Consider the following 122,870-nt stretch of genomic DNA (forward strand, 5'->3'; position numbering starts at 1 on the left):
ATTGAATGACAAGTCTCTTTTCTTAAATTAAGAGTTATGGTGCAGCAATAGCTAAAAATCCTGATCCTTTGCTCCATTTCAATGCAGACTACAAGAAAAAAAAACAGTTTTAAGCACTTTTAAGTCTTACTTCTTTGGATTAAGTCTTGTCAAGGCCTTTAAGAGGAAAAATTCGCATATTAACAGATTTGTTAGCCTCCACAAAATATTGCAATAAATATCGAACCGTGAGATGTATATCATGAAAATATTTGGATATTGTTACATCTCTAATCATGAGTCTCCCCACCATACCGTGAGCTTTCCCACGATATCGCAATAAATATCGTAAAATGAGGTTCATACCGTGACGATATCGTATTGTGAGACTTGGATATCATTACACCCCTAGTTATTGCCCTTCTTACTACAGGATTTGGCACATTACATACATCACGACCAAATAGCAGTGATTGGTTAAAGATCTGTAACCACTAATGTTATGCTCCTATGTAAATGTCAGTGTTGTATGTCATGCTTGTGTGTTTGTCTGTTGTGAAACGTTTAATTTTCTTATGTTTTATGTCTTATGTCTCTATCTCTCTGACCTGCCAGGGACTACAGATGAAAAGTAGCCTTCGGGCTAATTCTGGTGTATTTACAAGTATATGTTCATGAATATGCATTGTCCCTTTTAAATAAATAAAACTAAAAAAAATAAAAATAAATAAAAAAGTACCCGCTTACCGTCGAGCGAATGAATCCTAATGCTGCGAGGTCAGACGGTTTCCGCGAAGTGAAACCAGCTGTTAAATCAGGCTAGTCAAATACAGTAAAATCATATAAATGTATAGTAAGTATAAAAAATTGAAAAAAAGTAATAAAATGTATATAAAAATAAAATAAAAATATATCTCAGTCATACACAAGAGGTCGAAGGAAAGCAGTGCAGTGATAAGATGATATATTGTGATGTGGGAGCTGCTGCGTCCAAGTCATTTCCCTTGTGAATTAATAAACTATGTCTAAGTTTATATCTGTAGCGGGGCAATGCGTATTTCGCGCAAATACGTGGAAAAAAACATTTAACAATCTCCTTGTAAACATTCCTTGTCCGTATCAAACGCAGAAGAGTCTTTAAAGAGGAGTTATATGACGTGAAAATGCAGGCCACGCTATGTAACTCCTGCGAACTGAGCACACATGAACTCAGTGACTTCTTCTTCATCCGCGCGTTAACCCAGTGTCCTGACGTGGCCCCAGCTAGCCTCCTAACCGCTTTTGGACCGCGCACTCGGGGGGAACATAAGGATCGCATATGGCCCTTGGCAGCTATCCACACCCACATTCTTCAGCTATGTGCTCACCAGCGTCTTGGACTAACTGGCTGCCCCCTCCCACCTTCTTCCCCTCTCCTTGCCTTACCCCTTCACGGGACCAGAAGCGTGGCACACTACTTTTTTTTTTTTTTTTTTCCCTCCTCCCTCCCCCTCGCTGCACCGTAAAGAAACACTGAGTCCTCGCTGCAGCTGTAAACACGGAGAAGTGAGGGTTTTTAAAGGGCCCATATTACGCTATTTTCTGATCTGCGTTAAAATGTCGTTTCCTCGTCGCAAACAAACCTGGAGTTGTGTTTTGTTTCATTACTTTCACACATGTTGAACACACAAAGCCTGAGTATTTAGGTCGAGTTCTGAAAACGTCCTTACACCTTCACTCTACTCTACTACTATATACTATTTATACTCTATTTCATTTATCTTCGTGACATCACAAGGTGGAGCAGAGCATTTTGAGCTTTGTAGATCTAGACAGATGTATAAATATCTAAGGTTAGTCAAACACGTGTGATGAAAAATTGAATAATAGAATAATTTCAGCGCTGGAATTGTCAGTTTCTACTAAACAAAAGGTAAAAAGGAGCTGTTAACTTCAAAACTACTACCACTACATGACATCACAAGGTGGAACAGAACATTTTGAGCTTTGGAGATATAGACCAACTAATAACTAAAGGTCAAAACACAACACAAAACAGAAGTCCATGTATGTTTTTGAGGAGGAGACAATATTATAACATGGGTTAATGCTCACAAAGGTCAATTTTGTGTAATTTGGGACCTTTAAATGTACTTACTGCATATGGGTTAGTATCAGTGGTGTATGTAACTAAGTAAAAGCAGTAAACATTGTACATAAAAGTGTATTTTGTATTAGTTCCAAGTGTTCTGAGCATAGACTGTATGAAGAAGTGGAGCGTGACATCACCCATAGCATTCAGCTCCAGTCAAATGAAGCTCATTGAGGCCCGCAGTTATAGGAGATTTTAGTCAAAGTCAAAGTCAGCTTTATTGTCAATTTCTTCTAGACACTAGACATACAAATAGGGGTGTTTAATGTGATGATAAAGTATCGATATCGTGGGCTGCTGTATCAATATATCTCCAAGAGTATTTTTTGGTGTATTTTACTAAATTATTTTGTTACACCGCTACAGTTTTGTTGCTTGTTTAGAGGAAGTAAACTCATTTAGGCAACACATTTGACATTTTCACTGTTTTGATGATTAAAATGTTTGTGTTTCATATGAACTTTGCACAAGAAGTGGTTTAACAAAGACTTTTAGTATCACAGCCATGATTTAGCCTTTATTTTTTATTGAACCATATCAAATCAATTAGAAATATATCGTATCGAATCAAAAGTGCACTGTATCGAGATATGTATCGTATCGACAACTTCTTAATGATACTCAGCCCTACATACAAAGGAATCAAAATTACGTTTCTCGCTGTCCCATGCGTAGACAAGACAGGACAAACATAAAAGTGCAAGACAGGACAACATTTATGTGAACAGGCACAACAAATAATATATTCTAACCCAGGGGTCTCCAACCTTTTTCCTCTGGTGAGCTACCTTTACAAAACAAAAAGGCCAGAGAGCTACTCATTTTGGCGGTCGCAACAAATTGAGTAAATATAAGGATAGGAACAGTTAGAGGCCTATAAAACATACACCATCATCCATTTATTAGTGCAGGAAGTAAATTTAGGCATGAAAATGACATATTTACAATTTTATTAGTCATTCTAGTCATCTAATTTTTGTTATTCAGCTCAAAACTTATAATTCAGAAATTGTTTGGCGAGCTACTTGGAAGGGCATGGAGAGCTACTGGTTGAGACCCCTGTTCTAACCACAACAATAACCATAAATAAATCAATTAATCTAAACAATAGTGTACAGTGCAGTGTGGTCAAGTCAGATCAGGTTTTAGGTTTTATAAAAGCAGCAGATGGTAAAGTGCAGAGCAAAATGCAGATTCTTATGGGGGTCTAAGTACAAATGGTAAATAGGTTCCAATTTAGGAATAGGAATGTATGTACAGACAAAAATGGACAAATAAAAGCACCAGGATTACGTCAAGCAAGTTAATACTAAATAAATAATAATACTTTAATTTTAAAACCATAATTACAAGGTGTAGATGATAATTTCTCAGTTAATGGTTCCAGAAGTGCCCTCATACTTACTTCCGACTTGGAACACGGCAGCAAGAGGGTTAGCAAAGTTCATTTATAGATACAGTCTACGGTTTTAAGTGCATCTCCACAAACCTGACCCTTATTTGGCCTCCTTCTGCTCATCTCCGTGGAAATGTTATGGCATAAAACAAATCTATCTTCATGGAGAAAGCTCTGAAGCCTGGTTTTAACTTTCAATTTCCATGGAATCCAGCAACGAACTGCCACCTCCTGAAAGTTACAGAGCTGTTTTAACTGCACTGAATTCAAAACAACATGTGCTGAGTGATTGTGGTTATTTGTTTTAATATAAGTTCTTTAACACAGAACTAGTGGTTGTAAAATTGTTACCACATTGCAAATTATTGGTCCTTCCTTTCTTTATTTCTATTTCTGTCCATTTAAACGGTGCGAGTTCACTGTTGCATGTGTGTTTGTGAACTTGAGGCATCGTGTTGTCAACCTCGATCCAATTATAGCATGAAATTAATTTTGATTTAACGCAGACCTATTATGCAAATTTGACTTTCCAGAGCTTTTAACCATGTCATAGTGGTTTCCCTTCTCATTTACCCTCTTCAAGTTGTATTTGGAGTGATTTGTGCGTGTTTGAGCAATCTTTAATTGCTTGTTTTCATGACGCCATATTGCTGGCACAGACATACGACCATTACCCTGTGTTTACTTCGTTCTCCAATTTTATTTTCTCAATCAGCACAGTGCGTAAGATTCGGCAGTGTCGCGTTGTCACTTTGGTACATATGAAAAAAAAATCTGCTAATTGCTAGTGTGATCTGGAGGAATCAGTCGCTGTTGTTGATTCTGTGTTGTGATGATGTTTACGCCAACACCAGCTCCCATTGGGCACCGCAGTTTTCTAACATGGAAGTTTCTTTTATTAAGTTGTTTTTATTAAGTTTCTTTTATTAAGTTGTTGATCACGATTGCAATTTAAAATGTGCATATTAAAACATAATGATCCATGGGTGTTGTGTATGGAAACAATTTTGAGTAATATAGTTCAAAGAATGCTTTTAAAACATCAAGCAAAAAATAATAAATCAAAATATCAAATAAAATATATAAGATTGCAATCCAATTATTTGTGTGATCGTGTAAAATACCCGTCTTTGTCTCTGTTTCATGTCTTTCTCAGTTTAGTTTGATGCCTTTTTTTTGGTTATGATTCCACCTCTCTCGTTTGCGCTCCCGACTTTTTGCTTGGAGTTTTGGCACAAACGTGACAGGTGGGTGGGATTTTCAAGGGTTCATTCCCATTGGCTAATTTATCTTTGACGAACAGCTAAGTTTGGTGCTCTGGAAGCTGTTGTGGTCGTTTCCTGTTGAAATTTTAATGGACTCAGAGCTTTTCTAATGTCCAGCGTTCTTTGGTGGATGTTTTTTCTGGAACAACATTATTCTGTACACTGTAAATACTGGACAAACTTGTCTGTGTTCCAGGCCGACAAAACTACAGCAGGAAAATCTACAACCGGTGCCAAACTTAGCTGCATTATGCTTGCTTAGCTGTCCGTCAAACATAAATTAGCCAATGGGAATGCGCCCCTGGAAATCCCACCCACCTGTCACGTTTCTGCAAGAGCTGCAAACAAAAAGTCAGGGATCGCGAACGAGAAAACGGAATCAAACAAAACTAAGAAAGACGCGGCAACTAGGAGTGTAACAATAACCAAAATATCCTGATATCGTATCGTAAAAAAGTCTCACAATAATATCTTGGGCCATCACAATATATCGAATCACAAGTTTCTTTGCTTTAATTAATTGTTATGGTGCAGCAATAAAAAAACAGAGGGAACTACGTCGACCATGATCCTTTGTTCCATTTTGGTGCACTTTTAAATCTTATTTCTTTGGATCAAGTCTTGTCAAGGCAAAAGTTGCATATTCACAATTTTTTTAGCCTCCACAAAATATCGCAATACCGTACTGTGAGATGTATATCATGAAAATATTGTACCGTGAAATTTGGATATTGTTACATCCCCAAAACAAAAACTAAATGTTTCCAAAGACAGATATTTTACACAATCACACAAATAATTTCATTGCAAATTTCATTATTTTCTTTAATTTTAGGTTTTTGTTTGACTTGGGGTCCGATCAAGCGGTAACGGAGGGAAACGGGCAGATTTTTTACATTCAAATAGCTCTTATTCAGAAACTAGTGGGACTATTGAAATAAGTAAAGTATTAGAATGTAGGAAAGAGTTAACACTCCAACAGGGTAAAGTTAAACCTGTGATATTCTTTCAAGTTGTTGACAAAAAATTTTAAAACTCATGTCGGTAAAGGAGGGAATGAAATATGCAGCACTTTTTGGGCAATAAATACAAACAGCGATAACTAACGGTTCTGGTTTGAATATTTGCTTCATATAGTTTTCTACCATATGGTACAAGATTAGGTTGAAAAACCTCTTACTTTTTGAGTCATGAGATTTTTTATTAAGAAAAGTCATGGTAACGGAGGGAAAAGTAACGGAGGGAAAATTGTGCAAGCAAGTAGAAGGTGCATGATTTTGCATAATTTGTCAACTTTTTTCTTCCGAATACTTTAATATTACTTCAAAATGAAAGGAAACTATTTCTATAAAATATGTCAGTCCTTCCAAGCTAATTTTTATCAGTTTAAATACATATTTTTGAAAAATCATGTACCTTCATCAACAGTTCAAAGATCGAATAACAAAAGATATGATGAAATACATCAATTTATTTACATGATTTGCAGGTCGTTCCATGTTTCATACATGGTTTGTTTACAAAGTATGTAACTTTTGAACCAAAAATGGTACAGAAAAAAGGTAAACAGTTTCATAAACTAGAGTAAATATGCTATCTGTTGAATACATTTTTATATCAGATGCATTAACTTGAATTTTTGGCCTTGCTGTTTACTTCTGCTTGACCGGGTCCCTTGGTATTTTGATCTATACTTTTTTGCATGATGTTTTAAAAGCGTTGAATTATGTGACTCAAAATTGATTCCATAGTTGTAAATTATAACTATATGGTAGAGACAAGCACAATATGTCTTGTTTACTTTTTTTTCAGTGCACGTGATGCTAACTCACTCTTACAAAACAATGATATTAAACTATTATATTAAAGATTTGTGCAGTTCAGTGACAGTTTGGAGTGCCTTGTTATGAATCGGTAAGAAATGTCAACTTTAAGATAACAACTACAGAAAGTAAGACAAGTTTTATCAGCTCACTGGTGTAACTTTCTTGCTAATTATGTTAGCTTTGATCAATAGCAACTGTTAGCTTGGCCTGATGTCAAAAGAAAGTTAGCCAAGACTGAGTCACCGTCTTTATGGCTGTATTTTGGCAGCGATAAAACCGTGTGCTGTAACATATGGAATAGAACATTTTGTCTTCTATACGGACTGCTTTGAAATCAAAATAGGCTACTTTTAGTCTACTCTGGCGTACATTTGCTAGCAATAAACGCTACTCTAAATTGACTGAACATTGGGTACAAACTTTGAGCCACTTCTCCAAATAACATTACAACCCCTGGCACGGCTTTCTGCGGGGAAGATTTTCCTGGAAGACGATTCGCTTCACTATACCATATTAATTATAGCTCTATACATCCCTATATGTGGAGCAAAACAAATTCTTTTGGTTTAAACGTCCCGGTAGCGGTAGCAACGGCTCCCGCGTGCCAGTTCTTTAACCGTTTTACGAGACCATCCCCCGTTGGGTTGTGTAGCGAAAGGTTATCTGTTAACTTCCAAGTCAAAGTCAAAGACACGGGGAGCTGCAGTTTGCTGTTCGGGGTGAGTGGGTTCAGCGGTGGGGGTGGGGGTGTGTGGTGTGGAATGTGGCTCTGAGGAAAAGCCAGGAAGAATCATTAGAGAACCAGTGAGACGCCAGGACCGGCCGAGTGGGGAGCTTTCAGGGACAGTTAAGGCCAATCCAATCTCCGCTTTATGCATATAGCACATTTTGTATAGCACAGTTCGTAAACAAAGTGATTTAAAGTGATTTGCAGAGTAACAAAGACATTAAAATCACAATATAAACAAATCAAAACATAAATAATTGTCATGAAATTAAAAAAGAGAGACACTGAATGAGAGAGAAGAGCGCAGAATAAAAACCTTTCAGTTATATGCGCAGCTAAACAAGAGACTATGACTACGTTCAGACTGCAGCCTGAAGTGACCCAAATCCGATTTTTTCGCCCCTACGTGACCTGTATCTGATCTTTGAATGACAATCTGAACGACGCAGATCCGATTTTTTCAAATGTGAACCAGACCAATTGGATTTGTGCTCCTAAAACCGATATATATCCGATCTTTGACATGCGACTTCAGTCTGAACAGCCAGGTCGCATTCATCTGACCCAGCCGGCTATTGTGCGGTAACAAGTAGAGGTCTGTGTGTAAAGGTCCGGGCACGAGCGGGACCGAAAATTTTGTCAATTCAAAATACACTAGAAGGTTCGCAAAAACCCCGGAAGTGCGAGTTTGGGCACCAGCAAATCAACGAAGAGTCATATATTCAGTGTTGTCAACGATTTCTGAGATCAAGGTTTTAAAGCTGGAATAAAGAGAATATTTCATAATTTCATAAAGGGGAAAGACATTATTGCTCTTCTTCCTACGGGATTTGGGAAAAGCTTAATATACCAGTTTGCCCCGTTAGTGGTGCATACGTCACGACCAAATAGCAGCGATTGGTTAAATGATAAAAAGTACCCGCCTACTGTCAAGCGAACGAAATCTAAGGCTGCGAGGTCAGACGGTTTGTACGAAGTGAAACGAAGTAAAACAGGCTGATGAATCCGGCTAGCCTGTACCCGCAAAGAATTGTAATTTTCAGTCCTGCTCCCACCTGCAAGTCCCGCAAGATGGGGACGATCACTTTCTTAAGCTTAACCGGAAAGGAATTTTCTAAAATGTGCATGAGATTAGACCACATACGCAAATTTAGGCTGCTAAAAATGTTTCTATTAAGGCCAAATAAAATGTCCAGTAGAAATTATGTATAACAGGCATACATTAATCATTTGTATATTTTACTTTACACTCATATTTAGTTTGACTGCAGTTTATCATCCCACCCGCCCGCTCCCACCATACGGGAAATAAGAAAATTGTGTATGAACTCTGTGTCAGTGAAGCAGAGAAGCACATGACAATCCCACCACTCTTGATTGCGACTTTGGACCCACATGTTTCTTTCTATGGACGTTGCTGCCACTGCCCCACAAAACGCCATGGCCAAAAACCTCGTCCTTCTCCTTCTCAATCTCCTCCTTAAAACAAATGAGTTGTACATGTTCTGGCTCCGGTACGAGAGGAACTTTAAAATCTCCAGGTGCTCAATGCTCGTGTCCATGTTTAGGCGACTTTCGTAAACACTGAACATGGTCGCTGCGTGTGATGTTGTCGTGTCTTCCAGTGCGCATGTGGGACACTTTGGGGGCATTTAAAGTTCACACTGGAGATCACATCAAGTCACATTTAATCGTAAATGTGAACGACCTCGCAAAAAAATCAGATTTCATAAAAAAAACAAATTGAGCATAAACCCTGAAGTCTGAACATAGCTTAAGACCACAGGTGTCAAACATAAGGCCCGGGGGCCAGATCCGGCCCCCCAAGACCTTTAATGTGGCCCTTGGGTGATTTTCTACTATAATTAAAGTATTTTAATTATATTTTCTATTAAAATATTGGTAATTTTCTGCGGTGCTTAGCTTTGCAGCGTCTCCAGAGCCTCTGTACGTGGCCCCTCCCACCAGAGCAGCATAAATGAAGACTTGTCTCTTTCCAAAAGCTCTTAAAGGACGATCGTTTTCACTGTTGACCATGACACCCTCATCAGCAAAATGTCAAAAATGAGAAAAGTGGACCACGAGTGCAGGATTTTCCAAGAAAAATTTACTTATTCCTATTTGCATACAAGTTAATGTTAAAACATTGTGTTGAAATTGAATTTTTCTTAAAGTTTCAGGTTGTTTATAATATTATAATATTATAATAAGAAAGAGTTCATCAATTAAAAAAGATTTCTGTAATAGATTTGTGTTTCTCTGCACAAATATTTGAACTTATTGTTATTTTTGGGGTTTATATGACATGAGTTTTCTGATCCGGCCCCTTTGGGATCAAAGTAGGTTGGATACGGCCCCCGGACCAAAATGAGTTTGACACCCCTGGCTTAAAACAATACAAGAGCGTAAATCATACAGAAAAACAATAAATAAAAAATGTTAAAATGCATAAAGCTTATAATTATGAAATATAATAAAATTTAATAAGACACAGAGGACCACACAACTCACGTGTGTTCCATAGAAGGTCCTGGCCCCCCTGGTTTTAAAGTTGCACTATATAACTTTTTGGTTAGGGTCTGTCAGCTTCTTGTTTCTATAGATATGTCATTGCTCTGCCTGAAATGTTCCACAGTATGACATTAAAGAGTTCTGCCTTACATTTATTAAATCACAGGTGGTTTTATAGCTCAAAAATGCCTAGAAAAAAGGCATTCTGACTGTGAGCATTGTCGCCTGTTCACAGATTTGACCTGTAACTTGGTCTGGTTTGGTCTCCATGACAACAGAAAGGTTAAATACCATACTGTGAAACATTCCAGACAAAGCAATAACATCTCCACGGGGACACACAGGGGAGTATATTAGGAGGAGATCCGAGATGTAGTGTGGGGCCAGTCCATTCAACGCTTTAAAAAGAAACAGTAAAATCTTAAAATCAATTCTAAATCAAACAGGAAGCCATGGCAAAGATGCAAGAGTTGGTGTTATGTGTTCTCGTTTTTTAGTTCCTGTTAAAAGTCGTGCCACGGAGTTCTGAACTAACTGCAGACAGGAAAGTGTGTTTTAAGGCGAAGCTGCTGTGAGTGGCTTTCCTCGCTTCCTCCCTCACTGCACTCTTTCCATTTGTAGATAATAGATCATGGAAAAAGCAATGCATTTGGTTCAAACGAAATGCGTCGGATTTGACTTGATTTATTTACAAAAAGGGCCTCTTAGTGAAAAGGAGTTCAACCGAGCCTTATAAGCTCCTTCCAGTCAAAAGTGGCTCTGTCAGTTCCTCCAATCACTTTTCTTTTTCTTTTCTGCATCGAGCTTGTGTTAAATTGTTAAGTGCTATGGCAACAGTCGTAATCTTACATCTTTCTAAGGCATGGATAGAGAAGGTTGTGTTCATGTGACATCAGAAGATTTGACAAGTTTAAATGCAATATACAAATACTTTAATAAATATGATAATAAATACTACTTTTACAGTTTAGTGTCTGGCATTGAAGTGCTCCAAAAATGTTTGAGAGGGGACTATCTAACTATATCCTAGACTGATTCATCAGCTGGTTTCACTTCGTGGAAACTATCTGACCTTGCAGCATTAGGATTTGTTCGCTTGACGATAGGCGGGTAAATTTTTTATCTAACCAATCGCTGCTATTTGGTCGTGAAGTATGTAATGCGCCAAATCTCATAGGAAGAAGGGCAATAACGTCTTTCCCCTTGATAAAATTCACCAAACATTCTCTTTTTTCCAGCTTTAAATTCTCGATCTTGGAAATTGTTGCCAACACAGAATGTATGTGTTCGCCTACATCCATCTCGACCGCTTTGTTTACTGTTGTGCTGTACCACAAAGGGACTCAGACAGGTGCTTGAGTTTGACGTCATGGCTTCACAGTTCTTCGCTGATTGGCCAGTTCCGGGGTTCTTGCAAACCGTCTGGTGTATTCCGATTCCTGACCTAGTTGCTGGAAAGAAATGAAATTGAGCGGAGGCACTAGGTGGCTAGTTTTCTCCAGGTTCATGGTTAATAGTTACTGGGTTTTGCCAAAATAAAAACTGTCACAAAGGTCAGTCTGCGCTGACAGCACAAATTAACTTATATCTTCTTTATTTAATCAAAACTGTTGTTTGTTGTAAATTATTGGATGCAAAAGTTTAACATAAATTGGTGGCCCAATCCAGAACAAAAGAGTATTATGGTTATATTATGATAGCAATCTTCCACCCTCAAGACTCACCCATTCACACACACACTTAGCCCACCAGTGTCTGTGTACACTGGTGAATAAGTGTCTTGCCCAACGACACATCTGTGGGAGCTGGAAATGCACCATCAACCTGTGGGCCACTGGATGTGATTGCTCTACCAGTGATTTTTATGGCAAGAGCGAGATTCGAACTGCCATTATAAAGAGCGATATAGGTCACACATTCTTGGAACCTTTGTATGTACACTACCAGTCAAAAGCTTCAGAACACCCTATTTTTTCGAGTTATTTATTGCAGTTCAAGTCGTGCAGGTCCAATGAAAAGCTTGAAATGCCAGAGGTTAAAAAAAGATAAAAGATAACAAAACACAAGTCCAAGCGCTGCCAAAACTACCCCAGGAAAAAAGAACAAGATGGAAAAGCTTGAAAACATGGAGTGTCCAGCACAGTCTCCAGACTTAAACCCCATCGAGCTGGTTTGGGATGAACTGGACAGAAGAGTGAAAGACAAACAACCTACAAGTGCCACACATTTATGGGAACTTCTGCAACAGACTTGGGAAGAACTTTCTGAAGAATATTTGATTTCTATTGTAAAAAGAACAAGCCACGAGTGTGTTCAGCTGTTATATCTGCAAAAGGTGGACACTTTTATGAATCAAAAGTTAAGAATACGTTTTGATTAACAGTAAACAGTAAAAAACTGGGAAAAGTGTGGTGTTTTAAAACTTTTGACCTTTAGTGTATTAGTGTAGGTGCACACAGCCCATTGCCTGGACAGATTCAATGACCAAACAAACAAACATATTTTATACACAGAAGTACATTTATTTAAGTCTTAATACATTAATATAGAACAAGTTACATATTCTTTTGATTGCAAATCACAGAACACAGTTCCAATTATTTCTGTATATAAGTTAATGTAACAGAATTTTGTTTTAAAATAGGCAACGGGAAGTGGTCCTCTCAGCACGAGGAGCACTTTGTTATAAAATGTAAGCAAAAGTGCAAGAACTTTCTACTCTGAAAAATTATAAAACTTGGTCCAAGATTTCTCCGACAGATTAAATATGTCTCTATTGTCTTAAAAATGCATTATATATCTTTACAAATTGCTTTTTGAGGCTATTTCTAAAAACTGTAGCTAAATACAAGAAATACAACAATGTCAGTTTACAAAAAGCTTTAGCATATCAATCACTGCATCATCTATTTAGTCTCTAGATAAACTTCATTTTTCCCCATAGAACTATCTGGAACGTAGAGTTTGACAAAAACAAGAACAAGACCATATAATCTCACAGCGCTATATTACAATAAAATATCTCTGAAAAAAGAAAGATTTGCAAAACAAAATTATGATATACAATGCATAGATTTAATCATTGAAAATATGGAGCTATAATTTAGACTGAACCCTGTGACACTTACTACATGGATTCAATACAGTTTATTCTAACTCGAGTGACCGGCACAAATATATATACAAATCTGAACATATCACATGATAAAAGACTATAGATATATAAGAGTTTACTGTAAAAAGGCTGATTTGGCTGCACCAGAACATGTGGTGAGAAAATGGCAACACGTGGCACCAAAGGCAGACAGCAGCTTCAAAATGGCTTCTCTGCAGAGCTGCTTGAAATGTTTAATATATTCTACATTTTTCACAGCTTTGTCATGCTAAACAGTATGAGTATAATGGTACAAAAAACTAAAGATTCATTTGTTACTCCTTAAAATGTTTAACTTGTGTAGAGCAAAGGAAACTAGTTAACATTCCAAAGTGGATACTAACCAGGTTTCCAGTTGGAATCAAAATCATTACAGCAGAGTTAAGTTCCAAATGTGATGCAATTGTTAACATTATTCACTCTTTTTAGACCTGGAGTTTATGTTTGCAGTAACTACTAGAACAGTAGTTTATGCTAAATTGACTTTTTGAGATTTTAATTGTCATATCGCTGCCCCCTCATCAAAACATACCTGGAGTTGTATTTTTGGTTCATTCATGGTTGTTTCATTAATTTGTTCAATACAAGAATTTTGCCTGGATTGTGATGTCACAGGTAAAACTTTTGAGCAGTTTTTTTTAGTCCATAAATGATCACGGGACACAACAAAAGCATGGCTATATTAACAATAACATTCATTTATTTACTCTAGCACCTACACAGCTCATTGGAAACTAAGGTGTAGATTATGAAATTACTTTTCCCCCACCATTTTCCATTATTTTATGACAGAAAACATGAAATACTTATCCAGAGGTCATCAAAAAGCATGTTTAAAAGGGAGTTAGAGCCACAAAAATGCACAATATATGTTATTTAATGTACCATTACACTCATACTGCATAAAATGTTTTAACAAATTAACATGTTTCCATAGATAAAATTATTTGCATAACAACTGACATTAATTTAGTTTCAATAGGTAGTTTTTCAAACTTACCAGTTATCTTCATGAGAAGCCATCTTTATTTTACAAGTTGTGACTGTGCATAGTCACAAACAGGCTGGCAGTTAGTACAGCAGTAAGAAAAGGCAAGTCAGGAATGCCTATTTACAAGCGTGATGCAATACTTAACACTTAGTGGCGCTTTTAAAGAACAACATACAAAACATTTAAGACGAGGCATTATAAAAACATTGGTGCTATGAAGTCACATGTTCATCCAAAGTGTCCATAACATAAAGAGAGAGGTAGGAGGGGCGGAGTCAGAGAAAAAAATATAGAAACCCTGCGTTTGATTATTTTCCAACTCCCACTTGGACCTCAGATTTGACGTCATGTCCGAGCTTGAAGCATATTATTATCTCTCATCTTATGAAAACACTGCCACTTTCATTTTTGAAATTTGCACTTCATTTTATGTTATGATTTCTCTTCCATTATAACCTTAGGGGCATTAATGCTTGTTAAATCAAGTACTTGTTCAATATTGGCCTCACCACAACACCGACTACCATACCCATAGGCAGTGATACGGACACGGTAATGTATTGCAGTGATACGAGTGACTGAAATTGCCATTTAAACCATTAAAGAGTCCAAACACAATGAAAACAGTTCATGTTTACACGTCACAGTGGGCGGAACCATCTTGGCTTCTGATTCAGAATCCTTGCTCGGGCTACTTTTTCCACCACCGAGGTCCGAGTAGGCTAGGCAACTTCCTTGGAAAACCGTTTCAGAAGGATAATCGAACGCAGGGACATATAGAGAGAGGTAGGAGGGGCGGAGTCAGAGAAAACAGAGAGAGGTAGGAGGGGCGTCAGAGATGAGTCCTGTGAAAAGTTTAAAGCTGAGCCAAGCACTGGTGCTTTTGGCCTTGTAGAATAAACCGCACGAAGACACAATCAGTTACACTGGGTTTTCCAGACAGATGAGACGTGTAAAGGGACAGGCTCACAGTGTCTGTGTGAGGGCTCAGCTGCCTCGCCCTCACCTCAACATTCACAGTGCCTCCAAGTGTGGGAAAGCCCTACTGTCTACTTTACACGCGCTTGGCTTGAGCTCTGAAGAAAAGATGAAGCAGAGAGAGAATCAATTCACTGTTACTTCAAAACATTGAGGATCTTCTGGACCGCGGATATTTACAATAAAAAGCCTTCAAGCCTGATATCTGCTCTGTTAGGCACAATAAATAGGCCCCTGTGGTTTTAAGGTTTACAGGTTGAGACAAATAATAATAATAAAAAAAAAACTTTCTGAGCAGGTTATGCACCAGCATAAATCTACACAAATAATTTAGGTCTCAAATATATAATCAATCTATAAACGTCCACATTATTTTAATATACATTCTGAAATATGTACAAAATGTCTGAGCCTTATAGAAGATTCTCAAAGATCCGTTAAAAAAGGCTTTGAAATAAATGCGTCCAGTTGTCAATTCTGCTGCCTTGATTTTTGCTTCTGCTTTGTAAACACTATTTACAATTATGGAAAACACACCAAGAAATTATTCATTTGACAACAATATATATACATTTAGAGGATGAGAAAAGTTATGTAACATCGTCTCGTCATCCCAAGAGAACTGCCACTTAACTTGACAACGCCAGACCTGCCCACGCCAACAACAGCTCCAGCTCCTGCGCCATATGATTACCTTGTGAACGTGAAGTGGCAGTTGGCTCTACTGTACAGAGGAGAAGTAAACAGCACAGACTTTGTGCACTTGTGGATTGTGCTTGATGCTGATGAGATGTAGCTGGTACTAGTTTCAAGCAATGTTTCCACCAAGATTTCCAATATGGCTCTGCTTGGATTGTCAATGAGTGGCTAGAGAGTGAGCTTTTCGAAAGATTATGATGAACTAGCAGAATTATAATTAGTAACACAGTACCATGTTGTAATTTCGGATTGGAAAGCCCTGCTCAGCAAATAAATTATAATTATTGGAAGGATTGTGTTACTACTGTGTGGAAATAGCTATGCACTGAAGGGAATTCCAGGCAGGGATAGAAGATTGGTCAAAGATACAAAAAATTTGAGGTTTGAAAGGACAAAACTAACTTCTAGACTGACATATTTTAAAACTACAGCAAAAAAAGCCCAAAAATATTACAAAATTATGATAGTTGCTGTTGTTGATGCGTCAGGTTTCATCGCTTTTGATATGTAGAGATGCATAATAGTGATAATTGACTCCTACGATATTATTAACCATAGAGAAATTGGTGGAAACAACGCTTTACAATTACAAATTCTGTGGTTTAAAAAATAAAAGTTATTCAACCCGTGACGTAAGTTCAGTTTGGCTTTCTTTTAAGGCAAAAACGTTTGGCACTTAGTTTAGAGTTTACCCAAAATAGAATTCAAATTTAACAGTTCTGGGGCCATGACAAGTCTTTGCCGAGGTGATTTGTGAAATGTCGATGAGATCCAGAGAATTCCCAAACAAGTCCTGGTCAGTTTTCAGCCTGACACCCAGCTGTGCGTGGTGGTCTTCACTCCATGAGGGAACCCTTGCTGACCGACCACTGGCTCAAAGTTGAAGTCCAGAGAGTCCCCGTCCATCAAAGTATCGTGGAGGACGGTCTCCATGTCGAACTCAAACCGCTCGATCGACATGTCGTCCAAATCGCTGGGCAGTTTCTCCGAGTGCGAGGGCGGCGGCGGTCCCGGCCTGCCGTATCCGTTGGTGTTCAAGGGGCAAAAGCTTCCAGGAATGCCCCCTCCGCCGTGATGGTGCCCGTACGGCATGTGCATGGGCGTCTTGACCGAAGGCAAGCGGTTTTGGTTGAGAGACATGAGCATGCGTCCGTTCATCGAGGGGGGAGTATGGGCGGGGGGCTGGCTGTGCATATTGTGTGGGTGAGGGTGTGGTAGGCAAGGGTGTCCGTTAACCCCCATGATTTTGTGCTGCGTGCTGTTGTAAGGCGGTAACATGGACTGGGACACCACGCTTTCCACCGAAGGCATCAGTTCTCCGTGCTGATCCGTGTCCGTGGTGAGGAGCTCCTTCAGTAATCCCGCCGTGCAACCGTACTGTCCCATCCCACCCCCGAACCCGGGCTTTGTCTCAGGAACGGACTGCAGCGGCATGGACGGTAAGCTCCCCATCCCTGCCTGGCCGTACCCGCACTTCCGGTAGTCCTGCTGAGATTGGGGCACCATGCTCGGAGAACTGTACGCAGGGTAACCGGGGCTCTGTTGCATCATGGGAGAAGGCGACGACTGCGAGGAGCATGGAGTCGTGGCCCCGCCTCCGACCTGGGAGTTATTAGGCGAGAGCAGGTTGAGGTTATCCAGAAGGTTCTCCATGACGTTCTCCGTGCTGTGTCCCAAAGAGCCGGTCATCTCGGACAGGCTGGGGAGGGTGGCGGTCATCTTGGCGGCGGGGGGTCCCGGGTAGCCCATGTGAGCGTCGGCTTCACCCAGGTCGTCCTCGGGGACAAAGGGGGACAGGCGGCCGCTCAGGGTGCTGGCGTTGGAGCTGGCGCGTGGTCTGAAGCTGTTCCAGGCATCAAAGTCGTCGTTGCTGTGGGAGTTGGGGCTCCCGGGCCACTTGGAGTACGAGCCTGGACTGTCCGCTCCCCCTTCCGGACCTCCCTGCATGGACAGCTGTGGAAACAAAAATACAACCAAATTTAAACATGTACTCATCTATTACATAAGCTTACTAATAATAGTTCAACTTCATTTTTTTATGAAATAATTTTGAGCTGTATTTTTGACTTGTTGGGTCTTGGGATTTACTAGTTTGGAATTACTAAATAAAACTTGAATTACATCCTGACAATGCGTACAACTGATATTCACAACGCAATGCAATATAATTTTTGAGAGAAATGAAAAGTAAAACCATACATTGTCAATGGTAATATGCCATATTGTGGAATATTATAGTTATATTGTAGTGGGACCCTCCTCCAAGCCAAGAGTCAGGTTTGTGGAGATGCAAGCTGGCTCAAAGTAATAATGTGTATTTTTAAGTGCAATAAAAATATCCAGAATTAAAAATATCTAAAATCCTTTACCGTATTTTTCAGACTATAAAGTGCACCGGATTATAAGGTGCAAAATCAGTAAATAATGTTGAATTCTCTCGTCTATTTTCATACATAAGGTGCAACTGATTATAAGGTGCATTAAGCGAAACAAACGGACGACACTTCAGACTGATCCCTTAGCCCAGGCGTCCACGGTCCATTGGCAGATCATGACGTAATTCACCCGCCGTTGCCTCTCGTCTTGGTGAATGTATTAAGAATGTGGGTGGATAATTTAAGTTTGTTTTTGTTTTGTTTTTTCTACAAGAAGGACTCAAATATACATTGAGTAATAATGTGTTTAATGCAGCTTTGCGCGCATTTGTTTGCGTTTTACAGAAATGAAACTTAAAACCACATGGCTAATTTGCATAAACTATAAGTGCTGAAAAGACCATAATGCTCCGACAATCCATCAAGTGGTGCGGCTTCGTAGCTTACCAAAGTTGTACTAAAACATTTTGATAGATTTTTGATCGCTAAAATCGGTTCGAGATCAGTAAGCACAACCAGAATTAATACATAAGGCGCACTGTTGATTTTTGAGAAAATTAAAGGATTACAAGTGCGCCTTATAGTCTGAAAAATACAGTAATTTTTGTTTTCTTTCTAATTTAAAAGGTTAAGCAGTGGGGCTTTAAGTGAAATTACTTATTTTATTGATTGTGCACATTTTCAGGAGTAACAATTGAATTCTAAATATATTATACGTAAATCAAAACACAATGGATAGTAGTTTAATTATATTGTTGACAGTGGATTCTGAATAATGGGTTCAAATGTAGGTCACAAGGTTAAAAGTAGTTGAATGCTGTACATGTCTAAATACTGTTTTAATTACATGACGATTATAATGGCTTAAGTGTAGTAAGATCATTTCTAAAAATAGACAATTCTGTATAAAGTGGGTCACAAAACAACGATTTGGATTTTGGAGAAAAGCTGGGTCCATCCATCGGACCAGTTTAGAACCATTGTTTCCTTATGTTTTTCTATACACCAAACAAAGGCTGAACTAAAACAATTCACACTGTTTTTATCTTTAAAAGACCTTTGACACAGTTTGACAAAGTTTGGCTTATCTTACATTCACGTAACACCAGAAAAAGGCCATGATCAAGTTTTAGAAACAAAGTGCTTCAGAGGGGAAACAACTTACAGACACAAAAACTCTGAGAATGGCTTGATGGACCTGAAATGCCTAGTTTTGTGTGAAAAAATCTGCAAATATGTGCTTTTTTTCTTAACCAGTTGGTTCAATACTTAATATTAATTCTGATTTGACTGAGTAGTTTTGACTTGTGTATAATTTTTTCAAACTAAATTCAGCAGTGATGACTAAACAATTTTAACGGTGCAACATTACTTTTTCTAGTGGGAAATCTGCTACTTACTTCTACGTCTCCACGGAGATGTTATTGCGTTGCCTGAATGTTCCATAGTATGGCATTATATTTATTCAAAACAGTTCAAAAATACCTTAAACAGTAAGTAGGGTCACCCCTCCACAGACCTGAAGTACAACGTACTCACCATTGCACCTGCTTGTTAGCCTGATTCATCAGCTGGTTTCACTTTGTAGAAACCATCTGACCTCGCAAGATTAGGATTCGTTCACTCGACGGTAGGTGGGTACTTTTTTTTTTAAACCAATTGCTGCTGTTTGGTTGTGACGTATGTAATGAGTCGCTAACGGGTCTAACTGGTATATTAAGCTTTTTCCAAATCCTGTAAGAAGAAGAGCAATAATGTCTTTCCCAAACATTCTCTTTATTCTGGCTTTAAATCCTCGACCTTGGAAATTGTTTCCAACACAGAATGTATGTCTTCGTCTACATCCATCTCGACCGCTTTGTTTACTGTTGAGCTGTACCACGAAAGGAACCCAGACAGTTTGACGTCATGGCTTCACAGCTCTTCTCTGATTGGCCGATGCGCGATCTACAACTTCTGGGGTTCTTGCAAATCATCTACAGGGCAGGGGTGTCCAAACTTTTTTCATCAAGGGCCACATCTCAAAACACAGAAGAAGCAGAGGGCTGATCGAGGGCCATAGACTGGTGCTCATTACAGTGAATAATTGAAATATGTGCATGTTTAACACGTTAGAATGAACCATCAGACTTTATTCATGCTAAGATCGTCAAAACCACACACTAAATAGTAAATATGAGCTTTATCAAGGTAGATTTTCAAAAACCTTGTAAAAAGTTTATCTTAATTGCAAGGTAATTTGGGCCAATTCACCTGAATTCCTGAGGACCAAGAAAAATTTGTCTGAGGGCTGCATTTGGCCCGCGAGCCATAGTTTGGACATGCCTGATCTAGTGTAGTCTGATTCCTGACCTAGTCACTGAAGAGAAATGAAATTGAGAGGAGGCACTAGGTGGCACCAGCCTGACTACCTGGTTGTTTCCATGGACATAAATATATTTAATGCCATGCTGTGGAACATTCTAAGCAACACAATAACATCTCAAAAAGACAAACTGAAAAGTTAACCAAAAATCTACATAGTAATAAAAATATGAAGTTTCCTGTTTGTGATTATGTGATGAGCCTCTTGAGCCCACAAAGCCCACACTTGGTGACAAATGATTGGCTGGATGACAGAGACATCAAAAGACTGTAGTGTAAACTGTGTGCCCAGGAAAATAACGTTATGTTACCTTCTTCTTGGCTGCGCGGCCCCTGCTCTTGCTGAACTTGCTGTTGTTGTCCATGGAGGCTGCTCGGCGTCGGGGGGACTTGCCACTCTTGCCTCCCTCTGGGTTTAACATCCACCACGAGCTCTTCCCCGTGCCCTCGTTCTGCACGCGCACAAACCGACTGTGCAGGGACAGATTGTGACGGATGGAGTTCTGCCACAAACAAGAACACACAAAATACTGTGATTAGTGCCATTATCAAAGTTTCAATATGCGCTCTGTGTGGTTTTCCAAAGTCGAGTCGAAATGGAAATCTACTGGCCTAGTGTATCAAAAGGAACAGCCAAAAAGACACACTCTGTTAATTTAAAGGCACACTGTGTAACACTCTTAAGGTGACATGAAATCAGGCAAATTATATTTCCATGAGATCAGATTGCAAGATTCCATGGAAATAGAAAGTTAAAACAACACCGGCATTCACACTGGAGATGGATATGTTTTATGCCATTCAGACAAAGTTTTATAATCTTAAACAGACATTTTTTTTTATTAAAAAGTGACTATAAACTGCGTCCATATTATGCTCTTTTCTGATCTATGTTATAATGTCATTTCCTCATCAGAAACCTGGAGTTGTGTTTTGTTTCATTCACACACTCTGCTCATATTTCGGATAATGAATTCTTCTCCCAAACAGTAAACACTCTGTTCCAACTTGTGATGTAATGCAGTAATACAGGAAGTGCTCTACGACTATTCTAGTGAAGCCATACAATTTAACTAGAAGAATTTGGATGATTTCAGCCCTGGAATAGCAATCTCTACTGAACTAAAAGTAGCTTTCAACTTGAAAACTACTGCTTCATGACATCACAAGGTGGAACTGAGCATTTTGAGCTTGGAGAGGTAGATAAAACACAACTCCAGGTATGTTTTTGATGAGGTGACAACATTATAACATGGCTTAAAGCTCACATGAGACAATTTTGCACAATGTAGGGCCTTAGAGAATACTTTGGTGCAAAAAGTGTTTCTTCACGTTATCTGCAGTTAAATGGAGCAAACGATCATGGTCTATGTAGTTACATCTGTTTTAACATTTAACAAATTCATGAAACAAGCATGAATGAAGCAAAAAAGGGTTATAATTGTGATAAACCATGACATTATTGTAGACTTTTGACATACTGTATTTCACTTATTGTTACATCCCAAGGACACTACTTGGACTTAACTTTAAACCAGGTAGACTGCATTTCCTTCCTACAGTATCTCCTCCTGCCCAAGTGCCCATTCATATAAATACACTCTCTGCCCCTTCACAGCCCTCCCCATGTCCTCCACAGCAGAGCCATCAGAGTTCAGAGTGAGGAGCCTGAACCTGCTGCACCTATTGCAAGACTAAATTTAGCCTTCCTGTTTAACACAGAGAAACCATGGTTTTATTCATCAAGCCACAGCTGCTGGGCTTTCAATAGAAACAACTATAGCTCAATTAAAGGCGCTCTGCCTGATTTGGACTGTGCCAAAATGCGAAAAACAGAGCTAGTTTATTTGTAAAGAACACATATTGTTCTTGAGGCTGCTTTATAGTTATAATGTACAACACCCGTGGATCGTTATGTTATCATTCAAGAGAATAGTGGGCATGTAACGGTGGCGGTGAAAATGGGGGTTGATTAGCAATATGGCGTCTTGAAAATATGAGATTAAAGATTACTCAAACATGCATGAATCACTCCAAATACAACTCTGACAAGGTAAATGAGAAGAGGAAACAACTATAATATGGTTAAAAGTCATTTTTGCTTATTAAGTTTAAGGGTAGTGTAGATTTGTTTAAGTCCTATTCTTGTCCTGCTTTAGTCCTGGTTCAGTCCTGGTCTAGTACTGGTTTAATGAAAGCAACAGTGTAACATTTCAGAAGTGGCACCTGCATGATTCCATGAAAAAAATAATATTTCACAGGAATTTTATAGTGAAAGGAACAACATTTTTGTATAAACAAAAAAGAGGAAACCCTGTAGGCCAAATAAGAATCATTTCAAGTTTTGTGATGATGCCAGAATTCAGTGTAGTGAAAACGGAAAGAGTTTTATTTCAGGGTGAAAGGATTACACTTAATTTTTCGCTGACATTGGAGCCAGGACCACCTGTAGCCACCGTCAGCCATTTCTTTGAAAATCATTTCAAAAAACATCTGGTTCCGATAAGACCTCTCCAATTTGGCCTCAATACAGCGATCCCCCCAAATATTAATTAACTCGCTAACCTCGCTTTCCCTCCATTGACAAGACTCCGAGCCTGACATGTAGGTGGGATGAATGTGACCTGGCCGTTCAGACTGAAGTCGTATGTCAAATGATTGGTTTTAGGAGCACATATCTAAGTGGTCTGGGTCACATTTGAAAAAATCTGATCTGTGCCGTTCAGACTGTCATTAAAAGATCAGATACAGGTCACATAGGGCGAAAAAATCTAATTTGGGCCACTTCGCACTGCAGTCTGAACGTAGCCTAAGTTTTACTCATTCTCAGTATATGGACAGGCCATGACTCGTGTGAAAACTCAGAACCTCCAGAATTCCCTCACTGAGCTGCAGAGGCTGCACTAGCACGGAGTCATGATTCGCTGCAGGTGCTGGAGTTTAGATAGTGACTATTCAAATCAGAGAGAGATATTTTAAGTTTAAACCAGTTGAACTCCAGCATTGGAACTGGCAACCCAAAGGAGAGACTCCTGTGGGGCTCATTCCGCTTTCTGATTGGATAATGGCCATCATGTTCAATGTTTTTGTGATTATGAATAAATGTTTTATAGTTTTTTCCCTCCAACTAAATCTGCTTCGTAAGTACAGTATCTCCCAAACAGGGGTGTTATGCACACACGGGGCCTTTGATTTCCTGCACACAAACACAGGGGCCCATTAAACCAACAGTACATTCCACCTGACTACATGCCCTGTCTACACCAGCACCGAAACACGTGCTAATCTGAGCTATTAGTACTGTACTCAAGTGTTGCCTAGTGACACCCTCAGTGGAAAAACTAATTTCTGTGCCGGAAGCTAGTGAAGCATTATTAAAAGAGTGCAAACAAGAGAGAAAGAATATAAGGTAAACATGTAGTGCACGGACAAGCTGCATGGGGAAAGTGAGGCTCCCAGCGTTTTTCTCTGCTCAAAACTGTCTACTTAGCTGAGGAGGGAGCAGGGCTTTACCGTGAGTGTAGAAAGTCTATAAATATGAAAGGATATAATAAGGAAATATGGCGGCGTTGATAACATAATGCTTGTTTATATGTCACGTTTTAGCTCTGAACTTTATGAAGGTCGTCAAGTTCTTGAAACTGTAGAAGGAAGCAAAAGTCACTGGGCACTCAAAGCACTTTGCATCTATTCACACATTCATATTTACACATTGGCCAAGGATAAAATGACAGTAAGTCTCTGCACTGGAGATCAAACCAATGACTACTGCGTGTACCTGTAGATTATAGAGTATACTTAGTAGTTTACATGAGTGATGGGCGGATTAATCCAATATATCTCACTGATTAAGGTGTGCAAAAGTTAAAAAATACTTGTTTGAAAGTGCAAATATAGCTCAGGTGAAACTGCGGTGGAGCAAAGATAATGGCACAAGTGTCAAAACTTTTATAGTAGAGGAGTTCCAGTGCATTTAAATACAAAATGCACCAGTATCAGATGGTCTATGTGACAGTGACACTTGAGGGAACAATGTTTTTGACACAGGATACATAGAAAATTGCAGCCTACTTTGAAAGAAAAGTCTAAATATTTGAGTTAGTAATATGACTGGACATCAAATCACTGCAGTGGGGCACAAGTGGCAAAAACATTGTGTCCTTAAGCAAGACACTTCACCCACATTGCCTAGTATGAAAGTGGTGTGTGCGTGTGTGTGGTGGACGGAGGGGCCGATGGTGCAGATTGGCAGCTTCACTTAAGTCAATCTGTCCCAGGGCAGCTGTGGCTACAGCAGTAACTTTCCACCACTGAGTGTGGAGTGAATGAATAATGAACTGTAAAGTGCTTTGGGTATCTTGAAAGGCGTTATATAAATGCAATGATTAATTAATTAAGTCATAATAATAATTGCTAGTAGTAGACCTCATTATTGTAACTAGCAAAAATTGTCGTAAAGGCCTCCCTCAATCGTTCTAAATTAGATTTTTGTCATATTTTTATTATATATGAGCTAATAGCTGGTACAGGTAAACAAGCACTGGTAGAAGAAGTATTTATCTTGTTACTAAAGTAAAAGTGCAGATACTTGAGCAACTTCAAACTGAGTAATTCTGATAAACATTTGTGCTGAATTTTATTCAATAGAAACAATTAAATCAGTTGTTTTTTCCTAGCTGTTTTATTTATTTATTTTCATTAACTCAAACTGCAAATGCGTTAAAAATAAAGCATCAGCCTTTTCAGCAGGTAGTAGTAGACATTATCATTATAACTATTATGTATTTTTTGTCCTAGTTTATGAACTAACAGCTCGAGGCTACAGGTAAACAAGCACTGCTGGAAGAACTATTTATTTTGTCATTTAAGTAAAACTACAGATATTTTAGCCAAAAATACTCAAGTAAAAGTACTATATTAAAAAAAAAGACTAGTACCAGTTTAAAAAATGAGTAACAGTAAACAAATTTCACACAGATATAAGGCTTCAAATTGAGGATTTTGATAAAGATCTGTGGCTAACTAAATCAATAGTTTTTATTTGTATTTTTTTATTTTTTTTTTTTGCTCAAACTACAAATGTGTTAAAAATAAAGTGTCAAGCTTTTCAGCAGGTCTCAAAATATGATTAAAAAAAATCCTTTTACTTTTCAGTCCTATTAAAAAAAATGTAGAGTAGAAAGTATCTGCTCTCAAATGTAGTGAAGTAAAAGTAAAATGTACTCAAGTAAAGTACAGATACCTACAATTTACACTTGTACTTCCCGCAGTGTAAACAAGAGGAAGGCTAAAAGTAGACCGAGGAAGTAACGTATCATTTGAAAAAGTTACTGTCAATATTTCCAATAAAACGTAATGTACAAGTTCAGAGCTTTTATTTTAACCCCAACCTCCTCCTTTTTTTTTTGACTCACTTCTTCCACCTCCATCTTCGCCCCAGATAATAATTTACACTGGGCTGTTTGCTAACACGAGCTAATGATCCTTGCCCAGACATTACCGAGGCCGGCTGAAGCTGCTTGTTTTGAAGGAAGCGCTCAGAGTCCCCACACGCACCCGCCGCTAGCGTGCATTAGCGTGTGTTAGCGTGCGCGGCATGCTGACGTCATCACGCGCGCCCCTGCTGTGAGTCACCGCTCCTCCACATCTGGTCCGGTCCACTGTCTGCCCCTCACACGGGATCATTACGGATGCTTCTGCGCGCATTTTTAGCCGTAATCAATGGCTTGTTTAGTCTGCGCAAAGAGGAGAGGAGCTAGCGAGCGACATGTGTGTGGCATATGTATTTCGATAGCGCGTGCGAAAATGAATATTCAATGTGCCACCAACGAAGCAAGGGTTGTTGACGGTTAAAGGGCCCGTGTTGCTCTGTTTTCTGGTCTGTTATAATCTCGTTTCCTCATCACAAACAGACCCGGAGTTGTGTTTTGTTTCATTCACACATGTTTAACACACAAACCTACATATTTGAAACTATTTTTAAACTTTTTTTACATTTTTACTTTTTGGACTCTGTCTTGTCTCGGTTTTGAAGGCCCTTGGACTCGGTCTTGTCTTCTTGTCTCGGTCTTGTCTCGGTCTTGAAGGCACTTGGACTCGGTCTTGTCTCGGTCTTGTCTCGGTCTTGTCTCGGTCTTGAAGGCACTTGGACTCGGTCTTGTCTCGGTCTTGGTCTTGTCTCGGTCTTGAAGGCACTTGGACTCGGTCTTGTCTCGGTCTTGTCTCGGTCTTGTCTTGGTCTTGTCTCGGTCTTGTCTTGGTCTTGTCTCGGTCTTGTCTCGGTCTTGTCTCGGTCTTGAAGGCACTTGGACTCGGTCTTGTCTCGGTCTTGTCTCGGTCTTGTCTTGGTCTTGTCTCGGTCTTGTCTTGGTCTTGTCTCGGTCTTGAAGGCACTTGGACTTTGTCTCGGTCTTGTCTTCGGTCTTGTCTCGGTCTTGTCTCGGTCTTGAAGGCACTTGGACTCGGTCTTGTCTCGGTCTTGTCTCGGTCTTGTCTCGGTCTTGAAGGCACTTGGACTCGGTCTTGTCTCGGTCTTGTCTCGGTCTTGAAGGTGATTGGACTTGGTCTTGTCTTGGTCTTAAAAGCGATTGGACTCGGTCTTGTCTCAGACTTGAAAGCGTTTGGACTCGATCTTCTCTCGGTTTTGAAGGCGCTTGGACTCAGTTTTGTCTCAGTCTTAAAGGCGATTGGACTCGGTCTTAAAAGTGATTGGACTTGGTCATGTCTCAGTTTTGAAGGCACTTGTACACGGTCTCAGTCTTAAAAACGCTTGGAGTCGGTCTTGAAGTCACTTGGACTCGGTCTTGTCTTGGTCTTGAAGGAACTTGTCTTCGGTCTTGTCTCGGACTCAAGGTTTGACGCTCGTCGAGTGTGATCGTATTTCATTACGGCCGCTGCTGTCAGAAATAATCTTGTACTGGTGTGCGGTACATCTGTGTTTGTCACAATCTGCGTTTGGTTCGGTAAATGTGCAGAGGCTGAATCCCACTGCAAAACCAGTAAGAAAATGTAACTCCAGTTAGGAATTTGACCCACTTTCTACACTTTCTTCACAGTTTTCTGAAAGTGGAAGTTCTCTTAAAGAAGGGGTTCTCAAACTGTGGGTGAGGGTCCAAACAGGGGCACAGAGTATTTCAGTGCAGTACAGTTTGCTTGTCTTATTTTAAGCTTAAATGACCATTTATCAGATCAAATGGAGACAGATTTATAAAAACATTGATATATATGCGCCAAAATAACTGTAAAATACAAATAAATGTAGAAAATGACAAAGATAGTCTTGATTTGGTCTCGATGGGCCGTGGTCTTGATCTTGTCTCGATCTCTGGACCCTGTGGTCTCGGACTGGTCTTGGTCTCTATTACAGCGGTCTTGACTACAACGCTAGTGGTAATACAGGAACTGCTCTACTGTGTTTCTAAACTCCATAAATGGTAAAAGGTCACATTTTTATACAGCGCTTTCCCACCCTCAAGACTCTCAAAGCACTTTACATCAAGGAACCACTCACCCATTCACACACCGGTGTACGGAGACACTGGGGGCGAGGTGGGTTAAGTGTCTTGCCCAAGAACATAGCAACAGCATTCCTCTGTGGGGGCTGGAATCACACCGCCAGCCTGTGGGTCAATGCATCTGACCGCTCAACCAATTATGTTTTTATGTCGAGAGTGTGATTCAAACCGCCAACCTTGGATAATTTCAGCCCTGGAGTTGCCAGTCTCTATTGAACTAAAGGTAAAAAGTAACACTACATGACATCACAAGGTGGAACAGAGCATTTTGAGCTTTGGAGATGTAAATCAGGGTTGCTCAAACATGTGTGAATAAAACAAAACACACCTCCAGGTACATTTTTAATGAGACAACAACATTATAACATGGCTAAAAGCTACACAAGAGTCATTTTGTGTAATATAAGACCTTTAACTATATGGAAACGGTGGACTTTACAAAACTAAAAGATTATGCTACTGAGTTAGAGGTTCTGTTTGCAAAATAACCAAGGAGACCAGTAGAGGGTGGTACATTGCAGCTTTGTTCTGAGTTCTGAGTTGTGTTATATGTAAATAAGTTTGTGATTAGAGCTGCACAGTACGGTCCATCACTAAAGTATTGATATAATATACACACAAGTAAATACGTCACAATATCTGAGAATCGGAGTGACTTTTCACAGATCTGAGTCTCACTTCTGCTGGTTAAATTTATACTGTGGAACATTCTAGACAAAGCAAGAACATTTCCGTGGAGATAAGCAGGGAATGTTACACAGTGAACAGTAAAACATTTAGGTATGTGTACTTTACTCCAGCAAATTTTTACAGTGGGTATTTTTTACTGTTTCTTCAGTCCATTTGAAAGTAGATATCTGTACTTACTCCACTACATTTTTAAAGTACTTTTCATACTATTTAGAGGGTTATTTTTACCATGTTTGTAGTAACATCTAAGGCTGTGCAATTAATCCAATTTTGATCGCAATTTCGATTTGTGTTTTTTGTGAGATTTCGATAAAGCTTAACAAAGTTCATTTTGGGATAAGTATATTTATTTTTATTTTTTTAAATATAGAGATTGTAGAACAGCTGGATATATAGTTTATTTTGGATACATTTATGTTTTTCTATGCCTTATTTAATGTTCAACGTATATTTTATTCATTTTTTTTGTTTTATATATCGCAAAACTGCTCTTAAGTTCATATTTGTAGCCTATATTTATTTTCAATTTGAAAGTTTTGCATAAATTGTCAATAACAATGTGGGATTTTTTTTGTTTATTTTGTTTTGAGTGAGAGAGAAGATTTCAATATTGACTGAAATAATTGTAATAATGATTTTTTTTCCATAATCCAGCAGCACTAATAACATCCTGACAAAATTTTGAGTTCAAAGTTCGGCTTTGAGCAAACAAATATAAATACACACAATTTATAAGAATAATTAAGAAATGTATTTGTATTGCAACCGATTTTTGAAGAGATATTTTACTTTGACTTGACTTTTTAGTTCTGTCTCTGCACTTTTACTCAAGTAACTGTAAAACTGAGTACTTCCTCCCGCCCTGGCCTGCTCCCGTTCTGCAGTACTTACACGTGGACGACCTGAGGCTCACATGAAGCTTCTCTGAACTCTTTAACAAATGAATGCAATTACCGTCCAGTCAAATGAGCCCACCCCATCGGCCAATGGCGTGGGGCTCGGTTAGCATGATCCGAGCGACGGGGACGGCCCACTCGCTCCCGGCGCGGTTGGCCCGGGACACGGTTAGGCCTAGCGTCATGGGGCTGTGATGACAACTGTCTGGTCATGAGTGTGCTTCTCATGACCAGGAGTTGCAGGTCACATCGGCCTGTGCAGAGGGAGGAATGAGAGGTATGTGAGCTCCAGGCCTATATGAGTCTAATGACAGTACGATCAGGACATACGCACTCCAGTGTCTGTGTGCACGCCCCAAATGTTCACGTACTATTTATAGGCGACAGAGATGAGCAGATTATAAGTAAACATGGAGTTGTTTGGAAGATAAAATGCAAAATAATACTAAATACTAGTCCAGTGAAGAAGGCTACATGGATGTTACCACTACAGCAACAACTATATTAAAGGATAGTGTTGTAGTCGTTGAGACCACAGAGTCCCAAGACCAGGACATGACCAAGACTGAGACAAGACCAAGACTTTTAAAGGCTGAAACTGAGACAAGACAAGACCATGGCCCATCAAGCCCAAATCAAGACTATTTTATTTTTATTTTAGATTATTTGTATTTTAGAGTTATTTTGGCACATATATGTCAATGTTTTTATAAATCTATCTCCTTTTGGTCTCTTTAATGTTCATTTAAGGCAAAAAAAAAAAAAAAAAACTGGGGTAGGACATTATAAGTGTTTTAAACTTCATCCTATTCCTTTTGAGGACCAGGTCCCAAATATGTACATGTGCATATCCTTGTTTGTTTGTTTTTTGGGGGTGGGGGTTTTTGTTTAGTTTTTTTTTTTGTTAGTGTTGTTGAGTTTGATTTACCTTGCTCAAACAAATAAATAAAATGGGAAAAAAGTGTGCCCCTTTTTTGGATCCTCACCCACAGTTTGAGAAGCCCTTCTTTAAGAGAACTTCCACTGGCACTTTACAGAAAACTGTGAAGAAAGCGAAGAAAGTGTGTAGGATTTTAAAACCTGTTTTTTCAAGTTTCTCACTGAGGTTGCATTATCTTACTGGTTTTGCAGTGGTATTTAGACTCAGCCCAAACACGCATTGTGACAAATGTGGATGCATTTGTGCACTTTTATTGGCAAACTTCAGCCACATGTCGCGGTAAGAAGTTAACTACCGACAGAAGCGGCCGTAATGAAATACAATCTCACTCGTGTCAGACCTCGAGTCTGAGACAAGACCGAGTCCAAGCGTCTTTAAGACCGAGACAAGACCGAGTCCAAACGCGCTCGAGTCTGAGACGAGACCAAAACCACAAAAAAACGGTCTCGAGGCCGGTCTTGAAACCAAGACCAATCTCGAGTACTACGACACTATTGATGGGTCAAATGCCAAATGACCAATTTCCCTACAGGGACAATAAAGTGTATCTTAAAGGTGCATTGTGTAACTTTTATGTGTAACTTTCAATTCCTTTTCTTCATGGAGATGTTATTACTTTGTCTGGAATGTTTCACAGAATGGCATTAAATCTTACCATTTTCACGAACACCAAACCAGACCAAGTTACAGGTCAGATCTGTGGAGAGCAACCCTGCTTTCAGTCAGAATACCTGTTTTTCTTGGTATTTTTGGAGCTATAAAACCATTTGTTACTGAATAAATGTAAGTTAGAGCTGTTTAAAGTCATACTGTGGAACTTTCCAGGCAGAGCAATGACATATCCATAGAAACAAGGAGATGACAGACCCTCACCAGAAAAGTTACACAATGCACCTGTAACCTTGAACTTATTACCGGTATTTGCACTACTACTACTAATACTCTACTACTATTGCAACTACTGGCGGTACTACTTCTATTGCTTTAACTACAACTACTGCTGCTACTACTACTACTTTTGGCTGTTAGTAGAAGTAGTTAGCACCTTCAAACTACAAATACTACCAGGCTACTTTCAACTACTCCAACCACTACTATATTATATTATATTACAGGTATTTTTCAGCCTAAATCTCCAAGGTTTGTGTGTTAAATGTGTGAATGAAACAAAACACAACTCCAAGTAACAACATTAGAACATAGATCAGAAAACAGCCCAACAATTAGAACCACCACTGATAATAATAATAATAAATGGACTAATAATACAATTGCAACTACTAGTACACAGAATCGGTGATTGAAAAGCAGTATTCCTACTATAGGGATACAAAATGAACCCAGATACTATGGACCTTTCTGCTTGCGTGACTGTCCCTGTGCGAGACATGTGATGATGACAAAGTTCGAGAAGCTAATCTAGACGAGCAGGGCCGGCTGGGACTGGCTATCGAGCAAAATACTGTAGGACCCAATGGTGAGAGGTAACGAAGTACAAGAAGTAAACAAGTGTACTTAAGCAGAATATTAGGTATCAGGACATTTTACAGTGGATACTTTTTACTTTTACTTCACTAAATTTGAGAGCAGGTATCTGTACTTTCTACTCCATTACATTTTTGAACCAGACTGAAAAGTAAAAGTATTTTTCAAATTATTTTAGGGGTTCAGCTTTGAGTAAACAAAAATAAATACACAAAATCCATGAGAAAAACTAAGAAAGTGATGAGTTGCGATGAATATATGTATAATTTTGAATCAATATCACTACATTTAACAAATTAAAAACACTTATGTGATATACTTTTACTCTTAAATACCCTAAAAGAACATTTTTAAACAGTTTCTTACATAATTTTATTTAAGTAGATTTTTTTCATGTGATACTTTTACTTTACTGCTTGAGCAATGTTTTACTTTTGGATGTGTACTTTAACTTAAAAGTGCATTCTAAGGATGTAACAATAACAGAAATACCGTGATATATCGTCAAAAGTCTCACAATATATCGAATTACAAGTTCCTTTGCTTAAATACATGGTTTTATCGTAGCAACAGCTTATAAATATATGTAACTACATTTCCCATGATTCATTTCAACGCAGACAACATGAAGATCTACGATTTTTACTTGAATTCTTGGGATTTTGACGGTAATAATTCACACTAAAATCTTGTTAAAGGTATTTTAAAAGCAAAAAAGTGTCCCATCTACTCTAAAATATCGCAATAAATATCGTACCGTGAGATGCATATCGTGATAATATCGTACCGAAAGATTTGGATATCGTTACATCCCTAGTGCATTCTGTAATTTTTCAGATGGAGGGTCCATGGAGATGTTATTGCTTTGTCTGGAATGTTTCACAGTACGGCAATAAACCTTTCTGCTTTTGTGGAAACCAAACCGGACCAAGTTACAGGTCAGATCTGTGGAGAGGCGACCCCGCTCACAGTCAATACCTGTTTTTCTACACATTTTTGAGCTATAAAACCACTTGAAATTGAATAAATGTAAAGTAGAGCTGCTTCATGTCAAGCTTTGGAACATTTCAACGACATATCCATAGAAACAAAGAACTGACGGACCCCCAACCAAAAAAATTAAGTTATAAAGTGCATCTTTAAGTCACGAATCTGAGTACTTCATCCACCCCTGCTGGGTCCAATGGAAAATACCCATAATGCCACAGTTCTATGACCTCAATATTATGACCAGCAGAAATGAATACGGTTTTGATTATAATGTTTCACTACAGCCAGTAATAGTGGGGCTGCAGGAGGCACGCACACCCAAGAGCTGTATTTATCAAACGAGTGAGGAAAGTATAGAGATTTCAGTGTGTTGACGAGGTTAAAGGAAAAATGTTGACGCCGATGGTTTAAAATGTTGCAGTTAATGATTTTATTTTATTATTTACAAGATTTTAAAAGTCGTATATTGCACAAAATTGATTCTCATGAGCTTTAATGTTTGTTATTTCCTCAAAAACATAACTGGAGTTGTGTTTTGTTGGTATTTTTCAAGCTACTTTTGGCAATTCCAGTGCTGAAAATTTAACAAATGATTCTAGTGAAGGTGTATGGAGTTTGGAAACACAGTGGAGCACTTCCTGTATTACCATATGACATCATAAGGTGGACCGGAGTGTTTTCAATTTGAGAGAAGGACGCAGCCTAAAGAGCGAGTGTAATCTGGGCCACTGCTTCACTAATCAGGTGGGTGAAGTTACCAAAACTGGGTATGAGTAAAATCAAAACAATATTACCTCAGTAGAAGTAAAAAGTTCAAGAAATGACTCAAGTAACACTAAAAAAAATATTAATGGAAACTACTACTACTACTGCTACTGCTACTGCTGCTGCTGCTGCTGCTACTACTAATAGTAGTACTACTACTTTGAGAGTGATTGTAACCATAAAATGTTAAGTTTGATTTGTAATTTGATGTTTGTGTTCTTGAAACAACATTTCATATTGCCAACAAAAAACTTTTGTCTCTTGAGTGGAAAATGTTGGTAAAAGTAAGTCAAACTTTTATAAATACAAGTATGCAGTCATAAAACTACTCTGAGAAGTGCAGTTTCTTTACTCAAGTAACTCAAGTAAATGGAAATAAATAAATAAAAAAGAAAAAAAAAAAGGAAATAATAAAAATAAATTTAAAAGAAATAAAATTAATAAAAAAAATAATAAAAAATAAATAAAATTTAAAATAAATTGAAATAAAATAAAGCTATATTTTCATAATAAAATAAAGCTGTAATTTTTTTCATAATAAAAATAAAATATATAAAAATAAATACAAATAAGTACAAAAAAATAAAAAATAAATACAAATAAACTAAAATAAAAATAAAACAAAAAGGAATAAAAATGTAATAATATACAAAAAAACAAAAAAACTGAGTACTACCCACTTATATGGCGGTAAATGGGAGCTTGGTCGCGATGGCAACGTAGGCGTAAGTTTTTCTGTTTGAAAGTGAACAAGAATGAAAAGTTTTTGAGAAGATTGTTTTGGGAATGACCAGAATGGAGAGAATTACACACACACACGTTTTTCAGTGGGACAAAAGATGATAGATACTGTATATCGTAGCCTACGTTTGCATAGTCAAAACACACTCAAGAATACAAACTTGTGTGGTCCTCTGTCAACTCTGCAGAGGAGGATCAAGTACTAAAGTAGTTTTCTTACTTAAGTAAAAGTACAGATACAGGGGCAAAAGATTACTCAAGTAAAAGTAAAAGTACAGCAAGTAAAACTATTTAAGTACCTGTTTAAAAATGTACTTTAAGAGCATTTTGGAAGATTTTTAGAACAATGAAAGCATCAAATATACTGATTTTGATAAAGAATTTAGCAGATTTTAAGGGGTTCAATTGTTTTCTTAACTTTTCTAGCTGTATTTGTGTATTTGTGTATTGGTTTTGCTCAAAGTTAGGACGTTAACTCAAATTAAAAGTGCTAAAACTAAATCTAGGTCAAAGTCTAGGACCTTTAAACGTGCTTTTACTTTTGGACTTTGTTACATTCCGCCACTGGAGACATTTTTGCTTCCAGAATGATTCGTTTTTTCCATTGGACCTTCCCTGTGACACATTTTTATCTGTAGCGCCGAAATCTTCACATTCCAGCTAATCACGGTGTGCAAAGTTCAGTCGTAATCGCGTCCAACTGCTCCGTATCTCTTAGGAAACAGTGAAGGTAGGATTCCCAGCCAGGCAGCCATCACAATCAGCATTCCACAGCAAGGCTAGCAGAGCGCCTCTCGCAAATCTAGCCCCTGATTACCTGCAGCTCCAATCGCTATCTCCGCTCGGATAAAAACATCAACAACAAGCCTTCCTCTGTCGCAAACGCTCGGGTCAACGCGCACAAGAGCTCGTTTTAAAGGAGCGTTGTGTAACTCTTCTGGTGGAGGGTCGGTCAAATGCTTTTCTCCGTAGAGATGTTATTGTTTTGTTTGAAATGTTTCGCGATATGGTATCAAACCTGTTTATCTTCATGGAGACCAAATCAGATCAAGTTACAGGTCAGATCTGTGGAGAGGCGACCCAACTCACAGTCGCAATGTTTGGTTTTCTAGGTATTTTTGAGCTGTAAAACCGCCTGTAATTGAATAAATGTAAAGTAGAGCTGTTTAAAGTCATACTGTGGAACTTTCCAGGCAAAGCAATGATGTAACCATAGAAACAAGCAGACAGACGGACCCTGCACCAGAAAAGTTATGCAATGCACCTTTAAAGTGGATGAAATGTCACAGATTGTCAAAAAAAAAAAGGTCAAAAAAAGTCAAAAAAAAAGTTTTGTTTTGTTTTTTTACTTCGCTGAGTGTTGCAGTTAGTTAAAAACAGGATTCCTACTCTTTTTCACTGACTGACAAAATTTTTAAACTTTTCCATGACTTTTTCATGACCTAAAGTGAATTTTCCATGACTTTACATGCATGTGTAGAACTGATCAGACTTTTAGAACTAAATATGAAATGTTAACCCTTTCCGCTCACCTATATGTTTTTTTTAACATTCAAAATACTGTCAGTGCATTTATTGTCGTCTCTTTTAAACTAAAGCCGCATACGTTCAGAAATAATCATAATAGCCCAATGATAATTTACCAGAACGCTGTAGTTGCATGAAAGAGATACTAAAATTCCATGACTTTTCCAACACTTTCATTAAATTTACAAAAATCCATGACTATTCCAGGATTTTTATGACCGTGAGAACCCTGTAAAAAGAAGTGTTTGAAAAAAAGTTTGAGAGAAGACTGAAAATGAAATCGCGTTCATAAACCACTTGATACTTTGCAGCTGATGTTGTTGATATTCCCTGGGGGTGTCTGTCTCTGTCTGAAGTTCTGTTACTCACGTTAGACTTTGTTTTAACACAATCTGAGCATGAAGAACTAACTTATCTGGAACTACAACAGGTGAGCTGATTTTTACTGTTAAACAAGTCTCCCTCGAATAACGGTGAGTTTGTTTATCCATCCGACTCGGAGGTGTGAGGACGTTGCAACTTGGAAGGTTTCCGAGATAGAATCCACGATGGCTGTGCCCAGTGTCACTTGTAGTCTGAACAGTTTTCATTGTGTTTTGAGGCCTTGGTGGTTTTAAATGACAATTTCAGCCACTCGTATTAGTGCAATACCTCACCGCGTCTGTACCACTGCCTGTGGTTTTGGTACTCGGTGTCGCCCATGTTTGTAGCCCATTTCCTGCTAACGTGCGAAAATGATCGGCTATCACGCAACACCAATGCTTTCACTGCACTAATATAATGAATCATACTATTTAATTATATTATTTAATTATTTAATTACACTATTATACTAATTATACTGTACTGAATTCTTCCTCAAGGTTGTGTAGTTGAAGCACAGACTTATTTATTACGCAACAACAGCTTTCCGGTTGGTTAGTGTCCACGTTTTTTTCTCTGAGTCAGACACTCGAAACATAATAAAACGGTTGAAGCATGGACATGGCGTCATATCCGAGATCCAAGTGGGAGATGGATAAACGAAATCAAACTCGTAAACAGAACCATGAACACTCGTACTCATCACAGTCTCCTAAAAATGTGCTGTTTATATCAGTTTTTTTTTTTCCAACTAAAAACCGTGGCTTTGGCTGCGTTTGCGAATGTTTGCATCGTGTCACCGAAGTAACCGACGATACAAGAAACCCGTGTACTTCAGAACACGTTTGTAGAAGTCTAAATGAGCAACAGCAGCAAGATATTTTCCATACGAATTACTTCTGAAATATCGTGCAGCTCTATAGTTTTTTTTTTCTACAGTAACTCCTACATAAAGTTACAATAATGAGATGAAACTGTGGTACTGTAATGACTCCACATCTACACATCTACCCACTCAGCCGTGCCAAGTTAAGAGGTTTTGTAGCCACAGATGCCCCGGGGTAGACTAAAAAAACTGCTTGTAATTTGTTTCCATGGAGCTAGATAGGTTAGATATAATATTGTGGAACATCTGATGACGTTTGATATGTGCTATAGGCTACTTCAGTTCAATAATAAGCATGCGTTTTTGATCTAAATATGTTGATTCTGAATTTGTTGCATAGAATTGCGCAGAATAGCGTTGTTTTATTTATTATTCAACGTTGACTCTTGACTTTTAGCCGTGTTATAATGCTTTTACCTCGTCAAAAACAGACCCGGAGTTGTGTTTTGTTTCATTCACACATGTCTGAGTAACACTTTTTTATTATTATTCGTCTGTCTACGTCTCCAAATCTCCAAATTCTCTGCTCTACCTTGCAAAAACAAAATCTAGTCAAGTTAAGATGACTTGAATTCAGAAAGTTTTATCATGATTTGAGTAAATTCCACTTGACAAGCAAAATTATCTACCAGTGGAACAAGACTTTTTGTAGTTAAAATATGAAAATGCATTTTGCTGCACTTAAAATAAGAAAAACAACAACTTTTTGCACTTAAAATTAGACACAAAATCAAATGTTGCTTGAATTAAGAAAAACACACTTGTTCCACTGGTAGATAATTTTACTTGTCAAGTTGAATCGTCTCAAATAAAGTAAAATGTTTTTAATTTAAGTCATTTTAACTTTTACCTAGATATTTTTTTTTCCCAGTTTGGCAATTCCAAGGCTGAAATTATCAAAATGTAAAGGTAAAATGCAGAGTTTGATTTATAATTTGAAATTTATGTAGTTGGAAGGACAAATTATTAAATTTCTTCTAATCTAACAAAGGTGTATGGAGTTTAAAAACACAGTAGAGCACTTCCTGTATTACCACATGACATCACAAGGTGGTACAGAGTGAATGAAACAAAACACAACTCCAGGTATGTTTTTGATGATGAAAATTGTAAGATATATCTGAAAATAGTGTAATATTGGCATTTTGAAGGGGCACTGTGTAACTCGTCCGGTGTTGGGTCCGTTACCTGCTTGTCTCCATGGAGATGTGGCAGAAATGTTCCACAGTATGATCAGAAACTTAAGAATCTTCATGGAAACTCGCAAGCCAAATTCCAGGTTAGATTTGCGGGGAGGTGATGTTTTTTTTTAAGATATTTGTGAGCCATAAATAACACCCGAAAGACAGATTTCAGTTTCAAAACCGAAGCATAAACATCTCCGTGGAAGTTGCAGACCCTCTCCGGAAAAATTACACAGTGCACCTTTAAGATACACGACTTCCAACTATCCAGCAGTCCAGCTCCGTGTCTCACTCCGTAGGTATTTGGATACTGGAGACTCCCGGTTCCCTGAGTCAACACGACACGGCAGCGCTGGCAAAACACGAGGAAGTGACCACATGAAAGGGGCCAGTGACAGGAAGCAGAGCTCACTTCCGGCCGCACAGGAAGCCCGGCGGTAGTGGAGCTGGGGGGGGGGGGACGGTCCTGGAATGCGTCGCCGTCAGCCAAGTGAGCCGACAGCGTAAGAAGCCAGACGATAATCCCTACGCCGTGTTTACGAGACGGGGCGCAGTTTGGTCATGTGACGTGCTCGGAGGCGTCGTGACCTCAGCGGCGGCGAACTCCGGTAGAAAGAAACTAATATTAAAGCGCTCATGTTACGCTATTTTCTGATCTGTAATAATAATGTTTTAAAGTTGTTTTCTCATCACAAACAGACCCGGAGTTGTGTTTTTGTTTCATTCACGCATGTTTAACACACAAACCCTGCATATTTAGGCTTCTTAGATCTTCTCTCAAACTCAAAACACTCCATTCCACCTTGTGATGTCATGTGGTAATACAAGTTCTCCTCGGTGTTTTTAAACTCCACACACCTTCACTAGAATAATTTGGATAATTTCAGCCCTGGAGTTCCCGATCTGTACTGAACTAAAGGCAGTGTTGGGGAGTAACAGATTACATGTACCGAAGTTACGTAATCAGAGTACAAATTATGAGTAACTGTATTCGGTTACAGTTACTGTTTCAGTGAGTGGTAATTGGATTACAGTTACTTTGTTGAAATAAGTGGATTACATAGGCGGTATTTTCCTGTTTTCACATTTTGGGCTAAACCAGGACTAAACCAGGTCTAAACCAGGATTAAACCAGGACTAAACCAGGACTAAACCAGGATTAAACCAGGACTAAACCAGGACTAAACCAGGATTAAACCAGGACCAGGACTAAACCAGGATTAAACCAGGACTAAACCAGGACTAAACCAGGACTAACCAGGACTAAACCAGGACTAAACCAGGATTAAACCAGGACTAAACTAGGACTAAACCAGGACTAAAACCAAGACTAAACCAGGACTAAACCAGGATTAAAACCAGGACTAAACTAGGACTAAACCAGGATTAAAACCAGGACTAAACTAGGACTAAACCAGGATTAAACCAAGACTAAACCAGAATTAAATCAGGACTAAACTAGGACTAAACCAGGTCTAAACAATATGACACCTAACAGTAGAGTGGACATAATTTAAGGCAGCAGTGGCCTCATATAAAAATTATTTCTCTATAAATCATATTTTTAATACACTTAAGGAAAGACTGGACTTTTTATTGTCTTTTAGCAGATAAAACATCTTATGTTAAGATCCTTGTCTTTGCTTCTCCACAGCAAACAAATGCCTGTTCATGAAGACTTGGGCTCAACAGACAATTTGAAGAGAACAAACAAGAATTTGCAGGATGTGGTTGGTACATTCATGTCATTTTAAAAAGCATGACAATATCAAGTAATCCAAAGTATTCAGATTATGTTACTCGCTTTAAGTAATTTAATGGATTACTTACAAACTACATTTTGGGGTATGTAATCTGTAATCTGTAGGGGAATACATTTTAAAAGTAACCTTCCCAACACTGACTAAAAGTAAAAGGATCTGCAATAACGTGAAAACTACCACTACATAACATCACAAGGTTAAGGTGACCGGATTTTCAAAAAAAAAAACTGGGACATCCCCGGTTTTTTGGTGGTCGATAATGATTAAACTGTGAAACAAGTGTGTAATTAAAGAAAACTGTTCTGCAAAGACGACTCATGACTAACATGTGAGCCAGTTTAGTCACATTTTCTTTGTGTTTTGGTCGTTTTTTAGCTGATTTTTTTTTTTTTTTTGTATTTTACCAAAACAAATTGGCAAGGGATCAGATTGTTCAAAAATAAGGAGACCTGGGGCATTTCTTGGGACAAATCACTGGTTTTGTATAAATCTGCTGGGACGGGGGACTCAGAGCTCCAAACTGGGACTGTCCCGGGTAAATAGAGCTGGTCACCCTATTTTCACTAGAATAATTTGGATAATTTCAGCCATGGAGTTGCCGATCTGTACTGAACTAAATGTAAAAGGAGCTGCTAACTTGAAAAGTACCACTACTACAGAAGAGATACCAAAGAATAGATGATGCCTGTTGAAGATGTGGTATATATATTTTTGGGGGAATGTGGGATCATCCAAGAATACTGATCAGAGATTAACTCATTTTTCATTTGTTGTCCCCCTGTCATTTAACGCCTTGTATCTTGGTAATTTACTCTATATTCTATTGGCAGCAAGTAAAAAGACAATAACTAGAAAGTGGCTTAAACCTGAGCGACCAACAGTTGAGAACTGGACTGATTTTGTGCAAGAGATCTAAACGATGGAAAGTGCAGCTGGATTTATTTTAGAAGATGTGGTCTAAATGGACAGAGTAAGTAAAGGTGAGATGAGACTTTATATAAAACTACTTCATATTTGCAATGTTTTGTTAATTTGTGAAAGAGGTTCCCTGATTCCCCAACCTGTTCTGAGTTTGTACATGTTTTTAAAAAATGCAAAAGCAAAAACGTGAAGTGAATTTAAAAAAAAAAAGAAAGAAAGAAAAAGAAAACTACCACTACATGACATCACAAGGTGGTACAGAGCATTTTGAGCTTTGGACATGAAGACAGACTGATGATAAAGAGTTACTCAAACATATGTGAATGCAACAAAACACTGGCCTGATTCATCTGACGGTTTCACTTCGTAGGAACCGTCTGACCTCCCAGCGTTAGAATTTGTTCGCTCGACGATAAGCGGGTAGTTTTTATCATTTAACCAATCGCTGCTATTTGGTCGTGACGTACGTAATGCGCCACTAACGGGGCTAAATGGTACATTACACTTTTCCCAAATCCCGTAGGGCAATAACGTCTTTCCACTTGATGAAACTGACCAAACATTCTCTTTATTTCGGCTTTAAATCCTCAATCTCGGGAATCGTTGACAACACTGAATATATGGCTTTTCTTCGCTGATTTCTGGTGCCCGAACTTGCACTTCCGCGGTTTTTGCGAAGCGTCTAGTGTGTATTTTGATTCCTTACCTAGTGGCTGGAGTGAAATGAAATTGAGCAGAGGCAGTAGGTGGCGCCAGCCTGGCTACCAAAACACAACTCTAGGTCTGTTTTTGATGAGGTAACATTATCACTAAAAGCTCCATTTGGTATAATACTGGACCTTGCACTTGATATATTGACTGTTTTGATGATTACACACTTAACTTTGCACAAGTAGTGGTTTAGCAAAGAAATATTGTCGCTGTAAATGTGTAATGTGTCGCGTATCGTATCGAATCGTGAGGAACTCTGTGATTCCCAGCCCTACAATCTCGTGGCGGTTTTGTCTCGCGAGATCTTGCGTGACGAGATCTTATTCCCGACATCACCGTACTGTTTCTGACTGTACTTGAAACGTGTTGAGTGAATACTGCTTGTGTGTAAGAGGCGGGGGGGGTGGGCAGGAGCGCAGGAGAGGAACGGCGTGTACCCGGTCAAATGCTTTCCCCGGCTGGGCGTCTGAATGGGCCCAGTGTTCCCTCTCCGGTGCATCTTTCCTGGCAGCGTTACCTCGTCTCACCTCCCTCCTTCACCTCCGTCGGTCCTACTCTTAATCTCTCCATTTCGACACGGATTTGGAAGCGTTGCCTCGGAGTGTTTAGCTTTAGAATGTCCAGCGTACAGAAATAGACTTTGAGTGCAGGTTAGGATAGAGGGAATGATTACTGGGGAACGAAATGTGCAAAAAAGCTTAACCAGACCGAGTTACAGGTCAGATCTGTGGAGAGTTACAAAGCCTGTTTTTCTAGGTATTTTTGAGCTATAAATCTATCTGTAACTTTTAAAATGTAAGGTAGAGCTATGACATCTCTAGTGTTGTAGTTAAAACCGCACTAATCGAGACCAAGACCAGTCTGAGACCACAAGATCCCAAGACTGAGACAAGACCAAGACCTCTGAGGGTCGAGACTGAGCCAAGATAAAGACTTTTAAAGGAAGGTTGAGACTGAGACCACGGTCCATCGAGACCAAATCGAGAACATCTTAGTCATTTTCTACATTTATTTGTATTTTACAGTTAGTTATTTTGGGACATATATATCAATGTTTTTATAAATAATCTCCATTTGATCTGGTTCATGTTAATTTAATTTAAAATAAATCAAGCAAACTGTACTGCACTGAAACACTCTGTGCCCCTTTTTGGACCCACACACAGTTTGAGAACACCTTCTTTAATCCAATTTCTACCGGCACTTTACAGAAAACTGCTTGAAAAGTGAATAAAGTGTTTTTTTTTCCAAGTTCATATCATTTACAGTTACATTATCTTACTGATTTTGCAGTGATATTGGGTGGCCTTTGCACATTTACCGGCTGTAATGAAATATGATCGCACTCGACGAGCGTCAGACCTTGAGTCCGAGACAAGAGCGAGTCAAAATGCGCTCGAGTCTGAGACAAGACCAAGTCCAAGTGCCATCAAGACTGAGATAAGACTGGTCCAAATGTGCTAGAGTCTGAGACAAGACCAAGTCCAAGTGCCATCAAGACTGAAACAAGACCAGTCCAAATGCCCTTGAGTCTGAGACAAGAAGGAGTCCAAATGCGATCGAGTCCGAGACAAGACCGAGTCCAAATGCACTCGAGTCAGAGTCAAGACCGAGTCCAAGCACCATCAAGACCGAGACAAGACTGGTCCAAATGCGCTAGAGTCTGAGACAAGACCGAGACCAAACTCCATCAAGACCGAGACAAGACCGAATCCAAATGCGCTTCAGTCCGAGACGAGACTAAGACAGTACAAAAGCAGTCCCAAGGCTGGTCTCGAGACTACGACACTAGACATCTCCATGGAAACAAGCAGCCAACCAAAAAGTTTCATGGTACTAGAATTTTCTTTATGTACCAAATGTTAAAGCACCAGAAGAAGCCCAACATTTTAAATCAGAAAGTTTAAAAAATAAAAGCCCTTAAAGATGCATGAACTTCAAGAGTGGAAATGAGAAGGAAAAAAAAAACTTGAACTAAACTAATGAAACGACGTGGTTAACCCTTTGGTGGATGATTTACCTACTCAACCTTGATCCCCAACTCTAATTTGGTTCATGTCATTTCCTCTCTCACGCTGGCTTCCTGTCGAACAAAAGACTTCTTAATAATGAAAAAAGCAAATAAGGTGATTTGCTGGTAATTTGAGTTTGCACATAAAAATAACAGAATTGCATATAGTCAGGAAATGGAAATGGGAGGATTAAATTTGACACTTGACAGTAAAGTTTCTCAGTCTTCATTCATTTAGACTAAAGTACAAAAGTTCACCAATAATGACACACTTTCAGAGCTGTATTTCTCTATTTTATGTTGTTTTTTTTTTTTTGTTTTTTTTTGTTACGAGCCCATTTTATGCTATTTTCTGATCTGTTATGCTGTTGTGTTTTGTTTCATTCTCACATTTTTAACATACAAATCCTGCATATTTAGGCTGAGTTCTTCTCTCAGACAGAAAACACTCTGTAACTATTCTGGTAAAACAGGTCTGAAATGCTCCACTGTGTTTTTAAACTCTATACATCTTCACTACAATGATGATTTCAGATCTGGAATTTCCGATCTTTACTGAATTAAAGGTAAAAAGTAGAAACTGCTGACTTGAAAACTGCCACTTCATGACGTCACAAGGTGGAACAAAGCATTTTAAACTTTGCAGATGCAGACAGACTAATAATGCAAACATTCTCAAACGTGTGAATGAAACGAGACACAACTCCAGGTATGTTTTTGAGGAGGTAACAACATTATAACTAGGGGTGTAACGATATCCAAGTCTCACGATACGATATCGTCACGGTATGAACATCACGGTACGATATTTATTGCGATATCGTGGGAAAGCTCACGATATGGTGGGGAGACTCACGATTAGGGATGTAACAATATCCAAATCTCTCTGTATGATATTTTCACGATATACATCTCACGGTACGATATTTATTGCGATATTTTGTGGAGGCTAAACAGCTAAAACTGTTAATATGCGACTTTTTCCTCTTAAAATGCCTGGACAAGACTTAATCCAAAGAACTAAGACTTAAAAGTGCTTAGAACTGTTATTTCTTCTTGTAGTCTCCACTGAAATGGAGCAAAGGATCATGGTCTATGTAGTTCCCTCTGTCTTTTTTTAGCTATTGCTGCGCCATAACTCTTCATTTAAGCAAAGATACTTGTAATTCGATATATTGTGATGGTCCACGTTATTATTGTGACACGATATCACGATATTTCAATTATTAGCACATTCCTAATTACAGCATGGCCAGAAGCTCACAAGAGTCCATTTATGCATAATGTAGGACCTTTAAACTGCACTGAAACTTTGATAATTCAAGTCTTATATCAAATTTTTATCAGAAACCTCTTACTTTTTATGATTTTGGTGAAAAATAAAATATCTCTGTTTACTATTTTACTGCAAAAAACAAAATCTAGTCAAGTTGAGATGACTTGAATTAAGAAAGTTTTATCATGATTTGAGTAAACTTCACTTGACAAGTAAAATGATCTGCCAGTGGAACAAGAGTTTTTGTAGTTAAAATATGAAAATACAAACCTTTTTTTTTGCTTAAATAAGAAACAAGATCGAATATTGCTTGAATTAAGAAAAACACACTTATTCCACCAGTAGATAATTTTACTTGTCAAGTTGAATCGACTCAAAAAAAAGTTGAATCGACTCAAAGAAAGTGTCATTTTAACTTACCTAGATATTGTTTTTTTCATTTTGTACTAAGTGATCAATACTACAAATGACTGCACAAACTAACAACAAAATATTAAGCTAACGAAGCCATTTTTCTTTTCTTTGACCTATATTCTCTGTAGTTCTCTTTTTCCACTTCACTAACACTAACTCGCTGCTGACACTTGAAACTGCTTGGCACACTGACCCTGAGAAGTTCATCAACCGTTTCAAAAGTTATCACCACTCAAACAGAGAGAAAAATCCCATTAGCTTTCTGCACACCACCTACATGCACGCGAGATGCTCCGAATCATGCACAAGCCACAAACGAAACCGCCGTTCTCAGGTTAAGCTTGCTTTTAACTCCACTCTCGCCTCGCCCACTACAGACGAACTGAGCGCCTGCACGGTTCGCATGTGGAGAGGCACCAGGGCCGTGAAAGTGAAAGTGTTTTTTTTTTTTCTCTACTGTTTCCACTGACGAAATGCGAGGTGAAGTGTGTAGGCCTCCAGATTGAGTCGTCTGTCTATCTTTGTGTTACAGGGTGTTGAGTCAGTTAAAATAAAAGGTCAGCGCGATGCAGAATCACAATAGTAACTGAATTTGGCATCAATTTTAGGAAATAGCCTGCTTAAATTTTGAAAACAACCAAATCCCACCTCTCGTAGTTTACCACTGATTTGAATTTTGGTACATGGTTTTCGCTTTTCGAACGCTTTTCTACCTTCAAGGAACCCAAAGCTTTTTAAATCAAGGAACAACTCGCAAAATCACAATGGTACCTGAATTTGACATCAATTTTATGAAATAGCCTACTTAAATTCTGAAAACAACTAAATCCCACCACTTGTATTTTACCATAGATTTGATTTTTGGTACATGGTTTCACTTTTCGCTTTTCTAACACTTTTCTAACACCTTTCTACCTTCAAGGAACTAAAAGCTCTTTACATCAAGGATCCACTCACCCACCGACACACAGGTTTTTACACCAAAATCACAATAGTAACTGAATTTGGCAATAATTTTATGAAATAGCCTACTTAAATTTTGAAAACAACCAAATCCCACCTCTAGTATTTTACCATAGATTTGAATTTTGATAAATGGTTTTCGCTTTTTGCCTTTCTAACGCTTTTCTACCTTCAAGGAACACAAAGCTCTTTACATCAAGGAACCACTCATACATTCTTACACCAAAAATCACAATAGTAACTGAATTTGGCATACATTTTTTTAAATGGCCTACTTAAATTTTGAAAACAACCAAATCTAACCTCTCGTATTTTACAATAGATTTGAATTTTGGTACGTGGTTTTCACTTTTAGCTTTTCGAACGCTTTTCTAACTTCAAGGAGCCCAAAGCTCTTTACATCAAGGATCCACTCACCCAATGACACACACGTTCTTACACCAAAATCACAACGGTAACTGAATTTGGCATCAACTTTTTGAAATAAGCCTACTTAAATTTGGAAAACAACCAAATCCAACCTCTCATAGTTTACCATAGATTTGAATTTTGATACATGGTTTTCGCTTTTCGCTTTTCTAACACTTTTCTAATGCTTTTCTACCTTCAAGGAACCCAAAGCTCTTTACATCAAGGAAAACAACCAAATCCCACCTCTTGTATTTTACCACAGATTTGAATTTTGGTAAATGGTTTTCACTTTTCGCTTTTCTAACGATTTTCAAATGCTTTTCTGCCTTCAAGGAACTCAATACTTTTTACATCAAGGAACCACTCACCCGTTCACTCACACGTTCTTACACCAGACACTGAATTCGAACTGCCAACCTTTCGGTGATTTTCTGAGCGTGGCTAATGATATTTGAAGAACTTTCAATTAGACTAAGAGATCGGAGTAGGCGACAAGGTTTAAAAGAAAAAAAAATAGGTCAGCATTTTCCCCTTGACTACTTGGCCTGTAACCTATTTTAAAGTACGCTACTGCAACCGTTTATATCATGTCAAGTCTTTTCCGCTTTAGACTAGTCAGTAGGAGTGTAACAATAACCAAAATATCGTGATATTGTATCGTCAAAAGTCTCGTGGACATCACAATATATCAAATCACAAGTTTCTTTGCTTAAATTCATTGTTATGGTGCAGCAGTAACTAAAAAACTGAGGGAACTACATAGACCATGATCCTTTGCTCCGTTTTGGCGCAAACTATATGAAGAAATAACAGTTCTAAGCACTTTTAAATCTTAGTTCTTTGGATTAAATCTTGTCAAGGCATTTTAACAGGAAAAAGTAGCATATCCACAAAATATTGCAATAAATACCGTAGTGTGAGATGTATTTCGTGAAAATATCACACCCTGAGATTTGGATATTGTTACATCCCTGCTAGTCAGACATAAAGAGCAGATTCAGTAACTTAAACAGCCCATTTGTGCTATTTTCTGATCTCAGTTCTAATGTTGTTTCCTCATCACAAACAGACCTGGAGTTGTGTTTTGTTTCATTCACACATGTTTGACACACAAACCCTGCATATTTAGGCTGAGTTCTTCTCTCAAATAGAAAACGCTCCACTTTGTGATGTCGTGGTAATACAGAAAGTGCTCCACTGTGTTTTTAAAAATCCATACACTTTCAGCTCTGGAACAGCCAGTCTCTACCAAACTAAAGGTAAAATGCAGCTGTTGGAAAGTTTGAAAAGTACATCTTCATGGCATCACAAGGTGGAACAGAGCATTTTGAGCTTTGGAGATGTAGACAAACTAATCAAGATTCCCGCTCTTTTTCACTGACAGAATTTCCATGACTTTTTCATGATCTAAAGTGAATTTCTCATGACTTTACAACACCCACATGTGTAGAATTGATCAAACTTTTAGGGCTAAATATGAAATGGTAACGTATAGTTTTTAACATTCAAAATACTGTCAGTGCATTTATTGTCGTCTCTTTTAAACAAAAGGCGCAAACGTTCAGAAATAATCATAATAGTCTAATAAGAACGTAACAGAACGATGTAGTTACGTGAAAGAAATACTAAAATTCCACTATTTTTCCAAAACTTTCAATGAATTTACAAAATCCCATGACTTTCCCAGGCCTAGAAAATGACATTTTCAATTTCCATGACTTTTCCAGGATTTCCATGACCCTGGGGAACCCTGACTAATACACCAGGACTATTCATACATGTGTGACTGAAACAAAACACAACTCTGGGTGTGTTTTTGATGAGGTAACAACATTATAACATGTTTTAAAGCTCTTAAGAATCCATTTTGTGTAATATAAGACCTTTAATGATCTGTGTCACGAGCTAAATCTGAATCCACCAAAAAGCTAATTGTGCTAATGTCAAGTAGGCTAGTAGCAATAATAATAATCACTTTTAAATTAGCTTCTCTGCCGTTGCGCAGCTAGCTATTTTCTGCGTAATGTCTGACCTATAGACATTATACTATGCTATTTGTCGCCCGCCGCAGTGAAGTAAGTGGGCCTAAAGCTTCAGCCAGCTCATGTCTGGAGAGGGGATTGCTTTGTGCTGAGTTTGGAGCTGTGGTTAGGGCCCCAACATGCAATTAGCTTAGCACTAGCTCAGCAGTCTGCGTTGGAGCTACAGCCGCGGCAGGTAAGCTAGCAAGGACTTCAAAGAAAGGGGAAATACGCGTGCCATTTTAGAGCAGGTTTTCCCCTCCAACGCTGGATAGCTTTATTTATGTGGTCTGATCTGAAGTGCAGACCCGAATTTGTCATCTGTATTGAATGTTTTTTTCAATCAATTGGTTTAACGCTACAAGAAGACGTGCTGTTTGGATTACTGAAGTGACAGTAGGCACAGAAAGTGTTAGCAGTAGTGGAAGAAGTACTCAATTTTGTTTCTTGAGTAAAAGTACAGATACAAGAAGCAGTAGAGATGATATTTCAAAGAATATTCCAACAAATGCTGCTATGTTTATTACCTCCGCCAAGGAGGTTATGTTTTTGCCGGCGTTTGTCTGTTTGTTTGTTGTTTGTTTGTTTGTTTGTTTGTTTGTTTGTCTGTTAGCAACATAACTCAAAAAGTTATGGACCGATTTTGATGAAATTTTCAGGATTTGTTGGAAATGTGAAAAGGGAGAACTGATTTCATTTTGGGGTTGATCCGGAAGAAATCCTGGATTCTGGATCACTTTGAAATTTTAGTTAACATTGTGGTAAATGGGGCCAAAAATTTTGTTTCTCAATATCTCGGTTAATTATTGACCAAACCCCATGAAATTTGACTCAGGGATGGACAATGGGATCCTCTTTCATATTCCAAAGGCTGATCCGGATCTGATCCAGAAGACTGATTTTATCGCAATTTATATAAAAAATGGGGGTAGTCCTTGGCGGAGGTCTGCGCTCTCTGAGTGCTTTTCTAGTTTTACTAAAAGTGAACAAATTATGATTATGTGTTTTTTACAAGCACAATTGCAATATTTTGGGGGAAAAAAACTACTTGTAGTTGGTGCACTGGGTAAAACAGATGCTCATAATTTTTCACTTAGAAAAGATCACATGCATTAGGAAAAGAAAGTTGAAATTGTTTTACGATGTGTGGGGTCCTCTTAAGATTTTTGAAGGGAATTTTAATTTGACGGATGGTGCTGAACATGTCTAGCCTCATTCATCAGCCGGTGTCACTTTGTGGAAACCGTCTGACCTTGCAGCATTAGGATTAGTTCACTCGACAGTAGGCGGGTACTTTTTTTATTTAACGAATCGCTACTATTTGGTTGTGACATATGTAAAGCGCCGCTAACGGGGCTAACTGGTATATTAAACTTTTCCCAAATCCCGTAGGAAGAAGGGCAATAATGTCTTTCCCCTTGATGAAATTCACCAAACATTCTCTTTATTCCGGCTTTAAATCCTCAATCTCATAAATCGTTGACAACACTAAATGTATGGCTCTACCCTGATTGGCTGGTGCCCGAACTTGCACTTCTGGGTTTTTTTGCGAACCGTCTATTGTATTCCGATTCCTGACCTAGTTGCTGGAGAGAAATGAAATTGAGCGAAGGCACTAGGTGGCGCCAGCCTGGCTAGAAGATGACTGAGATTACTGTAAACTTATATAGACCCTATAACCTATATAGGGTCCTTCCATGCCAAATTTTGTGAAAATAAGGCAGAACACCATCACAAATTTTGGATAATGTTAGAAACAGACATCTAGTCTTTCTAAAACGGTCCATTTTATGTTGGTGGGTGCTGTCTTTTTTTTTTTTTTTTTTTGGTGTAACAAGGTAAAAATGGCACCAAATTATTTTTTTCCATTTTTAATTAACACTTAATCTCTTCTTGAGTGTTCATCACAGCTCGTCAGTTTCAAAATACAAAGTACGCAGCATGTGTGGGAAGGTGTATGTTAATATCAAATCTCGCACTTTCCACAATCCTTCAAAGATGCCCTCGTATTTGATGAGTAGAATTTTCGAGCAAATTCAAGCCCCCAGAAATCTTTGCTAAACCAAAACCACATGTGTAAAAGTACTTGTATTCTACAAGTACATTTGCCAGATTTTAACCCTTGAAACTTTGAAGGACCGACCATAAATAGTTTTTTAGATACAGCAATCTGTAAGTGGCTCCTCGGAAAACTTGTTGACAAAATATTTTTTAATGACAAAACTATGAAGAGTTTAGCGCTAAAAATTGGGACTTTTCTTAATGGAAAGTGTGTGAACCTCCTAGAATTTTTTCAGTCAAATCTGAGATGGTCGGGCGGGGACATTCAGAGATTTGGCGTGGAATGACCTTATTTATATTTAGGTTGAAAAAAAATGTATGTATGGAGGTTGATCTGTCCTTGTTTTTGTTTTTTATTTGTTTTCATGTACACGAATGGCAAATAGCTTGTAATTATACTTTCATAATGTACAAAAAACTAAATAAAAACATTGTTATTTAAAAAAAAGAAAGTATAGATACAATACTCGAGCAAAAATACACATGAAAAGCACAAAAAAGTTAAAATATTTTGTGCAGATTTTAAGGTCTAATAAAAATTTGTGCTGAATTTTGTTCAACAGAATATTCCAGTTTTTCTGTACGGACTTGGTTTCTTCTGGGCCCTCCGGTTTCTGCCATCAACCTAAAACAATCCTCCAGGTAAGACAGTCCTGACCAAGACTAGCTCAAGAAGATCACCAAAATGAGTCCCTGGGACGATAAAGTACTTTTATACTTTATACTTTATACTAACCCTGTGACCTTTGAGTGATTTCATAATAGCTACAGCTCTTTTTGACATCTTGCTTCATGTATCTAATAATTTAAGACTTTGCAGGACAAGACAATGCAAGTCAAGTGGTTTTAACGTCTCATTAGTCATCGGTTGTACTAAATTGTTCCAGCATAGTTGCATGATTAAAAAGCTACAATTTTACGGTGACTAATAATTTCTCATCAGCACAAAGAGGTTTCATTGTAATCCATCTAAGAGCACTGTTTCATCTCTGACTCACTTTCAGTAAACTTTCAATTACTACTGACTCAGATTATTTAACATTCTGTAAACAATAGGTCCAAATTACAAAACCTCAAAATTGTAAACGAAAACAAGGCTAGTACTCCGCCTAGTTTGTCTCAAGATAATGGTGACAATGCGAAAAATGACTTCAACGCCATGGAGACGAGAAAAATACCATCAACAATTTCGATTTTGGCCATTAATTCGAGCCCCTACTCTCCAACAAAGCGGTGTGTGTCCATTGCTGACTGTGTTCAAAGACCATTGGTGGTAATTAATGGCTGAAAATAATTACGTAATAGATTGCGTAACTCGTATCATGACTCAGCACATCGGTTCACATGGACAGACTGCTCCTGCTGTAGTCAAATTCTTGTGGCGTGTGGATATTTATGTTATCACCGCTCAAAAATGTCTATGGAAACCCTTCGAAACGGTCATTTTGTGCTGACAACAAGTTAAATTAAAGGTGCGCTGTGTAACTTAACTGACAGAGGGTCCGCCACGTGATTGTCTCCAAGGCAATGTCAATGCTTTGCCAGGAAAGTCCCACAGTATGGCATTAACTTGACCTATGTCCATGAAAACAAGGAGAGGCAAGTCCAGTCACATGAAGAATGCATGTATTCTTGGCATTTCTGAGCAATAAAACTAATAAACGACTACACAGATATGTTTAATGCATATTCTGGAACATTCTTTGAGCAATAATATCTCCATGGCGACAAGTAGGTAGCGAACCCTAACATAAAAGTTACACAGTGCACCTTTAAAACGCAAAAAGTCCTAAAACCCTTTAACAATATTATTAAATGGCTCATAGATTTATAGAGTTGTTCCCTCATTAAAAACATGCCTGAAGCAGTTTTATATGTCATCCATGCATCTTTGAGTAATATAGTGATCTCTCCCTGGCCCTATTTCCTTACAGTTACCAGCACTCTCATACACCAATACTCCGTAAACATTAAAAAAGCACAAAACAAAACTATACACAACTTAACAAACCTTATGCAATGTGTAAAAGTTTAAGTCAGACATGTCAAACTCAGGCCTAGGGGCCAAATTTGGGGCGCAATATAATTATATTTGGCCCACGAGATCATATCAGATATGTTTTAGAGCTGGCCTGCCGGCTACAGATAGACTACAGAGACATTATTTATTTAAAATGTTGTTATTATTTTATATTATCCTTGTTCTGGATTCAATGTTTAAGCAAAATTATTATTAAACATTTATTTTAATAAGAAAAGGTTTAACATTGCATATTTCAAAAGAAGAGAAAACATGCAGATGTTGTTGAGAATTTTGGCCCATGATTTAGTCCCAGTTTTTAATTTTGGCCCTCTGTGAATTTGAGTTTGACACCCCTGTTTTAAGTAGTGGGATGCATGCTGATTGTGTTGTGGTAGTGCTCTGAAGGGGGAGGGACTTAGCACAGAGAGTAAAAGGAGGGGAGACACTTAAAACACTCGAATGTAGCATTTCAAAATCTAAATATGTTATATGTTAGCAGTTAATACTCCGTAGAAGTAAAATACCTGCTCTTTAAACAGTTTATTAAAGGTGCACTGTGTAACTTTTCGCTTGGGGGTCTGTCGCTTTCTTGTTTCTATGGGGATGTCATTGCTCTGCTTCAAATGTTCCACAGTATGACATTAAACAGCTCTACTTTACATGTATTAAATTACAGGTGGTTTTATAGCTCAAAAACATCTATAAAAACAGACATTCTGACTTGAATTTATTTGTTTGGAGGATAAGCCCCTAGAGTTGTCGCGCCATCTCGTTTTCAACAACAAATGACAGATACAGTAGGGCAGACAGTTGGCTACATAACATCAGAACAACAAAATCAACACAACAACACACACACAGTCACTCACACTTGACTGTCTGACACATAATACATCAAATCTGAGCAAAAAACTAAGACAGAGGTTCGAAGACAATCACAAAATATACAACAAGATGAACAACAAAATTCAACAAAATCAAAAACAATAACATGGGTTCTGTAAATATTGAACCAGAGCATTTTTAAATGTAGGGACAAAAGTTAAAATTAAAAAGTTAAAGTTACAAATCGATGAGGGAAGATTGTTCCAGTCAGAAGGGGCTTTAAATTTAAATGAGTGTTTTCCGTTTTTTTTTTTTTTTTTTTGACTCTTGGGACCACAAAAAACATCTGATCTGCGTGACGTCAACTGTAAGAGGATCTGACTGTGAGCGGGTTCGTCTTTCCACAGCTCTGACCTGTAACTTGGTCTGGTTTGGTCTCCATGAAGATACTGTGAAACTTTCCAGACAAATTAATAACATCTCCACGGAGAAAAGCATTTGACAGACTCCGCTCTCCTCCAGAAAAGTTACACAATCCTTATTAAGTTGTAGTTATCACAATGTCGTACTAATGTTCGTGTGTGTGTGTGTTTCTAAGAATCATTAGACAAATATAGACTGTAACATTATAAAGCTTTGCCCATATTTGCCAAGCGTGCCAGTATTAGCGCACACCACACTTCATATTTACTCTTTGATAGCTTATCCTGCTCGTAAGGCTAATATCTATGACCTATTTGGAAAAAGTGAGCATAAAAACTTGTACAATATCGGCTGGATTATTTGCACTAGAAAAAAACGAAGATTGTTGTCATTACCGTTGCCATGGCAGCCACCAAACACTCCATGGCCTAAGGTGTGAAGGATCCAGAGTGTATCAATGTGTCACTGTTAGCTCGGGTTTAAATAAAGAAGATGTTTTTGAAGTCATTTCTGTTTTTAGATCAAACTCGGAGTAAAATTGGACGTGACCCGGGGATGTAGTAGCAGTAAGTACACATGAGTTTTTTACACATGCACAGTCTTGTCTTTCTCTAGTTATATAATCTGCTTTTATTTCATTAAGGGGCTCTTATAGCTCAAAATACATAAAACATGGGGTTGGCTTTCCACAGATCTGTAACTTGTCTTATCAACCGCTTGTTTCGATGCAGATACAGGGTTCCAAAATCTGACAAAATTTTCATGACCTAAAGTGAATTTTCCATGACTTTACAGCACCTACATGTATATAATTGATCATATTTTTAGGGATAAATATGAAATGTTAACCCTTTCCACTCACCTTATGGTTTGGTATTATAGTTTTTAACATTCAAAATACTGTCAGTGTATTTATTGTCGTCTCTTTTAAACAAAAAGGCACAAACGTTCACAAATAATCATAATAGCCTAATGAGAACTTCACAAAACACTATAGTTGCGTGAAAGAGATACTAAAATGTCCTGACTTTTCCAAAACTTTCATTGAATTTACAAAATCTGATGACTTTTCTTCTCTTGGAAAATGACATTTTCAATTTCCATGACTTTTCCAGGATTTCCATGACTGTGGGAACCCTGCAGATATATAAGTTTAATGCTATACTATGGAACATTCTAGGCAATAACACTGCTATGGATATAAGTAGATGAGGGAGTTACATAGTGCACCTTTAATAAAAAGAAATGCATTATCACTTGTGATTTTTTTTGGACTATCAGTGCCAAAAGATTAATATGAAATAAAAATTAAAAAAAAATCGCTTTGCCTGGAATGTTCCACAGTATGGCATTACTATCATCATCATTGTTTTTATATTATATTGTGGTATGAGTGAACTACTCATCACAAGTGTGAACTTTTAAACGCCCCAAAATGTGTCCCGCATGGGCACTTGGAGGACACGAACGACGTCACATGGAGCAAGCCGTGCTCAGTGTTTACGGGAGTCGCCTAAACGCTGGGCTTGTCTTCCAGTTCTTCATAAAATGGACAGGGTTACACGTCCACAGCCGCTTCGTTTATTTGAGTCTTTTGCCTCCTTGTATTTGGCTCGCAGGCTTTTTATTTTTCATTGACATTGGAGCCAGGACCGCCTGTAGCCGCGCTCAGACAAAAACCGACCAGTTCCAATAAGACTCCTCCAATTTGGCCTGAATACAGCGATCCCTCCAAATATTAATAAACTCACTAACCTCGCTTTCCCTCCATTGACTAGACTCCGAGCTTGACGTGTAGGTGGGATGAATGTGACCTGGCCGTTCAGACTGAAGTCGCATGTCAAAAGATCGGATATGTATCGGTTTTAGGAGCACATATCCAAGTGGCCTGGGTCGCATTTGAAAAAATCAGATCTGTGTCATTCAGACTGTCATTAAAAGATCAGATAGAGGTCACAGTCTGAACGTAGTCAGTAAGATGGACCTGTATTCTGCCTTCTTACTGTGAAAAACTGTTACATCGTGCAACTTTAAAGGTGCATTGTGTAACTTTTCTAGTCCACCACCTGCTTGACCCCATGTTTTCTTCAACAGTATGGCATTTAATTCAACTCTGTCCAAGGAGACAAGCAGGAAGCAGCCCGTTCACAGTATTAATCCATGTCTTTGTGGTAGTTTTGAGAAATAAAAAACAAGACATATTTATATATATTTAATGCCATACTGTGGAACATCCCAGACAAGGCAATGGCATCGCAATGAGGTAAGCAGATAGAGGAACCTGCACCAGAAAAGATACACAGTGCACTTTTACGTAACATTATTTCGAAGTAACAATACTCAATACATCTCTAAACTCTACCCTCCATTCTACATTGAAAGCAGTGGGCACATCTCATGGGTCGAGTCGTTCTGCAGGAGAAAGAAGGAGCTCTTGACTGGACCAGACGCCTGACGTCAACCCGCAGGCAGTAAGTGGATTTGGGGCGAGGAGCGGAGGGGCGAGGGGCTGGGCGAGGGCAGGCCAGCACAGAGCGGTCACTGTGCGGATAACTCAATTCACTCTGGCCCTGCGTGAGCCAAAGGAGCCACCGATGAGTTTCCAAGAAAAAACCTCCCCTCACATGCTCATTGTCCAGACTGTGGCCGTCATGGAAGTCACAGGGCTCAAAATCACCGTATTCAGAGGCACAGTTACGTAGCAGGGTTATGTAGAGCCAGGCAATTTGAGGGGAAAATGTCAATAATTTATAATTGATTGAAGTATTTTGATAAAATTTAAGACTTGCTGCTAAACGTCAGTGCTAGAGTTATCTTCGCCCACAGCCAAAATTTGAAAAATCTAACAAAGTGGGCGTTACTCGACGGGTTGGGGAGGACGGGTGGGGTGATGTTGTGGGGCGGGGCTTGACCTATGAGTGACAGTGGCGAACAGTGAGAAGTAGCAATAACTTACCGCCAATGGAGAGTGACAATGACGCAAGTTTCGCCACGGAGCGCAGAGAGGTATAGGCTCCTCATGTACCATCCGAAGACCATGAGCTGACCGTGAGTGGCTGTGCTCGTCGCGTAATAACCTGCATTGGACTCATTTTGCTGTTTGTCCAACCCGGAAATTCAAATGTAGTGACCGTAGTTGATCCTAAAGAGGCCGGTACAGACACGGCTTTGACCCAAAAAAGTCAGATTTTTAACAAATATGCACTAAAATGCCCAAATGAGGCCAGAGATAGGTATACACTTCTATAGTTAATAGTTAATTTGTAAAAAAAAAAGTGTTTTGTTTACGGATGGGTATCATTAAGAAGTTGCCGATACGATACATTCCTCGATACATAGGCCACGATACAATACACCTCAATACGGTGCACTTTCGATTCGATACGATATATTTCAAATCGATTCGATACGGTTCAATAAAAAAATAATGGCAAAATCTGTGAAACTAAATGTCTTTGTTAAACCACTTCTTGTGCAAAGTTAATATGAAACACAAATATTTAACCATTTTTAACAGTGAAAATGTCAAATGTGTTGCATAAACAAGTTTCCTTCCTGTGAACAAGCAAAAAAAAAACTGTAGCTCTGTAACAAAATAATTTAGTGAAATACATCAAAAAGTACTCTTAGTGATATATCGATACAGCAGCCCCCGATATCGATACTGTATCATGACATTAAACTATACGATATATTGATATTTCAATATTTTTGCACACCCATAGTTTTGGTGTTTAGTGTTTTCCATATTACATTATTTTCTGATCCATGTTATAATGTTTAAGCATCACAAACAAACCTGGAGTTATGTTTTGTTTAATTCACACGTGTTCTTCTCTCTGACTAAAAACAATGCAATGTCACCTTGTAATGCCAAGTGGTAAAACAGGAAATGTTTTTAAACTCCATACAGCTTCACTTGAATCATTTGGATAATATCAGCCCTGGAATTGTCAATCTCTACATGACATCACAAGGTGGAACAGAGCGTTTTGAGCCTTGGCGATGGAGACAGACTAATAATAACTAAAAAAAAACACAACTCTGAGTATGTTTTTGAGGAACTAACAACATTTTAACATGAATTAAAGCTCACAAGAGTCAATTTTACGTAATATGGGAGCTTTTTGTTTTCGTTTCCACTCACAGCAGACTGACCCTGCTCTACACCTGCTCTATTAGACCACCAGCACCAAACCTATTAAAGCCACTTCCCCTCCATTGTGAGAGCACAGGAAAAGCTCTGGTCCCTCCTGATACTGGGAGCACTCATACAGGACCCTCCAGGCAAAAAAAAAGAAGAAAGTTCAAGAGGGTGGCCTGACAGGGCAAAAACAGCAGGAAGACGAAGAAAAACTAAGTAGATTCAACAATGGAAGAGAGCTACTATAGAACATTCCAGTTATGAGAGGCTGCATCTGGAACAATGATATAATGTCCAAACACTGTATGTGTCTATTAAAGATCCTGTACTCCACAAAATGGACACTTGTGAGCTTTAAGTCATGTTATAATGTTACCTGATCAAAAACAGACCTGGAGTTGTGTTTTGTTTCATTCACATGTCTGAGTAATCCTTTATAGAATAGAAAGCCTTTATTGTCATTATACAGTATAATGAAATTCAGAGCATTATTATTAGTCTGTCTACGTCTCCAATGCTCAAAATGCTCCGTTCCACCTTGTGATGTCATGAAGTGGTAGTTTTAAAGTTAACTTTTACATTTAGTTCAGTAGAGATGTGAAATTCCTGGTCTGAAATTATCCAGCTGATTCTACTGAAGGTGTATGGAGTTTAAAAACATAATCGAGCACTTCCTGTGTCACCACATGACATCACAAGGTATTAAAAATGTATGAGTGAAACAAAACACAACCCAACTCCAGTTACGTTTGTGATGAGGAAACAACATTATAACAGATCAGAACACAGTGTAATATGGGCCCTTTAAAGATTCATCCATCCATTTTCTTCTGCTTATTCGGGGCTGGGTCGCAGGGACAGCAGTCTAAGCAAGGACTCCCAGACTCCCTTCACCCCAGACACGTCCTCCAGCTCCTCCGGGGGACACCAAGGCGTTCCCAGGCCAGCTGAGAGACATGGTCCCTCCAGAGTGTCCTGGGTCTTCCCCGGGGCCTCCTTCCGGTGGGACATGCCCGAAACACCTCTCGGGAAGGCATCCGGATCAGATGCCCAAGCCACCTCAACTGCTCCGCTCGACGTGGAGGAGCAGTGGCTCTACTCCGAGCTCCTCCTGTCTGACCAAGCTCCTCACCCTATCTCTAAGGGAGCGCCCAGGCACCCTGCGAAGGAAACTCATTTTATCCACGTTCTTGTCCTTTCGGTCATTACCCAGAGCTCATGACCAGAGGTGACAGGAGGAACATAGATTGACTGGTAAATCGAGAGCTTTGCCTTTCAGCTTTAAAGACACACTATGTAACTTTTGTGGTGGAGACTCCTATCACCTGCTTGTTTCCATGGAGATGCTACTCTCTCTTTTGGAGATTTTACTCTCTCTATTGCAGTGGAGACATGCAGGCGACGCCACCAGACAAAGTTGCAGGACAGATCGGACTGAATTCTGATTTTAAAACAAAAATCAAAATCACAATTGCAATAAGTAAAAAAAATAAAAATAAAAAAGTGAATTGATATTTTTCATTTTAAAAAACTGTTGCTGCTATTGGTCACTATTTATAGAACAATCAGGAACCTTCAGTTTAGTATTACGATACTTTTCAAATATGTGTTATGAAGTGATAAAAAGGATTACGCGAAAAACACAGAGACATCACACAGACAGTAATCACCCAGATAGTGTATTAAAAACAAACCTCTACCTTGAACTTATAGTACTGCTACTTCAAAATAAAATTAGTAGATGACGTTCAGTGGTCCAAGAAAGTACTTGACGTAAAAGTAAATGAAAGACGAACTGTTTAGGACTAGAACATTTGATTTATGAAGACGCTGTGTGCTGTTCACATCTGATAATGAAAAGTTTTATCCTCAGAGCATCAGGAAGCGCACTGTTGGCATGCTAGTTGCTATTAGTTTTAATGCCCTGGCCTCTGAAAGTTGTAAAAAGTGCTTATAAACTCATCACGGTGAATAATTAAGTAATTGAAAACAGTCAAAATCAGATACGGCACCTTTTTCTGATTTATATGTCCCAAAAAACTGCAGTTTTTGTCATTTTTCAACACTAAAAAAGTTTAAAATGACCTATCTAAATGTAATACTATTTCCTTATTAGGGCTGGGCATCATTCAGAAGTTTCCGATACGATACATACCTCGATACATAAGCCACGATTCGATACAAATCTCGATTTGATATGATATATTTCAAATCGATTCGATGCAGTTCAGTAAAAAATAAAGGCTAAATCATAGCTGTGATACTAAAAATCTTTGTTAAACCACTTCTTGTGCAAAGTTACACCACAAAAACACACCCATTTTAATCATCAAAACAGTGAAAATGTCAAATGTTTCCTTCCTCTGAACAAGCAACAAAACTGCAGTGCTGGAACAAAAAAAATACAGTAAAATACAACAAAAAATACTACGATGTATCGATATTTCAATATTTTTGCACACCCCTTTTCCTTATACACTATTTTCTGATCTATGGCTACGTTGACGGTCTGAACAGAAGATGCAAAAGCATTTTCAGGAGGAAATCTGCGTGCATATGGGGATGCAAAAGTGTGTGGAATTCGATTGGGGATGCATGCCAGGCACCTAGGGGGTGATATATGTGACGTAAACGCGTATGCAACATGAGCAGATCTGACCAGAGTTTTGCGTCTTGGGCAGTGTAGACGGAAACGCTACGGCCGAGTGTATTCAACTTTTCCACTCTGGACGGTGGTTTCAGATTTTCGCATTTAAAAGCCCCAAAAACGCCATCACCGTCTAAACGAAAGGCACTTCCGATCAAATATTTTGACGTTTTTACCCGCAAGTGTTCTCATGTAAACAGGCCCTATGTTATAATGTTGTTTCCTCATCACAAACATGGATCTGTGTTTTGTCTCATTCAAATGTTTAACACACAAATCCTGCATATTAGAGTTTTTAGAGTTCATCTTGAAACCGAAAATAATTCCACCTTGTGATGTCATGTGATGTGGTAATTCAAGAAGTGCTCCACTGTGTTTTTAAACTCTATACACCTTCACTAGAATCATTTGAATAATTTCAGCCCTGGAATTACCTGGACTCTCTACTAAACGAAACTTCTAAATGAGAAAACAGTAGGGATGTATAACAATAACCGAAATATCGCGATATCGTATGGTCACAGTTCTCACAATAATATCGTGGACCATCACAATATATCGAATTACAAGTCTTTTTGCTTAAATTAAGGGTTATGTTGCTGCAATAGCTAAAAAAAAACAGAGAGAACTACATAGACCATGATCCTTTGCTCCATTTCAGTGTAGAAATAACAGCTGTAAGCACTTTTAAGTCTTAGTTCTTTGGATTAAGTTTTGTCGAGGCATTTTAAGAGGAAAAAGTCACATATTAACTACAAAATATCGCAATAAATATCGTACCGTGAGATGTATATTGTGAAAATATCGTCCTTAGAGATTTGGATATTGTTACATCCCTAATCGTGAGCTTTCCCACGATATCGCAATAAATATCGTACCGTGAGGTTCATACCGTGACAATATCGTATCGTGAGACTTGGATATCGTTACACCCCGACTTGAAACCTATCTTGTGATAATTCAAGAAGTGCTCCTCTGTGTTTTTAGACTCCATACACCTTCACTAGAATCATTTGAATCATTTCAGCTCTGGAATTACTTGGAATCTCAAGACGAGTAAATGAAAAAAACAGCATTATAACACCACTTAAAGCTCACAAAAGTCAAATATACCTTAAAATGTTGTATCTTAGTAACATTTTTAGCTCCTCTACCCTCCTCTGTTTGCGTGTGTACAATGCTGACTTGCTGGTGCCTGGATGATGGAGCCTGAGATCGGCACAGGCCTGACTTGTGCCGTGCTAAAATATGTGCATGTAGCTATGTACCTCACAATGTGCGTTTGTCCCGTACACAGAGAAGTGACTGTGAGTATTTTCAACCCTGACTGCTGCTGGGGTGAGAGAGGGCATAGGGCTTCCGTGTGTGCGAGAGCGAGGGGGCGGAGAAAGCCAGATGCCCCGGTACGACCTAAAAAACATGGGATATCCCCGAAGTTTTTCCACCGCTTCCAACTATCAATCAGCACCAGGTCTGGGAGGAAAGAGGAATCCTTATGTGGGGACTGCCAGTGGTGGAAGAAGTGCTCCGTTTTGTAACTTAATACTCATGAGAAAAGTAATAGTATTGCCTGAAAAAAGTACTCAAGTAAAAGTATTAAAGTGGCAGTTTAAAAGTAAAAGTATTGTGTGCAGATTTTGAGATCAACTGTGTTTTTTTTAGCTGTTTTTAATTGCTCAAATTATTAATGTGTTAAAAATAACCCCCTTGAGCCTTTTCAGCAGGTCTCAGACTATAATAAAAGTACTTAAATTACTTTTCAGTTCTGTTCAAAAATGTAGTCGAGTAGAAAATACAGACACCTGCTCTTAAATGTAGTCACGTAAAAGTCAAATCCACAACAAGGTTTTGTAACTTAAGAAGAAATAGAGATATCAGAGTGAAAGAAATACTCATGTGAAAGTAAAAGTATTGTGTCAAAAAAGTACTCAAGTAAAAGCATTAAGGTAGTAGTTTAAAAGTAAAAATATTGTGTGCAGATTTTGAGATCAGTTGTTTTTTTTCTAGCTATTTTTAGTCATATATTTTTGTTTGCTCAAATGATGAAGGTGTTAATAATAAACTAATAATAATAAAAAGTATAATAAAAATTATTTTTACTTTTCAGTCCTGTTCAAAAATCTAGTGGAGTAGTAAGTACAGATATCTGCTCTGAAATGTAGTGAAGTTAAAGTACAAATTATCCACTTTAAAATCTACTTCAGGAAAGTGCACATACCTAAAATGTATACTTCAGTACAGTACTTTTCTACTTTTACTTTGTTACGTTTCATTACTGTGTACTGCTGTTACAAACATTCCCCCGGTGTAACTTTTCTGCTTGTTTCCATGGAGATATTATTGCTTGAATGTTCCACAGTATGTCAAATACTCACTCACTAGGGATGTGACGATATCCAAATCTCTCTGTACGATATTATCTCGATATGCATCTCACGGTACGATATTTATTGCGATATTTTGAAGTAGATGGGGCACTTTTTTGCTTTTAAAATACCCTGACAAGATTTTGGTCTGAATTATTTCCGTCATAATCCCAAGAATTCAAATGTAAAACATATTTCTTCATGTTGTCTGCGCTGAAATGAATCATGGGATATGTAGTTCCCTTTGTTTATAAGCTGTTCCCAATAAAGAACCATGCATTTAAGCAAAGAAACGTATAATTCGATATATCGTGACAGCTCTTGATATTATTGTGAGACTTCTAACGATACGATATCACGATATTTTGGTTATTGTCACATCCCTATCAATCACACATGTTTATATAGCTCAAAAATACCGTGCATTTTAAGTGTGAGCAGGATCGCCTCTGCACAGATCTGACCTGTAGCTGTCTTCTGTTTGTCTCCATGGAGATAGACTAGTGACCGATAAGTTTAATGCCATACTGTGGAACACTCAAAGCAAAGCAATAACATCTCCATGGACACAAGAAGGTAGGGGACCCTCCAGAAATGTTACGTACTGCACTTTTAAATGAACCAATGAACAATATTCAGTAACAATTCAAGCATGACTATGAATCATGGGATATGTAGTTCCTTATGTCTGTTAGCTTTTACTATTATAAAACAACGCATTTAAGCAAAAAAAACAATTAGAATTCTCAAATACGTTGCGAAAGAGGGACACTTTGGTCAAACATAAAACGTGACACGAGAGGTTAGGTATTTTATGTAGTAATTATGGTACTTTTTGCTTTTAAAATACCTTGACTAATTACTGCAAATCCTTACTGTCATAATCCCAAGAATTAAAGTAAATAAATGATACAGAATATATTTCCGAGCTCAGTATTCATCATGGGTACTTTTTCTTTGTACTAATGGGGAAATTTTTGTTATTTTTCAGTACTATGATAAGATTTGAGGATGAATTATGAAACTAATTACTTGTCGGCGCTGAAATGAATCATGGGATATGTAGTTCCTGATGCTTATTAGCTTTTAGTACTATAAAACAACGCATTTAAGGAAAGGATCTTGTGATTTGATATATTGTGTTCATTCACGATATTATTGCGGGACCTTTGACTCTACATTGTATTTTCATCTCTTTTTTGTTTACTTCTGTCTCCTTTTCTCTCATTCCTGGAAGTATTCCGAAAGCTCCGAGATATATAGATCCTTTTAAAAACATATTTCAATGCCTTTCCATCATCATTCGCTGCGGGCCTAGCATTAACCTAGTTTTTCTCCGAGCAGTGAAAAACATAGTGAGAGAAGAGATCAGCGACCCTCTTACAAACTCAGTGTGTCACAGATCATTCCTACTTTAATGAAATGTTTTTCTTTGTAATACTTTCAGATATACTGCGTGCTAACAAACCCCCACGGAGGAGATTTTAAGGTTCTATATTATGCAAAATTTACTCTTGTGAACTTTAAACCATGTTATAATGTTGTTGTCTCGTCAAAAACTATAGAGCTGCGTATCATTAAGAAGTTGCCGATACAACACATACCTCGATACAGTGCACTTTTGGTTTGATATGATATATTTCAAATTGATTTGATACGGTTCAATAAAAAATGAAGGTTAAATCATGGCTGTGATACTAAAAGTCTTTGTGAAACCACTTCTTGTGCAAAGTTAATATAAAACACACTTATTTTAATCATCAAATTGTGAAAATGTCAAATGTGTCGCAACAAAACTGCAGCACTGTAACAAAATAATTTAGTAAAATACCGTATTTTCCGCACTATTAGGCGCTCTGGATGATAAGGCGCACTGTCATTGAATGGTCTATTTATAAACTTTTTTCACAAATAAACCGCACCGGACTTTAAACGAAACACAACAGTTGGGCTGCGTTCAGACTGGAGCCTGAAGTGACCCAAATCCGATTTTTTGGCCACTATGTGACCTGTATCTGATCTTTTAATGACAGTCTGAACGACGCAGATCCGATTTTTTCAAATGCGACCCAGGCCACTTGGATATGTGCTCCTGAAACTGATACATATCCGATCTTTTGACATGCGACTTCAGTCTGAACGGCCAAAGCGCAAACGGCCAATAGAAATGCACAACTGTCTGTGACCCGTTTCCCTGACCAGATCACCATGACTGAGACACACTATCACTCTGGACTGAAGGTCACTGTGACATGTTTACAGAGTTTTTATAAGCCAGAGATTTGTTAGAGATTGTGTTGTTTCAGATAGTAGAAAATTCTTATGTCATATCTGATGGGAGAGGAAATCCATGTGTTTTTCGTTCATTTGTTTTTCAAAATAAAACTAGAAAGAAGAAGAAGAAAAAAATTAAACTATTTTCTTCATTATTTGTCTCCAAAACCAAAATGAAAAACGGATAACGATTAGTTATTTTAGTTCTGGATTTTGTGTTTAAATGAATAAATGAATAATCACAGTTTTCGTGACTTAATCTGCGAAACTGAACCAGGACTGAATCGGGACTGAGTGTCAGGACGCCCGCGCAGACTGTCGGGTGATCCTAACTGAGACCGGGGCCAGAATGAGACTGAGACCAGGACTGAGACTGGGGCCAGACCAGGACAAGACCGGGATTGAGACCAGGACTGAGACTGGGACCAGACCGGGACCAAACCGGGACCAGACCAGGACTCAGATCAGGACTGAGATCAGGACCAGACCGGGACAAGACCAGAACTGAGATCAGGACCAGACTGGGACAAGACTGGGACCAAACCGGAACTGAGACCAGGACCAGACTGGGACAAGACCGGGACCAGACCAGGATTGAGACAAGGACTGAGACTGGGACCAAACCAGGACCAAACCGGGACCAGACCAGGACTCAGACCAGGACTGAGATCGGGCCTAGACCTGGACAAGACCAGGACTGAGACCAGGACCAGACCGGGACAAGACTGGGACCAGGCCAGGACTGAGACCGGTTTAGTCCGGCATCACAGTTTAAGTCACGAAATGTTTAAACACTAAATCAAAACTGAAAAAAACAAATCATTATCTGTTTTTTCATTTTGGTTTTAGAGACAAATAATGAAGAAAATTGTTGTTTTTTCACTTTCGAATGATACACGGATTAGAAGAGTGAGTATTCCTGGTATTTTCATAAAACAAGCGAATATTTTTTTTAAAGTACAGTACTAGTTTGGTTCAATCACAAGTGAACCTGGGTTGCCAGTGCCTTCAAGGACTTATATTACGCAGAACTGACTCATGTGAGCTTTTAGTCGTGTTATAAAGCTGTTACCTCCTCAAAAACAGACCTGGAGTTGTGTTTTATTTCATTCACACATGTTTGAGTAAACCTGGATTATAAGGCGGTCTGCATCTCCAAAACTCAAAATGCTCTGTTGGACCTCGATGAACATCAATAACTGTAACAAAACTAAACTCCAGGTGTGTTTTTGACGAGGAAACAACATTATAACATCGATAAAAGTGTAATATATTAAAGACCCTTGAACCTGCACATCGAGGACACGTACAAGTTTCTCAGTATTTACAGGCCAGGCTGCAGGTGCTGGGGTTTAGGTAGTGACTATTCACATCCGACAGAGTATTTTGAGGTTTAAACCAACTAGATTTCATTCTGCTTTCTGATTGGATGATGATCTTGAGAACCAAAACACCAAATTATGTCATGTTTTTAAAGATCAGTTAAGAATAAATAAGCATTACATTTGTTATCAGGAAAACTATAATGACACAGATAGATTTTTACATGGTCAATTATCACATTTTCCACCTTCGAGACACGAGAGGTGGGTTAAGTGTCTTGCCCAAGGACACAGCGGCAGCATCTGTGGGAGCTGGGGTCACATTGCCAACCTCTAAACCAGTGTTTATGACTGCCAGGGTTCCCACGGTTATGGAAATCCCAAAAAAGTCATGGAATTTTAGTATCTCTTTCACGCAACTACATCATTCTGTTAAGTTATCATGTGGCTATTGTGATTATTTCTAAACGTTTGCGATTTTGTTTAAAAGAGACGACAATAAATGCACTGACAGTATTTTGAATGTTAAAAAAACTCTATAATGTGAGTGGAAAGGGTTAACATTTCATATTTCGCCCTAAAACTCTGATCAATTCTACATATTTAGGGTGTCGTAAAGTCACGGAAAATTCACTTTAGGTCATGAAAAAATCATGGAGAAGTTTTGAAGTTTTGTCAGAGGAAAAGAGTGGGAACCTTGGACTGACCCAGTGACATTTATGTTTAGAGTGGGATTTGAACCTCCATCCTGATCCATCCTGACAAACCAGGGGTGTGCAAAAATAACGAAAAAAACGATATATCGTATCATTTAATGTGATGATACAGTATCGATATATCGCCAAGAGTATTTTTTGGTATATTTAACAAAATTATTTTGTTACAGAGCTAGAGTTTTGTTGTTTATTTAAAGGAAGGAAACTCATTTATGTGACACATTTGATATTTTCACAGTTTTGATGATTAAAATGTTTGTGTTTCATATGAACTTTGCACAAGAAGTGGTTTAACAAAGACTTTTAGTATCACAGCCATGATTTAGCCATTATTTTTACTGAATCACATCCAATCGATTTGAAATATATCGTATCGAATCGAAAGCGCACTGTATCGAGGTATGTATCGTATCGGCAATTTCTTAATGATACCAAGCCCTAGGACAAACACTCAACCCATACTGTCCCTTTAAAAGCAAAATTAAGAAAATAAATGGTCACAAAATAAACAAAAACCAAAAACTATGACCATTTTAAACGTCTTTCTTACAGCTTTGAAGACTGCGTATAGTTTGAGTTCATGTTGTTTGTGAATAGTTCGTCAGCTGTGAGTGCGTCGGAGAGAAAGACGGGGGGGGGAAAAATAGCGGAATCGAAAACGGGGGAAGCCAGTCCGCTGCTTCCTGCGTGACGTGTGCACCGCTCGGCACTTCCTGTGTGAGGTGTGCAAAAGTCGGCAGTTCCGCTCTCACCGCTGCATTGTGCACCAGAGTGAACCGGAGCAGCAGCTGAATAAAAGACGACCAGACTATTGTTATCCATCCACACACAGTCACGGGAGTTATAGAATACTGAACGCCCAAATTAGAATGTATTTTTAGATACGTGGTCCAAATATTCTGAATACTTAGAATACTTTTAAACAGAGTTGCATTATAGTATAGTGTAAAAAACATGACTTAATACTAAAAAGAACATTATTTTTGTTAGTATTAATTAGTGTTGTAGTCAAGACCGCACTAATCGAGACCAAGACCTGTCCGAGTCCACAGGGTCCCAAGACAAGACCAAGACCTCTGAGGGCTGAGACCAAGACGAGACCATCTTTGTAATTTTCAACATTTATTTGTATTTTACAGTTATTTTGGCACGTATATTTGTATAAATCTGTCTCCATTTTATCACTCAACGTATGTCAGACCTCGAGACCGAGACAAGACCGAGTCCAAGTCCTTTCAAGACCGAAACGAGACCAAGACAGCAAAAAAAATGATCTCAAGACTAAGACCGGTCTCGAGTACTACGACACTAGTATTAATTATCAAACTTTCCCTAGTACAGATATACTGTGTAAGTTCTTGAGGTCAAAATAAATCCTCTGTGTACTGTCTGTGTCTAATTCAAAAGTGTTTTAATTTGAAAGTGTTTGTGTTGTAGTTGAACTTTGCTCTGGCCTCTCAAAGTTGAGAAAAGCGCATTTTAGCTTGTACAGGAAGTGTCCGCTTAGCATGCTAGTTCTTGTGTAAAGTTCACTCTAAAACCAGAACTAAAAACAGGACTAAGCCAGATCTAAACCAGAACTAAAACCATGACTAAAACCATGACTAAAATTAGGTCCAAACCAGGTCTAAATCAGGTCTAAACCAGAACTAAAACCATGACTAAAACCATGACTAAAATTAGGTCCAAATCAAGTCTAAACCAGATCTAAACCAGGACTAAACCAGATCTAAACCAGGACTAAACCAGGACTGAACCAGGTCTAAACCATGATTAAAATCAGATCTAAACCAGGTCTAAACCAGTTCTAAACCAGAACTAAAACCATGACTAAAACCATGACTAAAATTAGGTCCAAACCAGGTCTAAACCAGATCTAAACCAGGACTAAACCAGGACTGAACCAGGTCTAAACCAGGTCTAAACCTTGATTAAACCAGAACCAAACCAAAAATAAAACCATGACTAAAATTAGGTCCAAACCAGGTCTAAACCAGATCTAAACCAGGACTAAACCAGGACTGAACCAGGTCTAAACCAGGTCTAAACCATGATTAAACCAGAACCAAACCAAAAATAAAACCATGACTAAAACCATGACTAAAATTAGGTCCAAACCAGGTCTAAACCAGGTCTAAACCAGGTCTAAACCAGGACTAAACCAGGTCTAAACCAGAACTAAAACCATGACTAAAACCATGACTAAAATTAGGTCCAAACCAGGTCTAAATCAGGTCTAAACCAGATCTAAACCATGATTAAAATCAGATCTAAACCAGATCTAAACCAGGACAAAACCAGATCTAAACCAGGACTAAACCAGGACTGAACCAGGTCTAAACCAGGTCTAAACCAGGTCTAAACCTTGATTAAACCAGAACCAAACCAAAAATAAAACCATGACTAAAACCATGACTAAAATTAGGTCCAAACCAGGTCCAAACCAGGTCTAAACCAGGTCTAAACCAGGACTAAACCAGGTCTAAACCAGAACTAAAACCATGACTAAAACCATGACTAAAATTAGGTCCAAACCAGGTCTAAACCAGGTCTAAACCATGCCACGCGAACCACTTCTCTTCCCGTACACCACGCGGACATGAAACCAGTCCGTGACGCAAAAAACATACCACTGATTTAGACGATGCCCTGGAATTACTAATCTCTTGTGAACTAGAATTCGACGGTAGCTCTTAACTTGAAAACTACCACTTCATGACATCACAAGGTGGAACAGAGCATTTTGAGCTTTGGAGATGTAGACAGACTAATAATAAAACATTAATCAAACACGTGTGAATCAAACTAAACACAACTCCAGGTCTGTTTTTGACAAGGTATACAACGTTCTAACGACTAAAAGCTCAATTTAGACAATAAAAATCTGGTACTGCACCTTTAATGCTTTAAATATAAGACTGTAAACAGGCCATTAACTACACTTTATATACTTTCCTGATCATTTTGAAGCCACATCCATTATCTAAGACCAAAACAACAACAACAACTCCAACCCCACATCTTGCTTTTGTCCGTCAACATCCGAAAAGTCTCAAAATATTCCTGAATCTTGTTTCTCTCGTTGTTTTGGGAAAGAGTGCCGTGAGCTACAGAATGTGAAAACATCCTGACCACGTCCTCACAGCCAAACTCAAACACACCCAGAGCAGACTAAACACTCACACGGACGGAGCAGGGCTGTGCGGCGGCCATGTTGGGTAGGTACAACGTGTCATATAAGTCCGTGTCAGTGTCCTTGAGCAAGACGCCATGTTTTGTCTGTACGGTGAGAGAGGTTAGAATGACAAGTCGGGCATAGAAAAATCCACGAAAAGTAAACATACAATTCTCCAAGTAGGGCTGATGTGACTTTTTAAAATATTTTTTCATATTCGTCACGATTTTCGATTTAGTTTTATTCTGTCTTCAGTCTGCACAGCGACGAGGATGAAAGAATGTGAATTAAACGGCCATTGTGAACTGACAAAAATACAAACAAAATACAAAAAATCTGAAATCTAATCAAAATGTATTTAAAAAAATGAAAATAAGCAATCTACCAAAACAGTTTTCAGCTTTCAAGATGTTGAAAATATGAACAAAAACCAATTGATAAAAACAAAAAATAGCAATTATTTTAAAGTTTATTGAAAATATGTGAAAGGAAAGTAGCAAGAAAATGAAATAATACAATTTATTTTTATTTCTAATATGAGCCTCAGTCGGCCCAGAACTCGGTAAGATTTACTCCAAACTTTTAAGTACATTTTTACCTAAAGGTGCATTGTGTAACTTTTCTGGTTGAGGGTCCGTCAATTGCTTTTCTCCATGGTTGCTTTGTCTGGAATGTTTCACAGTATGGCATTAAACCTTTCTATCTTCATGGAGACCAAACCAGACCTCTAGAAGTTACAGGTCAGATCTGTGGAGAGGCGACCCCACTTACAGTCAGAATTCCTGTTTTTCTAGGTATTTTTGAGCTGTAAAACCACCAGTAATTTAATAAATGTAAGGTAGAGTTGTTTAAAGTCATATTGTGGAACATTTGAAGCAGACAAATCCATAGAAACAAGTCGGCGACGGACCCCCAAGCGAAAAGTTACATAGTCCATCTTTAATAAACTACTTAAAGAGGGGGTATTTTACTTCTATGGAGTTTTTGTATTGTTTGTGTTTATGTTTTAAGTGTCTCCCCTCCCTTTGCTCTCCGCGCTAAGTCACTCCCCCTTCAGAGCACTACCACAACACAATCGGCGTGCATCCCGCTACGTAAACTACCGCACATCACACAAGGTTTGTTAAGTTGTTTACAGTTTTGAGATTTGTTTGGCTCTAAGGAGGATTCAAGTAGGGCCAGGGTGAGATCGCTAAATTACTCAAAGGTGCATGGATGACATATAAAACCGTTACAACGCTATAATATGGGCCCTTTAACATTATATTGCATTATGTAACAAGACCTTTTTGAGTTTTAGAGGTGCACTGGGCAACTTTTGTGGTAGGGTTCACTACCTACTTGTCGCCATGGAGATATTATTGTGTAAAGAATGTTCAGGAATATGCACTGTGGAACATTCCAGGCAGAGAAATGACACATCCATAGAGAAAGAAGCAGGTGATGGACCCTCCAACACAAACGTTCCACTTTTGAATCCACCTTTAACTATAAGCAGATTTTCTCATATGATACTTTTACTTTTATTTGAGTTTTTTTTTTTTTTTTTTTTGCGCCGGTATCTGTACTACAAAGCTGAGTACTTCTTCCACTACTGCATATACTCAGCTGTTACTGCATATTACCGAGGCTGGGTTATTCCACGATTCCCAAACATCACGTGGTCTCCTTTGCTGTTCTACTACAAAAGCCCACAGAAAAACACTGAGTCACACTAAATGACTGTTTACCTGACTGCACGCTGCCGACTGACGAGATCTGTGCCCTGCGTGTGTGTGTGTGTGTGTGTGGGCTCAGAGCGGGGGTACACTCGAGTAGTAGTAGTAGTAGTAGTAGTAGTAGTAGATAGAAGTACTACAAACACTGGCAGTAGTAGTAGTAAGAATGAAAAAAAATGAAAAAATGATCTTGCGTTTTATCGTCAATCTGTGTCATTTATAGAACTTTTCCTCTCAAACATCTGGAGATATCGCTATAAATACACTCTCTCTCCTCTCTTTCCACCGCAGCAGCAGCACACAAATCAGCCATCGCATCTCCTCCTCTTCACAGCCAGAAGTTTTTAGGTTCTTAAACAATGTCTTTTATAGTAATATGGCAAAAAATGTATTACAATTTTTCCCCTAAAACTGATTGTTTTAAAGGTGCACTGTGTAACTTTTTTGGTTGGGGGTCCGTCGCCTTCTTGTTTCTATAGATATGTCATTGCGCTGTCTGGAATTTTCCACAGTATGACTTTAAACAGCTCTACCTTACATTTATTCAATTACAGGTGGTTTTATACCTCAAAAATACCTAGAAAAACAGGCATTTTGACTGTAAGCAGCATCGCCTCTCCACAGATCTGACCTGTAACTTGGTTTGGTTTGGTCTCCATGAAGATAGAGCAATAATAATTCCATTTGATGAAACATTTGACGGACCGTCCACCAGAAAAGTTGCACAATGCACCTTTAATTTTCAATATTTTTCTTAAGAATATATTTTTCTGAACAAAAACAAAATTAAAATCTAAAAAAACACCAAAATTTCTTCCTCAAATGTCTGAACTCTGCTCCAGCACACCATAAGTTTTAGACCTCACAATTGGAAATCAGATACAGATATAAAGGCACAAAGTTACTCAAGTAAAAGTAAAAGTATGACATGAAAAAATCTAATTAAATAAGTCTTCAAGTACCTGCTTAAAAATGTACTTAAGTATTTCAAGTGTTTTTAATTTGTTAAAATGTAGTGATACTGATTAAAATGATATATATATTCATAATAACTAATCAAGTTTTGAATTTTTCTCAGGAATTTTGTGTGATTTTACTCATTTTACTAAAACACAGTTAAGATCTTTATATTTAAGATTTTCATTTTCCCATTTTTTTTTTATTTTACATTTTACTTCCTGCTGGGAAATTGTGACATCACACTGGAGAATTTCATAACTGCAAAACTAGCAAAACTTCTCTAACGTACACAGAAATGATTATCTGACAAATACACATTTCAGAAAACACCTTTATTTTGTTGAAATCATGTCTCAGAAAAAATGAGTTTCTTGTGTAAATTGCCACAAACTTTCGGATAAAATTCCTGCTAGTGTGATGTTTGAACTCTCTACTTCAAATTTAAACCTTTTTTTTCTTCACAAATTGCTTCTTGATTGGTATAAAACTATAATTTATATGTACAATAGTCATAAACCCACCAAAATAAGTCAGAATTAAAGAATTATAATAAAATCTGACCTCCTCTCCTGTGTGAGAGACAGTAGAAAAAGAACTCGGTTTGGTAAGGGGATCATCTTGTCAATGTCACCAATGCAAATATGTCCACTGGGCTGTTGAACATGATTTGTTTGAATGTTCTTATTTTCCAGGGGACTTTCCCAACAGCTACAAACTAAAAAAAAAAAACACTGGTTATCGAGCCAATTAAAGATATATATCACACAAAATTGACTCTTGTGAGATTTAAGTCATGTTATGATGTTTTTACCTCCTCAAAAACTACACTGCACTGCTCCTGGGGTATAATATGGTAAAGCACTATTGTTATTAGTGGTTTAATGTGATGATACAGCATCGATATCGTGGGCTGCTGTATCGATATATCACCAAGAGTATGTTTTGGTATATTTTACTAAATTATTTTGTTACAGATCTACAGTTAAGTTGGTTGTTCAGAGGAAAGAAGGTGGCAGGAAGGAGGTTTGTATCATATCATGGCCTATGTATCGAGGTATGTATCGTATCGTGGCCTATGTATCGAGATATGTATCATATCGTGGCCTATGTGACGAGGTATGTATCAATGTGGCCTATATCGTATGTATCGTGGCCTATGTATCGAGGTATGTATCGAATTGTGGCCTATGTATCGTATGTATCGTATCTATATGTATCGTATCGTGGCCTATGTATCGAGATATGTATCATATCGTGGCCTATGTGACGAGGTATGTATCAATTCGTGGCCTATGTATCGAGGTATGTATCAAATTGTGGCCTATGTATCGAGGTATGTATCGTATCTAGGCCTATGTATCATATCGTGGCCTATGTATCGAGGTATGTATCGTATCGTGGCCTATGTATCGAGATATGTATCATATCGTGGCCTATGTATCGAGGTATGTATCAATTCGTGGCCTATGTATCAAGGTATGTATCGAATTGTGGCCAATGTATCGAGGTATGTATCGTATCTAGGCCTATGTATCGTATTGTGGCCTATGTATCGAGGTATGTATCATATCATGGCCTATGTATCAAGGTATGTATCATATCATGGCCTATGTATCAAGGTATGTATCGTATTGTGGCCTATGTATCGAGGTATGTATCGTACCGTGGCCTACGTATCGAGGTATGTATCGTATCGTGGTCTGTGTATCAAGGTATGTATCATATCATGGCCTGTATCAAGTATGTATCGTATTGTGGCCTATGTATCGAGGTATGTATCGTACCGTGGCCTACGTATCGAGGTATGTATCGTATCGTGGTCTGTGTATCAAGGTATGTATCATACCGTGGCCTATGTATCGAGGCATGTATCGTACCGTGGCCTACGTATCGAGATATGTATTGTATCGTAGCCTATGTATCACTGTATATATTGTATCGGCAACTTCTGAATGAAACCCAGCCCTAAGCGTTACGTGTTAAATTGTATTTTCTTATAAATTTGTGTTTTTTAAAATCACGATGGCATCAAAATAGTAAATCTGCGGTTCTGAATGGTCGTTTTTATGTGTTACTTTAAATACGCAATGTCTAGCAGTATTTCCCACAATACTGCAGTAACCTACATTCTACTTTGGGTACAAAAACATGAACTTGCGGCGTTACTGTACCGTGAGAGTCTTGTATAGTCTCCCATGTGCGTAATATTAGTAGTAAAAGTAAACTATGAGAGCAGAGCTTTACAGACTCTTCTGGACGGAGCTGTACCCAAACAGAGCTGTGTGCGGTTACCATGACGCGCTCTGGTCTAGCCTCAGTCTGTCTGCTCCTGCCACACTGACCTGCTTCTGACAGACACACACAGAGACGACGGAGAGAGAGAAAGACGACGGAGAGACAAAGGGTGTCGACAACGACAGGAGAGAGGGAGTTAAAAGAGGACGAGAGGGGGAGAGAGAGAGGGAGAGAGAGGGAGAGTGGGGGTGTCAATAACGCCAGGAGAGAGGGAGAAAGAGAGAGGGGGGAGAGAGAGGAAAAGAGGGGGGGTCAACAGCGCCAGGGAAGAGGAAGAGAGAGAAAGAGAGAGAGAAAAGAGGGAGAGAGAAACGGGCTGTCAACAACGCCACAAGAGAGAGAGAGAGGGAGAGAGAGGGATGTCAGCAACACCAGGAGAGAGAGAGAGAGAGGGAGGGAGAGAGAGAGAGAGAGAGAGAGAGAGAGAGAGAGGGATGTCAGCAACACCAGGAGAGAGGGAGACAGAGAGAAAGAGAGAGAGAGAGACGGGGTGTCAACAACTGCAGGAGAGAGAGAGAGGGGAGAGAGAGAGAGATGTCAGCAACACCAGGAGAGAGGGAAAGGGAGGGAGAGAGAGAGAGAGGGAGGGTGGGGGTCAGCAATGCCAGGAAAGAGGGAGAGAGAGAGAGAGAGGAAGAGAGAGGGAGGGGGAGAGAGAGAGAGGGAGGGTGGGGGTCAACAATGCCAGGAGAGAGAAAGAGAGGGAGGGAAAAAAGGGAGAGGGAGTAGAGAGAGAGGGAGGGTGGGGGTCAGCAATGCCAGGAAAGAGGGAGAGAGAGAGAGAGAAAGAGAAAGGAGAGAGAGGGGGTGTCAACAACGCCCGAAGAGAGGAGAGAGAGAGAGAGAGGAAGAGAGAGGGGGAGGGAGAGAGAGAGAGAGAGAGAGAGAGACGGGGTGTCAACAACGCCAGGAGAGAGAGAAAGAGAGGGAGGAGGGAAAAGAGGGAGAGGGAGTAGAGGAAGTAAAAGAGAGAGGGATGTCAACAATACCAGGAGAGAGGGAGAGAGAAAGGTGAAGAGGGAGACAGAGGGACAGAGAGAGGGATGTCAATAATGTCTCCTGCTCCAGAGGGGGAGAGAGAGAGAGAGAGAGAGAGAGAGAGGAAAAAGAGTGAGAGAGAGGAGAGGGAGAAAGAGAGCGATGTCAACGATACGAGAGAGAGAGAGGGAGGGAGAGGGAGACAGCAAGGGAGAGAGAGATGTCAACACGACCAGGAGAGAGGAAGTAGATGGAGAGAGAGAGAGAGAGGGAGGAGAGAGGGGGATGTCAACACCACCAGAAGAAAGCGAGAGAAGGGGAGAGGAGAGGAGAGGAGGAGGAAGGAGAGGAGAAATGGGGGAGAAGAGAGACAGAGAGAGGAAAGGCAGGTAAGAGAGAGGGAGGAGAGAGAAGGAGTGGAGTCAAACAACGGAGAGATGGAGTGAGCGACACGGGAGTGAGAGGAGAAGGAGGAGAGGGGGAGGAGACAGCAGCATAACAGGCGTTGTGAAAGCGAGTTACTCTGAGTTACTTTGAGTTACGCGGAGTTGCTCAATTTGCAGTGACCACAGTTACGTCACAGGACAGTGCGGTCTGTACAGAGGCACCTGCACCAAAACAAGACAAAGGGCACCAACACATCCTCTTTTTACATTTTCATGGAGTTTTGGAGGACTTTTAACACTCAGATTTGGGTTGACAACACTGGTCTATATACAGTATAATTTGTTGACATTTTAAACAGTTATAAAAGTCCAAAGTTTTTATTTAGGCTGCAAAAATTTGGCGAAAACTGTCTTTATATTCTCAGTCTAAATATGAAATCAGTTCGAGAATAAGTGTAGTATTTTTATTTTTATTTCTACTTTTTGCATTTGATTCGAGAGCTTTTGAACGATTGAAAAACTACAGTATAGTCACGTTTGATTAAAGCTGCATTGTGTAACTTTTCTAACCACCTGCCACGCCATTAGGCCAAGTTACAGGTCGGATCTGTGGAGAGGCGACTCCGCTCACGTGAGAATCGACGTGTTTTATTTTCATTCAAAACAAAACATATCATTTCGGATTTCAGACAAATTTCTCTACGTGGACAATAAAGTGCAGCTTAAAGGTTGTATAGAGGATTTTTTAAGGGAAGCGAAATACAGCGACAGTTCTTTTTCAAATGTTGTGCATACGTGACACCACCTCCCGCCTCCTCACTCTAGAAATCACGTTTGTTTACAGCCAATGCGCATTCAGAATTACTGTTGAAGTGACCCGTCTAGAAATAATTTAGCGACCGACGCGTCAGCTTTAAGACCCTTCGTCTGCTTCAATCGCCCAATCGCTGGAAGAGATCTCCAAGAATCACCTCAGTTTGGCTTTGCTCCTTTTCCCCTTCTCTTCGTCTTTCAGCGACCTCAAAAACGGACTTTCTTTTACGGCGAACTGGTCGTGGATTCTCGTCCGTCATCGCAACAAACTTTGTGTGAATTGCGAGGAAGCTACAGTTTAAAAAAAGCCTCTAAGAACCGCTGTATAAACCACATAATTCCCGCGCTCAGGCGAGTCAGTTACACTAGAAACGTAGGGAGTTTGATTGACAACCTCACAGCCAATAGAAAATGAGGCAGCCTTGTTTTCTATTGGCTGATGTTTATCTGGCCTCACTACATCCACAGTTGATAGATTTTCATTCTTTTTTTTTTTTTTTGGTCATCATAATCACAAGGCTGCTGTGTCTTTGTAATGGTATTTGAAACTTTCACTGACAATTTGAAACTTAAAAAAAATCCTCCATACAACCTTTAAACTTTACTATTCCAGGTAAAGCAATATTATAACATCTCCATGGCGACAAGCAAACACCAGAAAAGCTACAGAGTGCGGCTTTAGAAAACAAACCCAATTCCAGTCTGAACTCAGCTCACCAGCCCCACTTTGTTTGGTTCCCGTACACATTGACAGCAGTCTCTTTATTTTTTTTCCTCTCTTGCGTGCTCACACACACAGAGAGAGAGAGAGAGAGAGAGAGTCATCACGTAGCCCCGCCCCCTCGCATCTGCTCTGGCCCCGCCCCTAACCGTGACTCAGCAAATCAAAGGCTCCCGCGATCAAAACAGGACCAAGGTGGGAAGTACGCTCTGGATTCTAATGGCCCTGGCGCTATAAAAGAAAGAGACATTTGCTCTGGAATGTTGTCTGTGGTGTGCCAGCAGAGGGCTTTAATTAGCGTAACACACACACACACACAAAAGCACAACACACACACACACACATGTACACACACGTTGGATTTCTGTGATTCTTAGGGATATTACACTGACTTACGTTCTCTTTCTGCAGTCTAATGCGAACCGTAAAGGGCCCATATTACGCTATTTTCTGATCTATGTTAGAATAACGCACGCAAAATCCTGCATGTTTAGGCTGAGTTCTTCTCTCAAACAAAAAATACTCCATTCCACCTCATGATGTTTTGTATTGAGATTTGGGGCAACACATATAAGACTAATACAAATCCGATCTGTTCCTTGCAAAAAAAAGGCAATAAGAGCAATCACCAAGCACCAATGCGTTATTTATAAAGCTTCAAACTCTGAAATTTTACGATTTGGTCGACCTTTAAACTTTGAAAATCATGTTCAAATTAAACAACAATCTCTTGTCAAAAGCTTTACAGAATACAGTCGTTCCTCACGGGTTTTTTTAGCTCAATTTTTCATGCTTTTTTATGATCGCGCATTGCGTTCCTCCCCCTGCGTCCTGATTGGCTAAGGGACTGTAGACCATTGTCAATCAATCTCCTCCGTGCCATGTCTCCTGTACAGTACGGAATGCGTTCAGCTCGACAAATTTACATAAATGTTCGATCTCTAGCAGTGTGATTCTGAAGTGCTGTATGTTTGCAAGTTTTCTCCACGACAAAACCCACAATGTCGACGAAACTTTGCACTGCGTTCGCACCCAAAAGGCAGAGGAAGACGCAAACCATCGCACAAAAAGTTGGACTTCTGGACACGCTGAAGGAAGGTAGAAGTTGCGTTGCTGTTTCACTGACGGAATAAATTAATCTTCGGTTTGTTACATGAAGAAGGAGGAAAATAACATAAGGACGACAACAGGAATACGTTTTAAGAAGGATGCAAAAAAGGGTTCAAACTATCCTGTCTGAGAAAAGTGTATAAAGTGTGTGGTTGGGGGTTTGGCAGCCTTAAAACAGATATAATAATTGTAAAACATAAAGCTTTTTCGACTATTGCGGGTTATTTTTAGAACGTAACCCCAGCGATAAACGATTAACCACTGTATGTTCAAAATCTGAAATAGCCAATATGAGCTCAGAGGTAAAGCCATGTTTATTAAAAAGAAAATCAGAGCAAACATTATGAAATTTTGTGTATTTGTTAAAGCGGTGGAGCTCTGGAACAACTGTACAGAAAACCTAAAAATCTGCACCACTCTTTTCTATTTTATAAAGAAGTTTAAATGTTTAACTCTGTGCAGAAACATGTATTATGAGACTTAGTTTGTGCTGTAGTACTTTGTTGTACTGTTACTGATCTGTTTGTTTCCTCTTGCTGTATTTACGAAGATGAACTGGTGTCAAAATGACGCTCAGACAAAGGAACAGAGCATTTTGAGCTCTGTAGACGTACACAAACTATAAATAAACGGTTACTCAAACATGTGTGAACGAAACAAAACACAACTCCGGGTCTGTTTTTGTTGAGGTAACGGCATTATAACACGGCTTAAATCTCACACGAGAGTCAATTTTGTGTAATATTTTAACCCACTTCTGAACTTTAAATCATGTAACTGATCTAATAATAAAGCATTTACTTCACAGGGACCTGATTTTTGTGCCCCTAATGGAGCCAGGTCCTGATGGTGTGAGCGTGTGCGCAGATTGTAGCCTGCACACTGTGATAAATTACTGCTCGCACACACACACACACACACACACACACACAAGAGCAGTGGTAGAGTTGCGCTGACTAACCCGAGGCTCCAGACTTTGGCCCCGGGCTCCATAGTTCCAGTAAATGTCTGTCTTATGTAACTCCCACCAGTGTCACCGCAGCTATCAGACTGACGGGAGCGTGCACGGCGAGCTCCAAAACAGAATCACAGGCTTAAAGCTGCACTACGGAACTTTTCTTATGACTTAGACAAGCTTTATTGATCCACAAAGGGAAATTATTTGGACCCAGTAGCTCACACATCCCAGGAAATATGATAAAACGCAAAATATAAATGGTAATAACTAGCAGAGATTGGGACTTGCAGGTCGTGACTTGGACTCGAGTCAGACTTGAGTGACTATTTTTAGGACTTGAGACTTGACCTGATAACATGAACTAAGACTTGTGACTCGACTTGGACTTGAAGGTCAATGACTCGGGACTTGACTCGGACTTGAGCTCAAAGACTTGAGACTTACTTTAGACTTGCAAAACAACAACTTGGTCCCACCTCTGATAAACCGGGCTGGGTATCATTAAGAAGTTGTCGATACGATACATACCTCAATACAGTGAGTTATAATATGATATATTTCAAATTGATTCGATACAGTTCAGTAAAAACTAAAGGCTAATTCATGGCTGTGATCTTAAAAGTCTTTGTTAAACCACTTCTTGTGCAAAGTTGATATCAAACATTTTAATCATCATAACAGTGAAAATGTCAAATGTGTCGCATAAATGAGTTTCCTTCCTCTAAACAAACAAAATTGTAACAAAATAATTTAGTAAAATATACCAAAAAATATTCTTGCTGATATATATCGATACAGCAGCCCACGATATGGATACTGTATCATCACATTAAAACAATACGATATATCCATAGTTTGATATTTTTGAACACCCCTAGTAATAACAAGTTCTAAATAAGTAGCAAAAATAACAACAAGAAGTGTTAATAAGGAATAATTATATAAATGTGTATGTACAAGCAAAATATATATAGTAAATAGTAATAGAAATATATCCAAATCTGTCGGTATGATATTATCACGATATGCATCTCACCGTACGATATTTATTGCGATATTTTAGAGACAAGATTTTGGTGTGAATTATTTCCATCATAATCCCAAGAATTCAGGTAAAAAACATATTTCTTCATGTTGTTTGCACTGAAATGAATCATGGGATATGTAGTTTTTGACATTTATAAGCTGCTGCTACTATAAAGCCACGCATTTGCGCAAAGAAACTTGTGATTCGATAAATTGTGACAGCCCACGATATTATTGTGAGCCTTTTGACGATACGATATCACGATATTTTGGTTACTGTTTTATGTTTTTATGGTGATTTGTGTATTTGATTTTACTGAGTAACATTATTGATGCTCACGGGGAAATTCAGGATGATTTATTGATTCGAAAAACAGCTGCAATTGAAAAAATAAAAGAATAGATAGATCGCTTTTAAATCTCAAATTTGACCTTTATAAGAGAGTTTCCAGATCCAGGCAAGTTCCAGTCGAATTTAACTTTTACCAGGAACAATTGCAACACCGATTTAGTCTGAATTTCAAAAACACTGGACGTGATCTCGCATTTGTTTATGTTATAATTTGGTGTTTTGGTTCTCAAGACAACTCTCCAATCAGAAGCAGAATGAGCCTCACACGAGTCTCCCATTTGTGTTGCCAGTTCCAAAGCTGAAATCCAGCGCTTAAGCCTAAAATGCCTCTCTCTGATCTGCACGGTCTCTGCCTGAACTCCACAAATCTGAAACTGTGCGACTCTTTTGCTGTTGATGTGACCAAATGGAACCACGAGAAAGAAAGAAGAGAATAATTACTTACTTTAGTTTCACTGACTGAATTTCACAAGCCTTATTTTGAATTTGTACCTAATAAAACTGAAGTGATGCCACGCTGCAGAACTTCAAAGTATTTCGAAAAGGTTTGATTGGTAAATGAAGTCTTTTCTGTTCATTTTCCTCAATCATAGCCGTAATAACAGTGTTTACTCAAAGTGTGAAGAATGCTGCTGTTGGCTCCGGACTTCAGATTTGATCGGCTGCGTCAGGGAAATCTGGGAAAAGTTATTCAAATGTTGTCTAGACGATTTGAAAAAAAAAGAAAAAAGAAAGGAAGAAAGGATGAAAAGAAATGAAAAAGAGATATACAAAAAATAAAAAATAAATCCTCAAAAAGTAAAAATATGCACTGACGGCATTAGAAAAAACAGTTCCCTTGACTTTAAAAAGAACATAAAAAATAAATAAAATAAATAAAATACATAAAATAAATAAAATATATATAGTAAATAAAATTAATAAAATAAAATTACATTAAATTAAATTATCATGCATTTCCACACTATTCCACTGAAGTTTAAAATAAAACAAAATTAAAATCCTGACTATCTCAAAGCCTATTTGAATTGACGACATTAGAAAAAACAATTCCCTTGACTTAAAAAATTTACATAAAAAATTAATAAAATAAATAAAATATATAAAGTAAATAAAATTAATAAAATAAAATTACATTAAATAAAATTATCATACATTTCCACACTATTCCACTGAAGTTTAAAATAAAACAAAATTAAAATCCTGACTATCTCAAAGCCTATTCCCTTGACTTAAAAATTTACATAAAAAATAAATAAAATATATATAGTAAATAAAATTAATAAAATAAAATTACATTAAATTAAATTATCATACGTTTCCACACTATTCCACTGAAGTTAAAAAAATAAATTAAATAAAATCATGACTATTAAAAACCCTAGAGTGAACTTGGCCTTGGAGCCTCGTTCTTTATCCTCTTTGTCCCTTTGTACTGGACTCATTAAGTGCTTATAGCTTCTTGGGGCCCTCCTCTCTCTTCCTCTCTTCTCTTCCCCTCCTCCACTCTTTCTTTCAACCTTTTTAACTCGTATTGTTCTTCCACAAACCCTCCTCCCTCCCTTTCTGTGTGGTACGATGAATGGGCAGGCTACTAACTTTAAATACTATATCAACTTTTGCTTCAATAGTTGATACACGGAACAATAGTTTGTAGGAGTCAGTGTTTATGAGGACGTCTTATGATATTTGAGCTGAAGAGGGTTAAAGCACCGATATGAGGCTATTTTCTCATCTATGTCATAATAATAAATGTTATTTCCTCGTCACAAACATATCTGGGTCAATCAGTCAGACTTTAATGTATTGATAGAGCTCTTTACAACACTCGAGGTGATCAAAGTGCTTTCCAATAAATCCAACACATAAAAAACATTCAAAACATAAAACAATGAAATAAAACAAAGTGTGCAAAAGGTCACTGTATTACTGAAGTTTTGAGTCTGGATTTGTGCACATATAGACTTAGACTTAGACTAGGACAAACTTTATTGATCCACAAGGGAAATTATTTGCACACAGTAGCTCACACATCACAATATATTATAATAACAAAGCATAAAAAATATAAATGGTGATAATAAATTCTAAATAAATAGCAAAAAAAAGAAGAGCCAGGTGTCAAATAATGTATAATTATATAAATGTATATGTACAAGTACAAATAAAATAGAAAATAATATATAAGAGTTCATAAGGAAAACAAAAATTATGATGATTGACAGGACAGTGTCATCTGTTACATAAGAGTGAGTTGTTGCACAGTTGTAGGGAGTATTATCAGTCACATAAGTTTGAGTTGTTGTACAATTGTAGGGAGTATTATCAGTCACATAGGGGTGAGTTGTTGTACAGTTGTAGGGAGTATTATCTGTCACATAAGTTTGAGTTGTTGTACAATTGTAAGGAGTATTATCGGTTACATACGGGTGAGTTGTTGTACAGTTGTAGGGAGTATTATCTGTTACATCAGTGTGAGTTGTTGTACAGTTGTAGGGAGTATTATCTGTCACATAGGGGTGAGTTGTTCAGTCGTAGGGAGTATTATCTGTCACATAGGGGTGAGTTGTTGTATATTTGTAGGGAGTATTAGAGTATTACCTGCTACATAAGTGTGAGTTTTTATACAGTTGTAGGGAGTATTATCTGTCACATAGGGGTGAGTTGTTGTACAATTGTAGGGAGTATTATCTGTTATATTAGTGTGAGTTGTTGTACAGTTGTGGGGAGTATTATCTGTTACATAGGGGTGAGTTGTTCAGTCGTAGGGAGTATTATCTGTCACATAAGGGTAAGTTGTTGTACAGTTGTAGGGAGTATTATCTGTCACATAGGGGTGAGTTGTTGTACAATTGTAGGGAGTATTATCTGCTACATAAGTGTGAGTTTTTATACAGTTGTAGGGAGTATTATCTGTTACATAAGGGTGAGTTGTTGTACAGTTGTAGGGAGTATTATCTGTTACATAAGGGTGAGTTGTTGTACAGTTGTAGGGAGTATTATCTGTTACATCAGTGTGAGTTGTTGTACAGTTGTAGGGAGTATTATCTGTTACATCAGTGTGAGTTGTTGTACAGTTGTAGGGAGTATTATCTGTCACATAGGGGTGAGTTGTTCAGTCGTAGGGAGTATTATCTGTCACATAGGGGTGAGTTGTTGTATATTTGTAGGGAGTATTAGAGTATTACCTGCTACATAAGTGTGAGTTTTTATACAGTTGTAGGGAGTATTATCTGTCACATAGGGGTGAGTTGTTGTACAATTGTAGGGAGTATTATCTGTTATATTAGTGTGAGTTGTTGTACAGTTGTGGGGAGTATTATCTGTTACATAGGGGTGAGTTGTTCAGTCGTAGGGAGTATTATCTGTCACATAAGGGTAAGTTGTTGTACAGTTGTAGGGAGTATTATCTGTCACATAGGGGTGAGTTGTTGTACAATTGTAGGGAGTATTATCTGTTACATAAGTGTGAGTTTTTATACAGTTGTAGGGAGTATTATCTGTTACATAAGGCTGAGGTTTTGTACAGTTGTAGGGAGTATTATCTGTTACATAAGGGTGAATTGTCCCAGAGTCCGGGGCCAGCGTCAGAGAAAGTCCGGTCAGTTTTGTTTCGGTTACACATGTCCTTGCATATTTAGGCTGAGTTCAAACAGAAACACTCTACCCCCACTCGCTCCCATGTTTGCGTAGCTGTTGAAATGTAGTTATCACCCTGTAGTGAGTCATTTTGCGGTTGCCATTTGAACGTTTTCAGTCAAGATTGGATGTCGTATGAAAATAGGGCAAAAATCGTTGGGGGAGCTAAGGGGTGAATTGGTCATTTTAGGGCGGGCTGGTGACTTAGACTTAGACAAATTTTATTGATCCACAAAGGAAATGACTTGGACACAGTAGCACACAGATCACAATATATTATAATAACAAGAGTACAAAATATAAACATGGTAATAAAACTTTTAAATAGCAAGAGACTGGTGTTTGTAAGTAAAGTTTAAAAAAAAGAACTAAAAAAACTGAAATATAGTAATGGGTGTAATGATATCCAAGTCTCACGATACGATATTGTCGCAGTATGAACCTCACGGTATAATATTTATTGCGATAACGAAGAAAAGCTCACGATACGGTGGGGAGGCTCACAAATCCGTGTATCATTCGTTCATTCATTTTTCAAAATAAAACCAAAAATAAGAAATGAAAAAAACGACAATTTTCTTCATTATTTGTCTACCAAAACAAAATGAAAAAAAAAAAACGATAACAATTCGTTCTTTCAGTTTTCAATTTTGTGAAAAAAGGATAAGGGCCTTTTCCCGTTTCCGTTAGTTAAACGATGCCGGACTGAACCAGGACTAAAACAGAACTAAAACAGGACAAAACCAGGTCTAAACAAGGTCTAAACCTGAACTGAACCAGGACTAAACCAGGTCTAAACCGGTCTCAGTCCTGGTCTCAGTCTAAGCTGGCGCACCTTCGGGCCAGTCCTGACACTACTGGTTCAGTCCTGGTTTTAGTCCTGATTTAGTCCTGGTTTAGGACTGAAACCGGGACCAGACCAGGACTGAGACCGGTTTAGACCTGGTTTAGTCCATATTAAATCTTAATTCCTTGGTTTATGACAGAACAAAAGTCTTGTCAAGGCATTTTAGAAGGAAAAAGTTCACAATTTGGTTATTGCAATAAATATCGCATTAAATATCGTACAGTGGGATGTATATCGTGAAAATATCGTATTGTGAGATTTGAATCGTTACATCCCTACTGCATACTGTAGTTTTAAATGATTCATTCTGCTATTCTACATGTCTTTTTTAAAATCCTTTTTTGTGTCAGTGGCTTGAATTCGCTCCAGTTTTATCATTTATCGCCTAGGATTTCTTAAGCAATACATCACACTTCAAATGAGTTATTGAGTCGGGCCGAGCAGTGGCAGGAAACAGGGAGAGGGTTCGGTGGGGTAGGGGAGGGCATCTGAACACAGCTGGCCCTTATGTCTTGGGGTCATGCCAGGTCTGGACTCTGAGCCTGCCTGGGGGAAGGACAGACGGGCGGACAGGAACAGAGGAGGCGCTGTGCTGGCGAGCGGCTAATATAGTTTAAATGTCCAATTTTTCCCATGTGTTTGAGCAAAATTTGTCAAGCTCAAGTACAGATAATGTTGTGTAAGCAGCTCTTGAGGTCAAAATAGGTCCACTGTGTACTGTCTGCGTTTAAAGGTCCTGTATAACGTTATTTTCTGAGCAATGTTATAATGTTTCCTCATCAAAAAACATACCTGGAGTTGTGTTTTGTTCATTCAATTACTCAAACATGTGTACCATATTTTTCAGACTATATACTATTTTTTTCATGGTTTGGGTGTTTCCTGCGACTTATACTCTGGTGCGACTTGTATATTAAAAAATTTTCACACTGACAGCCACAAGAGGCTCTAGTCTTGTGTGTCAGTATCTGTTACTCCTGTTCCTCCTGTACCACTGTCACTTCACTCTACTGCGCATGTCTCCTGTAAAAAGAGCCACTGTCCTGTCTGTATCATGTCAGTCGATCGCACCATTACTTCTGTACCACTGATAATTTAAAATTTCAACAAACTTATAAAGACAACTGAGAAGACTGAACACAAATGCCCCCAAAAAGAAAATCATATTTTGCATACAAGCTGCAAGTAGAGAAATATGCAGCGGTAAAAGAGCAGCAGAAAGAAAATTTGGAGTGAGCAAGAAACTTGTGACACTGGGCAGATTCGCCATTCAACTTTCTGGGAAGTCATTGGATGGATCGACAAAGCCTGGACTTCAGTGACGACAGAAACCATCCAACAATCCTGTCCGGATTCAGAAAGGCCAGAATAATTCGAACTGGAACTGATGCTGAGTCTGACGACAGCTACACAGAAGAGGAAACGACGCTCTGTTTACCTCCGGAGGTCATGGAATTGCTCAGAAGTGACACCGAGGATGAAGAGTTCAATGAATTTAGTGATTTGGAGTGAGATGGAGAGTTTGGTAAACTTGTTCTGTTTTGTTGTTTGTTATAGTTTAATCTGAAGAACTGTTCATATGTGACGTTAACAGTCTGTTGTTATTCTATTGTTATTACTGTAACTTGTCTTTTATAAAATCAATTTCCAGTCTGGTGTGCGATGTTTTTTTCTTCATTATGCATTTTCTGGCTTATAGTTCGAAAAATACAGTAAATAAAACACAACACAACTTTTTAATGAAGCAACAACTTGGCTAGGAGCTCACAAGTATCAATTTTGCATAATGAGGGATCTTTAATTACCAAGCATTTAATTGTCCATTATTCAGGAAGTGTTTGTTGACTATTTGTTGACAGCATTATTCCTTTCTGGTCTCTGAAAATTGTGAAAAGCTCTTATAAACTCATCACGGTGAGTAATTAGGATGCTCGGAATGCATAATGTAAGTGAGGAAAAACTTTGAAAACGATTTACAATTAACTCGTTGTGTTTTTCATGTTTTTAAGACCGTAAAAATCAGACACAGCGTAATATTAATCCATATTCAGAGGCGGCGGTGGTGATGTTGTCATTAAAAAACATAAGCTGCTTTGTTCTTGGACAGAATGGTAACAAATGGATCACACCTTCCTCTGTGTTCCTAGATAAAGGAAACAGCTTTATCTATGAGGGCGTAAATATAGAGAGATACTGGTACTGTATGGCCATAAACAAGAGCGTTACGCAGTACAGTAAGAGTACACAACACAAACAACATGGCGTACACCTCACATTGCGCTGTGGATAATGCTGATATAGTGATCCATCGTAAATCGTACATAAACTAAAGACATACTAAAGAATTTGTGAATTGCTTCTACAATTTTCACAATTATATTTATCGGACCGTGAGTTTTGGATATCGTTACATCCCTAAGATACTGTATATTTGAAGAAAGAAATCATAGTCTTATATAGATGTTTAACTTTTCCAGATGCTCAAATTCACTTTATAAATTGGTGAAGTAGTATTTGCCAATGGTGCTTAGGGCTTTGGAAAAAAATATCGAGCTGCAATTTTTCTGACAAGCATTGCAATTGTGAGTTTTGAGTAACAGGATTTGGTTCGAAGTTAACATCTGAACAGATCTGAACAACACTGTGGACATTTTTGATGTGGAATAAAGTCATTTCGGTGTTTGGATAGGATTCCCAGCGGTCTCCCATCCGAGCACGCGATCCGGCTTTGACCAGGAGTTTTGTCTACGACGTCATCTTTCCAGCAAACACACTGACACTAAACAAAACACGACTCCATTATCCATCACCGCACACGTCCACAACATCACAACATCTCCAACCTCGACTGTCCGGCTCACGCCCTCGAAGACCTACACGCACCTTCAGAGGAGTCACCGGGTGCACCGTCCCACGCCGTTGACCCGTGTCCTGTACGCTTAGCCCGCTTTGTCCTGTTTTTGTCCAGCACACTTAGTTTCCTGGAGGCGTGGGGGTTTGTTTACAGTTTGGGCCCTGCTATCCCGGGTCAAGAGCGCATACGCACGAGGGAAGCTCCATCGATCTGCTGGTCACATCAAAGAACCATGCAGGCGTCCAGTTCTGCAGGCCAATATTTACCCAGCGGTGACGTGCGTGTAGTGGACAAACACGGGACAATGTGTATGGGACATGTTCTCAGAGGTTCTCAAATAGCGGCGCGAGGTTCAGTGTCGGGAAGTGGAAGTTAGTTTAGAATCGTTTTGAGATCATTCTGGCGAAGTTTGTCAGAGTAAAAGGTGCACTTTTCTGGTGGAAGATTTGTCTGGAATGTTTCACACGATGGGATTAAACCTTTCTATCAAACCAGACCAAGTTTCAGGTCAGATCTGTGGAGAGGCAGCCCTATTCTAGATATTTTCGAGCTACTGTGTAAAACCACCTGTAACTGAATATGAATGTAAGGTAGAGCTGTTTAATGTCATACTGTTGAATAGGGATGAGCATGATTAGTCGATTAATCGATAATTGATCATTACGAATTTTGTCGATTACGTTAATTTTTAATCGACAAACCGAATGTAGGTTGCTGTGCGTAAAGTGACCAAACGTCCGTTTTTCCCTGGACATGTCCATTTTCCACATCCTGTCCTGGCTGTCCGGGGTTTTTTTGTATAAAGTGATGCAAATGTCCGGGTTTTCAGTACCTTTCATTGCGTCATTAAACTGAGTGGCTCTCGTAGCTTCTGTAACTCAGAAGGAGCGAGCAGACACAAACAGTCAGTCAGCCTGCCACAAGCCGAAGTGCAAATGCGCATTTAACGATGACTTGTACCAGAAATTCCCCACTTTCCGTCCTGGTCGAGACAAGTGGGAGGCCATGTGCACAGTGTACAAAGCAGGCACATATGTGTCATGTCCAGTGGGGCGTGCCAGGGACCTCAACACTCACCAAGACATTGAAAAACATTAAAAAGTTTTGCCAGGTGAGAGTAGCTCAATGTCGATGACGAGGCCCCACCTCCCACCCCCCGTACGGTGTCCTGGTTTTGACAAATATGGTCACAATAACCTATATTCCACTGAGACATGTCCTTTAGTCCGACAGAAGTTGACCGCATCAGCGCACAAGAGCTGTTTTTTTCTTTGCTTAGTTTATGCAAAGCAGCCATGCGGTTTAAAGATTCGTTTCTGTGAAACTTGTACAAAGCTGAATTAAACACATTATAATCTCAACCGGCTGATGTGGCTCTAGAGTCGTTACGGTTTATATGTCGTAAAGTTGAATTTATTTATGCAGATTAGGAGTGCAGATAGTAATAATAATGATGATAATTTTAATATAAAAACGTTAATGATTAATCGATAATCGATCGTTAATTCTCCTGACGATCGATTAAGAAATTTTAATCGAATGCCCATCCCTACTGTGGAACATTCCAGGCAAAGCTATTTCCAAATACGTAAACAAACAGGTTAAAATTAACATAAAATAATAAGGAAAAAGGGGAAAAAAACTAAGAACTCTATCATTAACATTATAAGTTTTGACCACAAAAATGTCAATATTTGGTTCTGTGGGAAATGTATTTATATTTTTACATAAAGTACACAAAATATGAGGTGAAACTTTGAAAAGCAAATAGTTTCTAACGTGCAGACGTATAATTCTTTAAATATTCATGTATGTAAATAAGATAAGACCAAAGGCAGAACATGGCTGCAGCCGCTCCGGACCGGTCTGATATATGCACAGTGAACAAAAACTGTGAAAGAACCAAGTCACAAGCACAGAGACCTTGGCTTAAACCATTACAGGAACATTTCACCTTGGTTTAAGGTCCATATATTACACTATTTTCTCATCTATGTTATAATAATGTTTTTTCGTCATCACAAACAGACCTGGAGTTGTGTTTTGCTTCATTCACACATGTTTAACACACAAACCTGCATATTTAGGACTCTACTTATAGAATAATTCTCTCAAACAGAAAATACTGTTCAACATTGTGATGTTTTACCAACCAACATTTTACCAACATGTTACCAACAGAGCCGATCACATGGACAAACTGTGGCACTTTCTCACGACTGGCGAAACAGTGGCTCCTTTCAAACCAAACCTGCGCCCATAATGTGGACCGATGAGTCTGTGGAGAGAGTGTGATGTTCTGGAGTGAATGAATTGAACGATTTTGATGAGGATGATGTTTTTTAAGATGCTGAGAGAATTGGGTACTTTTTACTCTTAAAATGCCTTGACAAGACTTAATCCAAAGAACTAAGACTTAAAAGTGCTTAGAACTGTTATTTCTTCTTGTAATCTACACTGAAATGGAGCAAAGGATCATGGTCTATGTAGTTCCCTCTGTCTTTTTTTAGCTATTGCTGCACCATAACTCTTAATTTAAGCAAAGAGACTTGTAATTCGATATATTGTGATGGTCCACGATATTATTGTGAGGACTTTGACGATATTTGAGCGTTTTGTGTTGCATTTTTGTGTGAAAAGCAGCTCTATAAATAAAGTTTAACTGATTGATTGAACTTTAATGGTCCAATATAATCCATGGACCTTCAGTAGAAACATCTGGATGATTTCAGCTCTAACTGCCAATCTCTTCTAGTCAGGCTGGTGCCATCTAGTGCCTCCGCTCAATTTCATTTCTCTCCAGCGACTAGATCAGGAATCAAAATACAACAGGCGGTTCGCAAAAACCCCGGAAGTGCAAGTTCGGGCAAATTCGGGCATATTCAGTGTTGTCAACGATTCTTGAGATCAAGGATTTAAAGCCAAAATAAAGAGAATGTTTGGTGAATTTTATCAAGGGGAAAGACATTGTTGCTCTTCTTCCTACGAGATTTAGGAATATCTTGATATACCAGTTAGCCCAGTTAGCGGCGCATTACATACATCAGGACCAAATAACAGCGACTGGTTAAATGATAAAAAGTACCCGCCTACTGCTGAGTGAACAAATTCCAGCGCTGTGAGGTCAGACGATTTCTACGAAGTGAAATGAAGTGAAACTGGCTGATGAATCAGGCTAAATCTCTACCAAACTAAAGGTAAAAGGAAGCTTTAACTTGAAAACTAACACATCACAAGGTGGAACAGAGCTGTAGACAGACTAATAATAAAGGATTACTCAAACATGAATGAAACAAAACACAACTCCAGGTCTGTTTTTGACGAAGTAACAACATCCTAACGTCACTTAAAGCTCACAAGAGTCAATTTTTAACCCATTTTTAAAGCAGGACCTTTAATCCACCACGGCTCTGGCTCAGTACTTTCCCATGTGCTGTTTGAGTGTGTTGTGTGTTGTGGAGCTGTGTTGTGACTCAGGCCTTCTGCGCCCACACATGACGGGGCCGGGGAGGTGCCAGGTGGGGCCGGCCGGAGCTGGACACGGGCCCTGGCATCGGCCCTGGCACCGGCCCTCCTCGCCCATGGGAAGAGCGCGCAGATGGAGGAGCGGTGATGCGACGCTGGTACGGACACAAGAGTTATATTTAAGTCTGTCTCTAAGCAGACTGTTGGCGCTAAGAGCTGCGGCCGTTACTTCAGTGTGGGGTCAGGTTGTAGTATTTTCACAAAGTAGCTCTAAAAACATATGGCGAAGTAACTAACTAATAAAAATATTGTCAAAAATACTGCAGTAACTTGTACTTTGAGTAGTATTATTATTTATATTGTTGCTCTCTGTTGTTATATTACTATTGGCATGTAACGATATCCAAATTTCTCGGTACAATATTTTCACGATATGCATCTCACGGTACGATATTTACTGCGATATTTTGTAGAGACTATCAAAACTGTATAATATGCTACTTTTTCCTGAGAGTTCAGGTTTAAAAGTGTTTATTAGAGGGTTTTTTTGTGTAAATTCGACTAAAACAGAGCAAAAAATCATGGTCTATGTAGTTCCTTCTGTTTTTTTTAGCTATTGCTGCACCATAACAATGAATTTAGGCAAAGAAACTTGTAACTCAATATATTGTGACTGCCCAGTTATTGTTACATCCCCATATATTATATTGTGACGTATGAGAAAAATAATTTCTCTTGTAGACATAAAAAAAGAAAGTCTAAGTCTAAGTTACCTTTTGTTCAGTAAAGATTGGCAATTCCTGGGTTGAAATCAACCAAATGATTCTAGTCAGGCTGTTTGGGTCTCAAAACAGATTGGAGCACTTCCTGTTAAGGCTGTGCAATTAAGTGAATTTTGATCGCGATTTCGATTATGTGTGTGTCAAACGATTTCCAAACTCGTATCATCGATTTGAAACGATTTAGAAATCTTAACAAAGTTTATTTTGGGATATACATATTGGGATAACAGCTGGATATTAGAGATGTAACAATAACCAAAATATCGTGATATCGTGTCGTCAAAAGGCTCACAATAATATCGGGAGCTGTCACAAATATATTGAATTACAAGTTCCTTTGCTTAAATGCATGGTTTTATAGTAGCAACAGCTTATAAACTTCAAGAAACTACATATCCCATGATTCATTTCAGTGCAGACAACATGAAGAAATATGTTTTTTACTTGAATTCTTGGGATTATGATGGAAATAATTCACACCAAAATTTGTTAAGGTATTTTAGAAGCAAAAAAGTGTCCCATCTACAAATATATTATCTCAATAAATATCGTACCTTGAGATTCATATCGCGATAATATCGTACCGTGAGATTTGGATATTGTTACATCCCTACTGGATATATAGTTTATTTTGGAGACATTTATGTTTTTCTATGCCTTATTTCATGTTCAAAGTATATTTTATTTATTTTATGTTGTTTTATGCTGTAAGGTACATATTTCTAGTCTGTATCATATAAGTTTTACGTAAATTATTAATAACAAAGTGTTTTTTTGAGAGAGAAATGCTGAGTAAATGCATCGTGTAAACTAAAAAAAAAAGTCGTTTGAATAATCGTTATTTCAATATTGACCAAAATAATCCTGATAATGATTTTTTTCCAAGGTGGAACAGAGTGTTTTCTGTTTTGAAAGAAGGACTCAGCCTAAATACGCAGGGTTTGTGTGCATGAATGAACCAAAACACAACTCCAGGTATGTTCATGATGAGGAAACCACATTATAACATACAGCAGAACGCAGCGTAATACAGGATAAAGGGGATTAAAGGGGAGCTATGGGGCAAAGAAAGGTTCACTTGAGGAGAGCTTTGGTCACATGGTTAATGACTTGATAGAAGCAGAGCTCAGCGAAACACGGCGGACACGTCAGCTGTGCCAATAGGACGAGATCTGGATCTGAGCAGTTCAACAGTTCACAGGAGGGACAGAGAGAGAGCGGCTCAGGTGACTCTGAGTTAGAGTAATAGGAGGAGACGAGGAGTGTTAAAAGTATCAAAAATCAGGTACTAATCGATATTAAAACTAGTCTCGAAACTGGACACTATTTGAGCAGGTAACGATAGGAAACAAGTCGCATTCACAGGACAGAAATGAACGTTTCTTGAATAGATTTAGAACGATCTTGAGCTGTATCAGAACCTACCAGGACCACTGAGGGATTATATAGATATAAGACCACATGGTAATAGAAAAGAAAGTACCATGTAACTTTTCAGTAGGGTGTCCATAACCGTCTTGTTTCTATGGATATGTCATTGCTCTTGCTCTTACATTACATACAGCTGCAGGTGGTTTTATATCTCTACAGGCTATTCCTTAGTATGGGAATCGAATTTGAAATTGTATTTTTGTGCAAGGATGTAGGTTTGGTCTCAGCTTTAATTTCATTTTTCTGTCAACAAAATGTACAGTTTGTGTCCATTGTCCTTCTAAGATGATTCTTTAGTGGAGCGATGTAGAAGTTTGTAGCAGATTTCCCTTTGCTTGTTGGTGATGAGATATTTGTGAGGTCAGGTCCGTACATTTTTCCATGGAATATTGTCAACAGCGCACGAGTAGGGCTCCGTTTGAGAGGTGCACTTGTGGTGATAGTTCGCTCTTTTTCCTCGGCGACTCATTATAAGGCGAGTTTAATTTAAGATGAAGTTCATTTTGAGAAGTTTTTCAGAATTTGGTGCGCAGCGTCTTCACTCACGCCTGCTCAAGTCGACATCTTCAGGCGCTGGTCCTGTCCTGCCGCTTCCCCAGTTTAGGCTCCTGGCGCCACTAATGACATCACTCTGTTGCAGCCAATGAAACAGCGACAAGGGAATACATCTCAGAACGTCTAATAAACAAAAAAACGTGAACTAAAACGTGTTAAATTAAGACTATTGAGTTTGGGAAAAAAATATAAAATGGCAAATATTGGTAGGGACTATTTTGTCTTCCCTAAATATTGGTTGTGACATGTCCCCACCGTCCCTGTGCAAACCTACACCCTTGTTATTGTGACAACACTATAATAAAACATCCACAAACTTGGACACAATGGGAAAAGACAGTGTTGTAGCCTGTGTTTACTAAATAAAAGCTAAATGACATGACATCACAAGGTGGAACAGAGCATTTTGAGCTCTGGACATAAACCAAGATTACTCAAACATGTGTAAATGAAACAAAACACAACTCCAGGTCTGTTTTTAAGGAGGTAACAGCTTTATAACATGACTAAAAGCTCACAAGAGTACATTTTGCGCGATATAGGACCTTCAAAACTTCTCGAAAACTCAAATATTGCCAATTCACCGAACAGCACGAGCAAAAAACACCATGACGCTCGATCCCCGTCTGGCAGCGAGGAGCCTGCATTGTGTCATACCCCCCCCAGGGAGCGCCAGGCGGAGGGGGTCTGTGAGTACCTCCGCGCAGCCGTCAATGGCACTCCTCTTTCCCACACCATTACTCAGCCTCTCTCTGCGCCCCCCCCTCTGTTTCTCTCTCTTTCTCCGGAGTTTCATCAGCAGACGGACATCGTGACACAAAGCTCTGTTCAAACGCATCGGCCGGAGCTACGAGAGGAGAAATGTAGGATAAAGATCGAGGAGGGGGTGTAGATTTATGGTGAGGCCCAAGAGCAACAACGGGGGGGTTAAATCGGACCACGTTCACGGACTTTAAATGTCTAGTCGAGACCGAGACCTGTCCGAGACCACAGGACAAGACCGAGACCTTTAAAGATCGAGAGAAAGAGAAAAAAATCTAATAAATGCTGCTAAGTGAAAAACTTGTCCATAGAGAGAAAAAGAAAGTGAGAGAGAAAGAGAAGGAGAAAGGGGGGAGAGGAGAGAGGAGGAGGGGGCAAGAGAGGGAGAGAGCGAGAAAGTGGGAAAGGGGAAGGAGAGGAAGAAAGAGAGGGGGAATGAAAGAGAGAGAGAGAGAAAGTGAGAAAGAGGGAGAGAGACAGAGAGAGGGAGAGAGAGAGAGATGGAAAGAGAGTGAGAAAGAGAGCAGGGGGAGAGAGAGAGACAGACAGACAAATGGGGGAGTGAGAGATAGAGAAAGAAAGAGAGAGAGAGAGCCATGTGGAGAGAGAGAGACAGACAGACAGAGGGAGTGAGAGAGAGAGAGAAAGAGAGCGAAAGAGAGAGATGGAGAGAGAGAAAGGGGGAGAGAGAGAGACAGAGAGGGAGTGAGAAAGAGAGACAGAGAGAGAGAGAAAGAGAGAGAGATGGTGAGAGAGGGAGTGAGAAAGAGAGAGATGGAGAGAGAGAAAGGGGGAGAGAGAGAGAGAGAGACAGAGAGAGAGAGAGAGAAAGAGAGAGAGATGATGAGAGAGGGAGAAAGAGAGCAAGGGGGAGAGAGACAGAGGGAGTGAGAAAGAGAGAGATGGAGAGAGAGAAAGGGGGAGAGAGAGAGAGAGAGACAGAGAGAGAGAGAAAGAGAGAGATGATGAGAGAGGGAGAAAGAGAGCAAGGGGGAGAGAGACAGAGGGAGTGAGAAAGAGAGAGAGAGACAGAGAGAGAGAGAAGAGAGAGAGAATGAGAGAGAGAGAGATAGAGAGCAAGGCGGAGAGTTATAGAAAGAGAGAGACAGAGAGAGAGCTAGATAGATAGATAGATAGATAGATAGATAGATAGATAGATAGATAGATAGATAGATAGATAGATAGATAAAGTGATACAGAGAGAGAGATAGACAGAGAAAGAGAGAGAAAGAAAAAGTGAGAGACAGAGAGAGATAGAGAGAGAGCTACATAGACAGACATAGATAGATAGAAACATAGATAGATAGATAGATAGATAGATAGATAAATAGATAGATAGAAACATAGATAATGAGATACAGATAGAGAGATGAGAGAGGGAAAGAGAGAGATATACAGAGACAAAGAGAGATACAGATATAGATAGACAGATAGATAGACATAGAGAGAGAGAAATAAAGACAGAGAGAGATAGAGAATGACAGAGAGATGGTGAGAGAGAGAGAGAGAAAGAAAGAAAGAAAGAAAGAGAGAGCACAACTTCTAAACAAGAACCACAAAATAACTAACCCAAATCTAACCCGGTATAAAACACTGCTGAGTACCAGATGAAGTCCGTCCTCGCACCACATGTTGGAAACCCCGTCCATACCCCCCCATAGTGTGCGTCTCCTCGTGTCCTCAGGCCTCACAGCCGCGGCCCACTAGCATGTAAATGATCTACCGGAGTAATGCAGCGTATGGCCTGTAGTGCTTTACCTGAACTACCCTCTTCATCCTCATGAGGCTAAAACAAACACGACGCCCGTCCATCTCAAAGGTTAATCTGTGTACAGCGCCGACACTTCTAGGTACTGTTATTGTAAAAGACACATATTAGTGGAAAATGTGCTGGAAATGAAAGAATTCCACCTTAAAAGATTACAGGTAAAAGGAGAGCAAACTGGGAAAAAAAGAAAAAAAAAGTTTGAAAATGGCGACGCAGAAATCAACAGGTCCAGTGGGTTGTAATACAGAGCTGGTGTTATTGAAATTCATAATAATAATAATTTTTTTAAAATCAGATTCAAACTGCATAAAAATAAAAATTTAATAAAAAAAATACAAATAAATACAAATTAATGAATAATGAATTGAAATGCTGATTAACACATTATAGCACAATTAAAATAAATGCATTAGCCTGAAAAGTGAGCATTTTGGTTGTGCATTATACATAAAAAAATAAAATAATAATAATACAAATAAATAATAATAATAATAATAATAAAACTGCATTAAAAATAAAAACATTTAAATACAAATAAATACAAATTAAATAAATAAAAAATGTTGATTAATAAATTATAATACAACAATTAAAATAAATAATTTAACCTGAAAAGTGAGTGTTTTAGATGTGCATTATACATGGAAAATAATAATAATAATAATAATAATAATTATTATTATTATTATTATTATAAATAAATACAAAATACAAATTAAATGAATTAAAATGTTGATTAACAAATTGTAGCACAATTAAAATAAATTATTTTGCCTAAATTTGTGTTTTCGCTGCCAACCATGTGAATGCAAACTGTGCATTATACATGAAAAAAAAAAAGAAGAAGATGAAGATGATGACAAAGAAGAAGAAACAATACATAAAAAAATAAATAACATAATAAAACAAAACAAACAAAACAAATCATAACAAAATCATAACAAATAACATAACAAAAACATAAGAACATAAAAGTAGTAGAGCTTTTCCTCTGCTGATTAATAAAGTTTAAAGTTGGACCCAGAGAAAAGTGTGAGCAGCATCTCTCCTGTCACAGTTTGTTTGTGAAGTCCACAGGCTCCGAACGAGAATAAAGCCCCATAAATCTGTGTGTGTCTCTATTCACTCTGTCATCAGACGCTACGCAGACAGAGAGAGAGACACACACACACGCCCAGACGGAGAGAGAGGAGGAAGAAAGGGGGAGGGAGAGAGACAGAAAGAGACGGAGAGAGAGAGGGGAGAAGGAGAGTGTAAGAGACGAAGAGAGAACAGAAGAGAAAGTGAGAGAGGGGCAGAGGAGGGGGCTGAGGGAGGAAGGGGGCGGAGAGTAAGAAAGGAGAGAAGCGACAGAGAGAGTGAGAGAAAGACAGAGAGTGAGAGAGAGTAAGAGACAGACAGATAGAAAGAGAGAGAAAGAGAGAGAGAGTGTGTGAGAAAGAGAGCGAGAGAGAGAATAAGAGAAAGACAGATAGAAAGAGAGAGAAAGAGAGACTGTGAGAGACTGAGAGAGAGCGTGGGAAAGAATAAGAGACAAACAGAAAGAGAGAGAGAGACAGACAGACAGAAAGACAGAGAGTGAGAGAGTGAGAGAGAATAAGAGACAAACAGATTGAAAGAAAGAGAAAGAAAGAGAGAGAGAGAGAATAAGAGAGACAGATAGAGAGACAGAAAGAGAGAGTGTGAGTGAGAGAGTGAGGGAGGGAGATTAAGAGACAGACAGATAGAAAGAGAGAAAGAAAGTGTGTAAGAGAGAGAGAGCGTGGGAAAGAATAAGAGACAGACAGATAAAAAGAGACAGAAAGAGAGAGAGAATGAGAGAGAATAAGAGAGACAGATAGAAAGAGAGAGAAAGAGAGAGAGAGAGTGAGAGTGAGAGATAAGAGACAGACAGATAGAAAGAGAAAGAGAGAGACTGTGAGAGAGAGTGAGAGAGAGCGTGGGAAAGAAAAAGAGACAGACAGATAGAAAGAGAGAGAGAATAAGAGAGACAGATAGAGAGAGAGAGAAAGAGAGAGAGAGAGAGAGAGAGTGAGAGAGAGAATAAGAGACAGACAGATAGAAAGAGAAAGAGAGAGACTGTGAGAGAGAGTGAGAGAGAGCGTGGGAAAGAAAAAGAGACAGACAGATAGAAAGAGAGAGAGAATAAGAGAGACAGATAGAGAGAGAGACAGAAAGAGAGAGAGTGTGAGTGCGAGAGTGAGGGAGAATAAGAGACAGACAGAAAGACTGAAAGAGAGAGTGAGAATAAGAGAAAATGATAGAGAAAGACAGAAAAAGAGATAGAAACAGAGAAAGTAATAGAGAGAGAGAACGAGAGAGACAGAGTTAACCAGAGAGATGGCGAGAGAGAGAGAAACAGGGAAAGAAACAGACAGAAAGCAAGAGAAAAAGAGAGAGACAGAGTTAACCAGAGAGAGGGAGCGATAGAAACAGAAAAAAGAAATAGAGACAGAGAGAGAGAAACAGAGAGACAGAGTTAACCAGAGAGAGACCAGGAGAGAGAGAGAGAGAGAGAGCACAACTTCGCCTTCCCAGCCGGCTCTTGCGTAATGTTTTGGACGCTCTTCAGGAAACATGAATGCTTTTGGTATCTGTGCGTTTCCGTACACAAAGGAGAGGAATTCCAGTTCCAAACATGAGCGCAGTCACCTCCCCGTCACAATGGAAAAAGCAACATGTCCTCTCAGCGCAAGTGTGGGCGAGACCTCCACTTCTATTTAACAAACTATTCCGGTACGTCTCAGATTTTATACACGCACGTTTATGGACACTCGAATCAAAAACCACTGAGGGATTACACAGATATAAAACCAGATGGTAATATAAAAGAAAATGCTGTGATTTAAAGGGACAGTTCAGAATTTTGGACGTAGGACCTCATTTCCTAGTGAGCCAGAGTGTTGGAGACGTGTGGAGACACTTTTTTAAATATTCCATCCAGTCCTTGTATTTGCAGAGGTCGCTGGTGCTAGGCTAGTGCATGTCAATGGCCATAGTTATCCTGCCACTAAAAACAGACTTATCCACTCCACAAAAACACCCAAAGCAAATCTATTATTACTCCAGACTGCCAATGTAAATGTCTGTGTTGATAGAATAATGTTTGAAATAAAACTAAACTTGCATCACATGAATCGGCGCATGTTGAGGGACTATTTTCTCATATATCAGTCCGCCGCTGCCGAGCTTTCTATCAGGAAGTACAACTCACTGCTGCTGCTCAGACATAAATCCTTCAAATGCAATGTGGTTTTACTTCTAAAATGACTCGATCAACACAGACATTCACATCGACAGTCTGGTGTAATAATAGATTTGCTTCGGGTGTTTTGTGGAGTGGGTAAGAAGGTTTTTAGTGGCAGGATAACTATGGCCATTGACATGCACTAGCCTAGCACCAGCGACCTCTGCAAATACAAGGACTAGATGAAATATTTTAAAAAGTGTCTCCACACGTCTCCAACACTCTGGATCACTAGGAAATGAGGTCCTATGTCCTTAATTCCAGACTGTCCCTTTAATGAGGTCCTATGTCCTTAATTCCAGACTGTCCCTTTAAGGTTGAAATTGAGTGTTTTTATATGGATATATATTGGGTGTATGCATGGGTATATATTATAAGATTGATATTCTTTTCCTTTTTTTCCCTCATATTATTTATTTATTTTTACTTCCCTCTGTTCCCTAGGGTTAGTTATTTACTTACTTTATTTACCTGTCACTGCATAAATGTATTATAATTTGTATGTATGTATGTATTATTATTATTATTATTATTATTATTAACAGTAGTAGTAGTAGTATTTATTTAAATAATGGTTTATGTATTATTATATTTATTTCTATTTATTATTGTTGTTTATCATTTATTTATTAATATTGATTATTGTTTATTTATGTATTATTATTATTATTATTATTATTATTATTATTATTTATTTATTTATTTATTATTTATTATTTATTATAATTATTTCTATTTATTTATTTTTTCCTTTCTCTGGAGACAGTGGGGGAGGGTAATGGGAGGGGAAATGGTCACATTACATCACTGCTCTTTTTTTTTTTTTTTTCTTTCTGTGACATCTGCTTTATCTGCACAAACAAGTAATAAAATAAAAAAAAAAAAAGATTGAGTGTTTCTATTATTATTGTCTGAATGGGTATTGAGTATCGAGTCTATTCCTTAGTATAGAAATCAAGTTTGAAATTTTAGTATTGTAACAACACTACTCATTAGATCTTATTCCCAATCTGTAATTTCAAATTAAAAATGCATTATTATTCCCCTTAGAGAAGTTCACCCTCTGCATTTGACCCGTCCTTAAGCGTCACTGGGACCACCGGCGTCCTGTTACCCATCTCGAGATCTTGGCCTAGCCTTGGTCCGGACTACCTCAGCTGCAGGATTTGAACCATTGTGCATGTTTTGATTTGATGGGGGGGGAAGCCGGGGCGCCCAGAGGAAACCCACCCATACTAACCACTTCTTCTTCATACAAGCAAGTGATGAAATGTCTTGCCAAATAACACACTAACAGCCTTTTACACAATCTGCACTACCACAAGTCCAAACCAGTGACCAAACCGAGAAGCATTTCAAGCTCTGGAGATGTAGACAGGCTAATAATAAATGAACTAAAACACAACTCTAGGTTTGTTTTGGACGACGTAACAGCGTTCTAACATAAATTAAAGCTCACAAGAGTCAATTTTGTGTAATATTCAACCTTTAAACCTTCACCATCTTTACCCAAAACTTATTCCATCCACTCATCTGTCCCTCACTGACCTGAATAGCCCAAACCTGGAGTCTTATATCCAGTTAACAGAAGGAGCAGGGGGCGGAGCTAGAGTCACCTGACCTGTTCAAATCACATCCAGCAGGCCGTGGTCAGATGATGCTTAGGTCACACCACTGGTCACTCGCTCTCGGTCCAACACAAGCAACCAGACGTCTACAGATACAGACGTCTGCAGATACACACACACTGCACACTGTCACCGTCATGTGCAGCTACACCATCTTTCACTCTTTTATGTCCAAGTAGTTTACAAAGCTGGTGCTAATCAGGATAATGAGGACATTTGGTTAATTAAGTGGTTAGTAATTATATTGAATTAGTTGAGTAGGCAAATGCTGCTTTTGTTTTGGAAATCGTAACTTTAAAATAAAAAACAGATTTGGGTAAAATATGACCTGGAGAGATATTGCTAGAAAAAGTGTTTAAAATTTAAAAAAATTTTTTTTAAAAAAGTATCGTGTCATGTCGTTGTGCATAATGTGTGGGAAAATGTATGATATTGATGCATAATGTTGTATGTATAGAGTCAGATGACCAGATCAGAAGACCTGGAGTGACCTGCAATAAAAGTGTGATCCGTGGTCCCGGTAATAACGGGGTCATGTATCGCGCTGTGAAACGCATTTCATACAAGGACATATGCAGAGGTCTGAACACGTGCACACACAAACAGAGCATTGTGTTGTTCTCCTGACAGGACTCGAGCGGAGACTCCAGTCTAATCCCGGGGTGACACCGGGTCTAATCATGACCTAATGAACAGACTGTGATAAAGAGCTCCCAAATAAAACATGAAAGGCACAGAGAGTGACAGACCAAAGCCAGAGCCTGCAGCACGTTACAGTAACACACACGCACGCGCACGCACACTCAGCTCCCTGTGGCCTCTGCGTGCACGAGCTCTCACGCACACTCGCGCACAGTACGCACCCTCCACGCAGAGTTTCACAGAGCGAACAGAGACGTACCTTCCAGCCCGCGGAGCTGTTGCTGTCCCCTTTGTCCTTAAAGTAAGGGACGCTCTTCACCATCCAGTCATAGATCTGGGACAGAGTGAGCCGGTTCTCGGGGGAGCTCTCTATGGCTTTGGTGATGAGGTCTGCATATGACATGTTCCCCCACGCGTTCCTGCGGGACGAGCTGCTCTTCCTCTGGGCAGCGGCGGCAGCAGCGGCCGCGGCGGCGCTGGAGGAGCTCCCTGCCGGGGAGAGGAGGGGCACCTGCGGCTGGGGCAGCTGGGGGCTCTGGTGCTGATGGAGGTGATGCTGCTGGTGAGGCGGGGGCTGGTGTGGGCTCTCCTGGCAGTAGTCCGAGCACAGCAGCCCGGTCTCCTGCTCGGGGAAGTCCTCGCTCTCCTCCAGCAGGCTCAGGTTGTTGATGAAGTCGTTCCCGGTGGGCTCCTGTTTTACGGACGGCACCGGGGAGGACGTGTTAGAGTCCCCTGGAGTCAGAAACTCCGGTCGGGGCAGTGGCCAAGTGCATGAGCGCGGCCGGGAAAGAGGCTCAAACTCTGGGTCGATCTCCACCAAGTGTGGCTGCTGCGGGACCGCTTCCGCCATGGTCCAGAAGTGACGGAGCCGAGTGTCCAAGTGTCAACGTGACCAACTGTCTCTCAAAAATCCGCTTCCTCTGAGGAAAGTCCACCGGCAGAAAACAATAAGTCAGCGAATGGAAAAAAGCGATGTACCGGAGCGGATGGTCCGGATAGTTACATCCCGCGCAGTGACTGTGACCCGCGGGGACAGAAGTGACTTTGAGCCGGTGTCGCTGCTTGTTTGTGTCCTTCAGTCGTGTAGAGTGTCGGTGCACTTCGGAGCGGCCGTGTGCGTGTGTGACACTGTTCTGCCTGTTGACTCTGGTGTACAGCATGTGAGCACCACTTACTGGAACTATCATTCGGCCGCAGGTCCCGCCCCCTCTCTGACTGACGCACAAGCCGCGCCAATAAGCGGCTTCAACTCCACTCCTGAAAGTTGTTTTCATTCTTGATCTTGGACTGAGCGGGCGAGGGAACGAACTGAACTTTTTTTTTTTTACCCACAGAAATACAACATACCAAAAACTATGGCTATAGAGTGGACTTTACGCACCAAACCTGAACCATAACGCAGTGAATTATAGGCTGCAATTACGCACAGTTTACGCGTGCCCTTCTGTCTGATTTTCATTTTAGCAAATAGACAGTTCACTACTTAGCACAGTCACACATTAGACCCACCACCAGTTTTACATAGTTTACTTAATCCATCTTATGTGTTCTGTGCCTGATATAAGAAAAATAACACTGCGCATAAAACTTCTGACTCCTAAGACTTTGAAGAATGACGCTTTCCCTGTACCCCCGCACTTTGTAGGGGGCAGTATTCATGCCACATAGGCTACAGAAGTCAGGTTATACACGTGAATGGAAATTAAATACAGTCCACCTGCGCAACTTGTGCAATAGAGTCAACTTTAACACCCTTGGCATTCGGGTTCAGTCCTCAAAGAGTCAAGCACATGGAAACTTTAAAGATGCTATTATCTCTACAATCACTATCCACACACAACCCAAACAGACTCGAGTAAATCTGTTGTATCCACTTCAAATTCTAGACTCTACCGCCATCTTGTGGACATTGAAACACATTACAAGTTAACCGATGCTTCTGCAGCTCTTTATAAATACTTATGTTTCTACTGAAAAAAAATTAAGATGTTTTGCATAATGATTGCTTGATTACAGTTCATGTAGAGCACACATGTCAAACTCAGGCTTATATTTGGCCCATGAGATCTTATCAAATATTTAGTAGAACTGGTCCGCCGGCTACACATAGGTTACAGAGACATTATTTATTTAAAATGTTGTTATTATTTTATATTTTGCTTGTTCTGGATTCAGTGTTTCAGCAAAACTATTATTAAACATTTATTTTAATAAGAAAAGGTTTAACATTGCATATCCCAAAAGAAGAGAGTGCAGATGTTGTTAAAATTTTTCAATAAATATTTAGTTTGGCCCACAACTTAGTCCCAGTTTTTTATTTTGGCCTCTGTGAATTTGAGTTTGACATCCCTGATGTAGAGTATTTTGCACCAAATAAATGGGAGTAAATCAGATAAGTTCATTAATTAAAGGACCTGTCCTTCTTAGGCTATTTTCTGATCTATGTTATAATGTTGTTTCTTCATCAAAAACATACCTGGATTTGTAGAAGGGAAATAAAAAGTGAATGCGTCACTGAGTCAAGAATTGTGTTCAAAACTGTAAAATCACCAGGTGCTCTTTGACGATATGAACATTTACTAAGAAACAAAACTTTCCTTGTAAAAGTTGTAATGATCGGCAGAAGGATCCTAGGTACACTGACCAATTACATAAAAGTTCTTCATTGCCAAACAGGACACTTACATGTTTTGACCTCAAAACCACGTGACCTGGTGTTTATGCCGCCATATTGGAGGTCAAACTATCCATCTGGACCAAAGTGTAGTATTTGCATGCGATAACATTTAGTCAATCTGCTAAAGAAGGAGGCCAATCTTTCTATTTGATCCCAACTGATAAAGATCGTAGACAGAGGTGGATAGCGGGCATAAAAAGAGAGGGGATGGAGCCCACTGAGTACAGTCTGTGCAGGTAACATTTCATTTCAAGTGATGGAACACCTCTACACAAACAAACAAGGGATTTGAAATGAAAATGTAAATAAAATGATAGATACCAAAAGTATTTTTTTCTCATAGGTATGAAGAATGATAACCCACTTCACCAGATTACATCCCATCATTTTTCACGTACACCCCATCACCAGTGAAAGACAAAGCAAAACGTTCACTTTCCTGTGACAGAAGATCTAACACTGGAGGTTGGGCACAGAGTGAGCTTTGATTAAATTAACAAAGTGCTCTGTCGGAATTAGATCAGGATCTATTCCACAACCCAGGAGGATGACTTTATCTTTATGCCTTTCTAATGACAGCTGATCTAACAAGCTGGCAATTTTGGACAGTTTTATGTGGTTTGCGCTGTTTAAAGTCGCCATGATTATACTGTAAACTGAATAACACTATCCGCATCAACCCCACACAGCACAAACTGGAGGGTTACAATTTCAGCGTAAAATATTTCAGTGTTGTTTTTAACTAAAAAAAAAACACTTTATTTTAACAGTTTGAAAGTTAAATGGGGGTTTGAGTTGGGATTATTTGCCAGAGTTGATATGGTTGAAATGAATTCAACTTCCCCTAGTGTTCATTTAACCTCTCTTAGTGTTAATTTGGCTCCTTCCCACTCACCACTTCAAACGCCCGTGAGAGAAGACAAGTTTGAACCAGTTTTGTATATAATTTCATCTTAAATTAATTAAAATAAAGAGTAAAAATAAAACACCTCTGTGTGTTGTTTAGCTGAATCAGGATAACCCTACAAAGTGTTATCTGTGTTCTATCAAAACGTTAATATAACTCTTGATTTTGGGATTAAACTGAAACTTTGGTCCAGTGTTACTTGATTAATATTTCTAAAAATGTTAAATTAACTCTAGAACAGATTGGACTCATATAAACTCTGAGAAAATGTTAAAACTGATTCTGTGAGAGTCAATTTTATCAGTCCACTTTTTACTGTGCAGTCTTGTCCTTGTCCAAAACATTAAATCACGTGACTGCCACATCATAGGCATATTCTCAGTAGGTGCCTTTAAGTGCCTTTTAATAATAAAATCATGTGACACCAATAATGTGAACCTACTACTAGTCAACATGAATACAGCATCGTTTCCCAAACACTGGGTCGCGATCTTCAGGTGGGTCGCAAGAGATTTTTTTTGGGATCGCCTTGTCACGATCTGCATGTAGGTCTGCAGTATACAGTTCTGACACAGGCTGAAATGTTAAGACATATTTTGTATAATTTCTAGGAGTGTAACGATATCCAAGTCTCACGATACAATATCCTCACGGTGTGAACCCCACGGTACGATATTTACTGCGATATTGTGGGAAAGCTCATTGTTAGGGATGTAACAATATCCAAATCTCTCGGTACGATATTTTCACGATATACATCTCACGATACAATATTTATTGTGATATTTTGTGGAGGTTAAACAGCTAAAACTGTTACTTTTTCCTCTTAAAATGCCTTGACAGGACTTAAACCAAAGAACTAAGACTTGAAAGTGTTAGAACTGCTATTTCTTCTTGTAGTCTGCACTAGAGATGCGCGGATTGCGGTTACAACCGCGGTATCCGCGGTTAATCCGCGGGTCGGGCGGATGACGTGACGAAAAATTATATTTTAATTAAATTCGGGCGGGTGGCGGGTTAACTACTAAAAAAAAAAAAGTTAGTATTGTTACCTACATCTGAAAAGACGAGTCTCATTGTCTATGCTTGTAGTATGAAGTGTACGTCATATCCTTAATTAGCCCATTTGACCTCGTTTTTATGTTCTGAAGGTTCAGGTTGTGTCGGGTTATTGATGCCTAAGGTTTACGAGGCACATATTATATGCAGTTTATTTTATTATTTCTAATTTATTTCAGCTGTTTGCCAACACGTAAGTGGCTATAGGGCCATATTTATTTAGTTATGCTTTTTTTTTTTTTTTTGTTTCGATATCATATATTTTAAAACACGCAGACATTATAGCGTAGACTGCCACTCGGGGTATTTAAAACTTAAAGAAAGACCGATGGAGTGAGGCTATGACTTTGAAATAACATCGGGCAATGGCAGAATGTTCAGAATGTAACAACATCCAACATGAAGGCAAGAAGGTTCAAAAATAGCCTAGTCGGAAAACATTGTCAGTTAATTAGCTGCGCAAGAAAACCAGGTAAGTTTGGGGTTGTTACGGACAATTAACTGTGTCGGCGGCAAGGTGGGGCATTTGAGGGCCGTGCCCCCCCTAGCGGCCACTGGTGCCCCGCGCCCCAACAGGCCGTTATTATTACTATTTTAAAATGATTTTGATTGGCGCATTTCATTTCGGGCTGAGGGCACAAACTTTACTGTGACATCAATGACATCACAGTCTCTGTTTATTTAGTGTAATGTGATTGGACAACTGTCCTGTCACTCACGTCACGTCACGTCAACCTGCTGCGTCAACTCGTAGCAGCTCCACGATTAGCGGCAGCTGCTACTTTAGCCTAAAGCTCCACACAGGAAATGGCGAGAACAGAGTCAAAGACCCGACCTGACAGACCCGCCGCCGGGACCCGGGACTGTCGCCGCTGGGACCCGGGACTGTCGCCGCCGGGACCCGGGACTGTCGCCGCCGGGACCCGGGACTGTCGCCGCCCGGACTCGGGGCTGTCGCCGCCGGGGCCAGGGCAGTCGCTCGCTGCTCTATCCGCCTTTGCCCGCTCGTTTCTGGGTGTAAAAGTTTGACCTGAGCATAGCGCGCAGAGGCATAATTCTACCTGGTGCTGATATGGACTGACTGTAACTTTCAGATTGAAGTGGGAAGTGGGATTAAGACTCATTTTACAACCATCTTGTGCACTCGGCTCCCGGACCTCGCGTCACGGACCAGACTGGACCAGGATTTGGACCAGTTTCATCTCTTCATATTGGACAATAGACTTTTGGAAACAGAACCAGTGGGACAGTGGACAGAGGAAACATTCTGCTTCAGTCTCTGGAGAAGGTAAGAGGCTGGTTTTCATTAGTTTGCGGCAAATCTGAACTTGGAGCCTCACAGGTAAATATAATAGTGTTATAGTGTTAATAGTTAAATAGTGTTATAGTGTTAATAGTTAAATAATAGTAGTTTAAAGTTAAATAGTGTTAATATAGTGTTATAGTGTTAAGTTAATAGTGTTATAGTGTTATAGTGTTTATAGTGTTAGTTAAATAGTGTTATAGTGTTAATAGTTAAATAGTGTTATAGTGTTAATAGTTAAATAGTGTTATAGTGTTATAGTTTAGTATAGTTTAATAGTTAAATAGTGTTAATAGTTAAATAGTTAAGTGTTAATAGTTAAATAGTGTGTTATAGTGTTAATAGTTAAATAGTGTTATAGTTAATAGTGTGTTATAGTGCTGTGGGTGCGATGGAGCTGCTCTGGTTGTTCTGTCGTCGTGTGCTGTAGGAGCGGCATCTGTGTTCATGTCTCTTATTGTAGTTTTACTGACGTTGTTGGGTCTGGGTGTGAGCGGTGTGTTACGCTGTGTTGTTGCGTAAAGTTTGTGCTTGGCTGTTCATTGTGCTCTGATCGATACTGTTCAGCCAATACTAACCAAAATGTCTGTTTCTGGTATTTGTTATAATACTACAGCCTATATATATAATACATATATTATTCATAATCACTGTTGGGCAAGTTACTTTGAAACTGTAATGCGTTATTTATTACCTATTACTGTCATTTCAAAGTAATTCGTTACATTACAATATTACTGCATTTAAAATGTAAGGCATTACATTACTATTGCATTACTTTAAGTTACTCTCACCAAAATAACTTTTGCGCTGTATATGGACTGAACCAGGACTAAACCAGGTCTAAACCAGGACTAAACCAGAGCTGAACCAGGACTAAACCAGAAGTGAACTAGACTAAACTAGAACTGAACTAGGACTAAAACAGGACTCACTGTAGGGACGGCTCGAAGGTGACCGCAGGAGAAAGGAGCGGCTCTGCTCCGCACCTCACGGAGGTAAGAGCGGCTGTCACCCGATCGCTCTTTATGGACCCTGCTGCTCGGGCTCGCGGCCCTGATTTCAGCAACTATTTGCAGGTACCCGAGCCGGTGCAAGAGTCTGTTACAGCGCGTAACTTCCTACCTTCCTTCAGCGTGTCCAGAAGTCCAACTTTTTTGTGTGATGGTTTTGCATCTTCCTCTGGCCTTTTGGGTGCGAGCGCAGGAGCCTTTGTCGGTGCAGAACGTTTCGTCGACGTTGTGGGTTTTCGTCGGGGAGAAAACTTGCAACCCTACAGCACTTCAGAATCACACTGCTAGAGATTGAACATGTATTTAAATTTGGCAGCTGAACACATTCTGTACTGTACAGGAGACAGGAGTCCCTTGGCCAGTCAGGACGCAGCGGGAGGAACGCAATACGCATCATACAATGTAAAAAAAACAGGGCATGCAAAATTGCACAAAAAAATTAAATAAAAAATCTGCGAGACCGCGAAAAGTGAACTGCGATAGAGGGAGGGACGAGTGTAAACCAGGTCTAAACCAGAACTGACCCAGGTCTAAACCAGGTCTAAACAGCGTGGAGTTCTTTGTCAGTCCTTTCGCCGCGGGTTAACCTGAAGGTCTATGAGGGCGCATCTCCGGCGTTTCACCGCTGCTGATATCGAGGTGATTTTAGCGAATTTGTATGAAGAAAAACCCACCACTTTCAATCCAGGTTAAAAAAAACACTGTAACGCGCGTTACTCACATTTGTACCGAGTAAAATATTACTATTTTTTCCCCTGTAATGCCTTACATTACTGCGTTACAGCAAAAGTAATGCATTACTGTAATTCGTTACTTTATAACGCAACGCGTTACTCCAACACTGTTCATAATAATATTCAGTGTTGTGCAAGTTCCCTTTCATGAACTAGTTCAAAGTTCAGTTCACACTTGTTCAAAGTGAATAGTTCACGTTCATAGTTCCAATTTTTTTTGAACTAGTTCAAAGTTCAGTTCATTTTATATTTAGATGAGATCTGTAATGAAAGGCTGCATTTATTTTCAAAACTGACTTCTAGTTTACAAACAACTTTACAAGATCCACTGTTTGGACAAGTGACTTTAAACTGTAATGTGTTATTTATGCCTTGTTACTGTCATTTCAAGTCATTTGTTACTTACAATATTACTGTATTTAAAATGTAAAACATTATATGACTAGTGCAGCACTTTTATTTAAATCTCACAAAAGAACTGTTAAGATGCTGAACTTTTGCGGCCGTATATGGACTGAACCAGGACTGAACCAGGACTAAACCAGAACTGAACAGGTCAAACCAGGACTAAACCAGGTTAAACCAGGTCTAAACCAGAACTGAACCAGGTCTAAACAGGATAAACCAGAACTGAACCAGGTCCAAAGGACTTCGGTCTAAACCAGGACTAAACAGAACTGACCAGGAAACCAGGACTAAACCAGAACTGACCAGGACTAAACCAGAACTGAACCAGGACTAAACCAGGACTAAACCAGACTGAACCAGGTCTAACAGGACTAAAACAAGATATCTGGACTAGAACTTGGAATCTAGGACCGCCCCTGAGTGAACCCCTAGTGCGATCGGGCGTCAGCTGCGTTTATCTCGTGGAGCGCGGATTCTGCGTCGTCCTTTCGCTCAGGATCACGGTCTACGCGGGCGAACCTCCGGCGTTTCACCGCTGCTGATATCGCGGTGATTTTAGCAAATTTGTATGAAGAAAAACGAAAAACCCACCATTCAATCCAGGTTAAAAAAGCATTGTGACGCGCGTTACTGACATATGTACCAAGTAAAATAATACGCGGCGGGAGCAGCAACGTCCTGTGCGTGTAGATTTCAGAAAATAGGATCCATCCTATTTTTTTGACGCTCTACACGAGCGGAGGCGCGTATCCGTCAAAAATCCAGAGAGCATGTATCTATTGTTGTATTTGTGCATTTACCATCAGCACATTGCTCCCTGGGCAGTTGTGTATCAATGTGAAAGAGCCCAGATCCACATACACTGTTAATTAGTGCTTTGAAATTTACTTTTGAAATCCTTGCGTTTGCCGTGGTCAGACTGCCACAGAAGGTAAATACAGCAGCTAAACGCGCCAGTCAAGTTTGATTGACTTTCCATTGAGAGACACAAGAGCCGTACGTTCCGTAAAGCTGCGTGGAGTCGCCTTCGCGTTGACACGCGGCTGTGGTTTCGCGAGGTGAAGTGCGAGCAGATCGTCACTCGTCAGGTGAAAACAAATTCCGAGTTTAACTGAACCCAACAGTGACGTACGTCGTTATCAACATCATTTGAACAAATTCACGTTCAAGTTCTTGATTTACAAAAGTGTTTGTGTTCAATTCAAAGTTCACTGAAAAATGAACGTGTTCAATGAACGCGTTCTTTGAACTCATGATTAGCCCATCCTTTTCCTGGTTTAGTCCTGTTTAGTCCTGGTTTAGTTCAGTCCCTTCAAGTTCTAGGTCTCTATAACAGGACTGGACGCGACTCACGTACACGTCACTGGCCCTGGTGCTGTCCGATGCGTGGCTATTTTATTCAGAGGTGTTTTTGACGAGAGGCTGTTTGTTTAATGTTTACAACCAGTGCAGGACTTATTGTTTTTAATAGCCAACCATTTATTATGTCTCTTGTGCGTATCGTCTACCACACGCCTCAACAACTATTGCAATAATAAAATAATCTTTAATAATAATAATTATAATAACAACACATAATTAGCCTAATACTGTTAAAGAAAAACGTGTTTGATAGCATGTCTGCTGTGTATGACCCCCTGCTGGTGACCCATGCCCCTCCAGTAGATGTGCTCTGACGCCGACTCTGACAATTAAGAATGCGAACATACACGCTGAGCGAATTTTGGAATGAATGAGCTATAGTTTATTTTATTTGTTATCTAAAATCTAAATCAAATTTGCGGGCGGATTGAGTTTTGCGTCGCGGTTGCGGATGAAAAAATAGCCCATCCGCGCATCTCTAGTCTGCACTGAAATGGAGCAAAGGATCATGGTCTATGTAGTTCCCTCTGTCGTTTTTTATTGCTTGTTACGGCCCCAGGCCTTTAGTTCTAACTTGTTTTGTGTGATTTTTGCTGAACTCTCCTGATTCTTGCCGTGGGAGTCCTGGTCTGGCCTGTTTACACCCACCTCACCTGCAGCCACCGCCCCTATACTTAAGGAGATTACAGCACCTGTTCGGGGCTGCTGGCCTTGGTGGTCAATCTGCCATTTTGTGTTCGTGTGTGTAGTTTAGTTTAGTTCTGTTTTGTGCCTTTTTTGATTTGGTCACTTGATTCTGTTTGTGGGCTTATGTGGTTTAATTTGGGGAACTTGTGTTTAGTTTCGTGTGTGTCCCTTAATTTTACCACTCGTTTTTTTGTAAGCCTGCGTGACCCCTTTTGTGGCACAAAACTCTGGTTATTCTGTTGTTCCGTTTCTTAGTTTAGGTTGTTTTCTGTATATTTTTAGTCTTTTGTTAATTTACCTTTTACCTTCCTGTTAATTATACATTATTATTTTATTCCATTTTACATCTTGGTTTTATTTTTGTTACTTCCCTCACCCCAACGATCTGGGTTGTAACACTGCTGCACCATAACTCTTAATTTAAACAAAGAGATTTGTAATTCGATATATTGTGATGGTCCATGATATTATTGTGAGAACTTTGACGATACAATATCACGATATTTCAGTTACTGTTACATCCCTAATCATTTCTAATCTTTTTGTCATTATTTTGTTCCAATATTTCTGGTTCAATTGAATGTTGAAAAGAAAAAGAAATGGGTTACATTTAATGTCCAAATAGGCAACTTATGGATCCTTTTATTGCTGGTTCAGTTACTGTTTTTCTTTGTTTAAAACTTGAGTAAAACTAATTGTTCAGAGAGACTACATCACTCAGTCAATAATAAAATATCCTCATTAATGTTCAATAATGCTCAAATCCACTGTAAATATTAGCCAGTCCAGTAGATGGCGCCCTAGAATCTCAGTTCAACCACGTCCCTCCAGAAGTCAAAACTGCACTCAGAACTTGATAGATCCAGGTTTGAGTCGTGTGAAAATGTCATGTCACCAAGAAAATTTTGTTTAACACTTGCAGCCCTCAAAGCGGAGCAATCTACTTGTTTGTTTTATATATATTAGTAAATGTGATGAATTTTAGTTTAGTTACCATTTATGTCAGTATATTTGACTTTACTGTTAAATATGCACGTTCTTTATGTTTTTCTTTCTTATGTAGTTTTCACGGTAATATTTGATGTTGCTTAAATCAGTCAAAATATTTTCATCAGTTGAAGCTCTCTGCGTCTTGACTGAATCTGAGGGACCACTACATCCACATTTATTTTGTGATTTACGAATAATGTCTATTGACTTGGACAGCGAAGTTTTGTGACTTTTAAAGTATGGGTCCCTAGAAAAAAATTTAGGAAACATTGATCTACAGTACATACATTACATAAAAAATACAGTACTTTTATTATAACAGTGTAGAATACTGAGGGGAAGCTGCTCAATGTGGTCACAGTAGGAGGCAGACCTCAACAAAAAGTGTCTTCATCAGAGAAAAAAATATTAAAACAGACATCCACTGTTAACATAAAAGAACTTAATCATAAATAAACTGTTAAGTCAAGTAAACAGAAAATAAGTACAGAAGTCTCCCCCTAATTGACAAAGAGACTTTTATACCCCTCCCCCAGCAGGAAAGACCTCCCTCAGGTAAGTACCAACGTCCTTGCAGGTCACACTTGTACAGGCACTTTTAACAGTATCTAAATGTTTACAAAGGGCCCAAGTCACTATGTGCGAAATTAAAATAATCTGACAAAGGCCCATTTTGTCACAAGTACCTTATTTAAAAATGCGACAGGACACACGCACCCTGAGATGTTTTGTTTCATTCACATGTTTGACCCAAAAACCCTTCATATTTAGTTCTTCTCTCAAATTTAAAAAATACTTTCAATCACTACTTTAAATACAGTTTTAAATTACAGAGTAGAAATACAGACTACATTCTACAAAATATGAACTAACCAACATACACTTTCTATAGGATCATATATAATCCTCATCTTGAACAGCAGCAGGGCTTTCTTCATATTTTTCAGATTAAGTTGCTTCATTCACATAATCCTCAGACAGACACCTTCATCTTGGCCTCCTGTTCCTTCATCGGGACGTGAACAGATGTTTCTCCCTTCTGCTCCAGATAAATAAATATGTTATACGTTTAATATATATTTAGCCTCTTCTTATTAAAACTGAGCAGTTCTTTAATCCCAAAAGGACTGGTGAGGCACATGAACTTTTCCTTCATTGGGATGTGAACACGGGGCTCAGAGAAGATCACCTGTGGAAATACACAAACCGTCAGAGAAGGTTTTTACTCCAGATGCCCACCCTGAGCTTCTGTACTGATTGGGGCTACAGTTACTTGATTAACCAACTTAGTAATCAAATAACTGCTGTCTGGTTTATACAATAGACTGTTTAAATAAATATATATACTGTAAACAGTCTATGGTCTATACACAGGCTCTAAAACATGGACCACAACTTTTTGATGAATTCACTTTTTTGTCTCTGAATGTACTCAATCATGATGGCATCAAGCAGCTTCCCTTTAGCTACATCTGGGTCAAATTCAGTCAAAATCTCAAATTCACAGGCCTTTCATATAATAAAAAAAAAAAATCAGTCAATCGAAATAATAATAACTAGATGAAGCTATTAGAAAAAGAATTGTTAGCTGCAGCCCTAGTACAGATTTAGGCTAGGGATCGAACTTTAGTTTCATATGAAAAAGGTTCTGTTTATTAATCTGAAAATGTTTTAGGTGAGGATTTAAAGTCATAAAAACTTACGGATTTGTTTCTCATGACGGACTCAGAACACTATTACCCAAACAATCAGTCCAATGAAAGTCCACATGGTCGAGGAGATAACAGTGGAATTATTCTTTGTCCCTACAAACAGCAAGAAGTTAGAAAGATCTAAACCTGGACTAGACCAGGACTCAAATTCAACTATGACCTCAAAGTCAAAAATGTACCTGCAGCTGAGTCTGCTCTGTCCACACCAGGGTCTTTCTCTACAAAAACACAATAAGAGGTTAAACATGGGTTAGATCAGGACATAAGTGTGACTAAACCAGGTCTAACTCAGGACTAAAGCTCACTCTCAATCAGATGTATGCAGCTGCAGATGGTCTGTTTGATTTCCAGGCAGTATTCCTCCCCCAGGTCGGCTCGTTCCACAGGGGCCATTTGGACAGTGTAGGTTTGTCCCTCCTGTGGACACTTTCCCTTAAACTTTTCGGAGGTTGAAGAGCCTATTCTGCAGGTGAAGACGTCGTCACCTTTTACATTTTTAATGGTCCAGGTATGATGCGCTGAACATTCTCCCAGTGGAAAGGACAGTTTAGGTTTGTCTCCGACAGAAACAAAGACCTTCTTAGGGGGATCCTTTAAAAAACCTGCAAAACAGGTTTCTATTACATATATATATATATTGTAAATACTTTTGTTAGAAGTATTTTAAGTACTTCAAACACATCATCATACAAAGTGTTCATTTATATTGTTCGCCATTGCAATATCAGAATGAAAAGTACAACTGAATTTTTTCATCTTCAGTGGCATTACTGACCACCATCATTGTCTTCATATCGACGAGACGAGACACAAGTGTGAGAACAGATAAGATGTTGACAATTTATAAAACATAATTTGAGCTGTGGAGATAAAAGTTTGGTCTCTTCATTTTTTACACATTTGATATTTTTGCTGTAACTCTGCTTTTTGCATCTACAACTTCTCAGGAATATAACTCATCAGTGTTCATATTTTGTTCTCCAATCCAAATGCTGCAGTGCAAATTTACCAAAATTTTAATCTACTGATTGTTTTATCTTGTTGTGACCCCGTTTCCAGAAATACATGTGATTAAACTTAAATGTAAAATCTCATAAGATAATTTTCCTCATCTTGCAAGATCTTGTCCCACCCCAGCATGTTGAAATAATCTTCCGTCTAACATATAAATATAGTTTCATTTTAGCACGACGCTGCTAATTCCCAATACAGAATGAATGGAGCAGAAAGTGCAAGTCATGCCAGCTAGTATGACGTGGTAGCTCGCCAGTCACAAAAATGTTTGAGAATAGATTGTGTCTGAAACGCACAAAACATCTAAACTAAGACACAAATGAATATGATTTCTGTAGCTCTGATCTTGAGTTTGTCCAGATCTGACCTCCTCAAACACAAGAACTGACAAACGTTGTCCATGAGAGTGACAACAACACTAAAGAAAACAGGTCAAACGAGGTCTTACCTGTTTGGACGCACTGCAGAGCCAAAAGTGTGACCATGATAGTGCATTTGGACATGATCAGAACCCAAACTTAGCTTTTTGTTAGCTCCCGATGTACTGACGCTTCTGAATTTTGTCATTCGTCTGTTGCGGAAGAGGCATTCCTTCAGTTGCGTCATTTCTTTGTTTCATGTTGACTATGAAAGGCATGTCTTACTCATCGCACACTTGTACTTTGTACTTTGTACTTTGGTTTGAATGAATATCGTCATAATATAAACACAACACAACTTAACTTGAATAATTTGATCTCAAACAGTTTGAGTCTAATCACTTACACAAGATTTTTGAGTAGAATAACTTTTTGTGTTTTACAGTGTATTTTTATACCAAATGATTGTATGATACAAGTAGTTAAAAGTTGATTTCTTGGAATCTTGGAAAGTTGTTAAAGAGAATATTTGAAAAACAAATGTTTTAGAAATTCTTGAGCTTTTTTCTGCACTATTTATAAGCCACCCAAGTGAAATTAAAGTGGTCGCTTTCGCCTGAGATACTGTAGAGGTGGGTAGTACTCAGTTACCCTGATTTATTCGATTACATTTACTTGAAAAACTTTTCAGAGTACTTTTCAGCACAGTTTTACTCCTACTTGAGTAATATTTTCATTGAAGTTAATCCTCTTACTTGAGTAAAAGTTGTGGTTCTTCTTCCAACTGTGAGTCTACAGGTGACAAAAGTTTTATGTGAAATGATTTGTGAGAATGAAACACTCAAACACTGATCATGAGTAACCCAATAGAAGTTACTTATTCAACCCTACTACTCTTACTCTTATTCAGTAACAGTACAATAGTAATATTACTGAACATATGTAACATTAATAGTAATGTTACCTCAGAATAATATTTCTCAAGTAGTAGTACAAAGTACTAGTCCCAAAAAATTACTCAAGAGTAAAAAAGTATTTGGGAAAACTACTACTTAACTTAAAGAGTAACTGTTGGGACACAACATTTGATTTAATTTGAAGTTAATGTAATTTGAAGCACAAAATCTTAAATAATGCACAATATTCTCCAAATGATAGACACAGTGTTGTATGTGTAATAGTGTTATAAGTATAATTATAACTATTCTGTGTAACGTCACAGACAAGTTATAACGCACAGCGGTGTGGACAGTAAAGTGATTGTACTAGACAAGGCGTTTCATTACTGTGCACATGGTAAATACGCACTTTAAATCTTGAATCTAGTGCCCTGACGTTAAAATGTTTGCCCACGAAAAGCCCCGCTCTCCCACCGCGAGCGCACAGAAGCCGAGCAGGGAGATCCATGGTCCTGCTGAGCCATAAACAGTGAGGCTTTTCCTGCAGCCTCAGTAAACCAAACTCTGACTGCTTTATGTTAAATAAGGGTATAGAGGACCACAGACCAGAGAAGATCCATGATCCAACACGATCTCATGCCCAGACCTTTTCATCTGTGTTCAGCTTTAGACCTGGAGACATGCAGTGAAATTTACAGCTGTGCGGAAACACACAAACAAACACATTAACTAATACAAACATTGACTTTTATTTTGTTTACACACAAAAAGGAAGAAAGAACAAAATAAATATATAAATGACAAATCGATGTCTTGGACCCAGAGCATCTTCACATAACACAAGCGACTTATCGTAGTGAGCTTCAAGTCCATAACAGGAGTAAACTTGGTTGTGGGTAAATAACGTTAAATAAATATGTTATACGTTTAATATGTATTTAGCCTCTTCTTATTAAAACTGAGCAGTTCTTTAATTTTCCTTCATTGGGATGTGAACACGGGGCTCAGAGAAGATCACCTGTGGAAATACACAAACCGTCAGAGAAGGTTTTTACTCCAGATGCCCACCCTGAGCTTCTGTACTGATTGGGGCTACAGTTACTTGATTAACCAACTTAGTAATCAAATAACTGCTGTCTGGTTTATACAATAGACTGTTTAAATAAATATATATACTGTAAACAGTCTATGGTCTATACACAGGCTCTAAAACATGGACCACAACTTTTTGATGAATTCACTTTTTTGTCTCTGAATGTACTCAATCATGATGGCATCAAGCAGCTTCCCTTTAGCTTCATCTGGGTCAAATTCAGTCAAAATCTCAAATTCACAGGCCTTTCGTATAATAAAAAACTAATCATTTAATAGAAATAATAATAATTGCTAGATGATTAGCAAAATAATTGTTAGCTGCAGCCCTAGTACAGATTCAGGCTAGGAACCGAATGTTAGTTTCATATGAAAAAGGTTTTAAGTGAGGATTTAAAGTCATAAAATGTAACTTACGGATTTGTTTCTCATCATGGACTCAGAACACTGTTCCCCAAACAATCAGTCCAATGAAAAAAGTCCACATGGTCGAGGAGATAACAGTGGAATTATTCTTTGTCCCTACAAACAGCAAGAAGTTAGAAAGATCTAAACCTGGACTAGACCAGGACTCAGATTCAACTAAACCAGGATGACCCCAGAGTCAAAAATGTACCTGCAGCTGAGTCTGCTCTGTCCACACCAGGGTCTTTCTCTACAAAACACAATAAGAGGTTAAACATGGGTTAGATCAGGACCTAAGTGTGACTAAACCAGGTCTAACTCAGGACTAAAACTCACTCTCAATCAGATGTATGCAGCTGCAGGTGATCTGTTTGATTTCCAGGCAGTATTCCTCCCCCAGGTCGGCTCGTTCCACAGAGACCATTTGGACAGTGTAGGTTTGTCCCTCCTGTGGACAATCTCCCTCAAACTTTTCGGAGGTTGAAGAGACTATTCTGCAGGTGAAGACGTCGTCACCTGTTTTCTTTTTAATGGTCCAGGTATGATGCGCTGAACATTCTCCCAGTGGAAAGGACAGTTTAGGTTTGTCTCCGACAGAAACAGAGACCTCCTCAGTGGGAACCTTTGTAAAACCTGCAAAACAAAACAACACATTTCATTTTTTTACAATATGCACTTGTAAATACACAAGTGCATGACTCAGTCTGATGCCAAGATCTTTGTCCTGAGGGATTATATAATGTTAGTAGAAATACAGATCAACTGTTTCTCAAATATAATAATAGTAGCTGTGTCAGTTCACTACTGGTAAATGGTCACATTTTTCTATAGCACTTTTCCACCTTCAAGGCACTTTACAACAAGGAACCACTCACCCATTCACACAGACACTGTGGGCAAGGTGGGTTAAGTGTCTTGCCCAAGGACACAACAACAGCATTTATCTGTGAGAGCTGGAATCACACCAGCCAACCTGTGGGTCAGTGGATCTGATCGCTCAGCCTGTGATGTTTATGTCGAGAGCTGGAGTCGAACCGCCAACCTTCAGATCAGTGGAGGAATGCTCTACCAACCGAGCTACTGCCGCCCTATTCAACTTAAAGGTGCACAACGTGACATTTCTAGAGGGCAGTCCGTCAACTGCTTGTCTCTTGTCTCGAAGAAACAAGAGACAAGAAATGTTTTGTTTAGTGTATTGGTTTATTTTAACAGGGATCATGTGCAAACACATTCAACTCATATGGAAGAATGAACATAGAAGAGATGCTTTACAACAGATTTAGCCAAAGAAGTTTCCATCTTCAGTCCTCGGCAGGTTAACAAACTCTTAAAATACATCCAACTGTCAATCACAATCAAATCTGCATTCCTCCTTTTTACTTCTGGAAACTAGCCTCTTGACTCACTCTGGCAGAGTATGCATTCATTCTGTTCTCTTTCATTTAATATCTCTCTCTTTTCATTTTATGATGATTATTTATATTTTAATTTGTTTAGATTGTGATTTTAATGTGTTTCTTTCTGTATAATTTGTGCTGTACAAATAAACTCATCTCGCGTTGCGTATGCAGTGGAACTCTCGCGAGATCTTGTCTTGTTTATCATGTTGGTCTGCACTGACAGCACCGTTAAAATGATCCCTCAGTTATAGACATTTAAAACATAAAACATAACCCTAACATATATATTCATATAATGTACAATTTCTGTTAAAAGATGATCAATTAATGGTATAAGTCAATTATTATCACCCCGGTCCAGTGGAGTATCCAGTTTTTTTATCCAGGGCATTGAAAACAATACGACGCCATCAAAAATGATTTGTGCATTTCAGACACGATCTATTCTCAAACATCAAAACTAAGACACAAATGAATATGATTTTTTTGCCCTCATCTTGAGTTTGTTCGGCACAAGCACCGACAAAGCTCCTCCCTGAGCGTAACACAACACTAAAGAAAAAGGTCAAAGTACGTCCATACCTGGGAAGCACACCATAGCCAAAAGTGCAATCATAACGATGATAGCGAGTTTAGACATGGTCAGCATGATAAAATTTCACAATTTTAGCTGCCAATGTGCAGACACCTTTCCATGCTTCCACACTTCCGTAACAAGAAACAAAGAAACAGAAGAAGAAATGGCAGGATGACGCGATATTTTGCGTAGTTTCCGTTGAATTTGACGTATTTACTTTTTAACATTGCTTATTTATTATTGTTTTTTATCTCTTTCTGGATCACTGGGCGTCAGGGAGCACATTTCGTTTTGTCATGTGTTTCTCTCGCATGCTTGAATGACAAATAAAGAACCTTGAATAGTCAAACAGAATCAACTTAATTTGATAACTTGATGAAATAATTTACACAAGATTTTGAGTTGAATAAACTTGTTGTGTTGTACAGTGTATTTTCATTCCAAGTGATTGTACGATACAAGTTGTCAATAGCTGGTTTCTTAGAATCTTG

At 38.9% G+C, this 122,870-nt stretch overlaps 1 protein-coding gene across 1 annotated transcript; it reads right to left on the minus strand.

The window, feature by feature from the left end:
- Nucleotides 1–12,336: 12,336 nt before the first annotated feature.
- Nucleotides 12,337–104,921, minus strand: foxo1a (forkhead box O1 a). Its single transcript, XM_020929407.2, has 3 exons — nt 104,041–104,921; nt 20,708–20,899; nt 12,337–17,610 (listed from the first exon to the last, which is right to left on the minus strand). The coding sequence occupies exons 1-3, from the start codon at nt 104,629–104,631 to the stop codon at nt 16,462–16,464; spliced, it is 1,932 nt and encodes a 643-aa protein (XP_020785066.2). The 5' UTR covers nt 104,632–104,921; the 3' UTR covers nt 12,337–16,461.
- Nucleotides 104,922–122,870: the final 17,949 nt, after the last annotated feature.

This window comes from Boleophthalmus pectinirostris, unplaced genomic scaffold (genome assembly GCF_026225935.1).
Source record: "Boleophthalmus pectinirostris isolate CB_2022bp ecotype Guang Dong unplaced genomic scaffold, ASM2622593v1 HiC_scaffold_9, whole genome shotgun sequence".
Taxonomy (NCBI): Eukaryota; Metazoa; Chordata; class Actinopteri; order Gobiiformes; family Gobiidae; genus Boleophthalmus; species Boleophthalmus pectinirostris.

Coding starts and splice junctions, on each gene's coding strand:
- foxo1a (XM_020929407.2), bottom strand. CDS start 104,631: ATGGCGGAAGCGGTCCCGCAGCAGCCACACTTGGTGGAGATCGACCCA. Junction 20,900..104,040: donor ACAGCTCCGCGGGCTGGAAG/GTACGTCTCTGT, acceptor TGTTTGTGGCAG/AACTCCATCCGTCACAATCT. Junction 17,611..20,707: donor GCCGCGCAGCCAAGAAGAAG/GTAACATAACGT, acceptor TTGTTTCCACAG/CTGTCCATGCAGGGAGGTCC.